Source organism: Rhipicephalus microplus, unplaced genomic scaffold (genome assembly GCF_043290135.1).
Source record: "Rhipicephalus microplus isolate Deutch F79 unplaced genomic scaffold, USDA_Rmic scaffold_12, whole genome shotgun sequence".
Lineage (NCBI taxonomy): Eukaryota > Metazoa > Arthropoda > Arachnida > Ixodida > Ixodidae > Rhipicephalus > Rhipicephalus microplus.
In genome coordinates this window covers 39784420-39928598 of record NW_027464585.1, presented here as the reverse complement: position 1 = coordinate 39928598, position 144179 = coordinate 39784420, and the positions used below count along the sequence as shown (strand labels likewise).

At 45.8% G+C, this 144179-nt stretch overlaps 1 protein-coding gene across 1 annotated transcript; it reads right to left on the bottom strand.

Moving 5' to 3' along the window:
- Window positions 1–45182: 45182 nt before the first annotated feature.
- Window positions 45183–133053, bottom strand: LOC119168173 (achaete-scute homolog 1). Its single transcript, XM_037419577.2, has 2 exons — window positions 132183–133053; window positions 45183–46362 (listed from the first exon to the last, which is right to left on the bottom strand). The coding sequence occupies exon 1, from the start codon at window positions 132786–132788 to the stop codon at window positions 132240–132242; it is 549 nt and encodes a 182-aa protein (XP_037275474.1). The 5' UTR covers window positions 132789–133053; the 3' UTR covers window positions 45183–46362; window positions 132183–132239.
- Window positions 133054–144179: the final 11126 nt, after the last annotated feature.

Below are 144179 nucleotides of genomic sequence, written 5' to 3'. Positions count from 1 at the left end.
TACCTTAGTATTGAGACTGAAATAGAATCAATTGTTTTTTTTTTCAACTGGAAACAAACCTTACAATTTATTTCAGCGGAAGATTTTACATTCACAAAAGGTATGACCTTTTTGCACACCTCCCATCATGTAAAATATGCAACCCATCATGTAAAATTTACATGATGGGTTTTAATAGTGCCAACTTCAGTGTACCAAATTGTAAAGTTCTTATTCTTTTCACGGAGAACTGAATTATTACAGGGCAAGTAATTGACTCAGGTGATTAGTGTCAAGGCGTTTTTGAAGCCCCTATACACTTTTATATTTTGTTACATATATTTCATTTAACAAACTCAATGTAAACATGCTGTTTTTTAAAAGTTTTGTTAGTGTTATGTGTGGAATATAACTACAATTCACAGTGCAGCAGAGAACACAGAAATAACTTTAAAAAGTGTGGTTTTTAAACATTCTCATGGACCAGATCTAAAACAATACAGTGAATATTGTGATTAGTGAAGATCGGTTTTATGTGAAATATTCAATGGCAAGCTGTCTTAGCTGCATTTTTTCACTCCTTCATTCAATTGGTACTAACTTGATCTATATACTAACTATATATAAGCTTTCAGCATATCAAGGGCTTATCAGATATGTAAATCGCACTGATGCCTCAGGAGTAGCTGATGGCACAATATTATGCCTGCACTCAAATCTGTAAAAAAGCGCAGACTTCAGATTTATCAAATTCAGGTGCATGCCACGGTGCCATGAAACGCATATCATAATTTCTGCCAGGTAAAACAGCGCTTTATTGTAGCTTGTTGAGTCATATGAGTACATATATATCGTTTATTACACTGTTTTAAACAAAAATAGCCAACATTGTGAACACATTTCACATTGCTTCAATACGATGCCTGATTAGTCTTTTCTGGAGCCTTAACAACCACTAGTGTGGCTATGTACACCCCCTGGGATTCGAAGGTTCAAATGCAGCCGCAACTGGTACTTACTGTATTTTTTCAGTAAGATTTTTCACTCGTTGTGAAGCTGCTATAATTGGCAACAGATATACTGTTGTACTGTCTCTTTAATGCTTACTCAGATATTTCAAAAGTGCATTCTGGCTGTTCTTTAGATAACATACGCAGTGAATGACATGCGGGTCATACCCACATCCCCCAGACAGTAGTGTGCAGGTATGCACACCTGACTGATGAAAAAGGTTTTACCTCGTGTTAGAAAATATGGCACATTATTCATGTCACGGGGTCATGACACAGCAGTTACAATGTCGCACTATTTATTCTCTTCCAGTTGCTGCTTCTATTGTTCTTGGGCCACCTGTCGCCTCTCATGCCAGCGCTACTATGTCTGTTCATGCCACAAGCACCTTGGTGACCTGATGTTGCAGGAATTTGTGTCACTGCATGACCAGCAAGTTATCAACCACCATCATTTTCACTGTATCCTCCACTGTCAATTCTGGATAGTCCTGCATTCAGTCCAGCAGCATGGAACAGTGACAGGTGATCAAGCAGCTCATAAGCACACCCATATCTTCGTTGCATGAGGCTATAGCACTACAGTCAAGATTTTATACCCATTATTTATGTTCATCCACGTTAGTGAGTGTGAAACAAACCTGTACTAGTAGATGATGTTCAATTTTTTGTCATTATCTAGTTTGAAATTCGCTTTCAACATCGCACATTCAAAACATAGCCTTTGAAAGGGGACCTTCAAGACCAGCAGTTGTAATTTCTGTGTTGCATTTTACCCTGGCCACCTCGAGCTCTATTAAGTGCAAACATTTAGTGCTGGCAACCTAGCAAGAGTATTTTAAACATCAATGGTACATTGTTACTGTGTTTCACAGCATAACTAATTAGTCAGCTAGAGCACAAAAAGTCAAGTTAGCACCCACTGGGGCACCCAAATTTTCGTTCGTTATTTTACATTACTTCAGTGGAATGAGTGGTGGTGCCACGAAGGAAATTGTATAAAAAATCAGCAACTATACCTGTATTTTGAGAGCGCATGCTTAGGCCGCTTTCCTACTAGTAAGATCAGACCCATCATTGCCAACTTGTATAACAATTGAAAAGTTCAATCTGTGATGAGAAGCAGCTTTCCTGTTGCAAGGCAAGGCCTCTAGCTGGAAGTTCGTAACGTCATTTTCAAATATTAGTGCAGCTTTCATAAGTCCTTTCATGTGACACTAGGCTCGCTTGCCTTTTTGACTGCATACATTTGTTGCTTGACATGGGTTCTCATTGGCGCATTGTTTCGATATTTTTCTACAGCTCTTGATAGGGTTTGTCGCTACATATGTCACTAACACAGCAAAACATTCCTCTGAATTCGTTCACTTGGTTTGAAGACTTTCTTTTGTGCAGACCTCTGTTTACATCTGTTCATAATGACCACTTTTCTTCTGCTTATGTGACATCTGCTGTATTCCAAGGAAGTGCGCTCAGTGGAGGCCTGTAGCCAGAGGGTGCCCCAGGAGTTTGTGCCCCCCGAATTTGCATGTTGTGGGTTGTCCTACTAAGCACAAGTAATGAAAAAAGCAATTTTTCATGGCCATCAACGTGTGCCCTCCTCCCCCTCCAAAAAACATTCCTGGCTACGGGGCTGTCTCTTTATGAGCTCGTTATTTCTTCTTGCTCATTTTTCATCGTTAGTTTTTACCTCGCATTGCCTGCATGCCTATGAAATACAGGGTGTTTCAAGAATTGTGTCCAATATTTTTTTTATTGGAGAAAGGAGATACTTGCGTGCTAGTTGCGGCATTGCCTTTCTTGTGGCAAAAGCAATCTTGAAATAGGCACAAACATTCGCTGCGGCTACGTTTAGAGCAATTAAGACTATTACTTTTTTACCACCTTTTTATTCCACCACCTATTATTTACCACCTATTACTACCTATTATTACACCATATTATACCATAATATACCATATTACCATATTATACCACCTATTATTTTTTTACCACCTTTTTTACCAGGGGTAGTAGCTGGTCGAGTCAAGTGGGCAAATTCAAGTCCTTTCTACGAAAAGCCTATAGCCACTTTGAAATTTTGGAAAAGCAGCCACTGATAATCACCATGCAGTGATGCAATCTGCCTAATTTAGCTGTCGACACGAAAACCGATGCACCAGACAGTACCTCTACCATTTTATTTCGACAACGTCCTCAATGACGACACTGTTTTTCTAGCCGTTATCAACCGTAAATTTAGACACTGCTTTGTGCCCGCTTATCGATGCTCGCTTAATCTTTTCCCCCAATGCAAGATAAACAGTGTCCTCATGGAGGAAACTGTCGAAGTGAATAGTAGATGCACTATTTGGTGCACCAGTTTCGGTTTCGCCAGCTAAATATAGCAGAATGCATCGCTTTGTGGTGATTACCAGTGGCCGCTTTTCCTAAGTTTTAAACTGGCAATAGACTATTTGTAGAAAGGAGCTCAATCCGCCCATTTGACCCAACCGGCTATTAGCACTGGTTAAATGGATAATTGTGTTAATTTTATAATTACTGCCATAACAATGTTTGTACCTATCTGAAGATAAGGTAAAAAGTGTCAAACATTTTTTTGCAAAAGAACTTTTTCGAATGCACTAAAGACATTTCGGGCAAGGTAGTGAATCTAACTTGAAAATAATTACTTAATTATGTACATAAATTCTTTGAGGGCTTTTCCCCCGAGCAATACTGAATAAAGTTGCCACATTTTGTTTTTTGCTGGGAGCATGGTAAGTTCCAAGGACACAAATAAAATATGTGCTGGTGGCCTGTAAGTATGCTAAAGATTAAAAATAATTCGGGCACTAATGTTATAGCAGATCCTCTGAAAAAAAATGTGAGTGTCACTTTGTTTGAAAAACCTCGGTGTTCAGCATCAAAAACTTGCTTGGTAGTGGCACTCTAAATAAGCACAAAATTTCAATCTAAAACTCTATGGACCAGCTAATTATGGGTGGAATTAATAGAGGGTATCATTTTTAAATTCGAAAAATATTTTTTTATGTGTATCTGCACCAACTTTTCACCTACGTAACTCAAGCGACATGACACACTCGCAAGGGCAATCTTCAGAAGAATCCCACTGACCTGGAATACACAGAGCGTATTTGGGGCTCTCTACAGAGTAATTGAAATTGGAATAGGGTTATTATTTGAATTCCATTTCCAACGGAGCGGTGCTACAAGGACTGGGTTCAGTGTGGTGACTTCTAGGTGAGCCATGCAGATTTATATATATAAATTAAGACATCCTGCTTTTCTGGGGAGTTCTGCAAACGCAGTAGGTGTGTTTTACGCACTTAATAAAAGTATTTAGTCATAGTCAGTACTTATGTCTTATAGCATGCTTGTAGTTTTGATGTAGTACACTGATAAACTCTATTGTAAAAAAACCATTTCTTATTTTTCTGGCTTTCAGGAGAGCACCCTGCTCCCTGAGACAGAAGCCTGTAATGAATACAGAAGGGGAAAGAAAACTTTAAATTGAGAACTGGTAGCCAAGGTGATAGTCTTGCTTATGTTGTGCGTAAGGAATAATCGTGTACTTTATACTTTTTAATGGCTTGATGGCTCATCTGGGAGTCATCATCAGTGGCGTAGCCTGGAAGGCAGGAGGATCTGCTTAACTCCCCCCCCCCCCCCCCCCGCGCAGTCCATGTATTTTTATCCTAAAGCCGTGTATTGTCCTTCTTCTGTGACCGGTTCGTGATCGCTTAGTTTATCGATGTCTCAGCAGAAGGTGCTAGTATGAGTGACAGACAGACAGACGGATTCACGGTTGCCGATAAAACCCTCTGAAGCTTCGCCCCACACATCATCATTCACTCCGTATATATGCTGTGATTTTCTTAGTTCTGCATGTGCATACCTACATGCACACATCGCCTTCCCCTCGCACACCACCACCGAGTGAAAAATATCTTTTTGCTAGGCTGCTGGTCTCCACACTCTAGCGACATTCATTGTAGCGTACCTCTGTTGGCAATGAAATGCAGATGATAGCCCGTTTTCAATTTTAATTGCTCGGCATCAAGCTTGCTGTGTGTACCCCAGGTCTGTGGAAGTCTGTTGAAGATTGCTCTTGCGAGTGCTTCATGCCGCTTGAGTTAATTAGAGGTGAAGCTGGTGGAGATACATACTTTTAAAAAAATACTTCACGAGTTCAAAAAATAACACCCTTTAGTAACTTCACCTATAATAAGGTAGTACATAGAGCTCCAGAATGAAATGTTGTGCATGTTTTTGACTGACCACCAAGGCAACCTTTTTGATGCTGAAAACAGAGCTTTTCCCAAAAAAAGTGAAATTCATAATTTTTTTAAACTATCTGCTAAACTTCAGTGCGTAAAATATTTTTTGTTTGCAGCATGTCAAGAAGGGGACCAGCACATATCTTATATATGTCTTGAAATTTGCCATGTTTCCAGAAAAAAATCCAAGTACCTGGCAACATTATTCATTAGTTCTCGCGAGAAAAGCTCTCAAAGAATTCATGTGTAATAGTAAGTCATTATTTTCAGTTGTATCACTTCATTACGTAGCTGGAATTGCCATTTATTGTGTGCATTTTAAAATGATCCTAAAAATTGTTTGATGACATTTAGCTCAGTCGGCGCCATACTACAGACCCTCATAACTAGGGAGCAAAATTTTGGCAACGAAATTAAATGACCAGGACAAGTTTTCGACTTCAAGAAACGTGAAAAGTTTTTCCACATTACTCGTGATGGTCCAAAAAACGTTGGGTGATTTTGCGTGGCATAACCTTAATCGTTGTATTGTTTAATACATTGAATTACTCCGTCGCTCCTTTCACCTCAACTAATAATGTTAGCTAATATTTTGGTGTGTTTATGAAGTTGCGTGTGCTTTCAGCCATTTTATTTCGTGAACTGTTTCAGCGCTATAATATTGTCCCAATTCACAAACTTTACGAGTATTCCCTAGAAATAAGATATAAGCAATCTCTTTTTCATAACAATCGTGCCTTCTTAGATATTTTTGAACTGGAAACGCATGCTAATCCGTACCCTACTCGTCACCAACAACACTGGAACCTTCCATTCTGTAGAACAAATTTTGGGCGACAAATGTTATATTTTAGTGTTCCTTTGTTATTAAATAAATTACTGGAGGCAAAAATAATCCTTGAGAAATGCAGTGCACGTGACATTAGGGAAGTGCTTTCATCGTGAAAATTGAGAAAATGGTGGTCCAGGCATTCATGGAACTCTCTATATATGTATATGTGTGTGTATATATGTATATATATATATATATATATATATATATATATATATATATATATGTATATATATATATGTATGTATGTATGTGTGTGTATGTATGTGTGTATATATATGTGTCTGTATATGCATCCCCATATGTGTGTGTATATTTATGAGTATGTGTGTACACGCGATTTCTATGCAGAGCATTGTTTTCATATATATAGTATTCTGTATTCCGTCATATTTTGCATTGTACTTCGGAATTTGTGCCGAACTACTTACGCATATTAGTCTCTGTATATAGCATTACTGTACGTGCATCTTCCGACGTGTACTGCGCTAAACATCTCATGGCCTATGTTCGTTGCCTATATGTTCATGGCTTATGTTTCTTTACTCATGTCCACGTTGCTTGCAATGTATTAGGGAGGCTCGGGTTCTCCTCAAGTGACAAAACGTCACTTTTCTCCCGAGCCTGCCCTCATCCTTGGGATGAAATAAAATTGAATTGAATTGAATTGAATTCTGTATGATACGTATTTTTATTTATTATGTGTTATTTATTTTTGTGCTGCAAGCCAGTGCCTCTAACACAGCCTATTAAGAGTCTCGAAATGAATAAATTAGTTGTGCTCACACTGTTTTCTTGCTCTGTAGTCGCCTCCTGTGGATTTGCTGACAAAATGTTTTTCCTCTTTTTCAGAAAAGAAGTCTGCACAATACTGCTACAATAGAGAAACAACACAGGTGGTTTGGGTATCTGGAAGTAAAGACACTTCTTCGTCTTTTATATTCCAGATACAAAGCTGCCAAAATAAAATAAATTTGTTGACAATTTTGTTCCCACAAATTGTAGCATGTCTGTGCTGTATTTCGTTTCATAATCACGGGAAAATAAAAGTCGATTCAAGTGAATAGGAAACTCCTTCTTGTTGGTTTTAAACATTTGAATTCACTTCGTAAATTTTTTAGCATGTGCAGGTGCCGTCAAAAGTTCCCAGGTGACGCTGCCGCAGGATTAGTTGGAATAGTGGCCTGGGAAACATTGAATGACCTTGTACTTGCAGAAGAAAGATCTGCTGATTACGTATGCATCATGTTCAATCTAATGGAGACATATTTGTTATTTACGAACTTGTAGCATTAGTATTATGAATGATGTGTGAGAAATGGCCCTACGGAGCAAGTGTTGTTCCATAGCAGCCGTTACTTTATTTATTCAATACGGAGATCTCTGTGAAAGTTGAACGAGCTGTACGTTTCATATGCTCTACGTGATTCATGGTGTACTTTTTTTTACAAAAGTGGCTGGCAGCATGTTACCAACGCCTTTTTACGTAATCAAGGAAAAATACTTTTGCTGTGTATATTAAGAGATTACCTAGCACATGTGGCAGTACAAGCAGTCATATCAACTGATGCGTCACAAAGAGAAGAAAAATTAGGAATTGCTATTTTTTATCCGGCCCTAGACTGGTCCTTTTCGGTTCGCCTTCTGGATTTCGTACCCATCTTTGAAGCAGAATTTTTCGCAATAATTTCAGCTTTCCGTAAAATAACTCCTTCAGTAAGGTCCGTAGTTTTTTTAACACATTCATAATCAGTATGTGCCTCCCTTATTCAGTTGAGAACTCGCATGCACAGAGTGCTTTCAAAACAATAGTTTCCTCGCATCTCGATCTGATCAAATTGGTCTGGCTTCAGAGACATGAGGGCATTTATATGAATGAAATGTCAGATGCACTGGCGAAGTCGTCTTTAAATGGGCCTGTTATTAAGGTATTACCGGCGTCCGAATTCCTAATTGGCGCTAGATTAAGAAGGAAACTGCTGTTAGAAAAATTTTCTACACCTTCACTAACAGCCACACCAGAATTCAAGCACTTGTTATACCATTGGAATAGTAATATATGTGAAACGCGAGGAACGGAAGTCGCAATCACTAGACTGCGCTGTCAAATTCCGTAGCTAAGTTTATATTTACACAGTGGTCTGGCAGCCTCCCCTCATTGTCTTGGGTGTGGAGTAAATGAGTCAACTGAACATTACCTCATTTACTGTAATATATTCTCTGCCTTACAAAAAAACACTTTAGGTGCCGTTTGCCGCCTCCTCGGAATATATTTACATGCTCAATATAAGCTATCCTTCGGGGCATTGTGTCTTGGCCACAGCGATGGGAAGATTGTTGATGCATTGCAGTAGTTCGTCAAAAAGTAAAAGAGATTGAAGTGTTGAAATTAATCATCGGTATATTTTGAATTTTCAAAATTCACATAAATTAAATACGCCACTTTATTGCATTACCCTACAGATTATTTATAATTCAACCATCAAATTCGCCCTGTTGCATCTTTCTTTTATTTCTTGTAAATAAAATATTAAGCTCTTTTTAAGAAAGAAATTCATGAAAACTATCCGGTTCTTGGTCAAACCCCCGCGTGGATATGCGCCACATTGTCAAGGATCCTGACTTGACTTGACGAGTGTGAGTTAGCTCGAGCCTGGCAGAATTAACCGGTTCCTCACAATATTGACTTCTCCTGCGCTCCGCCCATCACTGCCTGCCGTCTTCTTTGTCGCAGCTGCATGTCGGTGGCTTCGTGGTTGTTAGTGACGACAACGTGTCAGCGCTGCAATGAAAGCTTGGCAGAGTAGTCGAGGCGTTTCCACGCAGGGACGGCCTCGAGAGGTACTTCAATACGGCTTTCCCAAACAACCAGAAAGTTCGTCATGCCGCTGAACGGTTGTACCTTTTGGAGGCAAGTGACCACGCCGCGGCGCCTGGAGGATGTTGAGTACATTGCGGGAAAACGTTGACGCGAAATGCTATTCAGGGCACAAGACGCGCGAACAAGCGAGTGCACGGCAGGGCTGCGCGTAAGCACGCAATAAAAGAGAAGGAAGGGTTCTGTCAGGGAATGCGGCTGTCGGTCTCTTCTCTGCCTTAACAGAGCCATCTGCAATCTCGGTGCGTACATAAGCGGGAATTTCTTATTTCGTTTTGGCACCCCTTCGGCTTCGCTCTTCGGCAATGGAACCACCTTCACTCCACTCCCACTTTATTACTGGCTCAAAATGAAGCTTTACTCCACTGAGCAGCTGCGTATGCCACCATACCTAGCCCTTGCAACAACGGCGGCAATAAGCAGGTGTTCGGTTGAATCGGCAGCCGCGAGCCAAGCGTGCTGACACGCCTTATCTTCACTGCACACCTGGACCATTTCTATTGCGTTACGAGTGGCCGCCACTCGAAGACTCGCTTGTAAAATACGTCGTCGACCCTGTGCTAATCGCTGACGTACCACTCCACACCCGGAGACATCTGTCATTCAATCCTCTCATCTGTGAGGCTAGGTTTGCCGACGACCAAGAGTCACTTTCGCGCTATCTCTAATATTCGATGGGATGCAGGTGCGAGAACGAAAATGCTCAAGGCAGCTCAATGTAGGCATTTAAATACTTGCTGCCGTATATCGACCTCGTTTTTTCGTTGCAAGTCGAAAGGGCTACTTTCTTGCTGCCGTGTGAGAACCGGGAAACCCATGCTTCTCGCAAAACGCCACTAAAAATAAGGCCAGCTGCGTGAAGCCTACAATCAATAATTAAAAACTGCTCATGCTCACCGCAGAGAATGAGTCGCTCAGTGGGCTGGGAGGGCGGGAACAGACGAAGGAAGAACCGCACAAGACGAGTGCACTGACTAACAACTGTTTTCTATACCCGTTGGAAGGGCACATCATGCGCACGCGAGTGAATTTTTCATACCGCGCTTTCTTGATAGAGTTAGCGTGCGTCAATGTATACACCTTTGATAGTCTTAATTTTTTGGTTGTACGGCTTCAGTTTTGTGTTTACAGCATGTATGGTGCACGTACGCAAACAAATGTAGAAGAGCCAACGGAATCACCGTAATGAAATGTAGCGTCTTTGAGGTTGTCTGCTAGACGTTCCGACGGTGAGACCGGCTAAATTTCTCTGCTTCCAAATACGAGCTCAAGGCTGATTTCTCAAAATACCACAGCACCAAGGACCTCTTGGCAGAAATAACTAATCCGCCCATTTCACTCAATCGCCTGTCTCTGTTAATTACGACCTTAACTAATTTGTTTACTATAATAATATTTAAACTAACGTGCATAGTCACCTGGAGATGTCTCCCAGTACATAATGTTGATATATGAACGCAGCTAGCAAATAATATCTTTTTTATGTTGGATGATTTTAGGCACATTTCTTAAAACACATTCTATATATTCCTAATTAGAACAAACGAGCAATGATGCCAGAGAAATAATGGGGAATGTTATCGGAAGCAATTGTAATGTAAACTTGCAAAAGTAAAGGGAACGAAAATAATATTTACTGCTAGCAGGGACCAAATCTGCAAAATTCGAATATCGCATCCTGTGCTCTACCAACTAAGCTACAGTGGACGCCATCCTTCTGTCCACTTTAGAGGGCATCCGATGCTCTACCAACTCAGCTACAGCAGAAGCGATCCATCAGTTCACTTTACGGGACAAAGACCCGATAGATTGATTGATTGGTTTGTAGGGTTTAACGTCCCATAACCACCATTTGATTATGAGAGACGCCATAGTGGAGGGCTCCAGCAATTTTGACCACCTGGGGTTTTTTAACGTGCACCCAAATCTGAGCACACGGGCCTACATTTCCGCCTTCAGGGGGGACAAAGACCACCATAAAGTGAACGAAGGGATGGCTTCCACTGTAGCTGGGTTGGTAGAGCATCGGTCACAATATTCCAAAGTGGCAGGTTCGGTCCCCGTAAACTGGACGCACGGGTGGCTTTCGTAGTAGCTGAGTTGGTAGAGCTTCGGATGCGTTAATTTAATGTCGCAGGTTCGGTCTTTTCCAGCGGTTAATATTAGTTTTGTCCCCATTTCTTTCTTCCGATTTAACTTACAATTACTTCTGATAGCATTCACTAAAATTTCACCTATGCACCCTGCATCTAAGTCTGGTAATTCAAATTATTACTGTGTTTAACAAACACAAACGGGCTGTTATATTTTACTTCTTTCCTTCGCTGTATGTATCATTGCAACTGCTCTGCAATATAAACGAGACCTGCTGTACATACGCACAAAGCACACTGAAGTGCGTTCCATGCTGTTTGGATGCAAACGACCAGTCTCAGTTACCACCGCCATCACGTGCTCATCAAATCGGTCGACGGTCGCATGATTTATTCTACGATGCATGTCATCACACCTTTGATTGATTGATATGTGGGGTTTAACGTCCCAAAACCACTATATGATTATAAGAGACGCCGTAGTTGAGGGCTCCGGAAATTTAGACCACCTGGGGTTCTTTAACGTGCACCCAAATCTGAGCACACGGGCCTACACCATTTCCGCCTCCATCGGAAATGCAGCCGCCGCAGCCGGGATTCGAACCCGCGCCTTGCGTCATCACACCTTTCCAAGTACTTATGCAGTAATTTTAAGCGCACGCAAACACACGAACAGAGAAAGCGGGACCCACACAGGTGCTAAGCAACAATGCTTATTCCGGAACCAGAAAGTACATATATAGGCAACGTCGCTTTACAATCTCCATGATTGCACGGGCTTTACAGATTCACAAATGTTGACGTATATAGGCTCCCTCCTTACTGGAAACGGCAATTGATGGTTTATAAAAACAGCCATCGGGCAGCCTATCGATCATTCTAGCCTCGATTATTTCACAGGCGAGCTGAACTCGGCTGCTACTGACAATTGAACACTGGCGAAAAATTGGCATGTATATGCTGCGGACGTCGCCACTTGCACAATAGCTGGATTATTGCCCTGCCTACGGTGGGCATTGAGGAACCCACATCTACGTCGTTCAGATTACAACGCTGTTACATTAAACGTTCATTTACGCCCTGCCCACTTTGACTCACACAAATTACGTCCTTCTCGATCCGTCTTTTTGGGCGCTACAGAACTACCAACACGCCCAAAACGCTACGTTACAAAATACTTATGACATGCTTACAGAGCAGTGGCTTAAAAAGACGAGTTTAATCAAGGGTCACTGCCTGTAACGATAACTTCAGAAAGAGAGAGAGGGAGACTTTACTAAAAATTTAGATTTGGCTTGCGTCTATGCAGCGGTCATGCTATATATATATATATATATATATATATATATATATACCAAAAACAAAAGTGATGCTGGGTCCGGGAAATATTATTCGTATAGGAAAGAAGACGCACGTACGAAGTTATTTTATTTGACGTTTCGGCCGTGAATCCGGCCTTCATCAGAATGGCCGTGGATCCGGCCATTCTGATGAAGGCCGGATTCACGGCCGAAACGTCAAATAAAATAACTTCGTACGTGCGTCTTCTTTCCTATACGAATATATATATATATATATATATATATATATATATATATATATATATATATATATATATATATATATATATATATATATATATATATATATATATATAAGGGCTCGCCTAAGGACTCGTTTTTCGTGTGTAAAACACGAAAAACGAGCCCTTAAGTATACACTTGTTTCTCTTATTCATTAACGAGGGTCTCGTACTGGCAGACTTGGTGCCTCAAGGTTGTATACGGTGGACTATTGGTCAGCTGCTAATTAGTCATAAGTTCACGTGCTACGTGACGCCAAACAGGCTCATAAAGAGTGTACCACAATGGCCGCCATGGCTACTAGTATCGCTGACTGACACTCCCTCGTTTAAATTGACATAGATACCCAATAAAGTGGCTGGGGGGATGGCTGTCGTGGTAGCTCAGTGGTAGAGCATCGAACGCGTTATTCGAAGGTCGCAGGTTCGGATCCTTCCCACGGCAAGTTATCTTTTCACCCACTTTTCTTTCTTCTCATTTACATTACAATTAGCCTAATAACTTCCCCTATCCCTTTCTTTGCATTATTTTCTGTTATATCTCATATATAAATATATATATATATTTATATATATATATATATATATATATATATATAATTATATACTCCGAAAACAATTAAGGAAAGGATGAATGCTTCGTCGTTTATTTTATTAACTTCAGTAATTTTTGCTCCCATGCTAAAATCACCGGCAGCTGAGCCTTGCTGGTGGAGCAGCCTTTGATGAAACGCACGCAGCACGCTGTGTACACGAGTTCATCATTGCTTGTGGCACTTCGGAGATGGGGACAAGACAGAGACAGGCACTACGCACAGCCTGTCCTGTCCCTGTTCGTTCGCCGTCTCGTAACACCAAGTGCAACAAAAAAATGATGAACCACCACCAACTAGTCTATTTCATCGCTCTGCTAAGGGTCATGCAAACATTGCACTGAAGCACTGACATAGAAAGCGAAGCTTAAACGTTGCTGTCAATGATCAAAAACGTGCCAGGCCGGCAGGTACATTACCAGTCACTGATAAGGTTTTGAAATTCTTCAATGCAGCTGTGTTTTATTTTTGTCTCAGATTGTCAGCAGTATTGACGAATTTCAAAAGGATGAATGTCAAAACAGGAAAGGTGAAACGGCAGGTCATTGCTCTGCAGCAAGATAGGAATCGGTCCAGTCTCGTCACTAGAGTAAATAAAAGCCAAAGAATTAAGCATGAAGGTTTTTTATCAGTGAAAACACAAACTGAATTCCCCATTCAGAGTCATATCATAAAAAGGAACTTAGCTGTCGGAGATTTCGATATACATGCGAATGCACTTGGAAGCCCTCAGTGTTTTTGATCCTCTTACTGTTCAGAATTCTAAATGTGCAGTAGATTTTCTCAAATCTAGTTACCCAAAGCATTTGCATGTTCGGCATTTTGCATCAACTTAGAGAAAATGTTTTACATTTTACCGCATGGTCCACGTATGCAGTGTTAAATCTTGTGTTCTTGAGGACAACAATAAATTTCAGTTTGTTAACAGCTTCTAGAGCTTTTAGAGTGGCTGACGATGTACTTTCGGTCATTGTTTTTGGAATGGAAAGGGGGCATTTATGCACAAAAAGGCGAGGCTGGCATGGAAATTAAGGTGGCACCAATTTTAAGTAATATCTTTTTTGGTTAAGTCAACAGGTCTGTTGCCAAGAATTTGCACAACCTGTCCAGCCACATTGTTTGGTATGTCAACGATTTTTTTATTTAGTTGAAACCGACAGTCAGCGTAGCACAAAAACTGATGTAATAAACCCTTTAAGGAATTCAGGCCACGGGCTAAAGTTCACCTACGAGCTACGGGAAAAAAGGAGAGCTTGCGCTTCTAAGTATTATACTGTTTTGACGAGGAACAATTATATTGTGCGTACAATTTCCGATCTATAATAACTATCTTGCTATTTTTCTCAGGCCATTCCAAGATAGTCAAGTCTGGAATACTTTATGCCGCGCTGTGAGCTGCTCTCCGGAAAACATTCGTGCATGAGATAAAACAAGCTTTCCTCAGCCAATTTAAAAGGCTAAAGACGGCGGGCTACCCTGATACAAAAAGCTTGGGGGACTCTCAAAACTAATGATGTGGGTCAAAGGGGTAAATAATACGCGTAGGAAAACAGAGTACGTGGTCCATGAAAAAAGACTGGTAGTGGTCCCCTACGTTTAAACGTTTTCACACAGCTTAAAGAATGTGGCCAGTAGATATGGGCTATCTTGAAATGATAGCCCCCAGAAAGATGACCTTTGTTTGCTCCTCTTGCATCAAATTTACGGTTCACACAAGGCCTGCTCGTTCGCTCTGGAGAAGAGAAAAGATAGATATGTTGAATGTAAGTCATGTGTTGGGAATATGCTGCCTTTGTCAATAAATGGGGTTTTATAGGACAAACTGGGCGGTGCGTCAACGTTAGACTAAGGGGAAACTTAGCCTCATTGACGACTTCTGATGGTTTGCACTTGCCAGCTCAATGCAGGGAGTGTGGCTGCCGGCCGATGGCGGAGGAAAGCACTGGTTTGTTTGGCCATCGGGACAAATGCACCACCCAGGTGATGGTGGCTTAGTAAAGTGAAAGAGAGGACAATGTTGCGTGAAAAAACCGTCCATGGCCCTTGGTGCAAAGGAGGTTTGATACCTGTGTTCAGGGGTACCAATTTAAAGCAACGACCAGTTTTTTATAGAATGTTCGCATGTTCCTGCCAGTAGGTTTGTTCTCTTTTTTTGGTGTTTAAACGCGTGGATTTTCATTATGGTTCGATCTCTTTTGTACGCTTTTTGTTACGCTTCGCAGATGCCATGGTGAATTAATGCCATACATAGTCATTTTTCTCAAGAATTAAACGGTGTGGGACAGTATCAAAAGCCTTCTTGAAGTCTAAAAAAATGCAGTCAATTGTGTTTTGTTTGTCTAACGCGTTTGCTATGTCGTGCGTAAATTCTGTCAATTGGGTAGTACAAGATAAACCTCTCCGAAAGCCATGTTGCTGTGGCGTAAATAGTGAATACTTATTCATGTGTTCAACGATGGAGTTATATATTAGGTGCTCAAGAATTTTACATGTCACACTAGTCAGCGATATTGGTCGGTAATTAGAGACGTCACTCCGTGAACCAGACTTATGTATTGGGACAATCATTGATTTTTTTCCAATCTGAAGGAAGGCTGGCATCTAGAAGTGATTTATCAAATAGTACCTTTAAAAACTGCGCTAGTGTTGGCGCACAAAGCTTAAGAAACGCGTTTGTGAGGCCATCTGGACCACACCATTTTGAGCTGTCTAATCTTTGCAAGAACACTTGAATGCCGTGCGTGCTGATGTAAATATCCTCCATATTATGAGTTCGTATTTGATTTAAGTGGTAATCACCTTCTCCGGGTGCTATCAGCGGCGTAAAAACAGAACTGAAGTAGCGATTGAGGCATTCAGCTCTTTATCAATGTCGTCATAGAAGACGTCATCACCAGAAATAAGCGTTGGTATCGACACATTGTCTTTACCATTTCTTTTGACGTGTTTCTAGAACTCTTTAGGTCTATCTTTGAGAAGGTATTGCAAAGATTCAGTGTAATCACGTTTTGCTTTCAAGGTGCACGCCTTAACTTCAAGTGTTATATTCTTCAGTCGTAACTTATTGATATCGGTCGGGGTATCACAAAAAGTACGGTAACATCTCAACCGTTTTTGTGTAAGTCAGCGCAGCTCTTTCGTGAACCACGGCTTACTTTTCGCTTTCCTAGCCGTTAAGTGCCACCATGGAACTAACGCAACACGTAATTCAGTCATTTTGTATTTCAAAAGATTCAACTCACTAACGCGGAGTTCTTCCGCAAGGGTCTCAAATACAACAAAGAAATTATCCAGGAAACTCATTTATTTTTTCACTATTAGCTTTAGAATAATTGTATACGTGCCTTTGGTCGCACACAGATGTTTTAACGTAATGTGCATTCATTTCACATAGCACGGCATCGTGATCACTAATCCCTGGCAGGACGTAAGTAGTTGTTAGGGATCTGGGTTGGTTTGTAAAAATAAATCAAGCATATTATTTTTCTGTGTGGGTTGTAGTACCATTTGGTGTAGTGCATGCAGATTCGCGATATTAATCATCTCTTGAGCAGATGCCCCAGAAGGCGATATCGTGGTTGAATGCTCATGCCAGTTAGTGTTTGGCAAGTTAAAATCTCCCCCCCCCCCCTGGATAATCATGAAGTCTGAATGCACCTCATCAATGGCACTTGCAAGCTGTGACATCACGTCTATGGGAGAATCAGGTGCACGATAACAACTACACACAGTTAATAGCTTCTTATTCGTCAGCTCGAGTTGACACCAGACAGCTTCACATGTTCCGACGACAACGTCAAGGTTGGAGGACACTACGTTACTTTAAACTAAAATAAATACACCACCACCATGACCATTCCTATCTTTGCGGTAACGCGTATAGTCTACCGGAAACACCTCGCCATCACGTATTTCATCATTTAACCAAGATTCAGTTCCAAGCACCAAAGACGGTTCGGACATCCGAAGACATACACAAAACTCATCCGCTTTGTTTTTAATGCTTCTGCACCTAATTACCAGAAAGGAAAGCTTCACCCCTCTAGATTGACAAGGTCATGCAGTGCTAGAACTTGCTCTTTCTCTGTGTCGTAACCATATTTTTTTTACTATTCAGTATCAGTGTGTCATAATTCAGTATGACCTTTTCACCTTCCTTTTTGCGCGTTTTTGCGTAATCCCACAGCATTCTTTTTCTGGCGTACCTGCTGAAAAAATTCTTCAGAGACAGTAATTGTCGAGCCTTTCATTTTACTAACGTTATAGAGAACGTCTTGCTTTTTCTTAAAATTCAAAAACTTGGCTATTAACGGTATATTTCTGCCAAATAAGAATTTCCCAAGTCGGTGAGCACGTTCTGCAGTTAGAGAATGGATACCCAACTTGGAGCTACATATCTGGGTTATGTGCTTCTCCGATTCTTTACGTGTTTCGTTAGCTTCGGTATCTTTTACACCATAGGTTATGGCGTCGACTACGGTTCTCTAACTCATCCACTTTTTGAGTCAGTGACTATTTCTTTCTTTTGGTTTTCCTGCATTTTAACGCAGTCTAATATTGCACCGATCACGGAATCAATGTTCGACAGTTTAGTATCTAACGTAGCAATACGACCAACAAGCTTACCTATTGCTACTCGATTTTCCGCCTGCGTGACCTCGATAGCACCAAGTTTCTCTTTAATGGCACTTTGACTATCTAGACGTTGTTGCAATGTTGAGCCAACTGCCGGCCCCGGGTTTAGGTCCACATCCCCGCATAAAAAACGAAGTAGAAAGTGAAACGAAGGACGCCGTACGAGCGGAAAAGTACGCCTCGACCAAACGGTATCATTTGACTGGGACAGTACACAATCAAATAACACTTGGCGTGGAATCGGCAAAGTAAACACCTCCTAATTTTGATCAAGAGTTTCGGCACTGACCTGCAAGAACAACAAGAAATTTGTGAACGGCATCGCAGAAGCCATGCCGACTCCACACCCCGCTGACTCGGTGAAAACGCCCGCCTTATGTAGTCCATCGAACTCAAGCGATTTGTGACGTAAGATCCAATGTTCGTAGTCGGGTACTGCACATCTGACGAAATTGGTCGAGGCGCAGACGTTCATTCCTTTTGTATACTGTAGCGATTTGCTGCCAGGAATCGTCGCTGCTCCTTCAATCAATGCTTCTTCTACCTTGACCCAGCTTTCGCCACGTTGTGATCCTTGATGTTGGGCTGCGCGTGACATGCCACTGATCTGCAAGAACAACAGGAAATGCGGGAACGACATCGCTGAAGCTATGGCGATGCCACGCCCACTTTCTGCAAACATGCCACTTTTCTATCGGAATGTGCTATCGAAGGTGCGCTAACGCATGCGCCAAACTTCCCAGACATTATATAGTAAGCTTCAATGATTTTTTTCCTGGTTTTATCATTGCTGTGAGCGAAAGTGGGGGTACCCCCGAAGTTAGGTTACCACACGCTACCAAACGGCTGGTGATCTTGGCGGAAAGTGACCTCGGCGCACTTCGCAACAGTGTCGGCGGCGGTGCGAGTTGTATCTGTGGCCGCAGCGGCGAGTTTCGGAGCATTGGCGCCATCGGAGGAGGAGGAGGAGGAGGAGGATAAAAACTTTATTTATCCCAAGAGGAAAAGGTGCGGTGGTAGAGTGTCAGAAGAGCCTACTCAGCGTAGGTCACCGCTACCCTCTTGGTCCAATCCAAGATCTGGTCCTGGACCTTGGGCGCCGAGCTGCACATAGCAGCCTTTCACTGCTCCTTACTAATAAAGTGTAGAGAATTTGGTGGTGGGTTTCGAGCACACCTCCACATGATATGGTCTAGGTTAGCTCTTTGTTCACAGAAAATGCACAAAGGGTAGGGGTATATCGCAGGGCGTATAAGATGGCCAAAAGATAGTGTAGGAAACGTACGGGTCTGTAACTGGCGCAGTAGTATTTCATGGTAGCGCGAAGCTCCGTGATGCAAGGGGGGGGGGGGTATATAGTGCGCTGTAGGCTGTAGTGATTTTTTATATTGTGGAAGGTCAAAAGACGATCTCGCGCTGAAAAAGGCCACGTGGTCTAAGGCGCCATCACAAGCCTGCGCTCGGCTGGTCATTCCTCGAGCACAGGTATGAGCTGCCTCATTGCCACTCAACCCCGCATGTGCGGGAGTCCATATGAGAGCAAAGTCTTGCGTGGGAGGATGTTTCTAAAGAATTGAAAGAGCAGTTGATGAGATGCGACCTGCGCTGAAGTTGCGTATGGCAGTTGTGCAGTCACTTACAATCATAGTGATATTGGGGATGGATAAACCTAAAGCGATGGCAGCCTCCTTTGCCTACTCCGAAGAGTTGACAGTGATGGATGCCGTTGTGAGCGTCTTGCCATTATAGTCGACAGCAGAGAGGGGATAGGATGGGGAGTATGGGTATTCGGCCGCATCGACATGAAGCACGTCATTGGCTCCATGCATTTTTTTCTAAAGAGCTTCTGCTCTTTGGATTCTACGCTTAGTGTGATATGTTGGATGCATGTTTTTAGGACGGGCAAGCTGTATGAGTAATTGTTTGTGTATGTTTTGGGGAATGTTGTATTAAGCATTGGCAAGTGAAGTGAAGTTAATTCGGGAAGACGATAAAATGTGGCGACCTGCGCTAGTGGTCGCGAGCCTGGCGTATTGAGCTGTTAAATGGGCATCACGGATTTCACATAGGGTATTTATGACTCCTGTCTGGTGGAGTAGTGCGTGAGAGGTATTGATTGCAATGCCTAGCGCGTATTTGTAAACTCTGCGGAGGAGGGTGTTGACCGATTCCTCCTCTGCTATTTAAGGGTGAAGGTAAGGGAGGGTATATGTGATTTTACTAATCACAATAGCTTGTATTACACGAAGTAGCTCTGACTCTCGGAGCCCTCCATTTTTCCCTGAGGTTCTTCCTGTCCTTCTTAGGGTGTTTTCAACGGTATTGCGTAAAGCTTAGAGTGTGTGCATATTAAGTCGGTTATTTTAGATAAATAAACCTAGCACACGAATGAGTGATACGCTAGGAATGAGGCACCCATTTATGCGAACTGCGATCATCGGAACGTGTTCGTTCCGACGATGAGTTGGTAGAAGGAGTAACTCTGATTTACTTGGGGTATAATAGAGATTCATCGGAGATGTTAGTGCTGCTATTATATCTACTGCTGTTTGTAGGGTGTCTTGAATGTGTCCATCTGAGCCTCCTTTCACCCATAAGGTGATATCAGCGGCATAGATGGAGAATTTCAAGTCAGGGATACATTGAAGAGCGTTGGGTATAGGTAGCATAGGCAGGTTAAAAAGGATTGGAGAGAGCACTTACTCTCGAGGTGTTCCGAAGCTTCCTAGTGTATAGGGTGAGGAATGTTCTGGTCCTAATATTAATGTAGCTGTGCGGTCTGTGAGGAAGCTTTTGATGTAAGAGTACATTTTAGCGCCACAAGAAATGCAGTTGAGGCCAGCATATATAGCTGAGTGGGCTACGTTATTGAATGCTCCATGTATGTCCAGACCATGGATTGCCTAAGTATCTTCGGTCTGGTAAGGGTTATAATGTCGTGTTGAAGACGAAGCATTGCATCTTGCGCTGAAAGTGAGGCCCTAAAATCAATCATTTCTGGAGGCAGTAGTCCATTATCCTCCACGTGTCTCTGGAGGCGTGCAAGCACAAGATGCTCCATCGTCTTTCCGAGACATGATGTTAAGGAAATGGGCCTCAGATTTTCTACCAAAGGAGCTTTCTTCGGTTTAGGTATAAATATGACTCTGGCATCTTTCCACAAAGGTGGAAGGATGCGCGTGTCAAAACAGTCGTTAAAGTACTCAGTCACACCTTTAATAGAAATAGGGTCAAGATTTCTAAGTAATTTGTTGTTAACGCAGTCGGGGCCTGAAGCTGACGAGGTATGGAGTGTTGCGAGGGCGTGCCTAACTTCCGCTTCCGTTATCGGCGCAACTAATGACTCATTAGGTTTCCCTGTGTATGATGGTATAGAATCCTTACGTAATTGAGGTAAATGCTACGTGCGGAGGTTATCGAAGATCTGTCATAAATGGTCACTGTGCTCATGTAACAGTTTAGTGATAGCGTGAGAGTGTCGTGTGCGAGAAGTGCTGGGGTATAGCAGATGTCTAAGAAGTTGCCACGTTCGTTTATTACTGAGATGGTCATGCATTTCTTCACAAAGCTGACCCCATTCTCGTGCCGCCAATTGAGTCATGTATCGCTCGATTTGTCGGTCTAGCTTCGTTATCCTAATGCGGAGTTTCCTGTTGTGGCGCTGGTGTTTCCACCGTCGCAGAAGTGACTGTTTCGCTTCCCACATATGGAGAAGCTTGTAGTCGAGAGTAGTTATCGGGGTGTCAGGGGATAGAGTTTTCGTGTGATTTTCAACATCTTTTTTAAGCTGTTGAATCCACTCGGTAATGTCTGCAATACGTGAGGGAGCGGTGCTGTTGCGGGTCTCTCTAAATTCGTCCCATTCTGTGAGCATCAGTGGCTTAGGTGCAATGGGTCTATGTTTTAGTTTTAAAGTAATGCTAATAATGTAATGATCACTGCTAAGATTAGTTTGGGTGTTAGTCCAAACCATTGTGGGGGCATTGTGAGTGAGAGTAAAATCAGGGGATGTATCTTTGTTCACACTGTTCTCCAAACGAGTAGGCTCCTCCGGGTCGTTGTGCAGTGTAAAACGATGTGCCTGAATATAGTACCAGAGGGCTCTACCTTTCGGTGTAGCTGCGGTGTAACCCCACGCTCGGTGGGAGGCGTTAAAAACCCCCACTATGAGGAGTGTGTATTTGCCTGCCGAGGATGTAGCTCGAGCAAATACGGAATCGAAGCAGCGCCTTTTCTCTTGTGGAGCTACTATATACGTTGAGAATGTATAAGAATGGTGAGTTAAGTTTATCAGGTAGTATTTGGAGAAAGTCGTGCTCAATGTAGATGTCAGCAAATTTTGAATAGGAAACTGTAAGGTGCTTCTGAGTTAAGACAGCAGTGTTTGGTTTGATATCAGCCGGCTTTTCATGCGTTTTATAACCTGGCAGCTGCACTACACCATTTGTTTCTTGTGACGCAATGTTTGGGGAACGGGTATTTTGTGATTTGATGTACTGCAAGAGGTTTGCCTTTTTTCGGCAAAACCCCCTGCCGTTTCATTGCTATACGCAAAATTCAGTGCGGTTACGAGGAGCCATATTCGCTAGGTTGATTTGACTTAGGTTGGGCAAGCTCTGGATGGTTAGCGTGGACCGTGTCGATCCACTGGGAGACTCTATCTAGGGTTTGTTGCATCGGTAACATGGCTTGTTGTATCGAGGCCACGGATTCATGTAGCTTCTGCAAGGAACCTGTGGAGAAGGTAATGAAATTGTCTAGTTTTTCCTCAAGCTTGGTTACTTTTCCTTTCTCTTTGTCAACCTTCTCTAGTTTCGCTTCAACTGGGTCTACTCGCTCATCGAATGACAATGTGGGAGTCGAGACTTTTCGTTTTTGCGCAGGTGGTTGAGCGGGGTGCCTAGCTATAGGGGTGGTAGAGAGAGGAGCTGGGGCTGGTGAGATAGGTGTAGAGGTGAAAGATGAGGCGGAGAGGTGTGGGGAGGTAGATGGTTGTTTGAAGGACTGAAGCTCTAGGCGTAGTTTTGCATTTTCTGCCCTCAATTTAGCCATCTCATCCTGCAATAGTTCGAGCTGCTTCTGAATGGAGCTTTCAGGGGAGGCTACATCAGCCCAGCTCACCTCGTGTCCAGGGCCAGTCTGAGGGCTGGTATCTTGATGAACGCTTTTGTTGCGGCTTTGGCTTTGGCTGCGGCTTTTTCGGCTTTGCTGTCTTGTGATACTGGGTGAGCGTCCTCGAGGGGCGTTCTTGAGAGATCATCTTCGGTCGAAGAATAGCGCGGCATCTCGGCCAGGTGCCGGGTGCCCTATCCAACCTCAACGAGATCGCCCATGATGCAGCGCGCGCACTTACCGACCGCACTGCCGCAGGGCAACCTCATCTTGCTGGGTTAGATACCAATCGGGATGCACCAATTATGTACAATGAAATTGCAAAGCACTTTTACCTGGAACGCCGCATTTTCCCACCCCCACATCCGAAACTTAACCGACCGCAGACATTAACCCTACGCCTATTACAGACACACACGTACCCAAACCTTGCCACGCTTCACGTTTATTATCCCGATGCATACCCCAGCGACACATGCCCATCATGTGGACACACAGCGACACTCGCACACATGCTCTGGGAGTGTAGCACAACTCCTCCCGACTCTACCTCAAGCAAGTGGGAGAGGTCCCTCAGGAGCTCACTTCTCGCCGACCAGCAATGGGCCGTCCAGCAGGCCCATGAAGTGGCCGCCAGGTACTCCCTGTCAGTCCCTACGTGGGAGACGCCCGCTACGCGCTAAGCGCGTCCTGCAAGACTAAAATAAAGTTTTTTCATTCCATTCATTGCTGGAAAGCTGTGGGTGCGTGCTTTGGTTTGAGCTTGTAGAGCTGTGGGCACTGGGGCGAGCCGGTGGGGCGGTCACTGTTGCACACCACACACTTAGATTCACATTCGTGATCAAGGAGTGGGTTCGGAATGCCACACATTGGGCATAAAGGCTGAGGGGCGCCTGGGCATACGTCTGGTCTCTGGCCAAGTTTGCGGCAGAGATTGCAGGCTTCCATCTTATTACGATAGGATACGCATCTGGTGATGCCACCCTGATAACTTATGCAGAAAGGCATGCGCGTAAATCTGAAGGTGACCAAGATGGACGTTGTGGAACCCATGCGATGTCCAGTCAGAATGAGGCCTAGTCTGTCATAGTCCAATAGACTTCACAGGATGGTTTCAGATGTGTGTTCCATAGGAATATTACGGATGACCCCTCGGCAGGTATTCAATGGGTCAGTAATGTAGGGGACTACTTCAAAGCTGTGCTCATCCATATTGATAGATTTGATATGGTGGTATGCTTCAGTGCGTGCCGAGTCCGGTGTGCTTATGAGCAGAATGTTGCTTACAGAGTTGATGCGGTATTGGTCATGTAGGGAGCTTGTGAGCACTGGCGCTTTTAAAACGGAATGTATAAGCTTCGGAAGTGGAGTGTCAGCACAGCTGAGGCCTCCACGTATTCGCAGAACTATTTTGTAGTCGTCTACTGGAAGTGGAGGGGGTCTGGGGGCACTGCAACGAGTCGATGGGAGAGCTTTATGCGACTCTTCTTGCGAAGTGTTGATGTCAGGCGTCGGTTTCTTCGAGGATGAAGCGGGCTTTCTGGCCCTGGCATACACTTGACGCCAGCTGCCTTTATCATCGTCGAAAGCTTCGGCAGAGGGAAGCTCCTTTCCCCCTGTTTCGTGGATGACCATGTTGGTAGGCCTAGCCAGTAGGCCCACCGAGGTAGTCGAATGCTGCCAAAAAGTCGATCTTCGTGGATGCGAACTGCGAAGCACTCACTTGAAATAACTTGAGATGATATGGTCGATTCCGTAGAAAGCTTCATATTTGTTCAAGTTGTCATTGATTGACTTAAACCGTCAGAAACAGGAGTTTTGCCGGAGCGCTTGCGAAACGCGGCCGCTCCCAGTGGCGTCTATGGCGCGTCGCGCCTTCGGGACCGTGTTGGCGTCGCGCTTCGTAACAGCGCCCTCGATGTATGTAGTAGGTATAGATAGCCACCTCTCGTTTAGTCTTTGGAATGTCCACTGGATGGCGGTTCTTGTACATGATTAATACATGATGAATACATGATGAAAAGATGCGAGATGGCGGCACTTGCAGTGTTCGATAGATGCGTGGACGGACGGATGGATGGGTAGACATAGAGACAGGTGGATAGACAGACAGACAGATAGACGGATGGATGAACGGACCAACGGATGTACGTGGCCAGCGGACGAATGATTCACGGCTTACCGATAACCGATTTAACGTTTATTGAGAGTTGACCAATTTTTTACAATTTCTTATTATGCATTTTCTTGATAATTCGCGGTTTATTGATATTTTTAATTCCTTATCTATACATTTCCCTAATAAAAGGACATGCTGTATAACACTTACGTATCAATATTGCGCCTCAAATATGCATTTGCTTTTTTATTGACAATGTTCGCAAGTATGAACGACACCACATAGGGGGTGGGGGGGTGAGCAAGAAGTTAAACTTTCGCCGGGTGGCTGTATTGTTGAACAGACCAACGAACACAGGCAGACAGAGAGACAGAAAGAGCAAAAAATCAAATTTTTTTGCCTTGAAGTATCAAAGAAAGACTATCTTCTCTGATAAAAACAAGACGACAGCAGATCCAGCTAAGCATTTTTATGGGTAGGCTTGTTTCTTTACCAATAAACTATGCGGCAATATAACGGCGCAATAGGGGGGAAAACAAGTGAAGCAGTAAAACTAATAGAGAAATAGAGTACGTATGTTAGGCGAAAGGCTACAGAAACGAATTCATTACGGAGTCAATTCCATTACATAAAGCCATTTGGTTATTGTACAAGGAAAACATTAAATATGTTCGTTGCTCGCGAAGTAGGCTGTTAATAGGAGGTTTTGCAATAGAGAGTTTTAGAATAGCGCACCGCGAGCCCTTGCGGTGTGGTCGCTGCCACTGCGCATGCGTCGTAACGCGAGTTGGCGTTCGCGTTACGACGCTGACTCGTAGCGCAGCAGCTCCTAAGCTGCTGCGCTACGGGGATCGAAATGAGTCTTTGACGATGTGTGACATCATGGTGAAATTATTAGCATGTCATATCTCACGTATGTTTTCATTTCATCTTGCACGTATTTTTCTTATGCATTTGTATTCATCCTCTGTCACGTGTGTCTCACTATTTTACATACTTATTGTGCATCCGTGGGCACACACCGTGCTGAAGACTGTGTGCGTTGGCATCTGAGATGCCTGTCATCAATCTGTTTCGTCAGAGCAGCTTCAGAAGTACTGTGGAGATGTGAAGGTAAAGTTATTTGTGCATCATAATTCAACGCTTGTTTTTATATTACCGTGCACGTACTTGTCATATGCGTGCATCTTCATCTTTTGCCACGTGTGTATAACTAGTTTTACTATATTGTTGTACGTGCAGTCATGGGAACACAACAGGCAGAAGGCTACGTGTGCTGGCGTCTGCAATGCCTGTCATCTATCGCTTCCGTCAGAGGAGCTCCACAAGGAGTGAACAAGATTTTACTACAAGACTGGACTTGTACACTTCACCATGAATTCACTTAAAAGAATGGAGAAAATTCATGCGTATGTGGAAAAATAAAAGATTTCGATGTCTCATTTTTGTCTTTTTTTGTTGCCGTGACTGCGAAAGCAGTTACACATAGGTGGCTAACTGCTTTTAGCGTGTTGTTTTCTGCGCAATTTGTTGCTCACTGCGCAGAAAAACAGACGAAAAAGTATTAGGCCTGGCGAAAAAAAACAATGTTTAACTGGGGCCAAAAAGTTCATTCGATTAGAGTACTTGAGTGGATCAACCGTTCGTCCGGCAAGGTTCAACTGTGAGAAGTAACGGTTGCCTGGTAAGATATAAATTTTGGGATTCACAGTTGCCCTATAAGGTGCAAATGTGAGGAGTAAATGTTAGTCCTTTGAGGTGGATTGTGGGACTAACGGTTACTCAATAAGGTGTAAATGTGAGGACTAAATGTTAGTCCCTTGATCTCGTCTGTGGGCACTAACTGGTGGACCCGGTGTCGTTAGTCTTTAAAGGGGTTTTTTGGTCGTCGCAGCTTCATTAGTCCCCAAGAGGACGAACCACAGACCCTTTTAACACCAGTTTGCCTTAGAGTGCACCCCGGCCTTTGTGAATAAGTGTCCGTGTGTAAATAAACCGAAGTTTGCCAGGAAGTGAGCAAGCAGTCTTCAACGTGTCGTCGTGATCATTTCAACCATCGGGATTACATTCATCATCCCAATCTTAACTGCGTCTCCCATAATCATATGGTAGTTTTTGGACGTTAAACTCCACATATACACATCATCATCATGATTCGTACGACGTTTCTTACCTTCCGCCCCTTTCTAGAACTACAAATACGTAATTCACTCGTTACTTTTTAATTCACTATTTTACGTTACTAGTCTAACTGTAGATGTTAATAGTAATACGTTTATTTACTTAATTTTGTTGTACTTGCAAGTGTAGCTCATTTATCTATTTATTATGATATGTTTTATTTATAATGTTTTGTTAAATGTCGCCAGACTGTAAGTACAATGCAGCCGAGGCCTTTTTCAGGCATCCCAGCCTTTAGCGCCAGCTTCCTCCTTTGTATGAAAGGAAACAAAACTTCACGTATATCCGACTCCCGACTGAGGCCCACTGTCTACCTTATATCTAATTACCAGACTTTCAATTACTACTCCAAACGCCACCAAATAGGATACAGGCTTAAAGGCAGTGCTTGTCTATCTTAATCTGTTGGAAACTTTCCGCGTTAAATTTTCATGCATTTCAACCGCCCGCGACGTATACGCTAAAAGTCATAATCACATAGAAGTAGCCGATTAGTCTGAAAACAGTTACGCGCAAATCGTGAGTTGACAGGAAACCTTAAAGCGAGAGTGCGACCACTAGATATCGACAAAACTGCGACGTTGCGGACACTTTGATTCTAACCATTTCAAATTTGAGCGAGGCTCAAAGAAGTGAAGAGAGAAAAAAAAACGCGTGAGCAGGAGGGTCATCCGTGTAGTAAGCTTGCCTATATGTGTTCTATACTATGTAGGTTGTGTGTATCATTTCATTAGGATGTAGGCAATACTGCCATGTTCCTTTTCCTCAAGTTCTGTTATCATCCCGTTACACTACATTCAGCGCAAATTGCGCCTACGATGTTCTAAAAGCTTCGAGGCTGTAATAGATCATTTTGTCGCTACTACGTCCACCTCGTGAACTTTACAGATTATTCTGGAACCTATGTCGCCGATACCGACAACGCTAGAACATTCGATGGCAAGTGTACGAACGCCGACGTGCTTCATCGTTTATCCCTTGATCACCGGCCTACGCTTTGCTCGCCGCTATTAGTGCCAGCCTCTTACTGTAATCTGACTTCCCTTTTACGTGACCAGAAGTTAGGCCCAAATAAATAGTTTATTATTCAACCTGCAGCCTCCTCCTTTCGTCCACGCCACGAACCCGTCACAATTTTGTGCACAGTTGAGCGCGGGAGAGCTTTTTCTTTTGTCCGGAGTGTGAAGTATAGCGTGCATGTGGAGCTTGAATTGGAAAGAGGAATTGAACTCAGTTGTAGTAGCAGCCACCTCTGACGTCGGTGGTATTTATTTATTTATTTATTTATTTATTCACAATACTGCCAGTCTCCAAAGAGACCATAGCAGGTGGGCACTACAGTATACAGTTACAAAGAGCACTTTACACTTTCAGTATCGTAATTTGGTAAATAATGTGTAAAAATACAAATCAGCAGCGTTGTAGCATACAATCAGCACTTATGCACACCATACACACCAAATACAAGTGAATGCTGGTTTGCATGTCAGAGAAAAGCAGACATATCAAGGACGCTAAAAGACGTTATTTTCAATTCTTGATAAGAAATCGCACAATGACTGTGCATTTGTGGTGAAAGGGGTTAACAAATTCCATTCGTGGATGGCAACTGGAAAAAAAGAGTATTTAAACGCATCATTGTTACATTTATATTCTAATAGAGTATTTGTATGTTGGTGCCGGGTAGCTCGTGTTTGCGAATATTCAACGTAGTTTGAGACATTTATTTTGAAATAATTATGTAGGAGTTGATAAAGAAATTTCAAATGTGCCTGCTTCGCCCGTGTTTCGAGCGTGGGAAGCCCAGAAACAGCTAGAAGGGTAGTGAGTGAATGAGCCAGATTAAATTTGTTATGTATGAATCTTACGGTCTTCCTTTGTACCTTTTTTATTTTTTTTATGTTAGTCACGGTATGAGGAAACCATACAGTATTTCCATATTCAAGGATTGGCCTAATGAATGTTTTGTAGGCTAGTAGTTTCGTCGAGGTGGGTGCCAGATGGAGCGATCTGCGAATAAAAAATAGTTTTTGCATAGCAGAAGAAGTAACATTATCAATGTGAGCGTCCCACCTTAGATCTGATGTTATTGTTAAGCCTAGATATTTATGTCTCTGTACATTCGTGAGAGCAGCACCATTTATGTTATAGCGAACGTTAGAGGGTTCTTTTTTCCGTGTTATCGTCATGCATGCAGATTTTTTACGTTTATTGTCATCTGCCAATGAGAGCACCATTCTGCAACGGAATTAAGAGACTTGTTGAGAGAGAGGTGTTCTTGTTGATTGTTAATTTCTTCATAAATTATACAGTCGTATGCGAATAACTTTATTTTACTATCTATATTAGTAGTTATGTCATTTATATAAACGAGAAATAACTAGGGTCCAAGCACGGAGCCCTGGGGCACTCCTGACGTCACTGGTACTGTGTCTGATGCAAAACGTTCAAAAATAACAAACTGGGATCTATTAAACAAGAAATCTTGAACCCAAGCAATAATTTGTGCATCTCCGATAAGGCTTCTTAATTTAGCTATTAGTTTTGTATGACAAACGCAATCAAATGCCTTGGATAGGTCGGTTGGATATGTCGGTTTGGCGGTGATTGTTAATGCTTAGCGCGAGGTCGTGTATTACTTCGGTTAACTGTGTTACGGTCGATAAACCTTGGCGAAAACCATGCTGGTTATTGGACAGAATGCCTTCTTCTTCAAGAAAAACGATTAAATGTTTTAGAATGATATGCTCGAGTAGTTTACATGCCGTGCTGGATAGCGATATTGGTCTAAAATTTGTTTCAATGGATTTATCTCCTGATTTGTGTATCGGAATAACTTTTGCTATTTTTCAATCTTCTGGTAGTTTGGATGTTGAGAGGAATTTCCGAAAAATAATCTCCAGGTATCTGCTGCACCACTGTGCGTATCGTTTAAAAAATTGATTTGGTATATTGTCCGGACCACAGGCTTTTTTGATGTCTAGGCCAAGCAGAAAATTAAGAACACCGGCGTCTGTGATAACGAGTGGCTGGATAGTGGGACCAGGCCGCAGATGTAAGTCCGGAATGACACCATTATCTTTAGTGAAGACCGAACGGAAGAATTGGTTGTATCTGTTGGCTTTATCTTTTTTTTCAATGGACTAAAGGTGAGTTGTGATTATGTTTTTTTTTGGCGGAAGTGGTTCCAAAATCTATGTGGGTTGTTTTTAAAACAGCTGGGGAGTACAGTGTTGAAATAATGACTTTTTTTTTCAAAGAGGCCTCATCTTCAATAGGTTTTAGTTTTAGAATTGTTAGGCGAAGGCGGCGTTCGTTAGCTGTCAGCGTTGATTGTGTTTAAGGCGCGTAAGCTGCGACGTGTTAACTTGTCTTCATTGTTTCAGCACACGTGTTTATCGGGCGTTAAGAAGCAGGTAAACGTGTCTAAGACAGTTTAATTTGCGGTGCGTGCTGATTTCAACAGCTACGGGATCAATACTACTATCGAAATAAAAAGAAACATGTTTTTCCTTAGTGGGTGGCCTTACGTGTGCCGCTATATGCATACGCGATGGCATGCATCTTTAACCTATCCTGATACTCGAGTTGTTGCGTGTAAAATAAGGTGTTTCGGCACAGCACGTTTTTAATGAACCGTAAGGTTCGTCGCAGAAAGTCGGGGGGCATTAACCGAGTAGGTACAAGCGTGGCGATGCACCAACCACGAATGTCGTCATCTTTTTGCCCGAGAGTGGTCCCCTCTACCTTTCAGAACAGCGCTGATCTTCTTCATTACATATATCTCCCCTCCTGAAAAAGAGCCATCCTGGCGACTTTGGGACAGGAGACTACAGTAAGGTCATAGTAAGGCTTGAGCCCGTCTAGATGCACTGTCTCACGTCCACGGCGTCGTTGATGAGGATATGCCACAAGCGGCTCAACAAAATAATTGACTGGTGATGATTGCTGGACTACGCGGTAAGGACCATGGTACTACGAAAGAAGTTTTGATGATTAGCCAGGGCTGGTGCAAGGAACCCAAAGCCACACAAGTAAACCAGGGATATATGACGCTGGAGCCTTCCAGCTGTCGCGATGGTGTTTCTAACGTTATTTATAAGAAGTGGTGTGGAATCGAGCAAGATTGCGGCACTCTTCCGTGTACTTAGCTGCTTCGGAAACGGTTGTCGACTGAGTTGCGTCGGGGCGGTATGGAAGAATGGTGTCGAGCATGCAGGAGGGCTCGCGTTCATAAAGCGGAAGGTATGGGGAGAATCCTGTGGCGATCTGAGTTGCAGTATTGTGTGTGAAAGTCACAAAGGTTTGAGTGAGCGGAATAGACGTACATTGCCGGCATATCATCCAGTGTTCGATTAAATCGTTCTGTCAGGCAGTTAGTTTGAGGGTGGTAAGCAGTCGTGGTGCGTTGAATGATACGGCATTCCTTAAGAATTGATTCGACGACTTCGGAGAGGAGTACGCGCCCTCGGCCACTGAGTAGTTCACATGGTGCGCCATGTCGTAGAACGAGGTGGTGTGAAATAAAGGAACCGACGTCACTCACCGACGCAGATTGAAGAGGTGAAGTTTCTGCGTAGCGTGTCAAATGATCGATTGCGACAATTATATATCGGTTCTCAGCAGAAGTGATCGGTAACGGTCCATAAATATCAATGCCCACACGTTCAAACAGTCTGCAGGACAAGGTATATGCTGTAGAGGACCAGCAGACCGAGGAGGAGTATCCTTGCGCCATTGACAAGCGAGACAGGAGCGGGTATAGCGGCGAACAAAGCGGTACAATCAACGCCAATAGTAGCGGTGGCGCAGGCGTGTATAAGTTTTTAGTATTCCCGCATGCCCACAGTGTGGATCAGCCTAAAAAGATGCGCATATACTTGACCGCAGTTGTCGGGGAATCACCAAGAGCCATCTGCGCTCTTCGGAAAGGTAATGCCGATGATAGAGCAAACCATCTCTAATGCTAAAGTGATGGATTTGCCGCCGCAGTTATCGAGGGCTGGGGTGCAATGGAGGCCGACATGACAAATCTATTAGAGAAGCGACCCAGGGGTCTTTCTGTTGCTCCAGAGGCATGTCAGTGACAGAGAGTGTGGACACGTCATAGAACGATGTAGATGAAGAGGAATCGTCGGGTGAAAGAGGTGACCAGGACACAGCGTCAGCATCGGAATGTTTGCGTCCAGACCGGTAAACGACCTAAATGTCGTTCTCCTGCTGACGTAGTGCCCAATGGGCAAGTTGGCCGGATGGATCTTTTGAGGAGGAAAGCCAGCATAATGCGTGGTAATATGTGACCACGGTAATTGGGTGTCAATAAAGATTGTGTCGAAACTTGCCTATGGCCCATATGATGGCTAAGTATTCCTTTTCGGTCACGGAGTATCTGGTTTCGGCCTTGGTGAGGGCAGGGCTGGCGTAAGAGATGACTTACTCGTGAAATCCAGGTTTACGTTGTGCAAGCACAACGCCGACACCAACGCCACTAGCGTCAGTGTGCAGTTCAGTAGGGGCGAGAGGGTCAAAATGTCGCAGTATCGGACGTGAAGTTAGAAGGCATCGAAGGATGGTGAATGCATCGTCGCAAGCTGATGATCACGCTGCGAGGTCACGGCTGCTGGGAAAGAGTTTAGTTCAAGGTGCTATGATGGATACGAAATTGTGGATAAAACGGCGAAAGTACGAACAAATGCCAATAAAACTGCGAAGTTCTTTCAATTTCGTTGGTTTAGGGAACTCGGCAACTTCACGAAGTTTTGTCGGATCAAGAAGAACACCCCCTCTGGAGACGACATGGCCCAAAATAAGGAGCTCTCAAGCACCAAAGCAACACTTCTTCAAATTCAGCTGCAGACGAGCAGATTTGAGGCAAGTGAGGACTGCTTCCAAGCGTTGAATATGCGTCGAAAAGTCACGCGAAAATATTACAATGTCATCCAGGTAACACAAACATGCTTGCCATTTCAGGCCATGGAGGATGTTGTCGATCATGCGCTCAAACGTGGCAGGCGCATTGCAGAGCCCGAATGGCATGGCACTGAATTCTTACAAGCCATCGGGAGTAACAAAAACAGTTTGGGGCGGTCAGCCTTCGCCATCGGTACCTGCCAGCAACCGGAGCGCAGATATAATGAAGAAAAGCACTCGGCTCCCTGGAGGCAGTCGAGGACATCGTCTATGCGAGATAACGGGTAGACATCTTTGCGTGTTATGCTGTTCAGCCTTTGGTAGTCAGCGCAAAAGCGTATTGAGACGTCTTTTTTTAACCAGAACTACTGTTGATGCCCACGGACTGTTAGAGGGCTCAATACCGCCATGCTTAAGCATGTCATCAACTTCTGCAGCGATAATCTGACGCTCAGTTGTTGACAAACGATATGGGCGCTTACGCAAAGGGGCGTGGGAGCCGGTGTCGATGTGATGAGCTACGGTCGAAGTACGGCCCAAGGATGTTTGTTGGTAATCGAAACTGGTATAAAAACGTTCAAGCAAGGCGGTGATGTCGGAGAGCTGCTGGGACGTCAGTATACTGTTAATGCATCAGGAAAGCGCATCCGTGAGTGATGGTAACGAAGCTGGAACGGGACAATCTATGCCGTTAATCTGGAGAGTCCGCTACTCAGTGACGACACTTGAGGGAAAGAAATCGAGTTCATCAACGCTGCCGAGACACTCGCCCTTAAGTAGGATGGACGGGCAAGGAAACGGGTTTGAAACGTAATTTGCACTAGAAGAGTCTTGATTTGAAAATACGGCGAAGGGTAGCAAGCAGTACTTGCGGCTATTAGTGGTTTCAGCTGTTGTAAAAACAACAGGTTAACCAACAGAGGTGTCGCAGAAAAGCGAGACTAAAGCAGATGAGAAAGGGGGTAGCTTGGTGTCGGTGGCGACGAACACTTTTGCAGGTATACACATGGCGAGTCGACTAAAACAGAGTCAAACAGTGGCGAGAATTTGACCTCGGAACGAGCACAGTTTACAACAGCATTATGAGTACGTAGGAAGTCCCATCCTATAATGATATCGTGGGAACATTGCGCAAGCACGACAAACTCGACCGTGTAAAAAACGTCTTCTATGACAACTCCTGCAGTGCATGCAGTGAAAGGCTGAATCTGTTGCGCATTGGCAGTGTTCAAAACGAAGTCGCGAACAGGCATCGTTACTTTTCGTAGTTGTCGGCAAAGTTTCTCAGGCATGACAGAAACTACGGCTCGCGTTTCCACACGCTGAAACTGGTCCACCGTCAACAGAAACGGCAATAACTTTACACCGTGAAAAAGGCCTTGAAACGTTCGGAAGCTACGCAGTTCTTGCCTCCGGAACAGCAAATCCTAGTTTTCTTCTGTGTCAGGCGAGGACGTCGCCTCATGGGAAAAAAGCGAATGGCGTTGCGCTGACGGCCACCAGCGTGCGTTGAAGTGCCGTTGAGTCGAAGAATCAGAATCGTCGTATGGTCCAGAGGAAGCAGGCTCAGGTCGTGGCACAAAAATGTAACCGTGTAGTCTCATGTCATCATGCCGAGGTCGCGGCGCGAATTCGTAACCGTATGACCTCATGTCATCATGCTGCGAAAACCCACGTCGCCGGTAAAACCGTGTTACGTGGCCCGGGAAACCGCTCGCGTAGCATATGAGCCGATTGTCTTGAGTGCACCTGGAAATGGGGTGTCGGTCTTGAGGGCGGTCGAGTAGCCTGACGCACAAGCTTAGGTGATGGCACGACTGGGCACGTGGGGACGAAGGAGTTTGCATAGGCAAATTGTCGAGGGGTGACCAATGCTTCAGCATACGTGAGCGGAGCAGTCAATGGTTGTGCAGTGGCTGCAAGAAGCACCTCGGCGACTTGCTCTTGAACAACACGTATTGACGTTGGTACCGAATGTGGGGTGGGATCATCGACACAAGACAAAAGGGAGAGCTGGCGGGCGACTTCTTTGCACACAAACTACTTGATGTCTCAAATAAAGCAGCATGATCCTGCGCGAGACCAGGAGACGTGAGAGCAGCAATGGTTACACCTGATGCAGTGGCATGACGAGTAGATTCCCGTTGCTTCCGGAGTTCGTCATAGCTTTGGCCCAGCTGTATGACGTTGGCTACCGTTGACGGATTTTTAGCGATGAGCATGTGAAAGGCATCCTCAGACACTCCTTTGAGGATATACTTGATCATCTCCGCCTCCGTCACTGAGGAGTCAATGCGCCTGCAAAGAGCGACCACATCTTAAAAGTAACTGATGAAGCTCTCGCCATTTTGTTGCACTCGACCTCACAGACGCTGTTCAGCACGCAATTCGCGAAGGTCTGGATGGCAGAAAAGTTGAACGAAGGCTGTTTTGAAGGCTGACCAGGTAGGAAGGTCAGTGCTGCGTTTATGAAACCACAGGTTGGCGACGTCAGTCAAGTAGAAGATTACGTTGGTAAGCTTTTGCGCATCATCCCATTTGTTGTGTTTGCTTGCCAGGTCGTACTCGTCAAGCCAGTCTTCTGCGTCTTTGTGCTCAGTGCCACTGAAGAGAGGAGGGTCACGCTGCCAAAGAGGGCCGGAGCAAAGAACAGTTGGAGGGAATGTTGACTAAGGGACAGGCTGCTCGTCATCATCCGGCGCTATGAAATCAACTGGGGGCAACGTACGGTTGTGAAGTTCCAGGACAACGGCAGCGTACTTCGCACCTCCACCAATTAAGATAAGGCGTTTCGGCGCAGCACTTCTGTAATGAACCGTATGGTTCATCGCAGTAGGTCGGAGGGCAACAGCCGAGCAGGTACAAGCCTCGTGATGCACAAACTCAAACGTGGTCGTCTTTCTGCCTTAGAGTGGTCCCTTTTGCCATCGCTGATCTTCTTCGTTACACGTGCTACAGTGTGTTGCTTTGTCTTACGTAACACTTGCAAAAGTTGAATTTACGTCGAAGTGTTCAGGAAGCCCGCTGCGTGAAACTCGAGCTGGGATTTTTTTTTATTCACCTGTAACATAGGTTGAGCGATGCGGCTCGCACTCCTGTATTTGAGGCATCAGTTAAACTTGAAATGCATTCGAACAAATCTATGTCTGTTCGCATCCGAATCACCACTAGCATAGATTTATAACAAAAGTTTTACTAACTGTTTTGGGCACCTAATATCCTTTGCGACCTTTTTTTACTACATGGATTTTCAGACACCTAAAGGTCGCAACGCTCACTTTTTGCACTGTTCCTAACCTTTCGCCATGCACCTAATAATTGAGACGCTGTTGCGCTAAGCAAAAATAACGGATTCTTTTATTTATGTTTGGTTGAAAGTCCTGTGGTATACGTCCAATCCAGCACCTAATGCAACTGCACAGTCTAAACAAACAAGGAAATTTAAAATATTTTTTCTAAAGCGCAGGCACCCACCAACATTAATTGCGATGCCCAGACGTACCACTCTATTTAGAAACGTTTATCAGCTGAATGAGACACGTGGACTTATCGTTGTGTATGAATGTGGTGCAGAGAGTCATCGGGGTCTAGCAATTCAAGTTTGTGGGGAGTGATGCAAACACGTCATTACTTTCGTACAAAGTTTCTTGCTGTTCACTGCTTTCTAAAACTAGAAATAATTCGCTCATCACCTTTTCATTTATTATTTCACGTTAGACAAAATATAAATGTTAATAATTTTACTTATACCTGACTCCCGACTGAGGGCCACTGTCTACCTCACAAAGTAGGTGCTTGCAACTTATCAGTTGACCGGAAACGCTAAAGTAGCAGTGCTTTGAAACCTAGAATCTCCAACTTGAGCGAGACAAGAAGACGTTAGGAGAGAATTAACGCGGGCCGAAGCATGCCTTCTAAGCCAACTTAAGCTCGCAAGGTCAGGGGTTCAAAACAAGGCCAAATGTTTTTTTGTTATTGTTTTTATGGACTTTCAGACAGTTGAGAACAGATAGGCTACGTGTCAGGTTACCCTGAGAGATGGTCAGGGTGTATACTGAAGTGCTAATAAAGTGCAATAGAACCCCTTACTTAGAGATAGCGCAGTAGCCTAGCAATGAATGAAAAAATCTGGTTCAAATGCAGATGCCGGACCATTAACAATCCTATATTCACTTCAAACGCGTGATAAAGAAATTATTTAAAGAAAACAAGAGGTCTGGGATGTGGCCTCACTGGCGAGCACCTGCCAGTTAGGCACTTCCACACCAGAGCAGGATTGGCTACATGCCAGTAATGCACTTCTTTAGCAGAGCAGATTTGGCCACCCTGGTGCAATACTTGGCCACTGTCTCCCATCACTACTGCAATTACTCTTGGCCTTCAGTTTCCAGCGGCTGCGAAGCTACTGTCGAAAGCGGTCAGACTTGCGACGCTGCGGAGGGTGCTAAGAATACCTTGGTTCGGATAGGACGCGCCATTGGTATCTGAACTTGGCTAATTCAACACCAGAACACTATCTAGTGAGGCTAGTCTAGCTGTCCTGTTTGAGGAACTAGAGGGTGCTCAATGGGATTTATTTGGGCTGAGCGAAAACAAGAGGACACGTGAGGCTTATACAGTGCTGAAGAACGGACACCTCCTATGGTGCCATGGATTAGTTGAGAGAAAATAACTAGGAGTGGAGGTTCTTATGCTCAAGAGTATCGCCGGCAACATAGAGGAATACTATAGCATCAGTGAGAGAGTGGCAAGAATCATAATTAAGTTTAACAAAGGTACAACATGACGGCGGTACAGGCGTACGCGCCTACATCGAGTCATCGCAATCATTTGGTTGAGCCCTTGTATGAAGATGTAGAGTCAGCCATTATTGAGATAAACTCACAGTAAACTATTCTCATTGTTGAATTTATTACTAATGTAGTCACGAAACAGGCTGGAGATCATGCAGTGGGGGAATATCGTATCGGCTCTGGAACTGCCAGATAGGAGTTAGTAGGATTTTGAATACCTCCCTCTGAAACCGGGCTAACTCTAAGAGGACGTGCTGAAGTCCTTTTGGCGAAACTAAAAATGAAATAGATATCATTCTGTGTGCAAACCCACGCATTTTACAAAATGTGAACGTAGCTACCAAGATTCGATGCCGTCACCAGAAAATGGTAAGAAATCGTATTCACCTAGATTTGAAAGGCAAAGACAAAAACTGACACGCAAAAAGCCAATTATTGTACTAGTGATGAGAGTAAAAGTACAGGAAAGCAAAGTTTCGCTTCTGAATAGACTCGACGCACCAAGCGAGGTAACCGACGTTAGTATTGACGCAATGAACGGTTATCTTACAACTATCATCAAATAGTGTGCCATGAAAGTTGATGGTATGGTCACTAAACAGGGCACTGGCAAGCTACCTCGGAAGACGAAAAATGTTACCACGATACGACAAATCATAAAAGCCTCAAATGAAACCTCTAAAACAGAGCTATACTGAAGCTTTTGAAGTTAATCAATGGACGTAAAGTAGCCGACGTCAGATGGTATGACAAGTAGAATATCAGGCAGGCTGCAAAAAGCGACAAGAAGCTGCAAAGGCAAACTTGGGCATAGGCAAAAATAGGAGGTATGCATTAGGTAACAAGGAAGGCAACGTTTTAACCAATATGTTGATAGCTGTATAACCAGGTTAATAGCGTGATATGCAGTAATAGTGCAGAGGAATTCGACATCCTACCTGTAACGACAGGCGGAGTAAGGAATGGAAAGAGGCAAAGATGCTAGAAAGGATAGGGTAGCAACAGACCTTCGCAAAGATGGCGGACATAATGTGTTAGAAAAACTAGCCACCTTGAAGTGTCTCTTGACGGGAAGGGTACAAAAATTTTAAAAGAACGCCAACATCATCGTTCATAAGTAAGGAACAGCCAAGGACTAGAAATGTTACAGGCCAATCCGCTTACTGACCGTTCTCTGCAAACAATTTACAAAAATAATCTCTTGTAGCGAGCCAGGAGAGAGACGTGAGACGACGTCGAAGGCGGCCTATGTAACTGTTTCCATCTAGCTACTTTATTTCATGGCTCAAGCGGAGCCGCGGCGGCTGCCAGCGTTCGCCACGCCAGGGGCGAGAGTCGTTCCCTTCTCGCGCAGCTCGAGCTTCAATCAGCTGTGCGAGAAGCTTGGCGCGGTGGTCAGAAATCGATGATGATAATGGTACCACAAGATAATAGAATTCAGGCGACATTAAAGCTCAATCAACGGAAAGACCAAGCAGGATTTTGTACAGGCTACTACTCTACAATAATCCATATTCATACTATCGTTCAGGTAATAGAGAAATGCGCGGAATACAACCAATCCCTATACATAGCCTTCGTAAATTATGAGAAGGCGTTTGAGTTGGTCGAGACATCAGCAGTAATGCACGCACTACGGAACCAGGGCATCGATGAACACTACGTACACATACTGGAAGATACCTACAGTTGATCCACAGCCCCTTAAGTATTTATACAGAAATCGACAGAATTTCAATAAGGACGGGTGTAAGGCAGGGATACACAATCTTTCCAATGCTACTAACCGCGTGTTTACAGGAGGTTTTCAAGACTATAGATTGTGAAGAGTTAGGTATAAGAGTTCATGGAGAGCACCTTAATAACAAGCGATGCGCAGTAACATTGCCTTGATGAGTAACTCAGGGGACAAATTACAGCTCATGATTACTAAACTAGATACGGAAACAGAAAAGTAGAGCTGAAAATTATTATGCGCAAAAGTAATATGTAACAGTCTCAACAGAAAACAGCATTTTGCGATAGGTGGAGAGACGCTGGAAGTTGTAAACGAATAAGTCTACTTAAGACAAATAGCAACAACGGAGCTGAAACATGAGAGTGAAATAACTAGAAAAATAATAATCGGCTGGATCACTTTCGCAAAGCATTCTCAAATCACAAATGGTAATCTGCCACTAACCCTTAAGAGGAAGGTATATAACAACTGCATCAAGCCAGCACTTACCTTCCGAGCAGAAAGCTGGAGGCTTACAAAAAGGCTTCGGCTTAAATTGAGGACGACGCAGCGAGCGATGGAAATAAAAAAAAAGGTGTAACGTTAGAGAACAAGAAGAGAGCAGAGTGGATCAGAAAAGAAACCAGGATTAAGGATATCATAGTTGAATCAAGAAAAAGAAATGGACATGAGCCGGGCATGTAGGGCGTAGGCAGGATAACCGCTGGTCATCAGGGGAACTGACGGGATTCCCAGAGAAGGCAAACGCACAAAAGGTAACAAAAAAGCCAGGCGGGCTGATAAAATTTTAAAAGTTCGCAGGTGTAACGCGGCAACGGAAAGCACAAGACTGGGTTCATTGGCGGATCAAGAGGTCTTTGCCTTACAATGGGCGTAGCCAGGCTGATGATGATGATTATGATTATTATGCTGATATGCCAAGAAGAGGTGTGGATCTCGATCTTTACATTCTCCCCGCGGTTCTCCACTCAGTCCGACTTCTTTCAATACAGGAGGGTGTAAGCAAATCATAGCTCTACATGTCACTGCCCAAACAATTACAAAGTTTAGACTTTTACGGGTGTTTGGCATGCACTACGCCACAGTGATATTCTTATTCTAGTTTCAATTCACCTCAGTGAATTTTTCTTGGATTTGCTCGCGCACTTATTTTTAAGGTGTAGCAATGCACGACCACCTTAAATCACCTTCCTCTTAAAAATGATTATTGGGCTTCGATGTCTCAGAGCCATCGTATGATTATGAGTGATGCTGTAGTGGAGGGCTCTGAATATTTCGACTGGGTTTCTCTAACATGCACCTAAATCTAAGCACACGGGCATCAAGCATTTTCGCCTCTATCAAAAATGCGTCTGCCGCGGCCGGGTTTCGATCCCCCGACCGGCGGGTCAGCAGCCGAGTGCCTTAACTACTCAACCCCGCGGCGGGTTCGCCTTCCTCTTCACCTGATTCGCCTTTTGTGCACCAGAGGTAGCGGTTCGTTGTCGTATTTGTTAGGATTACTGCCAGTTGCGCATGTTGGTAAAGGTTTCTGATGAAAAAAGCGCAATATGCAGGAAGACTTAGAACGGACATAAGACGGCACATGTGTACTGCCTAAGCCTTCCTGCATATTTCGCGCTTGTTTTGACTGCGCTTGTTTCTTTGTTACGTAATATTATGATTCACCTTTTCTACGAATTCTGGCTTCATCTATGTAACGCAGCTTTGTGCGCAAGTAACATACATTCAAATTTTTCATTGAAGGAAAGCGCTACAGATGTTGCGAACCTAATGATTAACATGCAGGTCCTTCCTTTGACTACGAGCTCCACTCAAACACATTTTGGCGCAAATGTGTACATGGAAGCAGACAGTTCAGGCAAAGTACACTGAAATAATAATACTTTATTTGAAGAACAAGGACTTGTTTGACTCCCACAGTCTCCCATGAGCAAACATTCATAAAGACAACCACACGATGACACAAATTGTGACAGGCTTTCAGCTTTATGTCAACATAAAATATTTACAGAACGTGGAAGATGCGGTCTTTATAGTAAAAAATGTAACTTGTGGCTATGTGTAACAGGAAAGTGACATCACTCACGATAATATAAAAATCATAACTTTATGGAGGCAGTGAATGTTCCTGCGAAAGCTAAATTGTGTGGCAGGAAATTCATAACAAACGTAGGCTACACTTTTCGTCAATTTGACCCTCCATTGCCAACTTTGCTATAGCGTACTATCTCGTTGTTTAATTCGAGAAAAACACAATAAACGGAAATTTAACTATTTTTCCGTGTTTGCTTGTGTGCAACACCATCTATTAGCTGCCATTTTCTGAGGTCCTACGCAGGTTTTTCTCATGAGCATAACGTCCACAGCCCACAACCATGCATTGCTGATAAAGCTATATCATGAAATGCGGCATACTTAGAAAATAATAATTGCCACGCTGTATTGAAAGGCTCCCGAAATTTGCGGCCACCTGAGCTTTCTCAACATTGAGCCAAGTACACGGTCCTTTAGGACTTTCACCTCCGTTGATATGCCCAGTGTAAAAAAAATTAAAGTAAAAATTTGGCTTGTAAGAAGAATGCTAGATGATTTCTTGTCCTGTTTTTTGCTCACAATTTCTCTAATACTGCTCTCACAAAAAGATGAATCACATGCAAAAAAAAAAAGCGAATCCCTATCTTCTGTGCTTCGCAAACAAAACTTGGCAGAAGCATTACGCAGAGTGATATAATGATTAGAAACCTGTGGATAAGCGAAACAGCGCATCAGTTGTTCGTATTTCAGTCTTTTCAGAAAACTTGAAGATAAACTATCAAGCTCCAAGATTAAAGTGTGGGATCGGGCTAGTTGGTAATCCATTATTAAACTTCTCAGCGGCCCGCCGCGGTGGTCTAGTGGCTAGGGTACTCGGCTGCTGACCCTCAGGGCGCGGGTTCGAATCCCAGCTGCGGCGGCTGCATTTCCGATGGAGGCGGAAATGTTGTAGGCCCGTGTGCTCGGATTTGGGTGCACGTTAAAGAACCCCAGGTGGTCTAAATTTCCGGAGCCCTCCACTACGGCGTCTCTCATAATCATATAGTGGTTTTGGGACGTTAAACCCCACATATCAATCAATCAATCAATCAATCAATCAATCAATCAAACTTTTTAGCGCAAACACTTCCGACAAGTATCACAAGAGATGAGGGCGAACGCAGACTTTCAAATACTTTAATACTACTACGACGCACATATATAAGTTATAAAAAAGACGATAAAGTCACTTGCTTGAGCAGAAACGAAAAAAAGCGAAAAACACACAAAACCAAAAAAGTAAAAAAAAAAGACTGCAAGAAACCACGTACTCACACCGTACCCTCACGTGCCGAATTCAAAAACGCCAATACTTTTTCAGATAACGCTATTGATGGTTTGCTGATGCAGCTGTTTCGAGCGATTGCTGCAGCTTCGATTGAAGGTCCGAGACAGTTTTTTGGCCACTCATTGTTCCGAATGTAAGTGCCAGCCATTGTTCGAAATGACAAGGGTTTTCGAGTCCCACTCTAACGAAGGCGCAAGACTTGTAATCAAAGCTGCAGCAATCGTTAGAGGCAGCTGAATAAGCAAACCATCAATAGCGTTATCCGAAAGAGAAAATACGTTTTTGAACTCGGCACGTAAGGCTCCTTTGTGAGCACGTGGTTTCTTGGGTATGTTTTTACTTTTTGATTATCAGTGTTTTTTTTTTTTGTTTCTGCTTAAGCAAGTGATCTTATCGTCTTTTTCGTAACATATATATGTGTGTCGTAGTTGTAATAAATTAGTTGAGAGTCTGGGCTCGTCCTCGTCTCTTGTGTTAGTTGAGGAAGTTTTTGCGCTGAGAAGTCCAAGATTAAAATTTACAGAAGATGAAAGAAAAGTAGGTTAGTCAGTGGCTGCGAAACTGCCCATAAACTCTCTGTGGAATCCAATAGAAGAATAACCTTCGAACTTATTTCAATAATTGGCTACCGTCACCATACAGCATAACGTGTATGCTTTCGGAGTAATGAGAAAGCAATCAACAGCGTCGTGATTTATGCTTGTCATCGAGAAAACCCCTTTATCACAAAAGTATTCTCTTGTAATTGCAGGAACGCCGCGGACTGTCCTGAAGTACTGTGCCAACTTTTTACCTGTAGTATGTACACACCATCTGAACATGCTCAATAGAGTTTTGCATTTTTTTTGTCAGACAACAATGATTGCGATGGAACCTGTGTTGAAAATCTGTGATAGGTGGACTTACTCAAGTTAAACTGGCACAGCTTATCTCTTTGAAGGAAAGCCCCAAAACCCCAAAGATGGTGGCCCCCTTCATTAAAAACACAAATGCAGGCGTTTGAGCAAGATGTCAGACACTTTGATGGTACTCTGAAGGTATAAGCGGTTAGGGCACAAATTATTATTTCTGTGGCTGCCTAATTACTGGGACTTTCAGGGGAATGACCAAGCGGACAAAGGGCCCCATCCGCCCTCTCAGCAGTGTCCCCATTCCCCCTTCAAGATCCGACACCGTAAACGAACTCCGTGTGCTATCCCATCGTCGAACGTTGGATTCATAGCATTCACTGACAGTCACAAGTGCACGGCTGCATACTTTGGATCCGGTCCTCCAGCTATGTATCCCGCACAGCCTGTTACGACGTGTCAGTACTTCGCTGGACGGTCTGTGGCTTGCAGTGGCGCTTTCAATTGCCTATTCATTTGTAACTGTAATAGCTTACAGCTCGTTAAGTCAATTATTATTATTGGATTACTATAATAAAATTAGTAATAATAATATTATTATTAATATTTGGTTTGTGTATCCAGAAAACACAATATAGGATGAAATAATGGCTTGTGCAAGGCGTGATAACAAAACAACAGCACATATTTCTTACCAGGCGTTACTGCCTCAAAATGAATGTGAGAGCTATTCGCTTTATGAAATTAATTCTGCATATTTGTCAGCACCGGAGGAATGACAAAACATGAATAAATGCACCGCGTACACCGAATACCTTCGAGAGTATACGCTTCGAGGTTCCGTTCACTAGCACGATAAGCAGAGACACGAGTAACTGGCACGGACACAATCATAGCTCATCGATACAAAATCCAGTTACCATCTTCTCAAGCACGCCAGTACATGCGTATTCGTCGCACTCAGCCGCTACAGAGTCAACATAACGGCCTTTCCGGTTCACTCTTCCTGAACTGCATTGAAGTATTCCTGTGACTGGCACGGCTCTGCGTCCCATCATGTCCAGGATTGGGAGACAGTAGTGACTCGTGCTAACCTGGTGGAAATAACTACAAATTGACAATAAATAAACGCAGCCATTAAGAACGCAGGATCAGTGGGAGGAACGCTGAAGGCTGTTGTTGCCGAGGTGATGCAGGCAGCAAGATATGAGGTAATTGTGACACGCGACATGATATGCTGCGTCTTGCTATTTATTTGGCTATCCAGCTGCACAGATTTTCGCAGAACGTATTTCTTGCTTCTGTAAGTACGAAATGACAAGGACTTTTTTTAAACAATGCCTACAGTGTGACTGTTATTAAGGCATCTTTTTTATATAGAAACAGCCTTTCGCGAACATTTTGCGTCAATTCTCGTAAAGAAACATAATTTTTTTTATATCAAGGCTTGTCTAAGTCTCAGCCGCGCACTTAATAAATTCGAGATATACTCAACAATGAACAGACGCTTGACTTGACCAAAACTACTGATATGCTATCAGTTTGAAGGCAGTGGTTGATGCGATATAAAAAATAACGACCGAAAAGTTTGCAAATGAACTGTGTCTTACTTTTACACACAGCAGTAGCACTGAAAGCTAGGCCAGTAGGTAACATTACTTGAACATATTTTAACTCAGAGCACGATTACGCGGACACAAAAAGAGACAAACCGCAGCGCTAACTCACAACTGAATATTAATTAAAATTCAGAATATTTACTACAAATAAAATAAATATTCAGTTGCATACCAGTGCTGCGGTTTTGCCCTCTTTCTCTTGTGGCTGCGTAGCCATGCACTTAGTTGAGATATGTTATTCACACGCACATTTTTTTTCATAACACTATTTCACAAAAGGGGCATGCTAATTTGCCACTATAAGGCAAGGAAGAGTGTTTTCTGGACCGGTTTTCATCGAAATGGTAATACAGTCTTGGAGCTTTGTGCAACTTCAAAAGTACAGAGCTTGAAATCCTTGAGCAATTGAACTAGTTCAAAGTCTTTAAACTGAATGTAACTACATACAAGCAGAAGCATAGAACCGAACTCATACAGGAAAAGAAACAAATGGTTTTAGCCATGACAGCCACACGCGGACATTAATGGGCGTAAAGTGGCGTGAAATGCACCTTTTTTTACTAACTGAAAACAATGGCACATGGTCTATTTACAAGCAAGCTGGCGTACTTATGCCACGAATACTATTCCACTTTTCTTGGAGCAGCCCGAACATGGTGTTTGGTGGAGCAGCAGCCTCGGAAGTTGTCGCTCCACGGTGAATAATCCGACGGGCGTGAGGCACAAGAGTTCATCATGGACATCCATGTCCAAGGCACCCAGTCAGCAGAATTATGAGGTTTGCGGCCACTGCTTCCTGCACAGAAGCAATCAAAATACAATAGCCGTTATTTAGTGACCATGACCAACGCACTTTGTTGATAGAGAAAAAGAAAGGTGAAATAATAATTCGACGATTATAAGTGGCTGCCTGTCAACAAAGTAGATGTCATTATAATCACATTTTGTGACGCCTGATCGCAATTTACGCTTGTACTACGCAAAATTATTGTGGCATTAAATGTTTTCTTGTGATCCTGTATACAGGACGCGTGTCGTTGTGAAGGATGACGTTATTTTCGCTGCATTTCTAAACAGAGAAAGTTTTCAGGTTGAGAACCAAGCGTGGTTGTATAGTAGAACACCTGCTTGCCAAGTAAAACGGCATGCATGGCTTCAATCCCGACTCGAAATTTTCTATATTCATTTTACTAGCATCTTTCTCAATTGTTCTGTCACAGAAAAGATGAAGATTTTTCGCAAAGATAAAACGACGCTGATCCCAGCAGTTCTGCAAAGGGAGCTCTTTAACGATGTCGTGCTAGAATACAAAGTTGCACAGTGTTACTGCACTTGATCGCATGAATGAAAGACCACTTGAACAACAGCGTTACGGCACATGATCAGTGAACAAGACACACAAGTGTCTCCAAGTGATTCGCTCGGGCATGGTCTGCACAGGCCATGTGAGTGCATCAGACACCACAGTACAGAAGCAAACAAAAAAATTCAAAATGTTTTTGAATAGCCTCGGACTGAAAAACACTTGGTATGGTATTCAGGCGAGCAAACGTCCTCCAGAAACAAATGCATTTTGAAAAACAGTGAAACCAGAATATCATTCGATAAATATTCATGGTTATGGCTTGTTTTTTATGAAGATAAAAGTTTGACAGAGTTGTGCACACTTGTAATTTTACCCGAAAAAAATTTTCATGTTAAAATGTTAACCGATTGATTTTCCTATGACATTGTAGTGTTTGGATGTCTCTGAGTTTTAAAACATGCGTTTTAAACATACGTTTTGCAGTCATATGATCCGCAGAAAATAATTTTGACAGCTTTCCATCCAAATTTTTCAACCAAGCCAACATTTTTTTGACATTGTATGGCAAAAACAACCACGCATATTGAACTTTCAATCTAATTTAAACGTTGTATGACAATAATTTGGTCTCGTGTGCGGTTGGTTTGTTTCTTCTTAGGTATAACCGCAGTTGCCTGGGTGCATCTGTGCATACGCTTGTAATATGGTTGCACCACGTCAGTGTTCTTGGTATGATATGGGGGTTTAATGGCCCCAAAACCACCATGTGATTATGACAGACGCCATAGTGGAGAGCTCCGGAAATTCTGACCTCCTGAGGTTCTTTAACGTGCACCCAAACCTGAGCATACGGGCCTAGAACATTTCTGCCTCCATCGAAAATGCAGCCGTTGCAGCTGGGATTCAATCTCTCGACCCGCGGGTCAGCAGCCGATAACCTTAGCCGCGGCCCCACCGCGGCGAAGTACCACCACGGCGGGGCCACGTCAGTGTTCTTGTCAGTGGTTCTAAGATGTTTGAAATTTTTCTACATTTTCGTGATGGCGGAGACACTAAAGCAACTGGCAGCTCGCTTCCTTGTCATTGCAAGGAAAACCGTGTAATGGCTCACAAGTTCCCTGTGTCGTTTTTGCCACCACTCGTGTAAGAGGCTCCAGAAATAACGCAATATATTTATTTGAGAACAACCCAGTCATACGCCAATGCACCACGTCAAGTCAATAGTTAAAGTAATAATGGACTGAATAGAGGGCAACGACAACTAACATTCTGATGACAAAACGGAACTATGTTTGCGTAGTCGTCGCCTCGTAGAAGAAAGCTCGGGTAACGCGGGCTTTTCAAGAAAGCCTTACGTCACATACGCATGGTGATCCAAGTTTGCAAGTGAGGTTCCAGAATCGGCTACCAGTTTTTGAAGGCGATTTTATTAAAACGCTACGTGTCTTACGGCTGTACAATTTGGCACATGTCACCACGGTACCGATGAGAACACACGTTCAAAGTTTTAATGAAATCAGCCAATATTGAAAAATCACCAGAATTCTTACTCGTTACCAAATTTGCTTCAAAACACGTTTAGTGCTCTAAAACACGTTCATTTATGTAGTCAAGAGTTCCACAAATGTTGGTCTGGTCAGGTATCATCATGACGATGTAGATGTGTCAAAAGAGAAGAAACAACCGACTGCTTGAGGCAGGCTGGGTGACGTCGCTTTTTTTGTGCTCAGCAAACGAAATGCTATCGTTCCGGTACGTTTATTTACATGGGAGAGTTAAAGCAATCATAATTTGAAGCATCTCGTTCTTAGTTTATTTAGAACGCTAAAATGAGAATGTCCAATTGGACGCAGCCAAAGACAAACATTGCCTGACGAGGCTGTGCTCCCCATACAGCAGTAGCAGCAGACAGACGACAATTACAATCACTGACACATACATCAAAATGGATCACTACATTTGTTCTACCTAGAATGAAGAAGTGAGAAATTTCGGTGATCATTTTGATCCCGTCACATGAAGTTGTACCAAGACAATGGGTTCAGTTTATTCACTGTAGTTCGAACTAACCAAGTTTGAATTGACGAGCTTACGGTATTTGAGTGATGCATAAGAAAGCGCAGCAAGAAAGTCGGTGATTTTTCAGCATAGCGTAGTAGCACTGAATTACCAAATTGATCGCGTCCTAATGGTTCTTTATTACCTATAACAACATCATGAGTTATTAGAACATGATCTGGTATTTTATGTATCTAGCCCCAAAGTTCATTATATATTGTGGCTCAGAAAAGGCACTACGAAAGTACTTCGAAAGAACGACTAACATGCTCTTAGAAAAAACAGTAATAAACGACGTATGGTGAGCCAGTAATAGTCGCTTAGGTGGGGCTATTGCGGCCCATGTCTGCCACTCTAATCTCGCCAGTGGCAACGTAACAACCACCGAAAACATTTGTTTAACCATCAGCAATTAGTGCCGGAGCTGTTATTGTGACCTCCTGAGTTTCGTAAACTTCTTCACTTAGCGCCAAATTTTATCAGGATTCCGCTTGATCAATTCAAGAAGAGTGATTGATTGATATGTGGGGTTTAACGTCCCAAAACCACTATATGATTATGAGAGACGCCGTAGTGGAGGGCTCCGGAAATTTAGACCACCTGGGGTTCTTTAACGTGCACCCAAATCTGAGCACACGGGCCTACAACATTTCCGCCTCCATCGGAAATGCAGCCGCCGCAGCCGGGATTCGAACCCGCGCCCTGCGGGTCAGCAGCCGAGTACCTTAGCCACTAGACCACCGCGGCGGGGCTATTCAAGAAGAGTGGCATTAGGAATTAATGCCTAGCGTTTATACGGTGGGATCACAATTTTTGATTGGGTTTCGAAAAATGCTGCTATATATTTGTGTTTTTTCCCGCAAACTTGGTATTTTTATGCGTGTTATTGTACGATTGATTGACAGGATTTGGTGGGCGCTCGCGCGTTCTCTTAAGCGACACAGAGTTTTTTATGCAGAAGTTCATGGCACCAAGCAAACGTTAAAGGCGTGTTCAAGATTGCTAAGAGATGTGATGATATGTGTTTCAGAATAATAAATCACGGTAACATCATCAGCTAAAGTTTTCGCTGAGCCACAATGGTCATATACCTATCGAAAACAAATTATATCAACCTGTGGTTAGAAATAACGGTTAGAACTGCGACAATGCACTTAAGCTGTAATAGCAAATCAAGTATAAATCTTCCCCTTGTGGGGTGTCTTACCGTTTGCTCAGTGCTGAGAGAAAACACTATGCCTAAATGTATGCAAGCTTAACAGTAAGTGCTATATTTTTAATTTCCACATAAGGGTCAGAAGATCCAAATTACTCACTTAAATCACATTTTTATTTCGTAAATATAACAGTTCATTGTGAGATTAAGGACAGTCACTGAACAAGTATGAAGAAATGATTGGACGTATTGGAACTGCATACGGGTTCTTTATTAACAGGGCCGTACAAGAAGTCGTTATCAGTTATGTAGCCAGTAGGTGAAGCAACGAGAGCACGTACATAGGAGGCATAGTCCTTCTCATATTATTTTTAGCTGGCGTTGGCTATCAGATTACAATTTTTAGCAGCCGGCATGACGATATGTTCGTTTCCTTGGCTCTGACAGCCCCAATGTCCCGGTTATAGATGTGATTATGTTTGCGCGTATCCTCGGCGATGGCGTTCGTCATGTGACTGTTATTAGTCACAACATATTAGTGCTCTTTGAGGCGTTGGGAGACCTTTCCCGGATCTCTTATCGTCAACTCCTCAATTTCGCAAACTTCTTTCGGAAACCTACTAATTGACTCAAAATACACACAACGGCAGATAACAAGGGAGGCCCGAATACATAGGCTTGTGGAATAGACGAACATGTCAACTTGGCACGCGTGGAGGAGAAATATGCGTGAGAGAACTGTTAAAATTATCCTGCCAATATATCTTCCACATGGACGATATAGTAGAAGGATAATCGGCGTGACGGATTGATAGGTTCAGATATTGCATCAGCATGCGCAGATACTTTTCTTTTCCACTGTTGTGCGCGTGTCGGCCGGCGTCTTGACTTCCTCCTTGTGTGCTTGTTTGCAATCCGTGGTGTTGTTTTTTTATAATGTGGTTTGCGCCTTCAGACGCACATCGCGTGGCGTATGTTCTGCCGGACCAGGCAGTTGCGCACAGTTTAAGCAACGTTTCTCGCCCCTGTCTTACAAAGTAATGAAGGAATCGACGGGAGATACCGTTTTCTTGTTAAACATCATCACATGAAGCCAACATGTCTAGAAGACAAGGGAGGCACAAGGTACATTATTTCGTGTTTTACTTTAAAGAATCAATGTATCAGCTCACAGCTAGTACAGCTACACATACTTTCCTTCGCTTTTATATACAATGGCATCGTACGTGTGTGCAGACGATTTCTTCTACATGCGCCAAATAACTGTCAATAATGGGGCACTTCTCGACCGAGTGAGATATGCATTCGACAAGCTACGGTCGATCTCGGTTAAGCGGTTAAGCGTGTTTCTTCTTTTTGTCCAAGCCGTGCTGCAGTATGAGCCAACTCGCGCAAGTCAAGGTGTGGCTACTCCATCTACTGCACATCTTCTTTTCATGCATTGATTAATTTTGACGATGCAAACCATAGTCTGCGGGTCGGGGAGGTAATCACGCTCCTGACATGGCCCTGCTGCGTTTACGCACATGGTGCGTACTGGTATGTCAAGCCGAATTAGAGGTAGAAGTGCAGGGCTGCCACTGATGGCTACTTTACGCCAAGTTACGAATTTGAGAGACCCATGGCGACCAAGAGTTATGAATGTCGACATGGCAAATTTTTGACAACCTTTGGCATATGTCTCGACCGAATTATGCGTTCTATACTTTGTGTCTTGAAGCGACGGGCGGCAACAATTTTTTTTCTATTTTTTCCAAATCTTTGACACCCGATTGAAGGCGCACTTTAGGCGCAATTCAGTACGACTGTTCTGCTTCTTGGGTGTATCTCTATTTGCGGCTTGCAAAGCATTCGCATGCTTCGAGGTGACGGTGTTATATTCGGTTCTTTAGGTACTTTAGGAGGTTTAAGCTATTTTAAATTTTCGCTTCTGAAGCGGCTAGGTCATACCGCATGTTCTCTTCACAGCTCCTGCTGTCCTAAATTGCTTAGCAATTTCTTCACTGCTGTAGTACCCACTAATTTTGTATGAATAGTTTAAATTTGTTATTAACATACTTTTCGAGCCACTCAACAAGACGGCTTCTTCGAGTTGAGCAGCTTTCAAGAACAGCCTTGAGGCGAATGGGTACGTAGCGTAAGCGTGACCACACGAGTGAGGGCGTTGCGACTGTTACGCAGTACTTTCCAATTTATTTCCACTGTTTTGTAATTAGGTAGGTAAATTTTCGTACACATGCTCCCACTGCAAGGAAATACTCTGAATCTGCGTGGAGGCTGCCCGCGCCATCCCTCTCTTCTTGTAGCGACTGCTTCCCTCTGTACTCGCTGCAGCTGAATAAGTCACAAGCTTTTGCTATGTGGCGGAAGCATTCAAGGATGCCGCCGGTGCGTACGTGGCTTTTTTTCAGCTAGTGCTTGATGGTAAAGTGGGGGATGCGACTGGAACTGAAAAACGCGAGCATAGTTTAGGAGTTACGCATGGTACTGTACTCTACGGATCTATACATGATTAGCAATTTTTATACAAATCCAAGCTACACGCATGTGAAGCCGCAACTTTATTGGCGACAGCAGTGCACGTTGGAACTACTTACCAAAAGTACCCCTTTTTGCAGACACTTTTTAAAGATTGTAGGTGACCAGAGGATAATGTATCCCGCTGATATATAAAGCCTCCAGATGCCTGGCTTTTTCTGTAGTCCGGCAGCACTGCACGTTGGAACCACGTGCTAAAAGATGCGCATTTTTGAGGGTGAGGTAAATGTTCACCTTCGCAATATTGTGGCCCCTCTTTTTCCTACATTTGTGCACTACTGCTGGACATATTTCTTTTCTTGTGCGTGTACAACGCAAAAGGAAAATGAACTGGAAGTTAGTCTGGATGACAGGTACACGGTAGAAATCTCGCTCGTCGAAATGAAACCTCGGCGGTACTCAAGGTAGCCACTATCAGCGATATAACTAAAATGACTACAGAGGCGGATAAAATCAGTGGCAGTTGAACTGGTGGTTATCGCATTGTCGATGCACTACTAAACGGCTAGCGTGTGTTATTATGAGCTTCACTCTTTCAATTCACTGCTGCATGGCGCACATAGTAGATTAACATAATTTCATGTGAACGTACGCAGCATACGTAAGAAAAAAGAAAAGCTGGTTGAGTGTTTCTCTCGGTTGTCTATTACTTTTTATGTACTCATGTTATCGGAAACTATGCTGAAGGAAGGCGAATATCAACTTGGTGCGCCCTGATGGGCAGAAAGATGGTGTGGTCATGCACGTTAAGGAAATATATAACCAAGAAGTCGTTTCCATCCATCCATCCATCCATCCATCCATCTATCCATTCATTCATCCTTCCATCCATCCATCCATCCATCCATCCATCCATTCATCCATCCATCTATCCATCCATCCATCCATTCATCCATCCATCCATCCATCCATCCATCCATCCATCCATCCATCCATCCATCCATCCACCCATCCAGCCAGCCAGCCAGCCATTCGTCCATCCGTCCGTCCGTCCGTCCGTCCGTCCATCCGTCCATCCATCTATCCATCCATCCATCCATCTCATGACCAGCGCGTGATATCGCGTGATATCTGTCAAATAATCTTACCCTCCTATGCTAATTTTGGTTCACGCCAAGTTAAGGGGGTGACGATGAGAGCACGCAAACGCAAGCGGCTAGATAGATGTGCTCAAGGTCAACGAAGTTCGCTAAGAAATGCTTTGCGTCTAACAACACTGAATGTCCCTAATTGTGAGTGTTTCTTTCTGCTTGCCTATGATGTGCTTTATGTTTTATTGGTGCAAATACTACATGGTCAATAAGGCTCACACAGCACCTCACGGGTGTGCACTGCACCTATCGGCCGAACAACAGCATGGAGGGTGCTTTCATAACAATGCACAAAAATTGTCACGACTAATGGCTTAGTGGATGTCATGGAAGTACAACTGTTCAAAACAGTGTTTAAGAAGGCTCTAGAAAGGCCGCTCTTCTGGCTTTCGTCTCGAATGAACTGACTTGGAATCTTTTTTCAGCCTGTTAAACATATCCACAACCTAACCATGCATGCAGCTGAATGGTGGAAAAAGCCCTGCGCGAAAGTGTGCGGTGGTGTGTGCATTTATTTCGCTTGGCGAGTGACATGGACGCCTCTTGAAGTGATAAATGTTGGATCGCAGTAAGGAGCGTATGTCGAAAGCAGCGCCAATGAATTACCGTCAGCAAGCTTCCGACGTCCGGCCACAATATCGGTGAGGCAATGAGGATGGTAAATGAACGCACATGATCGTAATGATGCAGTGCGTCGAGTTTGTGGCGATGAAGGCGACGCAGCTGAGGTCACTCCTTATGCGCACACCCAGTCTTAGTTATGCGTAGTGCTTCTTGGGTGGCTCATTTGCATCTTTTTCGGCAAACATGGCTACTTAAGTGGCGCTACATTCACCAACAGTGCGTTTTCACCCACTAATTCAGCACTTCTCGCTGACCATGAGTAGTAGGCCTTTGAATTTGGTGAAACCACAAGTAATTAACTCTGATCTTGCACTCGCATTCATCCGGATCGAGACCTAGTTAACAAATCAATATATGCTTTCATTTAGAGTTGCGCATATTATGGATCCACTAAATAATCAAAGTGATTTCAATCAACCTCCTCCATTTTCGCGCAACGTTTTTATTCTAGCTGTTCTATATCACCATACAGTCTCATATGGCTTTTTTTAAAGAAGATGTAGGAACACTTCCTATATACGAAGACATACTTTCATCATCTTTGTTTAGCTTTCCTTGAAGTAGTTTTTTGTGTAAATCTCACTAATGTTTTGGTTACGTTATCTAAACCGTGTTCAATTTATATTCACACATAGTGTCTATAATGTTGTTGCCTTTTCATTTTTAAAACCTTGTGTATTGAAATTCATTGTTTCTTCAAGCATTTTACATGTCTTGCAATAGCGTTTCTTTATGTCCTTTAAAGTTCGTTTGATTTGTTGGACACATATAGGCTTTATCTAGTTTATTGCATGGCAAATTTTTGCTAACACGTGTTTTTCTGTAGAGGCATGTTTTATGTGTAGAAACTAATTTACTTAATTTTTGTATTGCCTTCTTACTGAGCACAGTATTCTTTTGGTGGGTGTTGAGATTACAAAGAGCAGGCACCTTGACAGGCTTTTATGCCTGACATAAACTTCTGCTGATGTTTCCACTATTACAAGTCCATATTTATATATATTGAAGAATTCGAATAATGATATCCGCTTCGGTTGGTATTCCTCGCGAAGCTCGTGAAGCTTTTTGGGGCTTCTTTTGTGATGATTGTTTTCTTGTTAGCTCACCAGCAACTGGCAACTCTTTCAATCATGCACAAGGCACTTGTTTGTGTTCTGCCTAGCGGTGGCGTACTTCGCGCTCTGTGCTTCAAGTCTCAGTGTAACGTGAGAGGTTCCACAAAGAACCGCAAAATTCAGCAGGACGTAATTGACAGCTGTTGACGATACGAAACTGTCATACTGAGCATAGCGGCAAGCCATACTTTAACGAAAAATAAAAAAACAAGATAATCAAATAAGTGACATCCACCTAGCTAGTTACCGAGTCATATTATTTCAATTTTTTGCAACAATATGTTCGTGTGCCCTCTTACACATCGCAAGTTCAAATATGAAATATACGCACATACAGTCCGCACAACAGGACTAAGACCTCTGTCATTTCTGGAGATCTCTGGCTCAGGAAAATATGAACGCTTGATCCAATGGCCGCTCCTGGTTTCTATTCTATTCATTAATGGAATTTGAAATTTAGTAACAATCTGCAACATTGAAGTGAGACAATCAACCATCTACTGGATCCGTGATTACCCCAGAGCGTATACATGCGTTAAAGAAAGAAGACAACATAAGAAACATGGGTGTCCTGGGAAGAAATGGATTGTCCATATGTGAGAGGTTTCGAGACGCTGTGCGATTATAAGCAAAGCGTAGGTGCAAGTCAGCATTCGTCAGTGTGTACTGCCTTCTCTTGTGTGCGTGTTAATCCGTCTTCGCTGGTGCGCGTCTTTGAAGTTCAAGAAAAACCAACCTATAAGTATGCAAATGAGCCCATGACAAAACAAAAGTGCGACAGTACGTTCTGCAACATGCCTATAGGGTGCCCACATTTAAATATGCTTCATTTTACAGCCTTCAAGAAGACAAGTCTAGTTGTCGAAGCGTTGGCTCGAGCACACAGCCGCCGAGATCTTCTCTCTACTCCTTCCTGCCAATTTTCACAATTATGTAGCTCTGTCGTGACTGCCTTGTCACGTTTTTATTTCTTTTTATGTTTTGTCCAATCAGTACCACAATTGCATACCCTTTGGCGAGTGCAGGACGGCGGACGCAGTGCGGTATGAGTCGTGGAGAGAGTGCATAAGCATGCACTGCCACTCCGGTACATCGTTGAGTCAGCACCTCTGCCCCGACGCGACCCCTCGCTAATGGTAGGTGGCGCGCAGAGACAACCTTTCATAGCTGGAGGCTGCACCGGAAGCGGAGGAGGAGAGACGCTCTCTTCTATTCACTTCGTTCAGCTCCACTTAGACATTCCGTGTTTTTTTTTTTTCTTTCTTTCTCTATGAACGAGAGTTTCCACTTTTGTATTTTCTTCAGGCAGCCTTCGCTGGTGCTTATTCTTGCATTATTATCTCTGTTGGCATTGCACCTCATTGGCGGAGCCCCGTGGCCTTTGTTTTGCGGAGCCCCGTGGTCGTTAAGCTGGTCCGCTTAGAAGCTGATCGAACGCGCGAAAGAAACGCTAGAACTATTTAGTAAGAGTAGCTGGCGTAAAGGATCCTAACCTTGCAGTCACACAGACTCTCCTTTAACGTGAGGCACCCGTGTGGGACCGAAGTTAGGCCGCACTAGAGTATTCTTCACGATGAGGTAGAAAATGTGGGCTTGTTTGTTACTCGTCGTGGTCGGTTGATCCATTTCTCCCCGGTAAGTCCCACCTCTGTATCAGAGGTCATATTGTTGTTTTCGAAACATGTACTCCTGAATGTCGTGCGTAAAACAGCTATGTCTGTTAGCAGGTGAAGGGAATAAACAATTGATAGAAGCACCGGAGTCTCTTACTTTTGGCGGTGAAGCTCCTCAAGGCTGAGCCTTGTCTCACTTTTGACATGACATATAGCACCTAAAGCACCCGCTAAAGGCGCTGCGACGTGTGTTCGGGCTTCAGTTCTTAAGGGAGCATGAAATACACATAAAGACCAAGGTAACAGGAATACAGATGTAATGAAAAAAAGGGCACTGTGGAACTACAATAGGTATGACGTTGTAAGAGTGATTTAAAAGGTGTCATGGTCCCGGATTTTAGTTCGGCTATGCGGTCTTCTGCATGAAATCAGAGGTTCAAGCAAGATAAGCAATAAACAACGTGGCATAAGTAGACTTGCTTTGGGAGCACACGGGAATGCCTCAAATTAGGGGGTACAGGGTGACATTGATGGCCATCGTTAAAGCGCAAGGAAGCTAGCAGCAAGATAAAATTTCAGGAGCAATTAAGAAAAACGGGAGAGGTACGTTGGGCTAGGAAAGTTGTCAGCTACTTTTACATGAAGAATGTTCATACTTAATGGATGAAGTGAACTCGAAAATTGTCAAGCAAGTATTATGACAACAGCAGCATAAAAGAAATCTGAAGAAAACAAAGAGGGACATGTGGACTAAGGTCGCACGGCGGGCTTGTTGGTTATTCATGTTGTTCGAGGTATAGCGCATCCAGGACGGGACAGAGACGAAAACACAGAACACATAAATATCAGTAGTGCTGTTTCTCGGATTAAACCGCATTGTTGAAAGTTAGCGCCGCGTATGTGTTCTGTGTTTTCTTCTCTGTCCCGTCCTGGATGCACTATACCTCGAACGACATGTGGAATTTAACCATGCCCGTGATACTGTCCTTTGGAGCCTCTATTTCTGGGTTTGTTACTTCGAAAGTTTACGAGGTATTGTGGAAATATCTGAATGAAACGAAAAGACTAACAAACTAATATTATTCTTTTGTCTCGGCATACGCATGACTTCTCTGTTTTTTTAAGCTAGGCCTAAATTTAGGTTATTAACTATTACTAATAGAAAAACTTGATAATAGGCACAGATCAGTGATCATCAAAATTTGATTCAAAAATTTGTAACGTTTTCGATTTGTAAGATCCTTTACTCTAAAATAGAATAATACTTTATAAGACCACTCGATTATTCACTGATCCCCCACAGTGGGTATGAGCCACAAGTGAAAGGTGACAAGAACAAGAACGAAATGATCACTGGAGAGCTACCAAACTTTCACACATGAAATTGCAAAACAAAAGGTCTACGATCATTTTCGGAGTAGTTCTCCACTAATTGAGGCCATAATGGGAGTATTGTGGACTAAGACGTACCGAGCCGAATACGAAGGCACAGACACGTTTTAGAGTGCGTGTGGAGGGGAGGAGGACACGGCGGAACACTTAGTAATGTTCTGCAAAGGGCTCCACCCTATAGTCCAAGATCATGGCGCGTAATTTTTCAAAGCTTGGGGGTTTAGGGACAGTGAGGGCAAAATAGACTTTAAACGGGTAGAAATAACCAGGAGGAGGCTAACTTATTGGTGGCTACAATCAAGGTGCGAGTGAAGTTTAATCCATGGTAATAAGGGCTGCAGCGCGAGCACGAAGGTGCTAGAAGAAACGTGAAACGAAAGGCGAGACAAGGAAAGCAAAGAGGACTACACGAGCGCTAGTTGGTTGGAATTCATTCCCATGAATTCCAACCAACTAGCCCAAATAGCCATTCTTCTTCAATGAAGTTCAATCCTTTAACATATAGTTATAGTTCGAAACATTATGGCTAGGTGGAGTGAGTCGCCGCCCGATTTAAGGGCACAGCCGGATACATCCATCTTTCCATTTTTCCTGCGCGTGATCTGTCTCTTTGAGAACGAAGACAATCAAGGCAAGGCGGCAAAACTGCATGGGTGCTGAGGGCTCCCAGAGTGACTGCAGCTTGGCAGCGCAGATAAGTTGATTCAGAATTGAGGGCGCGCGAAGCTGCAGTGGCACGTCGACGCCACCAAGGGAGGCGGCGAGAGCACGGGAAGCAGCTGAAAACGCTGAAAGCGGTCGCTACTTGAGGATGGGCATCGATACGAGGTTTAACCCCTTCAGGTGCAAATTATGACGAACTGTTTGTAAATTTCTAAACTTTGCACAACATTATTCTAAAATGCTCAATACTACATGCCAAAAAAAAAAATAAAAACCAGATGTCTTTGGTGAGCTTTGGTAATTATTCTTAATTTTAATATATACTAAAATTTTATTAGTATGCATTCAGTGATGTTTACCTTTTATACATAAAAAATGGAAATCTTAGGTTCTAAGTGCACGCGCAGTTAGTTTTTAGCTGTGTTCATTTTGAGCAAGGAAAAATGATGATTATAAAGTTGGTCCTGGAAGCAGCACGAAAAGTCGCCCGCCGAACACCGCAGGGCTTTCACTAAAACAATGAGCCTCAGATTTACGCAGTACATTGCGTTTAATTCAAGACGCGTTGACTATGTAGAAGGTTCAATCGGTCTTATGCAAAATGCATCTTGCCCTTCCTTTCTCATTGGTCCAAAAAATTGGCAAAAGCAAGTTGCGTCCAAACAAGTGGACGCTGCCCCTGAACGGCGCAGCACCTGAAGGACGCAACGCCATTTTCTCGACTGAAATTTCGAGCACAGCTGTAAACATTGTGACCGCTTCTGCTTTGACGATAGTCTGACGAATATCGGTAACATCCAGAACGAACGGTCCCACGCTAATGCTGTTGGCATGCTGCAGCGAGAGTTTGCCGCCGATTATCACAGATAGTACTTGGTTTGATTTACGTGTAAAGAGCTTTTGGTGGTAGACAAAGTCTCTGCAATGATCGTTGCGTATTGCTACCCACCCAAATCTGATCACTTACTTACTTTGACCCACGTCTAGAAAACATAGAGGAACGTTTGAAACGGACTGCTGACATCCCCGCGCTTCGTTGAATCATTATCATTCACCTCGTCGCTATGCGAAGATTTTTTCTGGTCTCAACTCACGCAAACACTCATGACCTCCAGATCTTCTCCAGGCTTCCTTAACTCAGAAGGTACACAAGTACTGTATGTACTAGATACAAATACCGCGACTGCTGTATGCTGCAAGATCCCACAAATTACGGTCTTTTATTTAAATATAGCGACGTCTGCCCACTTTGTCAAGCCCCTCTCAATCACCGCCAGCGTCGGCTGCAATCTTCTTTCTGACCTGTTGCGATGCACTTAAACGCTTTCTTTGTTAACAATTGTGAAAGTTGGTTTCAAATTAAGTGTACAGAACTTTTTTGGGCTGCTTTGAGATTGAATGCCTCACCATTCCAAACCTATTCTAACACTATTAGAATGGTATTCCCATTTGATTTAGTAGCAACAGTAATTGTTGGTGTTTCACATCTGAAAACTCTCATATAATTACGAGAGATGCCATGGAGGGCTCCAAAAATTTCGTCCAGCTCGTGTATTCAGCGTTCATCTAAATCTATGCACATGGGCCTCAAACTTCGGTTACCGCGACCAGAATTTAGGCCCGCGGTTCCAGCACCATGACCGCCATGGTGGGTTGGCTCTGATTCCGCGTCACCACAATTCGATTTCTATTCGATTCGATTTAGAATTCACATTCGCACAGTAGTCGCTACATAACAAACTTGAGAAACCAATCTAGGGTCAGTCGTAGCGATGGATGTCAGTGCGATCTGCCTGCCCAGATGACCGGCGTGGGAACGGACACGGCCAGCGCATGTCGGTGCCTGCGTGTTGCACGCTCGCTGGGCCGTGAAGGCGCGCCTCGACGGCACGTAATTACGACACGCTCTGCGGCCTCTGCTGCTGCCGTTCCACGGCGACCGTACGCAACGCGGGTGCGACTCAACGGGAGGTGCGTAGGCCGCTTCCAAGGCATCCCACTGTTTGCCTCGTGTGAAATGATGTCGTGAGACGGATATGAGCGCAGCGTTCCACGGCACATCGTTGCATTGAAAGCAGCACGCTGACTGCGACAGAGTAGATAAACTCTCGCTTGCGGCTCACCATTTTAAACCATGAAACTGTCCTACGAATCCCTACTTGTCCAGCCGGCACGAAACAGCTATCATCATGAGCGTGCGTAAAATCGAATGAAAAACAAATTCGTTGGATTCTGCGGAATTTTGCTAAGTTTTTATAGTAGCGCCCCTATGCGCCAGAGAAATTGGGTGAATCCCAGTTTAGTGAACCACTGGCCAACTAAAATAAAACTTGACAGAACCCACGAACCATGGGTATTGGTGTCATGCGAAGCATGCTGAGTGACTGCACTGTATTTTTTTACTAAGCGGGACATTGCCAAAATCATGCTGAACATACGTAGAGAAGTGTTATACGCACAGATGTTGATTTAACAGTCTCATATGTTGTACTTAACCAGTTGACTACTGTTGCGTAGCTATTCCAAGAGCAACAAAGTTGTTACCAGCACCTTAAGCGGTGAGCTCAAGAAAGGAAAATAGGGGGGAAAGAACGGCAGGGAGGTTCACCAGCCTATAGGCAGCCGGTTTGCAACCTTGCGCATGGGAGAGGGATGGGGAGATGAAAGATAGAGAGCAAAGAGGGAAGCGAGAAACACAGTACATATGGCAGCACACGCGTGCACACTCAGTCATAGTCCATTCTTGTCTTTCGTAGTGTGTGACATTGCTGTTACAGCCGCTTGTTCAAATCCGTGTCGCGTAGGAATTTCAACAGAGCTTTCGTCGCCTTCTGTTGCAATGTATTCTTTCGGGCACTTGACAGAACAGTGTTCACAGACATTTTGCTGTTGTCTATGCGCGCAAAAGCGGACGCCAGTGACTGTCTCTCAATTTCATACAACGGACAGCCACACCGGATGTGGTGTAGCGTCTCTTCGCAATGACAGGTATCGCGGAGAGCGTTGTTGGCCATTCCTATGACAAAAGAATAAGAATTTGTAAATGCCGCTCCTAGCCATAAGCGATGAAGAAGGGTGGCTTCTCTTCAGTCGAGTTCAGTGGGCATGCGGAGAGCCATCAAAGAGGACAGGTGGTGTTGACGATTCGTGTCGATGCTTGGTGGGCACCATAGTGAAAACGTGATTTTACGCGCAAGTCGTCAAAGATTACTGGCAGCATCGGTCCGCGAAAGTGGTATGGCTTCTTCTCGTGTTCCTTCAAGGGCTGCCCGTGCGGCAGTATCGGCATGTTCATTCCCTATGACGCTGCAGTGACTGTGCAGCCACTGAAACGTCACATGATGCCCTTTCTCGTGTGAAGTGTGGAGAAGGCATCGAACTTCGAAAAGGAGCTGTTCGTGTGGGCCGCGACGCAGTGTTGAGAGCACAGATTATAAGGCAGCCCTTGAGTCGCTTAAAATTGATCATTGTTGCGGTAGTTCCTGATTACCCACACAAAGTGCAGCGCGCAAAGCAGCTAGTTCCGCTGTTGTAGATGCCGTGGAGTGGTCAGTCCTAAAGCTCATGGTAACACCTCTTGCTGAGACAACTACTGCCCCTGACGAACACTGGCGGTTCGTGGAACCATCGGCGTATACATATATGCTGTCTGAATATTTCTCGTGCAAAAGAAGAGACAGTTGTTTCAGCACGGGCGATGAAAGCTCAGATTTCCTCCGTATTCCTGGTACACTAAGATGCACTGTGGGTCGAATAAGACACCAAGGGGGTATGGATGGTTTAGATGCAGGAGTGAAGCCCGAGGGAAGTTTATCATTGTATTTCACAATCATTTTGGTGAACGATGCTTGGCGCCTCTCTGAAGGCAACAGTGCAATCTGATGACAGGGAGCACGTGTGAAGCGTCTGATGTGCGTTCTCAGGAGTTCTTCAACAATGTGAGTTTGTATCGGATAGTCACCAACAATTGCAATTGTTGCTTCTGTTGACGTACATCTGGGCAGACCGAGGCACACTTTCAGCGCTTGGGCTTGTACCGCCTGTAGAACACGAACATTGGTCTTGCAGGTATTGCTAAGCACGGGCAAGCTAAATCTGAGGAAACCGAGAAACAGGGCTCTGTAGAGCTCTATCATTGCGTCTACTAACATTCCCCACGTCTTTCCTGCCATGAACTTGAACATTTGAGAAACAGCGGTCAGGCGCTTCTTCATATAGGTCACATGCGGACTCCAACACAGGTTCCTATCAATAATGATGGCCAGAAACGGGTGGGGTTTGGCGTAAGAAATCGGTCACCCGCAGATTTAGATGACATAAGGGGTCATTCCTTTGCGATTGAAGGCCACCAGCGCGAATTTTTCTGGTGATATGCTGAGACCTTGTTTCAACAAGTACTTGGGAATCATAGTTGCTGCTTTTTGAAGTCGGGAACGTATCTGAGGACGTGTGACTGCCGAAGTCCAGACACAGATATCGCCTGCGTATACTGAGATTTTAATGGTGCTTGGCAAGTATTCAGCAAGGCCAATTAGTGCAAAATTGAATAGCATCGGGCTAAGAACTTCGCCTGGAGGAACACCCCTGGAAGTATAGCGTCGCGTAGTTGGGCCATCTTCTGTTAACAGAAAGAATGATCTTGCAGCCAGGTAACTCGAAATCCACCGAGAGACTCGACCACCAAGGCCAACCACCACAAGAGCACCCGAAATGGCTTCATGTAGTAAATTATCATAAGCGCCTTTCACATCTAGAAACAAAGCTGCAGATATTTGCTTACGGGATCTTTCGTGCTGAACGTACGAAACTAGATCAACGACATTGTCAATAGAAGAGCGGTCGCGTCGAAAACGAGCCATTGAATTCGGATAAATCTTGTAGTATTCCAGATACCACTCCAAGCGGCCTAATATTATCCGTTCCATTATCTTCCCTACGCAGCTGGCCAGTGCTGTTGGGCGGTATGAAGTGAGTTCGAGTGGGGATTTGCCCTGCTTCAAGATGGGTAACAAGCGGCTTACTTTCCAGTCATCAGGAACATTGCCATCCTGCCACGAGATGTTGTAGAGACTCAACAGTTCTCTCCTTGCACCTTCGCCAAGGTTGCACAAGGCTCGGTACGGAATACCATCTGGGCCCGGAAAAGTTGAACGCCTGCAGACAGCTAGTGCCGCCTCGAGCTCCTCCGTTGTAAAAGGGAGGTCCATGTCGTAGTCACGGGAACGGGGGACGTCACCTCTCACTGGAGACTCTGGACGAGTGGCTTGGTTGGCGATCTGCGCACAGAAATCTTCTGTGACATCGATGTCTTGCCTCCTTTGAAATAGCGCGAGCGATTTGAATGGAAAACGCTGTTCCGTAGGGTGACGCAGACCTTGCACCGTTTTCCAAATGTGTGAGAGTGGCTTGCGATGGTCTAGTGACTGGCAAAACGTTGTCCATTGTTCCGACGCTAATCTATCCATGTGACGCCGAATCTTCTTTTGCATCTTCCTGGCTGCCCTAGGATCGTGAATTGATTTTGTACGCCGATACCGACACTCCGCCCGGCGTCGCAGTGCTCGGAGTCGCTCCAACTCTATATCAAAGTAGTTTCGTGTGGAAGATATCGTCCCCATGCGAGTGGCGTTTTGCATTGTGCTCCTAATTGTTTGCTCTAACCCAGATCGTAGGCCATTGCTGCAAGCATCTTCCATGTCAGATTTGAAGTTGGTCCATTGGACTGCTCGAATGGTCGTCCATGGAACGACAAGCCTTTGATGTTAAGGTAGATTGGAATGTGATCACTTCCTCGTGTCTCAACATCTGGAAACCACTTGACGTATCTCGCGAGGGAGTTGGAGACAAAGGCAAGGTCAAGACAGCTGCCGTATGTCACCCCTCGAAGAAAAGTGGGGCTACCGTCGTTCAGGAGAGTAAGGCCATAGTTGTAGGCGATGTTTGTGAACCTGCGTCTTCTTGCACTTGTCCGCGTACTTCCCCGTGCGTGATTGTGCGCATTGAAGTCACCTATGATGACCCATGGTGCAGGACACACTCTCAAAATATCCGCTAATCTCCTGGAATCAAGATTATTCGATGGCGATATAATGTTACGAGTAACTTCTTTAATGATCTATTTACAGCGCACAGAACTCGACGAGTAAGATGGCGCCAGACCAGCATCCAACGGAAAAACCCACTTCGTCCTCCTCTTTCTTGCAGCCGTGTTTAGCCGCGTTTTCGTATCATAACCCCCGGCGGTAGAAGCACCGTCCCGGTGTTAAATTTACGCAGATGATGTCGAAGGGGGGTAATAGGGCTTTAGCCGAGCCACGTGAACGGTGTCGCTCGGAGCTGACGATGACTTTGTGGGATCAGTTGGAACAATCTCGTACGTGACGTCTGTCACTTTGCGAACGATACGGAATGGTCCAGTGTAGGGCGACAACAGTTTTTCCGACAGCCCCACACGCCGAGTAGGTGACCAGAGGAGCACGAGAGAACCCGGAGAAAAGTGCACGTCCCTATGGTGAGAATTGTATAGCTGTTGTTGGCGCCCCTGTGAAGCCTGTAGACGGTTACGGGCGACTTGGCGCGCGTGGTCGGCGCGGGCAATGGCTTCACCAGCATATTCAGTGGCCGCAGGTAGTAACGTCTCTAAAGGTAGAGTTGGGTCCCGGCCATATAGTAGGTAGAAGGGCGAATATCCGGCAGTGTTGTGACGAGATGAGTTGTAGGCGAACGTCACATACGGCAAATGAATGTCCCAATCGTGGTGGTCTGGCGCAACGTATTTGGCAAGCATATCGGTTAGGGTCCTGTTAAGGCGCTCCGTGAGGCCATTTGACTGGGGATGGTACGACGTAGTAAATTTGTGCTTGGTATGACAAGACCTCAGGATTTCATGAACGACAGCTGATAAGAACGTGCGACCACGGTCGGTGAGAAGTTGACGGGGAGCACCATGCACTAATATTATGTCGTACAGCAGAAAGTCCGCAACGTCGGTAGCGCAGCTGGTCGGGAGTGCTCGTGTGATTGCGTACCGCGTAGCGTAGTCCGTGGCAACAGCAATCCATTTATTTCCGGCTGTGGAGAGTGGAAAAGGGCCCAACAGGTCGAGACCAACTCGGAAGAAAGGCTCGTTGGGAACGTCGATCGGCTGAAGGTAGCCGGCTGGGAGGGCAGACGGCGTTTTGCGACGCTGACAAGGCTTACAAGCGGCGACATAGCGTCGAACAGAGCGGGCAAGTCCCGGCCAAAAAACCCGACGTCGTACTCGATCGTACGTGCGAGAAACGCCCAAATGGCCCGTTATGGGAGCGTCATGGAGTTGATGCAGGACAGAGGAACGCAGGTGCGCTGGGATGACAGGAAGTAAGTCTGATCCGAAGGAATCAAGGTTTCGGCGATATAGGATCCCGTCTTTCACCAAAAACATTCGTACGGACGGGTCGCGTGGCGTTGACTCCAGTTTGTCAATGATGGCTCGCAAAGAAGCATCCCGACGTTGCTCTTCGCCAATGTTTAACAGCTGCGACACGGAAAAAACGTCCGTGATAGCGTCGGTATCGGTTGCTTCGTCAACAGGGTAGCGGGATAAACAATCCGCATCCTGATGTAATCGCCCTGTTTTGTACATTACAGAGAACGTGTACTCTTGAAGGCGTAGAGCCCAACGAGCGAGACGTCCCGTGGGGTCTTTCAGGGAGGCTAGCCAGCAGAGCGCGTGATGATCCGTGACAACACGGAATGAGCGCCCGTACAGGTATGGGCGAAACTTGGCGACTGCCCATACAAGGGCGAGGCACTCGCGCTCCGTGATGGAATAGTTGCGCTCGGCTGGAGATAGTAGTCGACTTGCGTAGGCTATAACACGGTCGTGTCCGCGTTGTTGCTGCAATAGCACAGCTCCTATGCCGTGTCCACTGGCGTCCGTGTGAACCTCGGTTGGGGCTAATGGATCAAAGTGAGCCAAGATTGGTGGCGTTGTAAGCAGTGTCGTAAGTTGCGAAAACGATGACGCTTGATCATGGCCCCAGGTAAACGACGCGTCTTTCTTCAAGAGGTCTGTGAGTGGGCGTGCAATGGTCGCAAAGTCCTTAACAAAGCGTCTGAAATACGAGCACAACCCCACAAAACTGCGGACATCCTTTGTGGTCCTCGGAACGGGAAAGTTCGTGACTGCACGAATTTTCTCTGGGTCTGGACGCACGCCTTGGGCATCGACAAGGTGACCAAGCACGGAAATTTGGCGACGAGCGAAGTGGCACTTGGAGGCGTTAAGCTGGAGTCCGGCTCGGCGAAAAACGTCCAAAATAGCTGACAAACGATCGAGATGCGAGTCGAATGTGGGCGAAAAGACAATAACATCGTCAAGGTAACACAAGCGGGTGGACCATTTCAACCCTTGAAGCAATGAGTCCATCATTCTTTCAAATGTGGCTGGTGCATTGCAGAGTCCAAAGGGCATCACCTTAAACTGATAAAGACCATCAGGAGTGATGAATGCGGTCTTCTCGCGATCCATCTCGTCGACGGCTATCTGCCAGTACCCTGACCGAAGGTCAATAGTTGAAAAATAGGTGGCACCGTACAGGCAGTCGAGGGCATCGTCGATGCGAGGTAAAGGGTAAACGTCTTTTTTGGTAATTTTGTTAAGGTGACGGTAATCGACACAAAAGCGCCATGTTCCATCTTTCTTTTTAACAAGGACGACTGGAGACGCCCAGGGGCTGCATGAAGGCTCGATAATGTTTTTCGCAAGCATTTTGCCAACTTCATGTTGTAATATTGCACGCTCCGACGCCGACACACGGTAGGGGCGTCGGTGAATGGGGGTTGCATGGCCAGTATTTATGCGATGGGTGACAATGGTCGTTTGGCCTAAAGAGTTGCTGGCAAAGTCGAAAATGCTACGATAGCCCTCAAGAACGTGGCAAAGCGCTGAAGCTTGCTCAGACGTGAGGTCCGATGACACCATTCGCTCAATGTCGGCACCCCAAGAACGTGATGGAGTGGAACCACTGACTGAGCTGCAGCAATCGTCAACTCTGAAGGGCTCGACATGGTCATCTTGGAGAGCAGTAATTTTGGCCAGGGAGATACCCTGTGGCAGAACTTGGGTGGTGACTGAAAAGTTGACCAGTGGAAGGAAGGTGCGGTTTCTCTTAATCGTCAGAATCATATGCGGTACAGCAACCCCATGCGTAAGCATCACTGCAGGAATCGGGGCCACCATGTAATCACCATCAGGTACTGGCGGCGTGGAGGATAAGTCGACATGTGTGACGGAGTTAGGAGGGAGACGCGTGAAATCAATGCAGCAGAGGCTGGTTTGCGGTGGGCTAGGCGGGTCGGAAAAGAGGGGTAAATCGAGATGGAGAGAGCCAGCTGAACAGTCTATGAGGGCAGAGTGCGTGGCTAGAAAATCCATACCGAGAATGAGTTCATGAGGGCAATGTTCGATAACGGCGAAAAGAACGACAGTGCTTCTCTCCCCAATAGACACTCGCGCAGAGCACATGCCAAGAATTGCGGCAGTTCCTCCATCGGCGACTCGTACAGCTCGGTTGAGGGCGGGCGTGACAACTTTTCTAAGTCGGCGGCGAAGGTTAGCACTCATAATGGACACATGCGCGCCAGTATCTATCAACGCACTGACACGAACATTGTCGACAGTAACGTCCAAAAGGTTCCGGTTCGTTGTTAACGTTAATCGAGGATTTCTTACGAAGGTCGTCAATGCAGCTCCACCTCCAGAAGCTGCACGGCCTAGTTTTCCGGTCGGAGATGCTGCGAATAGGTCGGGGAGGCAGCACGGCGTTGTGGGGGCGACCGGGACTGACGACGAGCAGGGGACGGTGACCGGTCGTAGCGAGGTCTGCTGAGAGGTGCTGTAGGAGCGGAAAATGTGGTCGGCGTTGATGAAGAAAGTGATGGGGACGATTGGCGAGCAGAAGTGGTGGGATACTGAGGTGCATAATGGAACGGTGGAGCCCAGCGGCTGCGGCAGTGACGTGCGATATGACCAACGCGTCGACAGTTGAAACATATGGGCCTATCATCAAGGGTACGCCATTGGGACGGATTGCGTTGTATGCGAGGAGCAGAAGGGGGACGAAAAGAAGATGCAGCAGAGTATACGGCAGGTACAGGATGTAGGCCGACATTCGATAGCTCTTGACGAACGACGGCTTGTATCAAAGAAATCGTGGTCGGGGAAGGCGTAGGCGTCGGTAGTGGCGTGGCTACCGGTTGTGCTGCCTCGACCTCTCGACGAATGATGCGTGTGAGGTTGTCACATAGAGGGGCCTGGTGGAAGACGTCGTCACACGAAGAGGTGGCCGCTGTGTTCGGAAGGCGCACGATGTTTTGGGCTACACGGCGGGCTTTAGCTTGTTCGAGACGTCGGCATTCTTTAAGGATGTTGTCGATGCTCGAGATGTTGTTAAAAACCAGCAGGTTGAAAGCATCGTCAGCAATGCCTTTCAAGACGTGGTTAACCTTTTCGTCTTCGGACATGGACTGGTTGGCCTTGGAACAAAGGGCCAAAACGTCAAGAATGTAGGAGACGTACGATTCGGTAGAAGACTGGGCCCGTGTGGCAAGAGTCTTCTTCGCAGCGAGCTGACGACCAGATGAATCGCCAAACAGGTCACGTATCTTTTCTTTGAAGAGATCCCAGCTCGTTATGTCGGCTTCGTGGCTTTCAAACCATGTTCGGGGAGTGCCGTCCAGGTAGAAAAGCACGTTGGCGAGCATGAGCGTGGGGTCCCAGCGGTGAGTTGCACTGACGCGCTCGTACCGCTTCAGCCAAGTGTCGAGGTCGATCGTACCATCACCGGAGAAAGTGCCGGGATCCCGGAGGTGTGGGAGTGTGACGTAGGTGGTGGCTTGGACTGACGAGGGCGGCGTAGAGGAAGTACCAGCAGTCGAAGCAGTCGAAAGCTCACCGATGGTGTGACCGCTGCGCGTCTCCATCGAGGTACAGGGGTCGTCCACCTCCACCAATAATGTTACGAGTAACTTCTTTAATGATCTATTTACAGCGCACAGAACTCGACGAGTAAGATGGCGCCAGACCAGCATCCAACGGAAAAACCCACTTCGTCCTCCTCTTTCTTGCAGCCGTGTTTAGCCGCATTTTCGTATCAATATAAATGCCTACGAGAGTAAACATGAATTTGTTCTTTTTCACAGTGATGCAGACATACTGATTGTCATCATGAGGTGCAATTGGTTGCACAACATACGTCAGTTCACGACGAACAAAGACGATGATTTTGCTGCACGCACCGTTTGTTGAAGACATGACAGTTTCGTACCCCGACAGTCTTATTGGTTTCGACAAATTGGTTTCATAAAGGACCATGATTGGTAAACACAAACACATTGGTAAACACAAACTGACGAAAATCTGAAAGGCGTGATTTTAGTCCTCTGGCGTTCCATTGGATGATGGATGCAGCCTTGACTTGTTTACGAAATGATGAAGTGTGAGTAGCCATCTTCCTAGTTGAGAGATTCAAGCACTGGGCCTAGGGCGTCTAATAATCCAAGTGCACTTCGAGCAGTTGGTGTCTTCATGTCTACTAATATCGCTCGGATGGCTTCTATGAGGAAACGCAGCGCCGAGATCACTTGACGACCAGTTTTAGGCAAATCTTGCAGGTTGTGGCCCCACCAGAGACGGCTCTGGTGCGGCCACAACCTGCAGAGGTTCTTTGGCAGAAGAGCGCGTCGGGAGCGTGGGCCATTCCTCCAGAGAAGGAGGCTTCTCTGTTTCTTTCGCAAAAGTGGTGGGCCCTTTCGCGGCGCTACTGGATGGAACCGCTAAAGAGTGGGAAGTAGTGTTTCAGAAATGTGCCTTCTTTGAAGACTTTAGATAATGCTGACGTCGACGCCGGACTACTTCGGCTGCCTCCTTGTGTGTAGAGCTGTCTCGGGCCGTTTGTCTGAGAACCACGCGCTCCTTTTGGATTCTAGGACAGTCTTTCGACGAGGCAGCATGAGGACCGCTGCAGTTGGCGCACTTCAGAGTAGTCGCCCGACAGGTGTCTTCAGCATGAGGTTCAGCGCAGCGGAGACAGTCGTAAAATGGGGCATACGCCCTTGACGTGTCCTAGCCTGAAGCACTGATGACACTGAAGTGGCTTTTGGATGAATGGTCGAACTGGATGTCGGAAATGTCCAACTTTAACGTGGGACGGTATGCAATTTCCCTTGAAAAACACTTTTACGCAGCGCGTATTTCCAAGGCGCCGAACTTGCGTAGTGACAGTTCCCTCCTTTGCAGGATTGATGAGGGTGGAAAAGTCAGCATTAGGAATGCAATGTCGATGTCTAAAATTACACCGGAAATTGATTTATCATCCATCGGGATAAAGGGGCGCATTTTTGATGCCGCCTAGCTCAGTCATTTGCTGCAGCTGTTCTAGCGCACTCACATCGTGCATGTCTATGGCGAGAATATTCTTCCTTGGGTTTACTCGTACGTCCTTAATTTGATGTGGCACCGCACATTCGAGAGCAACGGAAAGGGCTTGCCTGTTCAGAAGCCGTAGGTTGCTTGATGGATCTTCGGGCATGAAGATGATGACGTGCGGCCAGCGCGCAGGCCTTGACTGCACAGTGGCTGTGCTTGCAGGAGCTGATGCTGCTGTATTCGCCGTCCTTCCCTTTGCCCTCTTACCCCGGACAGGTATGAAGCTGTCATCGGATGTGTCGTCTTCCAACATAGAATAGAGATCGGTGTCCTCAGTATCACTGGGAGAGCCAGCTCGCTTCCTTGTGGTTGACGGGTGTGAGGTCCTGTGACAAGGCGGGCCTCTCTCATGCTCCCGGCCATCTCCGCAAGACGGGTAGGTGAGGCACCTCAAAAGACTGACGATTTCACTAAACAAATACAGAGCACAGAAAGTGTTGCGAACTGAACTCTCCTACTTCTACGTCCCCCCCTTTCCCCCCTTCGTGTTTCTGTCGATGGCTGAAGCGATAGCCATTCCCGCCCCCCTTTTCCCCCTCTCCCTGCTTCGTAGATGAAGCTACAAAAGAAGCTTGCGCGAAACAATAAACGTTCACTCGTTGCCCTAGTCTGCGGTTGTCTGCGTATGCTTGCCGTGGCTGCCCGGCTAGCTATGTAACAGTGGCGACGAAGTCGGTTTTCGCTACCCACGGTACCTGACGGACTACGAGTCCTGGCGTCAGACGAACGAGGACCGACCACGATGGCCTCCCTGCAGTTGCCGGATTACGACGAAACGAAAGATAAGTGGAAGCCTTACCTCGTCAGAGCAGAAGCGTATTTCGAGGCGAACAGTGTAACGGACCCGGCTAAGAAGCGAGCACTACTAGTTTCGGCGTTGTCTAGTAAGACGGTCGAGGTGCTAGCCGGCAGAGTAGCCCCGCGTGCACCAAATGAACTGACATACAAGGAAGTCGTTCAGAGCTTGAATGAGTATTATGACCCTAAGAAGCACGAGATAACGGAAAGCTACAAGTTCTTCAATCGCTCACAACTTCCAGGCGAAAGCGTTAGCGCATTTCTCGTTGCTATTCGCCGAATAGCAGACAACTGCAATTTCGGCACGTCTCTTGACCGCATGCTTCGGGATCGCATTGTCTGCGGCGTACGCTCCGTGGCACTGAGGAAACAGATGTTGGCAAAAAAAGGATTTAACGCTAGAAGAAGCCGAAGCATTGGCACTGTCTGTCGAAGCAGCTGAAAATGGTGCCGAAAGCATGACCTCAGAAGCTACGCCCTTGCTTAAGCTACGCGCGTCCGAGGCCAACACTGTTAAAACATCTCCGACTCGGCACGCGGCACAGCATTGTGATAGATGCGGAAGCAGCAAACACGACGGCAACAGCTGTCGTTGGATTAGAGCAAGGTGTTATCGCTGCGGACGTCATGGGCATCTCGCAAAGATGTGCCGCACAACCGCCAGTAAGAGCCGCGTCGCAACGCATGCAGTGGAGGGAAGAGCTTTGACTCTCGAAGAAGCCGTAACTGAAGACGACGATAAGGACGAGACACATATATGGACCTTACTTTCTGCACGAAAAAGCCGCCTCGAGCCGCCGATAAGGCGCAGTTTTTCATGGAATGGCGTACAACTTACAATGGAAGTAGATACTGGCTCGCCTGTCTGCGTAATTTCCAAAAACGTGTTTGACAAGCATCGCGAACAGTGGCCAGCGCTTAAACCTTCTCAGGTGAAGTTGTCATGCTACGTTGGACCACTCCCAGTGATGGGGGAATTGCAACTTTGTGTGCAATACAGGGCCGTCTCAGTTTACTGCCGTCTTATTGTACTGAACTGCTCGGGACCTAACCTGTGTGGCCGGGATCTGATTTCCTTGCTCCACAGAGCGGGGGTTCCAGTTTTGCAGCCGTCGGCACAAGACTTGCTACACTCAACGCCAGAACCCGCTGGGGCAGTTCACAACATTGTCGACGACTACCACGACGTCTTCTCCAAGGATCTTGGCCTGATCAAGGGGCCTCCAGCCACATTGCAGCTGAAAGAGGGAGCGGTGCCGAAATTCTGTAAGGCAAGATCCATACCTTACGCTCTAAGGGACAGGGTGACGCAAGAACTGGACAGGCTGGTAGCCATCGGTGTACTTTCACCAGTCCAACATTCCGATTGGGCCACTCCCATCGTGCCGGTACTTAAGAAAGACGGAACTGTTAGAATTTGTGGTGACTTCAAAGCCACCCTAAATCCAGCCTGTACAGTTGAGCAGTACCCTCTCCCAGTGATTGAAGACATGTTTGCATCTCTAAACGGCGGGGAGTATTTTAGCATTCTTGATTTGCGAGATGCCTATAATCAAGTTCCTTTGGATGAAGCCGCAAGGAAGCTCTGCGTCATTAACACGCACAGAGGCTTGTTTTCGTATAATAGGCTTCCCTTCGGAATATCCTCTGCTCCGGCTATTTTTCAAAGAAAAATGGATGCAATACTGTCAGGTTTGCCAGGGGTTCAGGCTTACCTTGATGATGTACTGGTTTCGGAGGCTCGTGGCGATGGGAGTGAACGCCTGAAGAGTGTGTTGCAACGGTTCCGTGAACACGGAGTTAAGCTAAGGTCTGATAAGTGCAGCTTTAGACAGCCTTCTGTCACATATCTCGGCCATCGGATAGACAGAGAGGGTCTTCATCCCACAGAGAAAAATTTGGAAGCGATCGCTCAGGCACCTCGCCCACAGAACGTGGCGGAGCTGCGTTCCTTTTTAGGAATGCTGACGTTTTATGCCAAATTTCTTCCAAATATGTCCACTCTACTTTCTCCGCTCAACAAACTTTTGGAGAAGGGCACAGTATGGCAGTGGGGGCGGCAACAAGAAGCTGCCTTTGAGAAAGCAAAAGACAGCCTAATGCAAGCTCAGGTTCTTGTTCAATTTGACCCGTTGAAAGAGTTGAAGCTCGAATGTGATGCTTCCCCTTACGGTGTGGGCGCGGCGCTTTTTCACACGAGTAACGGCATGCCAAAACCCATTGGGTTCCGGTCCCGTACACTGACGGCCGCCGAGAAAAATTACTCTCAGCTGGAAAGAGAGGCCCTGGCTTTAGTGTTTGGCGTCACTAAGTTTCGTGATTACCTTTTAGGTCGCCAATTCACTCTCGTGACGGACCACCAGCCCCTCTTGAGCTTGTTGCAATCCGACCGCCCGACGCCACCCCTGGCTGCAGCACGTATCCAGCGCTGGGCACTGTACTTGGGTGGCTACCGCTACAAGCTGCAATACACGCCGGGAAAACAGTTGCTCAACGCGGACGCCCTGAGCAGGCTGCCACTGCGGTCTACGGAGGCTGATGACGTGGGTGAGCCACCGGAATATGTCCTCGCTCTGGATAATTTTGACGATGGCGTTATCACAACACGGGAGCTACAGCAGCTATCGGCCACAGACCCCGCAGTAACGGCGGTAAAGAATTGTATATTACATGGCTGGCCCAAAAGTGCAAAACAGCTGGAGGAAACGATGCGGCCGTTTTTCGACCGCAAACTAGAACTGTCCGTAGCCCATGGTCTAGTGTATTGGGGGCATCGCGTAGTGATACCGGAAAAAGCGCGGGACCGTCTTTTGAAACTGTTGCACGAGACCCACCAAGGCTCGTCAGGAATGAAAGCAGTGGCAAGGTCAAAATTTTGGTGGCCCCGACTAGACCGCGATATTGAAGCGCTTTCAGCCGGCTGCACGAACTGTGCCCAAAACATGCCAATGCCGGCAGCGGCACCACCAGTAAACTGGCCGAAAACCAATGAAAAATGGTCGCGGCTACATGTCGATTTTGCCGGACCCATAGCAGGCAAGATGATTCTAGTTGCAGTAGATGCCCATACCAAGTGGATAGAAGCCGTGCCAGTAAAGCATGCCACCACAACAAGCACAATCACCTGTCTGCGCGCCATGTTCAGTCGATTCGGCGTCCCGCGAACCATTGTTTCGGATAATGGGACACAGTTTTCTAGCCAGGATTTTGCTACGTTCGTGGCAAAGAACAACATAATGCATCTGAAAACGGCGCCCTTTCATCCACAGTCTAATGGAGCGGCAGAACGAGCAGTGCGTACAATAAAGGATGGACTTCGGAAGATGAGGGAGGGTAATTTGGAGGACAACCTTGTGCGGCTCCTGTTCAACTACAGGAGAACACCACAGAAGACGGGAAAATCTCCGTCAGAATTGCTGCTAGGGTTCCAGTTACGTTCACGATTGGATGCGTGTTTTCCCTCAACTGTTGCAGACTCGCCGCCGGCATCAGATGACTGGGTGGTCCCCATAGAAAGCAACGTGTACGTGCGGAACTACGGTGTCGGAGAAAAGTGGACACCAGGGCGTGTGCAGTCCACTGCAGGATCCCGAATGGTGACCGTCCAAACTCCTCATTCTGTAGTCAGACGCCACGTTGACCAAGTGCGCCCTCGACAAGCATCGCAGTCCCCATCGCCGGGCTCTGCATCCTTATCAGAGTCTAATATGTCCATGCTGCCGAAACGATCGCCGGGGCCCTCAACTACAAGCTCCACCGTGCTGCCTCCAGAAGCGCTCACTACCGCAAGCCCCCACGACCATCCAGTGCCAACCATGCCACAGGCCGGTCCTACACAAGCGGCGACCCCAAGCGCGGAACCAGTGCTTCGGCGTTCTACCAGACAACGCAAGCCAGTACAACGGTTCCATTTTTAAGAAGAGAGAAGTGTTGCGAACTGAACTCTCCTACTTCTACGTCCCCCCCTTTCCCCCCTTCGTGTTTCTGTCGATGGCTGAAGCGATAGCCATTCCCGCCCCCCTTTTCCCCCTCTCCCTGCTTCGTAGATGAAGCTACAAAAGAAGCTTGCGCGAAACAATAAACGTTCACTCGTTGCCCTAGTCTGCGGTTGTCTGCGTATGCTTGCCGTGGCTGCCCGGCTAGCTATGTAACAGAAAGAAGCGTTCTTCTCAAGAGACATTTCTTTTTCTTCGGTGAGCTCAAATGTAGCGCTCGAGATTGCGAGGATGGTATCCCCTTAAATTGTACACCGTAAACCAGTGAAACAAAGACCAACTTCAGTAGCTGGTGTTTAAATACAATTGACGCTGACTCACCATGACGTCTGTATAATTGGAGTACTAATGTAATGTCTAGAAAATTAGATGGGCAGTACTGTAACCACAACTGACATTTCACGAACATTACGCCTGCATAGGGTCTTTTCCCAAAGCAGTTCCGAGAGCTGGCGGGGCTCTGTGGTAGAATGTCAATTGCCACGCACAATGCTTGGGTTCAATTCCTGCTTCGACCGTATATTTGATTACCATTCAATTTCAATGCTGCCGATGCTGGTTTCCTTAACGCCCTGGCATTTAAAGCAACAAAGTCTGTTTTGGACATTCCTCGGTAGACATAAACTGTCAATCTCCTGTGGCGCACACCTGCATACTCGTGGTATTTGAGTATGCGACACACGTATCTGGAGGAAAAGGCTTGACGTCGTACGTGATGGGGTTGTGAAATAATTCATGTCATCACCAGACCAGCATAATCGTCAAAACCTCTTACTCTCTCATACAAATTTCGGTCTATGCCATGTTAAGGAGGTAATCACGACAGCACCCATAGATAGATAGATAGATAGATAGATAGATAGATAGATAGATAGATAGATAGATAGATAGATAGATAGATAGATAGATAGATAGATAGATAGATAGATAGATAGACAGAAAGATAGATAGATAGATAGATGGAAGGAATAAATAGATAGATAGATAGATAGATAGATAGATAAATAAATATACAGATAGATAGATAGATATATCATCATCATCATCATCAGCCTGACTACGTCCACTGCAGGACAAATGCCTCTCCCATGTTCCGCCAGTTAACCCGGTCCTGTGCTTGCTGCTGCCAATTTATACCCGCAAACTTCTTAATCTCATCTGCCCACCTAATCTTCTGTCTCCCCCTAACCCGCTTCCCTTCTCTGGGAATCCAGTCAGTTACCCTTAATGACCAGCGGTTATTCTGTCTACGCGCTAAATGCCCTGCCCATGCCCATTTCTTCTTCTTGATTTCAGCTATGATATCATTAACCCCCGTTTGTTCCCTAATCCACTCTGCTCTCTTCTTGTCTCTTAAGGTTACACCTACCATTTTTCTTTCCATTGCTCGCTGCGTCGTCCTCAATTTAAGCTGAACCCTCTTTGTAACTCTCCAGGTTTCTGCTCCGTAGCTAAGTACCGGCAAGATACAGCTGTTATATACCTTCCTCTTGAGGGATAGTGGCAATCTACCTGTCATAATTTGAGAGTGCTTGCCGAATGTGTTCCACCCCATTCTTATTCTTCAAGTTACTTCAATCTCGTGGTTCGGCTCTGCGGTTATTACCTGCCCTAAGTAGACATAGCCTTTTACAACTTCAAGTGCACTATTACCTATCTCGAAGCGCTGCTCCTTGCCGAGGTTGTTGTACATTACTTTCGTTTTCTGCAGATTAATTTTAAGACCCACCTTTCTGCTCTCCTTGTCTAACTTTGTAATCATGAGTTGCAATTCGTCCCCTGAGTTACTCAGCAATGCAATGTCATCGGCGAAGCGCAGGTTATTAAGGTATTCTCCATTGACTCTTATCCCTAACTGTTCCCATTCAGATACATAGATAGACAGATAGATAGATAGATAGATAGATAGATAGATAGATAGATAGATAGATAGATAGATAGATAGATAGATAGATAGATAGATAGATAGCACGTTTGCGCAGTATGCAAGGAAATTCTTCGTATTTACCTAGGCTACAGTGCCCACCGAGCGATTATGCTTGACGCACATACCCGTGGGAACTAAGCCGTGCAACGCTCGATACTCAGCGAAGCTGACCACGGTTCAAGGCATCGTAACGACGAATTTCAACTATAGTTGAACTATATACGCTCACAGCCAACTTCAAGTGAACGTTCGACCCCACATAGTCAAGGACAAGTCAAGTCAACAGACGTTCTAAACAGACAAAGAAACTAATAAATATTGCACCAACCAGCTGCGCTGTAATCGAGCATTGTGCGGTGTAATGCAAGCCTTGAGCCATTTTCGGCTTCAGTTCTTTTTCTAACAAAAGGACAAAAAATAACTGCAATTGAGAGAGCTCAGACCGCCGTTTCTGGGGCAGTAGTAGGCACCGACATCCACAGCAAGCATTGCGCTTTGTTTTATCAGAGAATTTATGAGTGCCTGAACGGTCAGCGCCAGTCTAGATGGGCTGAGGGTCAGTTCGAGTGTTCTATCGTGAATAAATTCCCTCAAGTCTGTGAATAAGTTTTGATTATCACAACATTGCATGGTCTACACCGAGATAATAGAGCAGAACTGTTATGCCCACAGTTTATTTTGTTTGTTTGTCCCTTTTATTCTGGCGCAACTTACCATAGAGGATCGGCCATGAAACGAACGGTGTCTTGCTATTTAAAAAGAAAATGTTCATAATTTAGAAATGTTGAGTTTTTAATGAATATGCTTGATTTTGATAATTTTTAAACGATGAACTTAGCATTCTATTCTTCTCGGCTCCAGACGGAAATTGCAAACGGCTTCGAAACGCTCCTGTAGCTAAAACCCAGAACGGTAGCCCCAAAGGTAAGAAGAACCGGAAGGGATAAATTTAATCTCAACCTTCGAAGCGGTTCGTCTAGAAGTCTTCTCCTCTAATTGGTGAATAATCTGCACGTTAGAAAGAAATGATCAAGAGATTCACACTCATTGCAATGAAGGCATAAAGGTGACTGTACCATACCACACCTGTGTAGGTAAAAATTCAGTGGGGGACTCGGCATCGTGTTTTGGTAACTGCGATCTCGGTCCTTCTGGATGAACACCACCGATTTTTCTAACAATAATTGAGGTGAGAGAACTCAGAAACTGACAACGCAGACTTTGCGAAATTGTCCGATAAGGCGAATTTTTAGAAACGCACCACAGTTACAAACGCCAACGTCAGCAAAATAGACATTATCGGACCATTACATAATAAAAGTGCGAGTGCATCCGCTTGTTCATTTAGAGGTATACCTTTGTGCCCCGGTACCCATACTAACCGAATAATACGTATATGTCTTGGGGTGAGGGAGTCAATTATTTATAAAAAATTGAAAAATGTGGTGCAGAGGAACAGACGGATAGGCTGTCTGTCAGAATGACGGCTTCTGATAATGATAAGGCTAATATCCGTAGAGCTATATGGCAAGTAGTTCTGCATGATAATTTGGATTTAAGTCAGTTAAGCGAATTGAAAAAGACCAATTTAGCTTATCTTTTTTCGCGACAAGAAACAACGACGCATGCTTTGTTTGTCGTCTTCTTCTTCGCTTCGCCCTTTTGCCCGGATGCGAAAATTCGGATGAGCGAGAGAAAAAAAGAGAGGAAGGGAGAGGTAAGAACGAAGTAAAAAACCGAGTGAAAGGAAGATTATATTTTAATGAAGATACCCGGATCTGTGATTGCCATGAAATACTCAACCGAAGCCCGGTTGTTCTCGTTATTTGCGACTCGTCGTGGCGATCGAGTGCCGATGATGCCTGACTACTGATCCACATGTCAGCCTATCGAATCGTGGCTATGGCAGTCGCATTTTCGATGAACGAAAAACTATTGGACGTCTCTGTACTTGGGTGCAATTTAAAAAACCCTAGCAGGGAAATATTGCCGCGGCCCTCTACTTTCATTATCATATCGTTACTTTGGAGAAAACCCCATGAATAAATATTGCTCCTGGTGTAATGTGTGATCATAACTAAAAGTCTCAAAGCACTACCACGGAAGACGTACATGAGACGCCTAAGAGCGGAACGAAAAGAGGGACGACGCGATCTCTGAATATCAACTGATTTATTGTTCGCTACACACATGTTTTCACATATGTTGTAGGCATTGATTGAATTTCATCTTCCTCATCTGTGTATACCACCATAAGTTTTTCGCTCGGGCCTCTTCTTCGTCGGCGCGACCATGCTGTTAGTGAGACGAAGCGTCAGCTGAACCATGTTATTTCAAGTTGTGGAGGAGCTTTAGGATTACTTCGACCTCTTGTCATTCGAAGACATCTCTTAGAGCTGAGTTCGTGATGCCGCTCACTCCAGCAGACCACTATGTCACAGCATGGGCCAACAGTGCCAACCCGTCCGGTCCAACCACGCACGCCCACTGCAAACCAGCCATAGATATCCACAAGATATCCGATGGTGTGCAAAAAAATGGGTCAAGATAAGGTGTGGATGTGGTTTTACCAGCCCTGTGCAATGTTGGCCAGATTTGCAGGTTGACGCACGAAGACCTAATGAAATGTCATGTATTAGATGGTGATGTGCAGTATAACATGCAAATAACTTTGTAGATTGCTCCGCGGGCGTGGTACACAGGCTTCGTGTACTCTTTGGGCGCACTTGCACAGGATAAACTGGGAGTTCTATAACTAAAAGATTAGAAGCGCGTAAGAATGACTTATGTCACAGGATAACTTCCAACCTTGGGATACACCGCAAAATTTGTGGCTGCCAGCCTCAATTTCTCGTCGGAATGTCTTGGATTGCCATAATGGCAAGCTAACACGTGAAATCACTCAAGAATATTATGTTATATAAAACTTAACGATGAATACGTGAGTCAGCCTTCGGTGCTTTTGTATGCAGAAGAATTCGTATTTTTGCATAAGGGTACCTTTGTTTTATCGGGCACTTGCTGCTTCTGTATATATATATATATATATATATATATATATATATATATATAGGCGAGAAATAAATCCAATGGTTCCGGTAGGAAATGCAGTCGAAAAAAGGAAGACGACAAACGTACGAAACGAAGTTTTTACTAACGTTTCGGCAGGTGGGCCTGCCTTCGTCGGAGTAAAAAATCTTTTACTCCGACGAAGGCAGGCCCACCTGCCGAAACGTTAGTAAAAACTTCGTTTCGTACGTTTGTCGTCTTCCTTTTTTCGACTATATATATATATATATATATATATATATCATCAGCCTGACTACGTCCACTGCAGGACAAAGGCCTCTCCCATGTTCCGCCAGTTAATCCGGTCCTATGCTTGCTGCTGCCAATATATACCCGCAAACTTAATCTCACCTGCTCACCTAATCTCACCTGCTCACATAACCTTCTGTCTCCCCTTAACCCGCTTCCCTTCTCTGGGAATCCAGTTTATTGCCCTTCATGACCAGCGGTTATCCTGTCTACGCGCTACATGCCCGGCCCATGTCCATTTGTTCTTCTTTGTTTCAACTATGACATCCTTAACCCCCATTTGTCCCCTAATCCACTCTGCTCTTTTCTTGTCTCTTAAAATTACACCTACCATTTTTTTTCAATTGCTCGCTGCGTCGTCCTCAATTTAAGCTGAACCCTCTTTGTAAGTCTCCAGGTTTCTGCTCCGTAGCTAATTACCGGCAACATACAGCTGTTATATACCTTCCTTTTTTATTTTTTTATTTAATATTTATTTATTTACTCTGACGGTACACAGTACATTTCAGAGGGAAAGGGCATGCACAACAATGAAAAAACAAGGAATACAAAGCAAATCGCATAAAAAAGTCACTTTGGGGTACAAAGATTATTATTCCTAACAACTCACATCATAATAAAGCAAATGATAACACTAAATATATTTTTATTACATGGTGAAGGCACAAAGCAATACAGATAAACTGTTCAACAAACATACAGGGGGTAATTAGGTAATCATTGTTTTAAGGACATTCCTAAATTGAATGGATTCATTGATGCTTGTTATTGATGCAGGCGGGGAATTCCATTCATTACAAGTTCTTGGGAGTTATAATTGGGCTCATGTTACTGTGTTGCAATGGGGGACTGTGACTTTTTGTTGTTTTGTTGGTGATTACGGCGAAAATAAATGAAGGGAGCAGCTTGGATTAAACGGGAACGGAGTTTCGGATTATGATAGAATATTTTATGAAACAGACAAATGCGAGTGCGCTTTCGGCGGGTAACTAGTGGGATGAGGTTTAGAGATGCCTTCATCTGAGTGACACTAGCTGAACGCTGGTAGTTAGCCAAAATGAAACTAGCTGCACGATTTTGAACGGATTCCAACATGTGTGATAATGTTACCTGACCGCAGTCCCAAACAGATGAAGCGTATTCCATTTGAGGATGGACGTATGTGGTATATAGTGATAACTTTAGTGACGATGGAGCAAGAAAGAAGTTTCTTCAAAGCTAACCCAGTGTTTTGTTAGCTTTGGACGCAATATGTTCTGTATGTAATTTCCAGGACAAAGTGTTAGTTATGTGGACGCTGAGGTACCGGTAAGATGTTACAGTTTCAATGGAGTGACTGTGAAGAAAGTAAGTTGGATAAGTTGTACTCGACCAGGAAACCCTCATAGACTTGCATTTTTTTAATGTTTAGTTCCATTTTCAAAATATGACACCAATGAAGTATGTCATTGAGATCAGCCTGAAGAGAATGAACATCATTGTCATTAGATATTTTACGGTAAATCACACAGTCGTCAGCGAACAAACAAATCTTAAAAGTAACGGTAGAAGGTAAGTCATTTCTATAGATTAGGAATAGCAGGGGGTCAAGTACTGATTCTTGAGGAACCCCAGAATCAACCGGTGCAGAGGAAGAAGTAACATCATTAGTGCTGACCAATTGAACACGAGAAGAAAGGAATGCACGAGCACAGTTAAAAACTGCAGGGCCAATTTTTTAGAACACTTAGTTTATATAAGAGCAGGGAATGGTTAACTTTATCAAACGCTTTAGCAGAGTCAAGAAATATACAGTCAGTTAAAGAAGCAGAGTCCAAAGATAAATGCAAGTCATTAGTAAAAGATAATAATTGAGTATCACAAAAAAGAATCTCTCGAAAACCATGCTGAGTTAAAGAGAAGAAGCTATATATTATCTTCTACAAAATTAACAAGATGAGAAAACATTATATGTTCCATTATTTTGCATGGTACACATGTGAGAGATATAGGACGATAGTTAGGTGGACTATGTTCATCACCGCCTTTATGCACTGGAATAATCGCAGCTGTTCTCCAGTCTTCAGGTAGTACACCATCATGATAAGACTGTGAAAATGTACATTTCAGGATAATGGAACTGTATTCTTTGGTAACATTTAAAAATTTACTATTAATTCCATCAATACCAAGAGAAGACGTTAGTTTCAGGTTGTCGATAATCGCGACAATGCCATGCGGGTCAAACGTGATGGGATCCTTTGCAAAATGATGGTACGACTGAAGCTCAGGACGTTGGATATAATTAGATGAAAAAAAACGACTTAATGAATGTATCATTTAACACATTAGAACAAAGATGGTCGAGAACAGAATCACCGGTGGGTGTAAGCAATGATACTTTACTGGTGCTAAGTGGTTTCATTATACTCCAGAAACGTTTAGGGTTAGTCTTCAGGATGTTCGGCAGGGTTACATTGAAGAACGAGGATTTAGTAGCCTTTAGCGCTCGCGAATATGCTAAAAAGGCTGTCCTGTACTTTGTCCATTTGGCCGGTTTAAGTGAATACTTAGCGATTCTAAAAAGTCTTTTTTTCCTGTTAAAAAGTCGGTTTAAGTATCTGTTATACCATGGAGCTTGGTTATTGGAGCACACCCGGCGAAGATAGATATGGAGATGAATTAGTTCAGACACTTTATTACGGAAAAAACACCAATTAGTTTCTACTAAGCGCCCAAGATAACCTGGTAAAAAATGTCTAAAAAGAAGCACAGTTCATTATTCGCTAGAAAGTTACCCTTGTTGTAGTCTGTGATGTACTTGGACTGTTTTTACTGATGGTGCATGCGGCAAAGCGAACGTGAAATGTAAAATAATATGGTCGCTCAGGCCAGGCATGTGCAATACGGGTGACGTGACAGTCTCTGATGACGTTAGTACTAAGTCTATAAGGGAAAAAGAAGATTGAGTGACACGTGTGGGTGAGGTGACGACTTGTGTTAAACCAAAATCCATGCAGGTGGTGATAAACTGGTTGGCCTCAGTTGTCGGTGGGTTGGTAAGTGGGCATGCGTGCAACCAATCAATATTCGGGTAGTTGAAGTCCCCCATTAGTATAAGTTGTGCATTGGGATAACGAACCGTTACTTGATTTAAGCAGTCGTGCAAGCTATCACAAAATGACACATCACTTGATGGGGAGCGATAGCAGACCCCAACAATAACTTTCTTGAAATTTACATTCAGGCAGCACCACACAGATTCAATGTTCGAAATAATGTTGAAAAAATAATGTTGAAATAATGTTCAAAATAATAAACGTTGCCAAGTTTAGGTTCCAATGCCGCCCTGTCCGGATCCAGAGATTCTTAGCTCCCTCTGCCGCGTTGCAGATCTTACCACCACCGTGGTCAGTTGCTTCGCAGCTGCTGGGGTCTGTGGGCCGTGAGTTATTTGACGTATGCATATGGGAGGTAGGGGCCAGATACTGCACCAAGGTGGCCAATCCTTCTCTTGTGAGGGAGTGCGTTCCCGGCGGTGGTTACCAGTGAGGCCACACCCTAGGCCTCTTAATGCAGTTCCATCACCACGCGGATTTTTTTTATCCGGTTGCAAACTGCGCGGCACCGGCATTTGAACGACGAACCTTTTGCATGCGAGGCGCATGCTCTAACCACTACGCCATCGCCATACATATATATATATATCTTTAGTATGGCTTTAGCAGTGAGCCGAACACACCCTTATTGGGGGAAACACAGAGGTAAAGCCGACTAGCTGTCAAGGGGAGCGAGCGCGAGCAGCGACAACACTCTTCCTTCTCTTGTTTCACTGGTTTTCCTGCCTGTGCCTTATATCAATGCTACAAATCTCTTCCCCCCCCCCCCCAAGAAAAGGAGCCATCCTGGCGACCTATGGATCCGGTAGGATGGGTGGGTCGTAGCGCGGTGTCAATCGATTGACATGAACAGTTTCGCGACCACGACAGCGTCGGTCTGTCGATGATTGAACCGGCTCAACATTATAGTTAACCGATGAGGACTAACGTAGCACTCGGTAGGGGCCTTCGTCCTTCGAGAGTAGCTTGAAGGAAAGACCAGGAGCAGATGAGGGAACGCAAAGCCATACCAACGTGCCAGGAGAATATTACTGGGGGGGGGGGCAGCTTTTCATCGTGATGGTCTTTCTGGTACGCTTGATCTTGTGCGATTAAGGAACGTGCGAGTTGCCTGCAATCTTCTGCTTAGGTGGCGACTTCGCATACAGTTGTGAATTCTGAAGCATCCGGACGGTACAAGAGAATCGTGTCCATGAATGAGGAAGGTTCGTGCCCGTAGAGCAGAAAAAACGAAGAGAACCCTGTCGTAGACTGAGTGGCGCTACTGTAAGCGTAAGTAACAAAGAGGAGTATGCGGTCCCAGTTGGTGTGGTCAGCGGACACGTCCATAGACAGCATGTCATTCAGTGTGCGGTTAAACCATTCGGTCATTCCATTCGTTTGCGGATGGTACGCGCTAGTTGTCCGAGGCCTAACGTTGCATTCTCGAAGAAGGGCTTGTACGGCTTCAAAAAGAAACGTACGTCCGTGGTCACTGAGTAGCTCACGAGGCACGCCTTGGCGAAGAAGGAGATTGTGAAGGATAAACAAGCCAACTTCACATGATGTGGCCTCTGGCAGCGCAGCAGTTTAAGCATACCGCGTCAAGTTAACGAAGCGACAACCACCCAGCGGTTCCCATCAGGAGTGTAAGGAAGGGGACCGCACAAGTCAATTGCGATGCGGTCAAAAGGGAGAGATGGGCAAGACAACGGCTGCAGTTGTCCATTGGCTATGTTCGGTGGGCTTTTTCGGCGTTGACAATAGGAACACGAACGTATGAACTGACGGACAATTCGGTACGTTCTGCGCCAATGGTACCGCAGCCGGAGGCGTGCATACGTTTTTATTGCACCAGCGTGGCCGCATTGAGGATCCGCGTGAAAAGAGTCGCAAATAGCAGCACGTAGGTGGCAAAGAATCACAAGCAACCGCTTGCGGCCGTCGAAAAGGTAGTTGCGACGGTACAGGAGTCCATCGCGGATGGCGACATATCGAGCTGTATGTCGTAGTGAATGATTGGCGGTACCTTAGGATGGCTGAAACTGTACCTCTATCATAGAGACTATCCAAGCACCTTGGCGCTGCTCGGAGTGCATGTCAGTGAACGAAGGTGCCGCTGCATCGAGACTCAAAACAGACGCACTTCCATGTTCATGGGAAAGTAGAGAGAGGGAAAGAGCATAGGCATCTGAATGTCGGCGGCGCGACCTGTAGATGACGTGGATATCATAGTCTTGGATACGCATTGCCCAACGAGCCAGACAGCCAGACGGGTCTTTAAGTAACGATAACCAGCAGAGGGCGTGGGGATCAGTCGCGACGTCAAATAAATGGCCATAAACGTAGGGTCAAAATTTTGTGATTGCCCAAACGATGGCCAGACATTCTTTTGTGTGACTGAATAATTCTCTTCAGTCCTAGTAAGAATACGACTGGTATAAGAAACCACGTACTCGTCGAAGCGAGACTTGCGTTGAGCAACAATAGCGCCAAGGCCGACTGCACTAGTGTCGGTGTGGATTTCGGCAGGGGCATCTGGGTCAAAGTGACGGAGACTCACTTGAGATGTCAGCTAATGGCGTAGTTTCCAAATGTGTCATTGCAAGCGGAAGACCACGCCGAAATTCCTTCACTGACAGAAAGTAGCCTTGTTAAAGAGGCTCTTACAGATGCGAAGTTACGAACGAATCGACAAAGGTATGAACATAAGGCGATAAAGCTCCGGAGTTCTCTTAGTGTCGATGGCTTAGGAAACTGGGCGACAGCATGGAGTTTTGCAGTGGCAGTAGAACACCATCCTTGCTGACAACGTGCCCTAAGATGGTGAGCTTCCGGGTGGCAAAATTGCACTTTTTCAAATTTAGTTGGAGCCCAGCATGTGTGAGGCCTTCTAGGACACTTGCAGGCGCACAAGATGAGTACCAAAATCATTTGATAAAAAAAAGACGACGTCGTCGAGATAGCAAAGATAGGTATGTCATTTGAGGCCTTGAAGTATGTTGTCTATCAGACGCTTGTAGGTGGCAGGTTAAACTGGTACAAGCCGTCCGGAGTTACAAACGCGGTCTTGGCGCGGTCAGATTCATTCATGGGTACTCGCCAGTATCCTGTTCGAAGATCCAGCGAGGAATAGAACTCTGCTCCTTGCAAACAGTCAAGAGCGTCGTAAATTCTGGGGAGCGGATAAACATCTTTGCGCGTGATCTTGTTAAGGCGTCTGTGATCAACACAGAATCGGATGCTCCCGTCCTTTTTTTTTTACCAGTACCACTGGGGAGGTCCACGGACTGTTGAACGGCGGTATGACGCCATGATTGAGCATATCAGACACTTGATTATCATTAAGTTGGCGTTCAGAGTGAGAGACCCGGTATGGACGCTGACGCAATGGTGCGTGGGCGCCAGTGTCTATACGATGAACATTTGTAGATGTGCGGCCCAAATTGGTTTGCTTGAAGTCGAAAGACGTCCGGAAGTGGTCGAGAAGTGTCGAGAGCTGTGTTCGTTGGACCACAGGAAGGTCCGAATCAATCGATGGAAGGAAGGCGTCTGGTGAAAATGTGGTGGACGTGGAAGCCGGAGTAATACTGGCAATCTGAAGGGTTGTTGCGCGATTGAGCAGTTGACGGGCGCACACTCAATATCCTCAGAACAGCTGATGCATTCGCCACTGAATAATCTGGCTGGCACTGAAAGGAGATTCGTGGTATAAATGGTTGCGGAAGTGTTTTCGACCATCGTAAGAGCAAAAGGCAGAAGAACGTTTTTTTCGAGAAGTTAGGTCTTCAGACGGCGTGAACATGGCGTTTGATAAAGCAGCATAGTCACAGGAGATCGGCACAATAACCGAAGACATTGGTGTGATATCTGTGTCTGCGGCGACGACAACACGAGAAAGAATGGCTTGTTTGAATTGTCGTCTGCGAGTGATAATTTCAGTTCAGCCCGGGCACAATCAACAACGGCATGATGTGTGGAAAGGAAGTCCCAGCCTAATATCTTGTCATGCGAGCAGTATAGAAAAACGATGAATTCGACCATGTACAGAACGTCTTGAATGAGTAGCCGAGCCGTGCACGTAATAGAAGGGTTTACTTGACGCGCGGTTGCCCTACGCAGGGAGAAGCCAGAAAGTGGAATTGTAACATTCTTTAACTTGCGACACATTGCTTCATTCAATACAGGCACGGCAGCTCCAGTATTGAATAATGCTTGAACGGCAACACCTTCAATAAAAACAGTGATTTCGGTAGGGGGTAGAGGACGAGGTTTTTTCGAGTTAGACGGTGGCGCAGTTCCTGCCTCCGGAACTGCGATGGTCAGTTTTCCGTTTTGGCAGATGGTGCAAGCCGAAGCATCGGTGAAGGTGAACGTCGCCATGGGGAAGGCGATCGGTGGTGCTTGAAGACGCGGCGGCTCGGAGGAGGGGTATCCGAAGTAGCATCGAGAGTCAGCGTTTCTGGTGGCTGTTTATGGGCGTAGCCACAGGTTTCATCGATGGTACCTGGACGAGGGACGCGCCGGCGACAGAACCGTTTAACATGGCTAGGCAGACGACCGTAGTAGCAGATGGGTCTGTTATCTGGTGTGCGCCAAGGATTGTTGGGAAGCGTTGAAGGACGGCGGGAAAGGGGAACATGCGTACCTGTGGGTAGGCGTATTGCTTAGAAGGCGTTTGTTTAGTGGGCAGAGTCGACGACGTTTGACGGCGCATGTGCGGGCCCTCGCGCGACGTCAGCGTAAGTCAGGGGAGCGGACACAGGCGGTGGCTGGTACGTTGGCGGTAGTGCCTCGCAGACTTGCTTATCAATGGTTTGGCGCAGCGACGAGGTCAGCCCGTGAGTATTGCAAGGAAGGAAGGGCGCAAGAGACAACTGGCGAGCCACTTTCTCTCGAATGAACTGTTGGATTTGCCGGCGTCAGTACCGTCTGTTCCGGTGAAATTGCACCAACGGTCAATGGTGATGTGGTCCTCATGTCGAAAATAGGGCGTCATGTTGAAATTCGCTGGCTTCGCAACTCAGCGTAGCTTTGGCAGTGCTGAATAACTTCCGCAACTGTTCGCTGGTCTTTCGCCACCGGCATGTGGAAGGCATCATCTTCGATGCCCTTCATAATATTGACGCAAGGTTTGACCTTGGCTGTATCGGACATGTCAGGATTTTAGTGACGGGACAGGCCTATAACGTCCTCGATGTAGGACGTGAAGCTCTCTCTAGACAGTTGAGCACGATTTCGCAAGCGCTGTTCTGCGCGGAGCTTGCACACTGCTGGTCGGAAAAACACGTACGCGAAGGTGATCTTGAAAGTGGCCCAGTCGGTAAGCTCAGCTTCGTGGATGTTGAACCAGAGCTCCGCTACTCCTTTCAGGTAAAAGTGGACGCGGCCAAGTTTGTCGTTTTCGTACCACCTATTATTGACGTTTACTTTCTCGTACAAAGAGAGCCAGTCCTCAACGTCCTGCTCATCGATGCCACTGAAGATGGCTGGGTCTCGCTCTCCTGAGACACCGACACAGCGGGCAGGTGGGGATGTAGGAATGGTCTGCTGTGCCCATATATAGGTAGTGTTCGGTGGACATCGTTGACGGCGAAGATAGAGTTCGGTTGCGGAGTTCTAGGATGGGAAATAGATCCAGCACTCTCCACCACTTGTTAGTACGCCTTTAGCAGTGAGGCTAATACACTTTTATTGAGGGAAACGCAGAGGTAGAGCCGACCAGCTGTCAAGCGGGGCGAGCACGAGCAGCAACAACACTCTTTCTTCTCTTCTTTCACTAGTGGTCCTGCCTGTGCCATATGACAATGCTACAAGACATATATATATATATATATATATATATATATATATATATATATATATATATATATATATATATATAAGGGAAAGAAGTGTATACCTAAGGGCTCGTTTTTCCGTGTTTTTAACACAATAATAATGAGATATAACAGACAGTAATGCCAAGGAATGTACAGGGGAAGTTATTAACATTAATGGAATGTAAATAAGAAGAAAGAAAAGTGGATGAAAAAATTACCAACTGTAAGCAGGAATCGAACCTACGACCTTCGAATTACGCGTTCGATGCTCTAACCACTGAGCTATTACAGCGGCACTCCCTCCATCCACTTTTTTGGGTTTATCTGTGAAACTAGAAGTAGGAGCGACAGTCAGCGCCATCTATAAGCCAAACAACGAGTGTGAAAACACTCTTATGCGCATGTTTGGCGTCACGTAGCACGTGAACTTATTATGAGCGGGCAGCTGATTAATTGTCCCTTTTTATACAACCTAAACACACCAAGTCTGCCAGTACGAGACCCTCGTTCAATGAAATAAGGGAAAGAAGTGTATACCTAAGGGCTCGTTTTTCCGTGTTTTTAACACAATAATAATGAGATATAACAGACAGTAATGCCAAGGAATGTACAGGGGAAGTTATTAACATTAATGGAATGTAAATAAGAAGAAAGAAAAGTGGATGAAAAAATTACCAACTGTAAGCAGGAATCGAACCTACGACCTTCGAATTACGCGTTCGATGCTCTAACCACTGAGCTATTACAGCGGCACTCCCTCCATCCACTTTTTTGGGTTTATCTGTGAAACTAGAAGTAGGAGCGACAGTCAGCGCCATCTATAAGCCAAACAACGAGTGTGAAAACACTCTTATGCGCATGTTTGGCGTCACGTAGCACGTGAACTTATTATGAGCGGGCAGCTGATTAATTGTCCCTTTTTATACAACCTAAACACACCAAGTCTGCCAGTACGAGACCCTCGTTCAATGAAATAAGGGAAAGAAGTGTATACCTAAGGGCTCGTTTTTCCGTGTTTTTAACACAATAATAATGAGATATAACAGAAAGTAATGCCAAGGAATGTACAGGGGAAGTTATTAACATTAATGGAATGTAAATAAGAAGAAAGAAAAGTGGATGAAAAAATTACCAACTGTAAGCAGGAATCGAACCTACGACCTTCGAATTACGCGTTCGATGCTCTAACCACTGAGCTATTACAGCGGCACTCCCTCCATCCACTTTTTTGGGTTTATCTGTGAAACTAGAAGTAGGAGCGACAGTCAGCGCCATCTATAAGCCAAACAACGAGTGTGAAAACACTCTTATGCGCATGTTTGGCGTCACGTAGCACGTGAACTTATTATGAGCGGGCAGCTGATTAATTGTCCCTTTTTATACAACCTAAACACACCAAGTCTGCCAGTACGAGACCCTCGTTCAATGAAATAAGGGAAAGAAGTGTATACCTAAGGGCTCGTTTTTCCGTGTTTTTAACACAATAATAATGAGATATAACAGACAGTAATGCCAAGGAATGTACAGGGGAAGTTATTAACATTAATGGAATGTAAATAAGAAGAAAGAAAAGTGGATGAAAAAATTATATATATATATATATATATATATATATATATATATATATATATATATATATATATATATATATATATATATATATATGGGAAAGAAGTGTATACCTAAGGACTCGTTTTTCCGTGCTTTAACACAATATTAATGAGATCTAACAGACATTAATGCCAAGGGATGTACGGGATGTACAGGTAAAGTTATTAGAACCAATGGAATGTAAATAAGAAGAAAGAAAAGCGGATGAAAAAATAACCAGCCGTGAGCAGGAACCTGCTCACGGCTGGTTCCTGCTGGTCGGAGGGAGGGTTAAGTGGTGGGACACGGTAATTCACGGGGGACGTTTGTTCAATCACGATATAAGGTCCTATAAACTACCAAAGAATTTTTCACGTAAGCTCGGCACACGCACGGGAATCTAGAGAACTTCGTCTCCTGGAGAAAAGGTGACAGCACGGTGAGTTCAGTCGTAGCGAGACTTGCGAGCTTCCTAAGAGATGCCGGTGTTGATTGGGGCCAGATGTCGGCAGTGCTCGAGGCGAGACAAAAATTGTGTGGATAAAGATTCTGGTGAAGTAACAGGAGCCGAAAGGAAGGAGACGTCCAGAGTTACACTTGGAGAGTGGCCATGCACCAGAAAATAGGGAGGAAAGCTGGTGGTGCGTTGAGTAGCTGCATTGTAGGCGAACGTTACGAATGGCAAAATGGCGTCCCAGTTCGTGTGGTCAAGGTTGACGTACATGACAACCATGTCTGAGTGGGTACGATGAAAGCGTTCCCTCAAGCCATTTGTTTGTGGATGATAAGTAGAAGTTGTCTTGTGGATAGTGTTGGCGGCGTGTAGAACCTCAGCAACAATAGAGGAAAGACAGACCTTGCCACGGTCGCTGAGCTGAACACGTGGAGCTCCATGGCGTAAAAATATGTTACGAAAAAAAGTCAGTTACTTCAGCGGCTGTACCAGCGTGCAGTGAAGCTGTTTCCGCGTAACGAGTGAGGTGGTCAACAGCCGTCACGATCCAACAATTTCCATTGGAGGTCATGGGAAGGGGGCCGTACAAGTCTATCCCGACGACTTCGAATGGCAAAGCGGGACAAGGAAGAGATTGGTGGAAGCCAGAAGGAGCAATATTGGGTCGTTTCCGCTGTTGACATAAGGCGCACGAAGAAATTTATTTGGAAATGGAGGATGAGAAGCCAGGCAAGGTGAACCATCTGCGTATTTTGTCGTACGTTTTGTGATAGCCGAGATGCCCAGCAGCAGGATCATCACTAAATGTCTCAAGAACCTGGCGTTGTAGACAACGCAGCATAGCGGGGACCCATTCGTTTCCTTGAACGTGGTAAATATAGCGATGTAAAACACAATCTTGAAGCTTGTATTGTTTCACTTGCGGACGAAGTCAGGCGTTCAGAGGAGCGGATGTGCCTTCTAAGCGTGCTATTATAAAGCGGCAGTAAGGGTCAACGCGTTGATGCGACGCAAGGGTAGATGGGCGGCCGAATCTCAGCCAACTGAGACCCGCGATGGGTAATGCCGTGGTGGAAATTGCTAATGGTGGGCTATCACGGTTGGGTAGAGGGCAGTGAGAGAGAGCATCAGCATCTTGGTGCTTCTTACCAGACCTGTAGACGACATCAAAGTTGTGCTCTTGTAAACGAAGCACCCAGCGGCCAAGACGGCCCGATAAGTTCTTCAGCGACGAAAACCAGCACAATGCGTTGTGGTCAGCGACGACTGTGAAGTGGCAGCCGTGGGGGTATGGACGAAATTTTTGTACCGCCCATACAACAGCGAGGCACTTTGTTCGGTTATTGTGTAATTTTTCTCGGCAGCAGTGAAAACACGACTGGCGTAAGCGATGACACGTTCGTGTGCAGTGTTGTCACGCTGCAGTAGAACGGCAAGAAGACCATGCCTACTGGCGTCAGTATGAAGAATGGTGGGTGCACCTGGATCGAAGTGACATAGTACCAGGTCGGATGTCAGGGTTTGTTTCAACGCCAAGAAAGCCTTTTCACAGTCTTCGGACCAGACTAATGTCGTGTTACTTGCGAGCATGCAGTTGATGGAGCAGAGATGCAATCCTTGCGAAATCGCGTATGAAGCGCCGAAAGTAATATGCCAAGCCGAGAAAACGGCGCAGGTTTTTTTGACGCAACGTACGGGGAAACTCGAGGACGGCGGCAAGCTTTTCAGTGTCAGGTCTAATACGGTCTTTGCTGACTAAGTGCCCTATAACCGTAATCGTCTTGCTTGCGAATGTGCATTTTTCGTATTCAGCTGTAAACCATGCGCTCTTCGTGTTCCGATGTAGAACAGTAGGTGGAATTGAGGTGGATGAGGCGCTAACGAGAAGATATATAAACGCATGCAGACGACAGGAAATCCCACACCGAAATGAGTTCCTTGATGCACTCACGGAGAGCTGCAACATAGATCTGTCGATGAAAACACGAACTGTACCCTGCGCAAGGGGGCGAGTAATGACGTTCGCCGCAGCACGGAGAGACGGGCCCGAGTAAGGTGTTGCGACTTTGAAGAGACGGGAACAAAGGTCAGACCGAATAATCGAAATAGCAGCGCCCGTATACACTAGAGGTTTGACGCGTATACCTTCTAATAACACTGTTAACAAGATTGATGGTCTGTCTGGAGGAATTGCTGGCTGTCCGTTGGATGCAGTTTCCTCTCCCAAAACTGCATAGGGGAGTTTTCCAAGTGGACATTCAGAACACTAAAGGCAGGTCGCAGAGGTGACACGGAACGGCAATTGGGGCATAGTGAGCGGCGGCAAGACTCACGGGAGTTCACAGGCAGACCCACACTGTAAGGTGGAGAGGGCGAACGCTGAAAGGAAGATCGGTAAGGCATGTGCTGGTAACTAATGAGTGGACTGAAGCGTCCACGTTCCTCTGTAGCGTAGCCATATTGCTCATCCCGTTGGCGCCTTCGGCAAAAGCGAGATATGTGACCCTTATAGCCGCAATAATAACAGATTGGGCGAGGAGGACGTGGCATGGTGTAATACGGCTGTGGGCGCATCGGTAGTGACACTGACGCCACAGGTACATGGTCACCTGGTGTAGCCACTGTGATAGTGGTGGGTGCTTAGAGCACCGCATTTTCTGCGTACGTTGGTACCTGACGAGGTCTGAATTCGGTGGAACATGGTGGATGTGGCGCAGATGCAATCTCTTGCCCAATGATGTCCCACAAGTTGGTTGAAGCTGATGTTAAAGTAGATGGTGGAACGCAAGAAGAGGAGCGCCCATAAAGCTCCTCATGAACAATGTCGTGGACCAGGGCACGGATTTCGAGAGCCGCAGGAAGGCGAGTGTCCGAGGCATCATGGCAGAGACGAAGAGACTGAAGTTCTTCTAGTCCCTGGCAAATGGTGATGACATCTTGAGTCATGACAGGATTTTGCGACGCCAGGGCGCTAAATACGACGGTGTTTAAGCCTTTGATAATATGGCTTATTTGGTCGCTTTAAGGCACAGGTGAGTGCACACGCTTGCACTAGGCAAGAACATCCTCAGCGTACGAGGTGTATGGTTCACCCGCCAGTTGAATGCGTTCAGCAAGCCTCTTCGTTGCTTCTTTAGCGCGAACACTGGGGGAACCAAAAATCTAACGAATCTGCCGTGCGAACGTGTCCCAGTCTGGAAGTTCTTCGAGGTGGTTCCAAAACCAAGTTTTGGCAACATCAGTCAAGTAGAAAGAGACCGTACGTAATTTAATTCTGTAGAGTATCCCACCTGTTCAACTCGCTTACGAGGTCGTAAGTGCGTAGCCATTCTTCAACGTCATCCCCTTTGAGACCTGAGAACACTGGCAATCATGCTAGTGGCTGCGGATGGCCCAGGTCGACGGCGGAGGCTGCACTGGGCCGGTGGTGTTGGATGAACGAGGATTGTCTTGCACTGCCATGGCAGGTGGTACTAGACGACGACCCGAGCGGAGCTCCAGTGGTAACGTGCGAGAGGACTTGGGGATCGAGAAGCACCGTCCACCACTTATGAGGACGAACTTTATTCGAGACGAGCTCGAGCTGGCACACACTGATGATGGTATCTACAGATGAGGAGTTATACAAATGATGATGATACGTCCAATTGATAAAGAAGAGTCAGTAACTACGCTCACAATATATATATATATATATATATATATATATATATATATATATATATATATATATATATATATATATATATATATATATATATATATTGTGAAGAAGAAGATGTGCCTGCAGCGAGCAGCATCGCCAACGCCCGGCTCTCTCGGCTCGTGCTTCGGTTCGTTGCTGTGCCGATCGCTGGACGGTTCATCACGCTGTCTCGTCGCTGCCTTTAACGGCTAATAAACCTCTTCACATTTGGTGGAAGGTGCTGTTAATCCCCGTTGCTACACCCTGGAGCTGCGAAGCCGCACGCTACCACCTGTCATGACTACCAACGCCACTACATCGACGCCTTCGCTCCAGTTCAACTGCCCTGGCCATCCCAGGCTACGGGAGCCGAAGGTCTTCAGCGGTGCGGATGGGACCGACGTAGAAGACTGGCTCGAGCACTACGAACTGGTGAGCGCCAACAATAAGTGGGACGAAGCCGACAAGCTGGGCCACGTGATATTTTATCTCACTGGCGTCGCCGAATTGTGGTTTAATAACCACAAACACAACATCCCCACATGGAGCGTCTTCAAGACGTCATGTGCTGAAGTGTTCGGTCGGCCGGCTGTCCGCAAGCAGAGGGCAGAACAGCGCTTGCGTGTCCGCTCTCAGCAAACTGGCGAGACCTTTACCAGCTACATTGAGGACGTCGTCGACCTTTGCCGACGTGTGAATGACACCATGCCCGAATCTGACAAGGTCAAAAACATCCTGAAGGGCATCGACGACGGCGCATTTCAAATGCTCTTGGCAAGGAATCCGAGCACAGTTTCCGAAGTCGTCAGCTTGTGTCAGGGCTACGACGAGTTGAACAAGCAACGCACTCTGACTCGGCAGCCTCAGCATGGTGGTCAGTCACTGTGCAGTTTTGACACCCTGCCCGACAATTCACCGCTGCTTCAGCAAGTTCGAGCCTTCGTCCGTGAGGAAGTCGCCCGCCAACTTTCCCTAGTGCCCTTCACTCACGAGACCACCACCCGTCTACCTGCCCCGCTTCGCACTGCTATTTCGGAAGAGGTTGCCCAAGCTGTTCCTGTTGCGCACCACGAGCCGCCTCTATCCAGCCTTGCCAACTGCCAGCGTGCCGCGCAGCTGGTAGGCCCTCCTGTCGCCTATCCGCCAGCCGTGCAGCCTGTGGCCGCGCCCCTAACGTATGCAGCGCAGCCTGTGGCTCCTCCTGTCGCCTGCTCGCAAGTGATACAGCCTGTAGCAGCGCCGTTCACATATGCAGACGCTGTGCGTAGGCTTCCGCAACCACCCTATACCTCGCGCTCACAGCCCGCACACCCGGCTGCTTATACTGCACCTTGGGCGGCACCACCAGTAGCCAATTCTTGGAGGACGCGTGATAACCGACCGATATGCTACGCCTGCTTTACTCCCGGACACGTTGCCCGCTACTGCCGCCGTCGACCTCAGACGTTCGGCGACTATGTCCGATCGTCGCAACCCGGCAGCCAACCCTTCGCGCAATACGGGCCGGTGTCGTCACCTCGCTATGCCCCTCCTAACGACCCCGACTTCGTGACGCCGCGCGCACCCTCTCCTCGTCGGCGATCGCCCTCCCCAATGCGTCGCCGGCCCAGACCTTCTGACCAGGAAAACTAAGCAACGCAGTTCAAGAGGCAAGAACTGCGCCGTTTTCGAACTGTCTAAGCCCTCGCTCCTCTCCTGCTAACGTGGTCGCAGTAACTGTTGAAGGTTATTGTACTTTCGCCCTTGTCGACACTGGCGCCGCTGTTTCTGTTATTGCCGCTAATCTCTGCCGTTTATTACGCAAAGTAACGACGCCGCTTTCGGGACTGTCGCTTCACACCGCAAGCGCACAGCAAGTAACGCCTCTCGCAGCTTGCACTGCAAGAGTCTCCATCGAAGGCATTCTTTACATCGTGGAGTTTATTGTTCTTCCTGTCTGTTCGCATGACGTCATCCTCGGGTGGGACTTCCTATCCCGCCATAATGCCGTCATAGACTGCGCACGCGCCTAAGTTTAGTTTTTACCCTTGTGTGATGTCCCATTACTGGACGCTCCTCATCAGCCGCCGAAGTTGCTCGTTCATGAAGATACCGATATTCCGCCTGGAAATTTCGCCCTTGTTCCCGTTTCATGCAACGCCTACACTGACGCTACAGTTCTTTTTATGCCTTCCGATATCTTCAAATGTCGTCGAGCTTTGCCGCTGCCTTTCGCAACAATTGATCTTGCCGCCGGAAGAAGCAACATGTTCGTAAGCAATCCGCTTTCCACACCTGTCACATTGCTTGCGGGGGAATGTCTCGGCCGCGTGCAGGATCTCGACCCTTCGTTTTTGTTTGATGTCCCGGACGACTACTGCGACCACCCCAAAGCACTGTCGGCACTCGGGGAGTCGTCCGATGATACATTTTCCAGCGCCATCGCCGACACTCTCACTCCCACCGAACATGCCGACCTGCTGAATCTTCTGCGTGAGTTCAGGAGTTCGTTCGATGTGTCGCAACCTCAACTGGGCCGCACATCACAAGTCAAACATCATGTTGACACCGGCCTACACCAGCCACTGCGTCAAAGACCATACCGTGTCTCCGCTGAAGAGCGCCGCGTCATCAACGATCAAGTTGAAGATATGCTTCGTAGAGACGTCATTCGACCATCCCACAGTCCCTGGGCATCTCCCGTCGTCCTGGTGCGTAAGAAAGACGGATCTATCCGATTTTGCGTGGACTATCGTCGTTTGAATAAGATAACCCGCAAGGACGTCTATCCTTTGCCGCGCATTGATGACGCCATTGACACCCTTCACGGAGCGGAATTTTTCTCGTCGCTAGATTTGCGGTCTGGCTACTGGCAGGTCCCAATGGCAGAAGCCGATCGCCAAAAAACGGCATTTATTACACCAGACGGACTATATGAATTTAACGTCATGCCCTTTGGGCTTTGTAACGCGCCTGCCACGTTTGAGCGTCTTATGGATAATACGCTACGTGGCCTCAAATGGAATATGTGCGTCTGTTACCTCGACGATGTCGTGGTTTTCTCCCACGACTTTCCTACGCACCTCCTTCGCCTCAGGCACGTTTTGAGTTGTCTGACCAACGCTGGTCTGCAGCTTAACCTGAAAAAATGCCGCTTCGCTGCACGCGAGCTCGTCATCCTAGGCCACATCGTGTCCAAGCACGGCGTATTACCAGACCCAGCAAAACTTCGAGCAGTCGCAGAATTTCCCAAGCCGACGACCATGAAAGAACTTCGCAGTTTTGTAGGCCTATGCTCCTATTTCCGGCGCTTTGTTCGAAATTTTGCATCTATCATGTCACCGTTAACCCGGCTTCTTCGCGGTGACGTGAACCTCACCTCCTGGTCCCCTGCGTGTGACGTTGCCTTCACTACTCTGCGCCGTCTGCTCACTTCCCCACCTATTCTTCGCCACTTCGACTCGACGGCTCCTACCGAAGTGCACACCGACGCCAGCGGCGTCGGGCTAGGCGCGGTCCTCGCTCAACGAAAGCCCGGCTATTCAGAATACGTTGTAGCCTACGCAAGCCGCACTCTGACGAAAGCCGAAACTAATTACAGCGTGACAGAAAAAGAGTGTTTGGCTCTGGTGTGGGCGCTTGGAAAGTTCCGGCCGTACTTATACGGCCGCCCGTTCGATCTAGTAACTGATCACCACGCGCTTTGCTGGCTCTCCACGTTGAAAGACCCTTCTGGCCGCCTTGCGCGATGGGCACTCCGCATCCAGGAGTACGACATTCGCGTCGTATACCGCTGCGGACGCAAACACTCTGACGCTGATGCCCTGTCCCGCTCACCTTTACCACCATATCAGACGTGCGGAAACACTTGCCTCCAGACCTTGTCATCGCTAAATCTCGACTCGATTGCCACCGAACAACGTCGTGACCCGTGGATCGCCTCTCTTATCGAATATTTATCTGGCACGCCCAACCTTCCAGTATCTCGATCCCTCCGACGTCAAGCTTTCCATTTCGCCATCCGCGATCAACTTCTTCATCGACGCAACTACGCTCCCGATGGCCGCCGGTGGTTGCTGGTCATTCCACGCACTTTACGATCGCAAGTATGCGCCTCCCTTCACGACGATCCACAATGTGGCCACGCCGGAGTGTTCAAAACATATGAACGCCTTCGCCACCGCTATTACTGGCGCGGCATGTACAATTTTGTACGTAAATTCGTGCAGTGCTGTCCTGACTGCCAGCGACGTAAATCAACACTGCCACGTGCGACTGGCGCATTGCAGCCACTTCCATGCCCTGCCAAGCCATTTGATCGCGTCGGCGTTGACCTCTACGGTCCCCTTCCATTGACACCAGATGGTAATCGGTGGATTATAGTGGCGGTTGACCACCTGACACGCTACGCCGAAACAGCCGCTTTGCCGAGCGCTACAGCTCAGGATGTCGCCTCTTTCATTTTGCAACGCTTTATCCTTCGACATGGTGCACCTCGAGAGCTCCTTAGTGACAGAGGCCGCGCTTTCCTTTCCGAGGTCGTCGAAACTCTGCTTTCGGAATGCCACGTCATTCATCGGAAAACGACAGCATACCACCCGCAGACTAACGGACTAACGGAACGGTTCAACCGCACGCTAGCTGATATGCTCTCAATGTACGTGGCATCTGATCATAGCAACTGGGACCGCGTTCTCCCATACGTCACGTTCGCCTATAACACCGCAGTACAAACCACCACGGGATTCTCACCTTTCTTTCTTCTTTACCGACGTGAGCCTTCCCATACAATCGATACCCTACTTCCCTACCGTCCTGATGCTTCCGAGTGTCCACCTATCTCCGATGCTGCTAGACAAGCCGAAGAGTGCCGCCAGCTCGCCCGTGCGTTCACGTCGGAAGAGCAACAACGCCAGAAAGAAACCCGTAGCACCTCTCTTCCGGATCCCAGCTACGCCCCAGGGTCTCTTGTGTGGCTTGCCATCCCATACCAAACACCGGGACTCTCCTCGAAACTTGTCCCCCGGTACGAGGGGCCTTACACCGTTTTGGAGAAAACCTCTCCGGTTAATTTCCTAATTGAACCAGTTTCCCGATCGGACGACATGCGCCGGCGTGCACGTGACATCGTCCATGTTTCCCGACTGAAACCGTACCATGAGCCTTTGCCTGAAACTTCTTAACTCGCCAGGATGGCTCCTTTTTCAGCGGGGGCGATTGTGAAGAAGAAGATGTGCCTGCAGCGAGCAGCATCGCCAACGCCCGGCTCTCTCGGCTCGTGCTTCGGTTCATTGCTGTGCCGATCGCTGGACGGTTCATCACGCTGTCTCGTCGCTGCCTTTAACGGCTAATAAACCTCTTCACAATATATATATATATATATATATATATATATATATATATATATATATATATGACGCTACAAAATGGAGACACGTCGTGGTCCAGTGCCATGCGTTTATTGTAATGCACGAGCACTTCCTCTTCGTCGGCTTCTCCTAGAATCACCTTGTGAATGCGTCACACTTCCCCCTCCCCTCGAGAAATTTTCAGTTCAGAAGGTTCAAAATAACGCCGCAGTTTGCTAACATGCACAATGTCAGAGTTTCTACGTAAGGGTAGCACGGAGCGGATGATCTCATAGTTCACTGTTGAGACCTTGCGTAGAATCTTGTAGGGTCCTTCCATGACAGAAATCAGTTTGCCGTTGTTGGAATGCCATGGTGTCTCGTAAAGGACAAAGTCACCGACTTGGAACTCAATCGGAATAAATTCTTTATCATAAATGACTTTGTTCTTATTATGGTAGGCGATAGAATTGGTAACTGCAGTTTTTCGCGCTTCTTCGATGGTTTCTTCTCGTTGTTCCAGTACAGTAGGATAAGATGGAATTCCATACATCAGGAAGGAAGGTGCGTAGCCGGTCAATTCGTGGGGTGTTCTGTTGTATTCGTCAATTACCTCCGGAAGCAGCTTAGTCCAAGACTTCTGTGGTTCGTCATTGATCTTACATTTAAGTCTCGTTACGATAGTCTGGTTTGTCCGCTCGTTCATGCCGTTGCATTGTGGATAATGAGATGAGGTGAATAGTTGGTGTATACGATTATGTTTTAAAAACTGCTTGAATTTTCCTGCGGTAAATCCTGTTCCACGGTCTGAAAGGAGCTTCCGTGGTTTTCCAGAAGAAAAAAATTGTTTTTAAGCATGAAATGTAGGCGTCGCTGTTCTCGTTTTTATGAGCAAACGCCCATACGTGCCCATACGTAGCGAGTCGCATGATCAATAACCAAGTGTATAAACCTTTTTGACGAACCATATCCGGAAAATCCTCCTATGGTGTCTATTGCAAAGAGGTCGAAGGGCTCTTCAGCTGGAGGCAGTGATGAAAGCGTCCCAAACTTTTTTGTTTTCGTCTTCTTGCATCTCTGGCATGTATCACAATGGCGAATGTAAGTGGAAACATTGGTTACCATATGCGGCCAATAATATTGCGGAGACAGGAGTGATAGCATCTTCTTCACTCCGACATGCCCAAAATGTTGATGTGCATTCTTCAGAATGGTTGGGCGTAGTTCATGGGGCACGTATATTTTCCGTAGTCCTTTTCTTTTAACAATGACGATGTTATTTTCCAATGAGTGCGTTCCTTTTGGACGCTCACTATTGCATCGCTGAAGGTCGTCATGTGATAGAAGATTAACTATTGGGGCTCTGGAGAGCGCATCTGCTTCGACATTACTTGCGCTTTTGATGTTTGATGTTCACATCATACATTGACAGTTTCAAAGACCACCGGAAGAGACGACCTTGAGGATTTTTAACATTCTTCAGCCACTGGAGTGCAGAGTGATCTGTTACAACAGTGAATGCCTTTCCATGAAGGTAGCAATGCCATTCGTCAATGGCATCTACCACGGCAAGACATTCTCTTTCTGTAATAGCATAGTTCACCTCGTGCTTAAGTAGTTTGCGGGAATAGTAAGCAACAGGATGTTCTTTGCCTTTGTCATCGGGTTGTTTCAGCACTGCACCGATGCCTTCGCCAGATGCGTCACAGTACACAGTACATGGTCTCGAAGGGTCGTATATGAGAAGCACCGGTTCTTCAGTTATCCGCTCCTTCAGTTCACGAAAGGCTTGTTCGCATGCTTCTGTCCACACTCACTTGCTGCCTTTGTGGAGTAGTTTTCTGAGTGGAAGAGCGATATCGCTGAAGTGGGGGATGTACTGACGGCAGGTGTTTACAGTGCCCAGAAAACGCTGGAGATCTTTTTCTCGTTTTGGTGTAGGAAATTTTAGTATGGCAGCCACATTACTTTGCTTAGGTGTCACTGCTCGTTGTGAAATTTTGTGGCCCAGGTATTCAATGCTGCAGCGTGTAAATTGGCCCTTTTTTCGTTTGAGTTTTACGTTCTCGGTTTTGAGAGCTTTCAATAGCGCCTCAAGGTGTCGTATATGATCATTAAATGTCTTTGAGTATACGACCACATCGTCAAAGTAATTAATAACATTGGTGAGCTGATGTTTCGCTATTATTGATTTCATGGCTCTTTCAAATGTAGCTGGAGCGTTCTTCAACCCAAACGGCATTACCAACCACTCAAAATGACCATCAGGCGTTACAAATGCAGTTTTCTGAACATCGTCAGGATGCATTTGGACATGCCAGTATCCCGACGTTACGTCCAACGTAGTGAGAAACTCCGCCTTTCCTAAGTGGTCGACAGTTCCCACGACAGTTTCACTGGCACAACAAATGTCCGCGCCGCGGCAATGTGTGCGCTATTGATTATATATATATATATATATATATATATATATATATATATATATATATATATATATATATATATATATATATATATATATATATAAAGAAGTGTATACTTTTCTGTGTTTTGACACAATATTATTGAGATCTAACAGACAATAATTCCAAGGAAAGTGTAGGGGAAGATATTACACCAAATTGTATTGTAAATATGAAGAAAAGTGGGTGAAAAGATATTGTGCCGTAGGCAGGATGCGAACCTGCGACCTTCGAATGACGCGTTCGATGCTCTACCACTGAGCTACCACGACAGCTATCCCCCCAGCCACTTTATAGGGTTTATATGTGAATTAAACGTGGGAGTGTCAGTCAGCGCCACCAGTAGCCATGGCGGCGAGTGTGGCACACTCTTTTTGAGCCTGTTTGGCGTCACGCAGCATGTGAACTTGTTACGAGTGGGCAGCTGACCAATAGTCCCTCGTGTGTATATATATATATATATATATATATATATATATATATATATATATATATATATATATATATATATATATATATATATATATATATATGACGCTATGATGACTGGGAGACGTGGCGTGGCTCATACGCAATGTTTATTTCATTCTCACTTCTTCCTCATCTACTTCTAACCATCTCTGCCTTCTTACGTCACAGGATTCACCCTTCCCCGAAAGAAGTCGCGTCAGATGAACAGAAATTAAAAACTGAACATGCACGGCTTAAAAGTAAACACTGTCAAAAAAAGGGAAGATCGTTCCATGTCCCCGGAAGTTTCCGTAAACGAACTTCAGCGTCACAGGAGGGTGCAGCAGTTCGGTAAGTGCTGGAGTTCTGGTGGGCGAGGATGACTGTTGCGTTCTTGAAAACACAAGTACACCTTAAACGTGTAAACTGCAGATGATGAAACTGATTGTATACTTGCAAAGAATGAACGTGCTGTGAAGGCTTTGCAGAACCAGCAGCATGGTTTGTGTAGGCGTCGTGCTCTTTGGCTTGATTGGTACACATGCAGCGCCACCCGTCTGTGTGTTTGTTGAGCAAGACTGATGCGGGGATTTCTGCGTCCTTCCGTTATACAGGGTGTCGTTTTGCGCCTTCTTCATCGCTTTGTGTCGTGTTGTCTGAACAGCTTCAATTGCAGACTGAATCTTGATCTCTTTTGGAGAAAACTTTTGCGATGTTCCTTTTTGCAGAAATTTCTCGAATTAGAAGACTTGTTTGTCTTAAGCAAGACATATTTAATTTGTCGTCGCTTCACTTTACCCGCTTGTAGACGCCTTTGTTTAACCCTCGAGTGTTCTTCCAAAGACTTTTTCGTACGTAGTCGTCCTTGCTGGAGTAGCCCATGGAAACTCTGTTGTTCTTGTGCTTGCTTCTTCTGGAATTTGTGGTATTAATGTGGAAGGAGCTGAGGTGGCAGCCGTTTTTGACCATAGCACTGACTTTCTGGGCAACTTGATGTGGTGTCCAGTGGGCAGATGGTAGTCAGTGGACTGTTATGCTGCATTTCGGGTAATGAAGGTTGTGCGCTCGAATTTACTGGAAACTCTTCAGAGGCTCTTGTGACGCTGTTCCTAATGTACGCTTCTGGCTCTCGGCAACGTGTGCGATTTGATGTTTCCGAGCCTCCTGTCTTGTTGAGACTCCCAGGTGTCCGTGCACTGGTAGGTGACACCGCAGCAGGCGTAGTTTGGTCAGATTGCAGTCGGAAATGTTTGTCTTTCTGTGTAACTAGCGAGTTAAGCTGTATTGATGCATGCATCTGCACAGAAGGGCCAGAGCCTGGCTGAGTCCTTTCAGGGTTACTCACCTCTATATCAACCGTAGTAAGCATGTGAGATGCAAGGTGAGCGCTGTGAGCAACTGAAGAGCCAACAGATGGAAAAGTAGGAGGTGGTCGAAGTGCGCGAGAAGGAAAGTACTGTGCACAGAGTGGCTCCCTAATGTGAGTGCTACTGTGCAGTGATGACGTTAATGTTGGTTTTCGATCGGGCAGTTGCAAAACGCGGTGCGGTGGAGGGTACACTCTTCCTGCAAGTAGATCTGGCTGCCTTTTATTGAGAGGGTGCTATAATTGCTCTTGTTTCAAAGGCCGCTTCATTTTTGGTGTCCCAATGCGTGAGCAGTGCTTTTGACTGCGGCGACTGAGCGCAGTTGTCTGTGGATGGTCGGTTATAAGCGAATCTTCGTCGTAGTCGTCATTGAATTCTTTAAACCAAACGATCATTTCTTTTTTGATCCTTTCCCATGACTCGTCATTTTGAAATATGTGGGTGAGGTAGAATTTGAAAGCCTCACCAGAGAGGTAGTCGGTAAAGTTGATGATCATCTCCCGTTTCGACCATGATGCAGCGGTAGCGTGGAGCTCGAAATGGTCGATCCAGTCCTGTACAGGTCCATCGCCCACTGCTCCGGTGTACTTGGGGATGGGAAGGTCAGTCGATGGTTCTGTCATAATGCCGGTAATTGCATGGGGCTGAGATCACCTCTTCTGTGGTCAATATTCAGTTGAAGCGTACTGCCGGTGGCTTCGTGAATGATGCGAGGTTGATGGGCGGTGGCCAGGTCTTCATCCTCTCGACTCCTGTGACGCTATGATGACTGGGAGACGTGGCGTGGCTCATACGCCAGGTTTATTTCATTCTCACTTCTTCCTAATCTACTTCTCCTAACAATCTCTGCCTTCTTACGTCACGTACACACACACACACACACACACACACTGTTATGTGAAAGCGAATCTACTTTCATAGTTATAACCTTGCGGCAACCGAAGTTATTCTTCTCTCTCTCTCTCTCTCTCTCTCTCTCTCTATATAGATATATATATATATATATATATATATATATATATATATATATATATATATATATATATATATATATATATATATATTTACTAGGCCACCGCGGCGGGGATATATATATATATAATCCCCGCCGCGGTGGTGTAGTGGCTAGGGTACTCGGCTGTTGACCCACAGGTCGCGGGTTCGAATCCCGGCTGCGGCGGCTGCATTTCCGATGGAGGCGCAAATGTTGTAGGCCCGTGTGCTCAGATTTGGGTGCACGTCAAAGAACCCCAGGTGGTCGAAATTTCCGGAGCCCTGCACTACGGCGTATCTCATAATCATATGGTGGTTTTGGGACGTTAAACCCCATATATATATATATATATATATATATATATATATATATATATATATATATATATATATATATATATATATATGTGTGTGTGTGTGTGTGTGTGTGTGCATATATATATGGTCATGTATCCTCCGTAAGCGGTCACAACGTGGTTTATTTTGATGTTTCGGCATTGACTCTGGCGAACTTTATATGCCGGCTAAATTCTCTGATTTTCAATAAAAAGCTCTCTCTCTCTCTGACAGACACCGTGGACATTATTTACTTTATTTACTTTGAATAAAACAGCTTTTTTCTCATCAAATAAAGGAGTCATTGTTGCATTACTGTCATGCAGGTAATCTATCGAAAAAAGCTGCCTGCTGATCTGTTATCTTTGTATTTGTACTGTACTGGAGTAAGAACAAGCGGACTAAACCCCGGTGAGCCACGTAGCATTAATTCCTAAATAAACCTAAGAATTTTTCTACGTCCATTTTATGTAGAACTGAATACGAAAAATTGGGCGAGCCAATTCGCGGATATTTTAGTTTATCGTTCTTGCTGTTGACCCGCAGTGGTGGTGTAGTGCCTAAGGTACATGGCTGCTGACCCGGTAGTGACACGGTAGCGACACAATCGAGGACAGCACGGGAGTCAACGATGAATAGAAGGATGAGAAATTTGGGTAAGCTATGCACACAGACAGGATGAAAGCAATAACCATGCGGACGGAATACAATCACCTTAAATACCCATGGATGTTGAAGTAGAGCCAATCTCGACAATCACAAGGGATGACCACCAGATTTCGATCTCGTGTCCCCTTATTATAAACTTTTACTTGTATAGGGCTGGTCTCACGATACCACCCCTCTGATGATTCGGCGGAGAGCTGGAAAATATCGCATGTACGTAGCGACGTGACGGCGTCGGACGTAGACATGCCGTCGTCACTGGTTGAATGAGCAAACGAGACGTACAGGAGGAAGCAAGCTGCCGGAGTACCGACCATAGCGTCCAGCCAGCTAGAAGCCTACGAACATTCCAGGCTCCTCGCGCTACGAGCCACCAGCACTCGTCATATCCTTTCTCCAGCCGGCTGGCCGCCACTAGCGCTACGCTACAAGGGCTACCTGCCTAGCGTGTTACGCGATAAAAATATATGGATGGAAAAGATGTAAGAGGAACTATGCACGTGTGCGCCTGTTCCTAAAGTGTCCACTGTGAAGTCCGAATATCGTCATGGTAGAATGCGTATGAAGGAGTCCGACAGTTCCAGAGGGTAGCACTAGGAACCACGCAGCTGGTGAGGACCACGATGATTGCGCGTCGCTAGGAGCAGCAAGCAAGACAGAGAGGACCGTTGAAGATAGTGGCGAAGAAATTGGTACAGACACTAAGGTTGACGCCGCATTAAGCATGGCGTGTTGCAGCTACCTGAGTGACCACAACGGTACGTCTGTTGAAAGGGCAATGCATGTTCTGGACAGACCATGGGTCGTGCACTGCGCATAGACGTGATGCTGCCTCCCCGGCGTTGACAAGAAGGCGGGTCTAATACGTAATGGCCGTCGGCGACACCGGATGGTACCTGCTTTGTGTATTGGTGACAAGACGTGTGGCCTGGCTCCTCAGACAGGTGAGAGTAAATCGTCGCATGCAGGTCTGGAAAACCCTGGCTACCCCTTGAGGTGTAGCAAAAGAACTCGCGGTCCACCTGAGAGCCTACGAGCGTTGCAGCAGACGGCATCAGTGTGTTGGGAAAACTGATGACATGCAGCGCGACAGCTGGTTGGCTCTGGCTCCATGGTGGGCGCGGTGTCCCTGACTTTCACGCGTGTTGGGAGAGGCATGGAGTCTGCAGGCAGGTCAGCTGGCCAGGCTGAGGTCTTCAACACGCCCGGGGCAGACAGTGCAGCTGAGTATGTTTATGCAGTGAATCCACTGGTGTGTGGAGCAGTGGCCAGCTCGAACCCGTGATTGAGAGAGGTGGCATATTCGGCATGCCAGAGGCACCAGCTATGGACTCCGGGGCTGCAGGTCTCTAGAACGACAGGTTGATTGGCATGGAAGGTTGGTCTCCGTTACCTGTTTGGCCTGTTAGTGTCGGCCGAGGAACGGTCTGAACTGGCTGTGGTGCAGGAGGCGTCCTGGACGGTGATGACACAGGTGCAGTTGTGTCGCTTTTGGTAAAAGTATCAAGCTTGATGCCGTGAAACGTCAGCACGGCGTCTTGCAGGTCATCGTATGGGCGATGGCTCCAGGAGAAATATGTGAGGAGGCGTTTGGGTCATGTGAAAGGTGATATTTTAATACCTTGTACAAGAACTCTTCGATACAGATGCCGTTGTGATACAAGGCCGCCGCAAACTCCTCGAACCACGAATGTAGAGCAGAGATCCGGAACAGTGTTAGTGGCGAGTCGAATTGGGGCTGCCAGGCTTGCAATGACGAGAACATGGCTGCGGAGCTCGGTCGCAGTAGTGCAGCGCCGGTCGCTTGTCCGTGTATCCATGGTCACCAATTGTAGCGACGTGACGGCGTCCGACGTAGACGTGCCATCGTCACACGTTAAATGAAAGGACGAGACGTACAGGAGAAAGCGAGCTGCCAAAGTAGAGCAGTGGCCGTAACGTCCAGCCAGCTAGAAGCCTACAAACATTCTAGGCTTCTCATGCTGCGAGCCACCAGCACTCGTCATCTGTTTTCTCCAGCCGGCTGGCCGCCACTAGCGCTACGCTACACGCACATAATTTTTTTTTCATGTTAAAGATGTTCTGGTATTAGAACTCAACTTCTAATAACGCCTATTGCAAAAATAGATTTGAGCTTATCGGAAGAAAATATTTTAAGGTTTGGTGCCTCAGGTTTGGGCTAGTGGCAAGGGGATGCCTATGATGCCTTGTTTAATTTCATTAAAATTACTGAACGAGCAACACTTTAGCCTGGTATTTAAAATTCTTCGTCATTTCAATAAACGAAAACCTAACTAAGTTTTCAAAATTGTTGTCATCAGGTTAATATGGCAGTCTGAAATACAAGCTCATAAACATAATTTATGTAGTTTGAAATAAATGTTTTATGTACAATTGCCAATTTATTTTTTTATTTTTGGTATTTATTCACAAACCTTACCTGAAATACCATATAGCAGTCTTAAGGTGGCATTCTAAGCCAATCTTCCAAACTGGGTACGTGCCATTTATTGATGTAAACAAATAAAAAACAAAACAAACCTGTTCTGATCTAAGGTCTTGTTCGTGTTTCTCCGTGACAAACTGGTAGAGCCGCTGGGCTAAACGTCTATATACTCTGGACCCGAGGAGTTGGAAGCTCTAGACACGGGTTGAACCTCATCGTAACCAGAAAACCTACGCAAAAGCCGACGGCTTCAAGGACTGCCTCCGAAGCACGACCCGCGAGTTTATCGATGATGTTGACCACAACCGTAAGTCGGACAGTAGATACGCACGGTGCGAGACTCGTACCTCCATCGCTAGTTTTCGACACACCGCGCTTGCCGTGACCCTTCTATATGGTGATCTTTCTGGGGACGCGGAGGCCAGGATCGATGACTGCGATCAGGTGGCCGATGTCAACTGTTGGAGCGAAAGAAAGAAGCTAGGGTATGCGTATGTAGCTTTGGAGGACTCTGCCCGCGTATGTTTCAATAAACACGAGCCATCGATCACTTCCTGGCAGGAATTCGAACGACAGATACGCGAAACCTACAGCAGTCCCGAGCGAAAAGAATGAGCAGAGCAGGCCCTTCAGAGCAGATTTCAGAAGCCGAATGAAAAGGTAGCCATATCAGCCATGTTCGTGGAGGAAATGTTGCTGCTATTTACAAACATGTCGAAAGCGAAAAGGGTGTGTCTGCTTATGCAAGGCGTAAAGGAGCAATTGTTTGCTGGGCTGATGCGAAGCCCTCCTGCAACAGTGGCAGAGTTTGTCAGCAAAACGACTTCATTAGAAAGATCTCTTCAGAAACACTCCCCAGTTTACGACCGCCACCCCATTCTGGGCAGTATGGCTGATTGTGCGACTTGGTGGTAGATGATTCTTTGAATTGAGAGCGCATTACGTAGACGTGGACAGCATAGACAGGGACAATCGCTTACTACCAAGTGAATGTTTATTCGGAAAGCTGTGAAATTTATACTGACACATGAAATGATTTCACAGGCACATACAATAAAACCTAATCCTAAACCAAATAACAAAACCGATAAACTATGTAAGCCAGCCCCCCCTTACCAACGCCCACTAAGTAAACTCTCTAAAGCATAGTGGGCGTTGGTAAGGTGTTCACATACATAGTTTATCTGTTTTGCTATTTTTGTTTGCGATTAGGTCTTATCGCATGTGCCAATGAAATTGTTGCATGTGTCAGTATATATTTCACAGCTTTCTGAATAAACATTCAGTTGGTAGTAAGAGCTCGCTCCTAGCCAATCTCGCTGTTGGGCTAAGTGGTGCATGTCTTGTATAAATATTCAACATCGCGCCGAAAGAACAACTCACACAGAAAGAAACAAATATAGACACCCTGTCTGCGTCTACATAATGCGCTCTTACTTCCATCAACCCATTCTGGTACCATACCCCACCCCAGCATTGCCTTGCGACCCTGATGTTCTTCGTGAACTTGTGCATAGTGTCGTGCGTGAGGAACTCGCTCGACTTAAGAAAACTGAATTTTTCCACCCGTAACCTCTGGTCGCGCCCGTCCTGAATCACGCGCAAGCACTGCGGCGACCTACGTAGCCCATGGCGCGCAGTTGCCATCCGCCTTTTAAAGAACTGCTGCAACAGTTCCAGAGACCCCTCGCATATGCGTACGAGTTCACGAGCCCCCGACAGCTTCTGGAGAAGTCAAACGTGTGGCGTACGTCTAATAATCAAACACTTGGCTTTTAGTGTGGCGAAGCGGGTCACTCCTATTGTTGCTGCTATTACCGCAGAATGGGACTCCAAGGATTACACCCCAACACTCACCGTTTGCACGAGGGACAGCGGTCAAAAGAGATTCAGCAATATCCGTCCAGCCAACACTCGTAGTGGTTTGACCAGTTCACACCTTTTGAGCCATACTTGCCGCCTGCACAATCCCTTTCCGCAATCAAACGTCCCCTCGTTCACCACCTCCTCGACGAGCCTTGTCACCTAGCCGCTACCCGACGTTTTCAGCTTCCGTGGGCTTGTGTGGTTTTCTCCATGACAATATGATTGTTTTGGGACGTTAACATCAACATATCATCGCCCAATGTAGGATTTATTTTCCTTCCTTATTTTAGGATCCAAAACCGTCGCCCTACAACAGCGCTTAGTAGGCGGGACACAAGCTGACTTGCTAAAGACAAAAATACTAAAACGTGATATGATGCGAAAATACAGACAGTCACCATGGACGAACATCCCTTACAATGGCAGATTGCGTTCCTCTCACTACTAATAGAACTTCGTGCATTGATACAGCTGTGGATGACATTTGTATTGCTTGTAGTTTGCAGTCACCGCATTTTTTTAGCCGACAATCACCTAACACCGCTATCTGAAAAGCGCCGCTGCGTCATTTGCGTGCGCGCCTCCGGCCGCGTTTCCACACTTGAGTGGTGATGGAGTGCCATCTTAACCCCGATCTCGCGATAAATGCGGGAGCCTTGTTTACACTATAAGCCACAAGGATGGCACAGTCAGTTTAAGTACCCCTGAGTACTTGACGTAACCAGCGAGAGCTAGGAAATCGCCGGACACATCTCAACATTCTAGTTCAGCGCGTGCGCTGTCATCTTAATACGGAGAGACTCCAGGTGCTGGCGTCAGACAACGGACAGACAGACAATGAACTTTAATCAATCCTGAGAAGTGACTGACAGGACGTTCAAACGGGGTCGGACAAGTCTCTCTTTCTTTCTTTCTTTCTTTCTTTCTTTCTTTCTTTCTTTCTTTCTTTCTTTCTTTCTTTCTTTCTTTCTTTTTTTCTTTCTTTCTTTCTTTCTTTTTGCACAAGCATGCGTACTGAGGCCGCCGTGATAGCTCAGTGGTTAGAGCATCGAACGCGTTATTCGAAGCATGCGTACTTGACCAGTCGATTTGGTGGTTTGTGAATTCAGCGAGTTCTGCTAGGGCCTTCGAGGCTAAGTGCCGTTTTCTGACGTTACATTCGTGTTGTTTGATTCCTATATCTCTTTTAACCCACGTTGTCCGAAGGATCGAAGCATCAGAACTGTATCTAGAGCAGGGTGAGGATCATCAAGGCCATCTGAAAAGCTAAATATCACACATATGGCGTTTCTACTCGCATTCGTGGTGAGCATACTGGGCCTTCTAGTAGGCATCTATAAATGAACACCCTCGGCGAAAGTCAGAAGCAACAAGAACGCAAACGTTCCCTGTGTGCGGCCCACGGAGCATAACAATACGCAACACTACACAAATGAAAGCATGACGACAATCCCCAAGCAGTATTCGTGGCTCAAGTTGCTCTACATAGCAGCGCACCTTAAACGCGTCCACCACAGAGCGAGCAAACCTTCTTTTTGAGTTGCGTACGCGCGTGCAGTTTTTTTCCCGCTCTCAAACTTTTCAAGCAACCCAACAAAAGTAGCGAGAAGCACATATGTCACAGAGTAAAAATGCCGCATCTAGGTGTAAAAAAATGTCCTTGCAAAAAAGTAAAAAGAAGGCAATAAATCATATCGGTGGTGTTCTTAACTGCCAAGTGAGCTACGCCATCACAGTTCGCTAATCCGGCATCCAACCGCGGTCACCAAAAGGCATAAAAAGCGTAAAAAGAAATAAAACGGAAATAAATATTATAGAGTAATGATATTGAAAACGGAGTGCAAGTAGGCCACAATGGCAGTCACAAGGCCACCGAAGTGAGCGAGCTCCCAAAATCGCTACAAGAAAGGATAGTGATCTTTTCGCTCGGCAGTACAAAACGATTCTAAACCCATGGTCGGGCCGGATTTCTAACCAGCAAGACTGTTCTCAAGCCTCCGAATGGCAGCTCTGCTAGAACACATCCCAACCGACGCAACTGAAACGGCAAAGACGTACAATAAACGCAGTTCCCCCACTCAGATTCTTTATATGCGCATGCACAAAGCCGGACGCCTTGGTACCTTGTTTCTACTTAACCTGACTTTTTTTTTCTTCGGTTGACGTACGCATTGCTGCAGCACCCACAATGGGACCCGCGTGAAATCCTTGAATGGAAACCGATCTGAAACCGAACTGAACCTTCGCGAAAATGGACCCCGCAATACACGGCCGCTCTCCGCTTCTGTATATGTATATATATTTTTTTTCGTTCCAGTGAACGCGAGGTCTGCATAGGCAGTCGTCGTGCGTAGGTTTTCTTCGTGACTCAGCGAGGGAAATGCGTGAACGCAGAGGCCACTAGGAAGGAAGCGGGAATGGGAGCTTTTTTAATATTATTATTTCTCGCTGAACGAACGTCCCCGCCGTAGTAGTCAAGCGGGAGTTTGGTTGAGGTTGTGTTGAAACGCACTCAGCGATGGGGCCCTGTTGTTCCCGAAGAAACCAACGAGTGTCGTGCGACCCTGACAAAAGTTACGTTCCTTTTCGAAACTCGAGTCGTACGGAAGAGAAAATGAGCAACACATCCCGCGTGAGAAGAAGAAACGAAGCCGATTTGAGATGGCTCTATCAGCAGAGGCACATAAAGAACGCCAACGCTGGGTGAGATTCTCGATAACTTAGCGAAATCAATGTGGTGCGAACAGTAAAAAGGAAAAAAAAGATACAACATAAAGGCTTTAAGGGAAGACATGTTATGGCGCCAGTAAGGAAATGCCCGATCGGGAACAAAAAAAAAATCGTGACTGCAGCTACAACAATGGAACCAAAGCGCGAGTGGAAAACAAACGTTCAAAACAAAAACAATCGGAAACAAACCTTTTTGTACGTTTCTGCAAAGTATAACCATACCTGAAAATTTAGCTTCCATTTGGAGCGACACAACAGCTATTGCAACATGAAAACGCTGCAAAAAGAAAAAGATAGAGAGGACAAGTGAAAAAGAAGAAAGGACAGAAACACATATAAAACAAAGTGAAGAAAGGAAGAAAAAATTCAAACACACCAAATCGATGCAGATGAAATGAAAGCAGGCAAAACGATGAAAAGTGAGCCAAATATATGCAGTGATTGAGTGCACGTTGGCGCGAGATTCTAGCACCACATTGACGCCGACTTACAACACTTCTGCCTTGCCACAGCCAAGGCACGCCGCAGTGCGATTGAGTCGAAAGCAACGGTTTCCGTTGTTCGCGTTTCTTTCAGTCGCGATAGTATGCACCCAATGAAGTTGCTTTTGCGGTCGGCAATGCACGCGCTGTTGACATTCCGGACTGTCAAGGAAGGTATCCTAGACGTTGCACATGAAATCAGCACAAATCTCTACGAGAAGAAGAGCGCGAAACATGCTTACAGCCGGACTCCGGTTGTGAAGTTCGCGTTTGGTTTGCGGAGCGTCTGTTCGCGTGGCAGTGCAAGGTGTCGCTTCACCACGCTTGCAACAGATGGCGTGACGCGCTTTTTAATATGGCAGCACGCACTGAGCTCGCCGTGCTCCGGTGTATAGGTGACACGACGCAGTGCGTATAAGCCGAAAAGCGACGCTGCGGCGTCAAAGTGGTGATTGCGGGAGCGCGCTCGCGGGGGCGAACGGCTGCTTTTGGTGGGAGTTTCTCCAGCGGCTCTTTGGCTTCGGCTGCGACGCCTGTGACCACTCGTGGTTGGAGAACAACCATTGTGTTTGACGAATTGTGAAACGTATATGATCGCTTATTACACTCCTCCATGACTGTGATAATCCGTGGCACAATGCACGACATGTTAAATAAACACTGTGGTAGGCTGAAGCCAAACGTGCGTGTAACCCCATTAAGATCACGAACATGCAACCAATTATTGCGAAAAGCTTCAGTGCCACGTTGGGTTGAACTCACTGCTAAGAACCGGGGCTACACGCCTGAGCTTCCGCTGCGTAATCATTTGTGCTGACAGCTTTGGCGGTGAATTTTCGCATGAGCTTGTACTCATCATCGGTTCAACAGCTGCACCTACAAGCCTGCCAGCAACAAATGAGACAATACCAACCAGTCTTACACAAGTGACAATGATGTACAGTAAAGAACGGGAAGTGACCACGAGGATAAGAAAAAAATCACAGTATATCTACGATGTGAATGATGACTGGTGGGGCGAAGCGTTCGCCAGTCCCTTGGCGCTTTTGTTCGCCCATTCGTCCTCGCTTTCGCTTGTCCATGCGTTTGTCCGAGCATCCGTCCGTTTGTTCGTCCATTTATGTGACCCTCGGTGCATCCGTTCATCCGTTAATTCATGCGTCTATTCGTGTGGCCATCCCTCTGTATGTCGGTCCACGCATCCGTCCCACTGTCTGTATGTACGTCCATCAGTCCGTCCGTCTATCTGTATGTCATTTCATCCGCCCGTCCGTCTATCTAGTGAACACTCCAAGTACATTGATATCACATCTTTTCATCGTGTCTTCATCATAGAGAAATGCCATCATCCAGCGGACATTATAAGGACCACTTTTTCGGGTATGTGCCACCTTTGGCTACATACACCATCGGAGGAAGAACATACCCTAAGAGTAAGGAGCTTCACTCCTAAAAGAGAAAGTGCGAGGCAAAAGCATAGCACTAGTCTTCTCACGTCCTGCCAGTATGAATGCATAGTATTGCAGGAGGGCAATTAAACTGCACTAAGAGATACGTCCCGTAAGCGCTCCGTGGCGTACCCAGTTTCCAATGCAAACCTAGCCTGCAAATGTGGTTTTTGTTACGTGGATTCCACGTGAATGACTTAGGAGTCTGTTATGAAAAATGCGTGTTTCCACTCGTGGGATGTCAAACACAGAGAGGTTCTCATACTCACGAAAGTTCACAAAGTGTTCCTGCCATAGAACCAGTGACATCACCGCAAGTCACTAGGCCGGATCAGTGTCTCCCTATAAAGGCTGTAAATGGCAATGATAACAAATAAAGAAGCATCACCCAAGCACTCCTTACAAATGATTAACCAGCGAAAGCAGAAACGTGCTGCCACTGTGTTTAGCAGTGGGTCCTACTCTATGTCGCACTGAAGCCTTTCACAATTATGGGTAACATTTTCATGCTTATTGATGAGGTTAGACACACGTTGGGGTTGACTTCACCAGTGTTTATTTCACACGCTGCACATAGTGCCTCGCATGACCACGGTCATATATAGAGGAGTGTAAGGAGTGGTCAAATGCGTTCCGCATTGTGTTAATCACGGTGGTTGTTCTCGAACCACAGGTTGTCACAGACGTCGCAGCCGAAGCAAAAGTGCCACCAAAAGCGGGCGTCCGCCCAGGCGATCGCACTACCGCTATCACCTTTTTGACGTGGTTGTGCCCGCAACGGTGCTTGTTTGGTGTGGACCTGTTGCAAACGTTTGACGTCGCGAGCTATACTTGGCGGCGTGGTTTGCAGGATCCGCCTGCCACCGGCGTTCGCAATTGCGCTCGTGATTCAGCGCGGCTTGGAAGACTACCGGATCGACGGTACGCAGTGGCTGCCGGCACTCAGCATCCCGGGCCAGTTGTTGTGGCCGGACTGCGTCATCAGCTCTTCGAATGCTAGCTCTCTCAAGTTTTCACTGTCGGCGCTCTTCTAGAGTTGTCGGTGGCATACCCATGTGGAAGGTTTCAGTAGAAACTAATGCGCGCGTGCTCGGCGCCATGCCTGCAACAAGATGATCAACGTCACAGTCAATGGCGCGCGTGCATGGGTACGACGCGGACAATGTCGTTACTGATCAGACAGGCGATAGAGACTGCGCGTGACACCACTGGCGGACATAAATTTTGTTTCTTCTATAGCAGTATACAGCTTTTCATGTTAAAAAAGTGAAAATAAATGACGACTCTTATGTACCACGTTATGTGGCACGCATCAGAACAATGCAATGTGGTGAAAAACATTTAGAACACATAAATACTAAATTCTGGAGCCATTCTATAAGATTTATTAATAATTATATTATAATATAATAATAATAATCTATAACAATAGTGGGAAAGGAAAAAGTAGAAAAAAATAGGAGGGCAACACCACTGCTTTCTCTGTCTTCACGCCACCAGTACGTGGCTGGCCCCATTTTTCGCTTGTTCACTTCGATTAGTGGAGTGATGTATTCAACTACAATTTGTTCATTTTTCGTGCCGACGACTTGATACGCGCAGTCTAATTACAGCGCAGGGAGTGGAGTGGGGGTGGGGGGTGCTACACGTAGTATGTGGCTCCCAGCACGGCGTCAGAATCACCCTTGTCGCTTCTTACCTGATGGCTGACACGGCATGTTTGACCGAAAATGGGGCTGGACTGGAAGAAAAAAAAGAAGTCTTCGCAACTAATCAATGAAAACCACCACATGTTTCTTCATCGTCGTTTACCAACGTTGACGTAGATATTTACGAGTGGGTTAATATGGCTCACCTATAAATATTGCACTGTAAGAGTTTGTTGCCTTCTTTCTTATTTTTCCGCCTTGTACATATATGTGTGAATTGCAACCTGGTGGCTTGCATGCTGAAAAGAAATGCGATTTCTGTTCTTGCTACGCTTATTATTTTCAATTCGCCGATTGATGTGTCACTTCATACACTGTAGGGTGACCTAGAAATGTGTGTGTGTACACATTTTATTTCAGTGAGAACCTCTTCAAGCAAAGTGTACAATACAAATGTGATTTCAATTTGTTGCAGTGTGCTCTTATGTTTTTCTTAGCTGCTCAATGTTCATTTTGGGTAACTTTGTTTTTTTTCTAGCTCACGAAGATATATATATATATATATATATATATATATATATATATATATATATATATATATGCAGTAGCCGAGGCAATATGAACCTGAACCTGTCCACAGCAAAACAGTCGCAACGGGACAGAACAAAAAATTCCTTTCTATTTGCCCGAAAAGACTCCACTTTGATCAAGCCACCTCTGTGTCGGCTTCGTGCAGATCAACCCTCTGCTTAAAAGGTTGCCGACCTCTGCTATAACTCAACAAACTAGTACAATTGCGTGTGCTAATCCTTTATCGTCACTTCCAACTTTTACAGCACTGCTCTGCAGTGCTGATGCCGACGGTCAAAGAGGGTGAATAAACAGTTTTCCACTGCTTTTGCCTCACTGTCTTGCTTTTCGTGAGAAGTAACTTAAACAATCAAAAAAGTATGATTCATTAGTTGTTGGCCTCACTCTGTTCCGCTTATCTTCATTTTTGTGGTGGTTGTCGCAAATACGCACTGTTTCCTAATGTTACAGATTGTCTACGAATATGACCCTGAAATTCTGACAAACGTTTGCTGCATTATGGCATAATTCGATTTAAAGCACTCAAACGATGGTGTTTCCTCACGTTATGAAATTCAAGAAACCGAACCTTAATAAGTTATATTGTAATTCATTTGAGACTCCGGGCAATCCAACTTACGCACAATCAAAAGTCTTCCTTATGAACTACATATTTGTGCTTTCATAACTACTATGTTCCTAAGCCATCCAATAACACAGGTTTCGAGCCATCGTGTTATTGTTTGCCAAATACTCTGAATAATCTCATAACTACTTGTGAAAATTGACGTACTTTCCTGCCACTTGTATTCTTTATATGCTTTGTTAAAAATACCACAGATTTGCCGCAAGGGCGAGTGCTTGAACATGATAGAAATAGGTTCGAAGCCAACGCGAAGAAGGCCGCGCATATCAAAACGTGCCCAGTGTTTCTCATGAACAACTAACGCATGAGACACACTCACAGGTACAAGTACAGATGAACACGAATAAGCGTCTCAGTTGCTACTTCGCTGTGTCTGAAAAGCACACGCTTTGCGCAAACGGACACTGTGCAACGAGTGCAGTGACCTTTGTGCGCCCGGTAACTACAACAAAATCGTTCCGGTGAAAGTCCAAGGCGTACGACTGCCCTCCGCTCCCCCCCCCCCCCCCCGCGAGATGAGTGAGCGTAGGTCGGAGCGTCCCCTTTCCACCGGGCAAAGTACGTGTGAGAGATGAGAGCATGCGCCGCAACGTCGCGATGATCTGGCGACGCGCGCTCACTGCGCCATCTAGCTGGTAATGCTGAAAACACGATTGTAGTTGCCTCGAGATATCCATCACCAGCGTAGGTGGTAGATATAGATACGTTGCCTTTTGAACGTTCAAAGAGGTGCTGCTTCGGGGCTCTGTAGCTAACGCCTCGTACTCACAATTTAGTGTTCGGAGGTTTTGTTCCACGCACCGAAGTCTTTTTTTGGGGGGGTTAATTTCTTTTCTTGCGTTTCGATATATACATAGATACCAATATATATATACGGTGAATGATGGCGATGTCGACGCCCACGTCGCGCACCTGTATTGCACAGCTAGTTTTTTTCCTTGTCCCCGATAACATACTGTAAAACTGTGTAGGGGAAGTAAACTCACCTCAAACGCATTTCTGCGCAACAACGCACTAAATGCTTGGCTCAAATGCGAAAGAACATTACGAAAACAGAAGCGTAAAGCAATACAAATATTTGTCAAGCCACCCGTATGTGTTAAGTATCGTTGTCTCGCACGTGTGCGCCGTAAACAAAGGTCGTGGAAACGTGATTACTTGGCGCTTCTTCATACATCGCCGTAACAGCGATTACCTGCATTCAGCCACCACCCAGGTTCCCGTTCCCAGCCACTTCCTCCCGCAAACTGCTTTCTTTTGTACGGCAAACTGAGTAAATAAAGCACGGCTCAAGGCTGCCCATTGTGCCACCCATGTCTCTGCGGTTGACGCGACGCACTAACGACGTCCACTGAGTGCCGAACGACGTCGTGCGTTTGAAGAACCGTCGTGGCACAACCATAATGGAGCGAGCTCACGTCGATAATTGGCTTCACCGAGAACTGTCGAACTTCGTGTGTTTGCTACGGAAGTGAAGCTCGTTTCTCGCAGTTGAACCACGTGGTAAACTGTGGACTAGTAGGTATCAAACAATTTAACTTCTCAAAAGAAAACTGTATTCAATGAAGCAGAATCCTGTCTAGATTTTATTACAAAGGCAAATGTGTCATTACGCGACCATTTAGTTGGCCGTCTGCGTTGGGCCTTTTGAATTCTGTTAGTAACGTGTCTATTTTTCATCTCCTGAGGAGTTTAAGCAGTGCGCCGGAAACTGTTATGGAAACCCAACATGTACTGTCTATGTGAAAGGTTACTGACATTGGCAGGAGATGAACTAATGCCAGAATATACCTAATTTTCTTGTACTGATATTCTCTCCATTAACTAGTCCTCGGCGTCAGGGGCCTTGGTAGTTGTGCTCAATAGGCGGATGACGCAACCACGATGCGGAGGTCGGGCTTGGCCTGACTATTCCAACTTGGGGTTGGTCCAGTGCTCGTTCACTCAAGCATTCATCCTTCACCCCCATCTTGCACTGCAATTGCTCCCAGAATATACTGTCATAGCCACACGCAACAGATATTGTATTAGGGGCGAAGCTCCTAAAGCCATGCTTGCCTCTCTTGGTACGTAACCACCTAGTTCTACGACTCACTTAGCAGGTGCGGACGGACGGACACATAGACAGACAGACAGACAGACGGACAGACAGACAGACAAACAGACAAACAGACAGACAGACAGACAGACAGACAGACAGACAGACAGACAGACAGACAGACAGAGGGAGGATTCACGGTTTACATGTATATACAGGGTGCCCCAGTTCAATATAGCCAGAGTTTAAAAATATGCCGGCACACGCAATTACGACCGGACGAAATGCATGCTGCTCACCGTTGCCTGTAGTTAGACTAGTTTTTGTGTTCTGAAATATTGTTTAATTGAATCTGTTTGTTTAACTAACTTTTGAAGAAACGAACATAAATAAAAAAATTCAATGAGAAAGTTGTAGATCGGTTCACAAAACGTCAGAATACAGAGCTCCAACCTTTTTATCTGTTACCTATTAGTGTTTTTGTGCTATTTACAAATGCCTGCAAAATACAAAAAATACCACGCGATGGACCCACTCGCGGGCCAGTGCGCACGAGGATTCTAGTGCTCCCTAACGTTCCGCGTACGAACGATTCAAGCATTTGCCCCATTGTGCTGTCTCGACAGGGCCGCAACAATGGTGGTGAATTTGTGATGAACACGTTTTGCTATCGGGCACAAAACGATAACCACTGTGACTGCTTATCGCTGTCATGAATCGGTGCGAGAGAAGCGTATCGTTTGTACGCGGAATGTTAGGGAGCACTAGAATCATCGTGCGCACTCGCGCGCAAGCGTGTTTGTCACGTGGTATTTTTTTCGTAGTTCATGGGCATTTGTAATTGTCAAAAAAACACTACTATTTAAGAGATATAAATTTTAAAATTCTCTATTTTGACGTTTTTCAAACCAGTTTACAACGTTCTCATAGAAATATGTTATTGATCTTCGTTTCACCAGAAGTTGGTTGATGAAAGAGAAATTAAACAATATCTTAGAACACAAAAATTAGTCTTCCTAACTCCGGGCAACGGTGAACCACCAGGGATTCGGTCACGTCGTATTTATGTGGGTTGGCATATTTTAAAACTCTGGCTAAATTTACCTGAGGCACCCTGTATATTGTTTTTCGACAAAAAATTGTGCTTAGTTTGCGCTTTCTCTGTGCACCTGTGTTTCTTCTTGTGTTTCTGCCTTTTAGTGCGCATCATTCTACACCAATATGAATTGTCAACAAGCACAAGTGTCAACCGTCCTAAAATTCTATCCTTAATAAATTCGAAAATAAATTACAATATTTGTCTTCTTTTAATGAACGTTCAAACGCGTGAATGTTTTTTTCATTAGGTGGAAATAACTCGTAGATGTTTCGTAGATGCTTCAGCAAGCGAGAACTTGAAATTACTTTGCGACATGCTTTCTATCTTCGCTCCAGTTGGCAGACGCTTAAAGATCTTTCTGAGGTCGCTCTAACGCACCAAGAGACGACACTGAATCCAATTATTAATTCTATTGAAGTCACACGTAACTTAAAAGGCACTCATCATCTCGCTCTACGAAAGAGCGGGTCAAAAAAATCTCGCAAAAAGCCACAAAAAAGTCACAGCTTTGCCACAAAGCCGAAGCAATGAATGTGATAGCAAAAAATTGGAAGGTAACGCGCAGGATGGCAAGCAGATCGAAACGTGCCTCGCGTTTCTCACGCACAAATGGCGCATGAAACGTACTCATAGGTACAGATGAGCGCGAATAAGCGTCTCAGTTGTTACTTCGCCCTGTCTGAAAAGGGCACCCTTTTCGCAAATGGAGGATGTGCAACGATTGCAGTGACCTTTGTGCACTGGGTACGTGCTATTCACCCCATAGAGTTTCCCAAAATTAACTAGAGGGCACTCTGGCGCTGCGATTGTTCAGCTACCATGGGAATGATAGGTAGTACAAACATTTGCCTAGTCTTCGTACTTGCGGGCGGCGAATCGTGCTTGCGGCTTTGTCTATTGCTGGTTACGGTTTTGTTTTGAAAGAAAGAACGAACCCTTTTGAAGTTAGTGACCTGATTCAAGATTGTAAGCCTAAATGAATAAGGTTGTGAAGCGCAAACGGTGAACATTTGCTAATTGATGTTTTCGTGAAAAAACAGCTCCAAGCCACACGAACGTACACGAAGCCAGAAACAGGCCAGAAGTACGAAATTTGACAAATGTGTGTACTACCCATAATTTCTATGCTCGCTGAAACGCCGTGTGTTGCAGCTCCCATAGACACTAGCGCCAGAGTTCCCTCTAGTGTATATTAAGAAACTCTATGATTCACCCGACTGCATGATAAAAGCACGCGATCGAGCGTACACCCTCTTATTCTCTTCGCGGGCCAAAGTACGAGTGAGAGACGAGGGCTGCCGCAGCCACCACGTGCTCACTGCGTAATCTTGCTGATAATGCGAAAAACACGATAGTCCCCCCCCCCTCCCCGAGACGTCCGCTAACAAAGGTAAGTGATAGATATAAATAGCTTGCCGCTTGAACAACCACCGAGGTACCGAGGTACTACACGGTGGCTCATTTGTAGCGCTGCGCATTCATGATGCGGCAGTCCCACGTTCGATTCCGTGCAGCCGAGTCTTTTTTCTGTATTTTTTTCTTACTTACGTTTGTATATATATATATATATATATATATATATATATATATATATATATATATATATATATATATATATATATATATATGTGTGTGTGTGTGTGTGTGTGTGTGTGTGTGTGTGTGTATATATATAATGCGTCATTGCTGCGGTATCGTACGACGCCGTTGTCAAAACCTGCAGGTGCACAACGGCACATATCACACGCTGCAAGGGTAGTATACCTGCAAATCGCGTCGGAGCACTTTCCTTCTTTGGCGACTCGTATTGGTATTCAGGTCATTCCAGGAAGCAAGCAGCAGAGTCACCAAGTGCTAACAATGGAATAATCATCACAAACTAAGCCCAGACAAAGCGAGTATTTTGAATGAATTTTCTCATTCTCTAAAATATTATGAATTCGAATAAAACATTTCACTGGAGTAAGAAAGGAAGTTAAAATGATCACTTTGGATAGTTTGTACGTCGAACATATTATTTCTTCATAAATATCAATTGTTTGCACCGAAAATGCACGCTAATACGAACGAAATCACATATTTACTACCTAATGCTGTTTCTTCAGCGTTGGTTGAATGCACCTTTGCCAGTGGGCTAATAACGTTACTTCTTCATACCTCCGATGACTTCAACGGCCAACTACACAAAGTCAGATACGCTATTCTTAACGTGACCACAGAAATGACTGTATCCTCTTGAGACAGGCAAGTAAAGCCCACCCAAAGCGCGATAACCGACAGGCGCAAAAAAAAAAAAACTGGCAGGCGCAGCACATTCACGGAAGGCGCAGCACAGTCACAGTGAAAGCTTGAAGAGCTTTTTCAAAACACTAATTGGGTAACTACTGCAAGCATACTTACTTGATACCCAACAGGGCATTATTAATAAATTTTGGGGGATAGTAGACCAGCATTTGCTAAGCCATCTTAGCAAATGCTGGGAGGTATTTGCCAAACCCTTGCAAGGAATTTTGTACCAATTGTTCATGCCGTGGCTGACGACGATGAGAAATTACGGCTGAAGTCGGTATGCACCACAGTTAGTAGCTGAACAAGAACAAGCTTTTGTAATGGTTTGGAGCATTGGACGGCCCACTCGTTACGCTAGTCGCATTGTGCGACGACTGGCTGTTCTGTCGCTGTTTTAAAACGCTTTATAAATCGTAATATTGCGATTGCATGCTTTCCCTACATCAAGCCTGCCTAAGGCAAGTTTGCCAACAAGTCACAAGCACAGGCGTAGCTCAGTGGTAGAGCACAGGGTTGGCACTCAACTGACATGGGCTCGAGCCTTACTGTGTCATTAGTGCTAAAAACATTCTAATTTCGCGCTGTGTGGTTACGGACACAGGCTGCGGCGGCGGTGGACAATGCGTGAGACCCGAGCTGTGATCTCGTCGTGATCTCTGACTTCAAGAAAAAAAGCCAGAATGCGCTTACTGCAAGTTGATTTGACAACTCTGGAGCGTAGGCTAGCAGACGCTGCCTGTTGGCATTGCGAGAGAGGAGGCGTAGGAGAAGATAGATGAACGAGAAAAACCTGAATTTCGTAGCTTGACTGGCTCGATAACTCGGAAAGTAACAAAACAATTGGCAGCATCTCCACGGAGTAAATGATGGAGAGTGGGGCGAAGCGTTCGTCCATCCATTCGTTCTTGCTTCCGTCCGTCCATGTGTCCGTCTATGTGACCGTCCATGCGTCCATCCGCCTGTTCGTGCGTCCGTCCCTTCATCCGCCCCTGCGTCTGTTCATGCGTCCATCCATGCATCTGTCTGTGTGTCCGTTCGTCCATCTATTCAACACTCCAAGTGTCACGATCTTGCATCTTTTCTGCATATATTCCCATATAGAAGCACCACCATCCAGCGGACATTCCAAGGACTAAACGAGAGGTGGCACACGCACACTTTCTTACGGCTTGCGCTTCGGGTCTACTTCCAACCTTTAACCACTTCGAGTTCATGGTATATACTAGTTCACTGTATTCATGGCACTGCGGCCCAATGCTCGCTAAATCTTTCTAAAACCCAAGAGGTTACGCCCAGCGAGTATAACGTAGCAACCTTTTCCTTTTAGATAGTGCTCAATGTACATGCCAATGGCTGCTAATGGGAAATGAGTGACAGGAAAATTCGGCTTATACTTTCTTACGGCTTGCGCTTCGTATCTACTTCCCACCTTTAACCACCTCGAGTTCATTCATGGTATAAACTAGTTCATTGTATTCATGGCACTGCTGCTCAACGCTCGCTAAACTTTTCTAAAACTAAGGAGGTTACACCCAGCGAGTATAACGTAGCAACCCTTTCTTGTCAGATAGTGCTCAATGTACATGACAATGGCTGCTAATGGGGATTGCAGCGTGCGCGTTAACTAAAAGCTGAATGCTCCTGTCTCTTATTCTCTATTAGCAGCCATTGGCATGTACATTGAGTACTATTTTTTATAGTTCAACAACGTACAGAAGAAATCTTTCACCGGCACCACCTTGGAGGTCAAAAAGTTATACTTGTTACAATCTACAACGGCTACGAGGGACGAACGGGTGTCGTTATAAGGAGCTTCGCTCCTAAAAACCAAATGGCAGGCACCGGACAGCGACACCACCAAAGAAAGCACGCATGCGGTTCACCCCAGAAAAGAGCGGCGAGACAATAACACTTAAAAAGTGCCCGTCACATCTTTCCACACAAACTTCACGGTCGCCTCGTAACTAGAAGAACTTCGGTATAACAATAACATCAGACCTCAAATTGGCATCGCATATTAACAATGTCACCTCAAAAGCGTTGAAAAAGCTCATTTTTTTTTCTTAAGAGAAGTCTACGACTGGCCGCAACTAACGTGAAACGTTTAGCTTATACGACATTTATGAGCCCTCTTCTTGGAGAGGCTAACGTTGCATGGTTTCCGCGCAATGAAACTTATACGTGTAAATTGGGGGCATTGAAAGAAAGATATTTATATTGATTCATAAGTAATGATGAAACAGTCCCTCGCCATTCTTTTCCACTAACGCAGTCAGCGACTTCAACCTTAGCTATCTTTATTCGTTTATTTATATATCGTATCGTCAAAGGTTTTGTATGAAATTTTCATGAGAGGTGGGCGACATAAAAAAAGCCAGTATTAAAAGTAAAGGTTAAGACACAGCTGAGTTAGCATCTTGGATGGCATTCTTAAAGCGCGCGGAATTGACGATGACTGCCGCGTCCACCGGAAGGCCTTTCCAGTCTCTAGCGGTGCGCAAAAAGAATCACTGCTGAAATGATGTGGTGTGAGCCTATGGCGGAATCGCAGCGTTTTGGTGACTTGTGCAAACACCAATGTACTGGTTGGATAAGCTGGTTGTCACGTGTGGCTGAATGAAAGAATTTGTGAAAAAGACTGAGACGTGCAACACGACCACGAAGAGTGAGGGTAGGAAGCCATTAGAGCGAAACGAGCTCGTCTGAAATTTCCGCATCGTACAATACACAAACAACTAAAACTAGATGCCTCAAAATACATTACCTTTCATCAGTCAAGCATTGCCCCCCCCCCCCCCATAATCATTCTTACAAACTAATGGAGTTCTTTCCTGGTAATGATACCGGTCGGTTTCTATTTTTCCGCGTGTTGTATATGAATGAAATAGCCTACATCCATCCATAGTTAACACAGTATGAAAGACAGTTTTTGCGAAGTTATTCAAAACTTTAAAGCAATTGGTAAACAGTTTTTGTGTAATGATGTTTTTCAATTTGCATTATCTGAAGCTAGATTTTGGTACTGACGTTTGTTCGACTTCCACTTTTTTCAACACAACCTAATTCTTATTTTGTATGTGTTTTCTTGAGTTGCACATTTCAGTTTGTTGAAGAACTCTGCTTCATATTTCATTCATATTTTAGTGTTCTAGGTTTCAGTTTCAGTGTGTTTGTGTTTGTTGTATTTGTTGTTTATTCAAAAAGAAAGAAAAAGTGCTTCAATTTTTTATAGGCTTTGTGATGAAACTTGGATTGGTGTTAACGGTACGCCCAGCTGCTATGGTCTCTACATGAGTCTGGAAGTATATTAAAAAATGAATAAATGAAAACATTAAAAACGAAGGAATAAATAAATGACTGACACTGATTAACCATTCAAAAATTTTCTTTATAGCCATGAAACACAATTGCCATATACAATGTAGCATGTTAGTTTTAGACAACGTACAAGAACTTTCTGTTCATGATTTCTACTTGTTCAGAACATGTGGAAGACAAAAACGTAATCTTTACAGTCGGTAGTTTACACGAGGATATTGTCACATGCGAAGTATCTCTATGTCGAGTGAGGTGGCCAGCACGACTTCGTTGCAAATCAGCTAAATCACATAAGAGGGTACTTCGTGTGCTTAGTTCTGATTGAGAACTTCACAAAAGATGCCATTCATAACCTGTTTGCGAAGCAGGTGGAAGTTCTAAGGGCCCCTTTTTTTTGGTGAGACACAATATTATTAATGCGAACTAACAGGCAATGATGCCAGTGAAGGCATGACCCACCGCGGTGGTCTAGTGGCTAAGGTACTCGGCTGCTGACCCGCAGGTCGCGGGATCGAATGCCGGCTGCGGCGGCTGCATTTCCGATGGAGGTGGAAATGTTGTAGGTCCATACTCAGATTTGGGTGCGCGTTAAATAATCCCAGGTGGTCTAAATTTCCGGAGCCCTCCACTACAGCGCCTCTCATAATGATATGGTGGTTTTGGGACGTTAAACCCCACATATGAATCAATCAGTGACAGCATGGGTAATTTTATCGGAAGTACTTGTAATGTAATTGTGAAAAAAAGTGGGCCCAAAGACAAGTTTTCCAAAGCAGGCGGCGCACCTGCGACCTTCGAATAGCGCGTTCGATGCTCTACCAACTGTGCTACTACAACGGTGCGGCAATACCCCCGTACACATTATAGGGTATATTTATGTGCATTAAACGTGGGAGCAATCTTTTTCCAATAAGAATTTTTGTTATTTTTCATAACAACTAGTTTTGTTTATTTAGGTAGCATGCTTCCTGCTAAATTATTTAAGGATTATTTTAAAGATAACTTATTTGTCAGCACAAGGTCTCATAAAATGTTATACTTCGCAAAAAATGAAGCGCTTTGTCCGTTGTGTGACAGGCTTTCGATGCACCGCAGAGCATTTTGCACCCCGAATAAAATCGATTCATCGCGAGAATGGCTGGATGACAAGCTCTACTTTATTCCCGAGGTTGTGTCATTTGTCAAATGACCCTCCGTGTCCCTTCTCTGTCCGTATATAACAATAAGAACAACCTCACTAAAAATGGTAGTAGTTGAAGTTGTAGTAATATTAATATTAACAGTAACAGTTACTCAGGTTAATGTCTCTAAACCACCATATATTTTGAATATAAGATACACCGTAGAGGGGGTCCTGGAAATGTCGACCATTCAGTATTCTTTTATGTGCACCTAAAAATAGGTACGCGGGCCTCGATGATTATTGCCCCCATCGAAAATGCGGCCACCGCACCTGGGATTCAATCCCGTGACCTGCGAGTCAGTAGTCCAGCCAGGTAAATGAACGTTAACCATGATCTACTTACGGCAATGAATGAGCAAGAAACGGCATCGAAATCCGACATGCTTGAACAAGTGCCAACGTTTGTTTCGTTCGCTGATACGACCAGTGAATTCGCAAAAAGCTCGATGATTCGTCTGCTCGATAACGAAAAGTACTCTCTGCTGAATAATGTTTAATAATGTTTGGGCGAGTTAATAATACACGCACTTTGCTGGACTTTCGTTAACATGTGCTTTCGCTAACTGGTATCTTTCGCTAAATCTATCTATCTAGCCGCCTATGACTTTTAGCTCTCCTAGCCGCGTCGATAATGGTATCGATACCAAACGTGGTATAACATAACATATCTGTATGGAAAACATAATTAACTAGTCATAACATGAAAATCGTGACATGCATGTCACGAATATCATGATTTACATTTCATGGTCCTGCAGCTCCTGCGGTGGTTTCGTTCACATGGCATGTTGAAAAACTAGTATGGTAAAGCATTAATGCATATGGCGAGCACAAGCGACAGACTCTAACATGAAAATCATGACATGCGTGTCATGTAACAACATGACTACATGCCACACTCATGATGCGCTCGTGGCCGTTTCGGTAAGTTCACATAGGCCAAATTTGGTATTACGTGACGATAATGGATGACGAAGGCATGTGGCTGGTGCAAACATGATAATCATGGGATGCGTGTCATGCGAGAACATGACTACATGCCACAATTAAGGCGTCAATACATTTCGACTTGACGCGATGTGCGTGTTCGCCGGCGTTTATTTCGTCGCGTCACGCCGGCGTTGCCACGCCAGGCGCCGGCCCTGCCATTTACTCGCAGGCGCGCGCCGCTCTGCTTTGACGCATGCACTTTTCAGTGCGTCCGGCATTCCTCTGTCACGAAAATAGGTAGGAAAATAGGAAACGCATCGGCGCAAAATGCAGCATGTCGCACTGGTTGCCGCCGGGCCTTGCTGACAGACGCTGGTCGCACCTGGCGTCAGAATATAGAGTGCTAATTAATTGGGCCAGGTGATGATAGAATATCTAAGTGTACTACGCGGTAGAAAACACGAGACGGGATAGTCTGCGCTTGTCCTCGTCTTTTTTCCGTCCATGCTTTTCGCAGCGCAGTATACTTAGATCATACAGAGTGCTCACGTTTTGCTAACGTTGCGTCGGTGTGCCCAGCGTTCGCGCGCGTCAATGCTACACTGGTGTATATTGGGCCTTTCATGATGCGCTCGCGGCCGTTTTGCTAGCTCCACATATACCAAATTTGATGTTACGTGACGTCGTTGGATGAGCAAGTATATGACCGGTTGTAGCACGATAATCCTGACACGCGTGTCATGTTAGCACATCACAACACACCACGCTCATAACGTGCTCGCAGCCGTTTCACCAGTTCCACATATACCAAATTTTGTTATCACGTGACGCGAATAGATTACGAAGGTAAACGACACATCCAAGCATCATAATCATGACACGAAAGTCATGTACGGCATCATTTACCTCCACCTTGTAACGTTGTGCTGATTTTAAACTGACATATCAACATTTCTCATTCGGGCTTCGCATATCAAAGATTCTCATGATACGTGGGATCTGCCAATTTTTTATAGCGCAGGTCTTGGCTTTGAATGCAGCTATGAGTGGTCTCGCCGTCGGGGGCGCAGCCGATAGACGTGAATGAAAAATAAATAGCCGGAACCGATAGTGCTTCGAATCCGGACCCTCAACGTTACAGAATAGTATTCGGCCTCGGAGCCACGCTGGTCAAAAAAGACCACATACAAGCTTCATGTCCGGCAAGTATTTCGTTAGACAATGCAATGTAGCGTGATAGAAGAGTAAAATAACAACTAACCATCACGCGCCTGCGCATCGAGTGTGCTGTTTAATAGATCACGCCCGCTGCAAAGTGCTCAGCTACAATTCGACGTCGTCATCAGCCACATACATCATCAACAGGGTGCATATGATGCCTTTCAGATGTGTAGTGGGTACCACACTAATCCGCAGAAAAGATGAACGACGCCGTAGTGAGTGCTGCCCTAATTCGCAAAAATTAAGATTCATTGCGTAGTTGATATTTTTCGGGAAGCGAAAACTTCGAGCACATGCACTACCTCGCCATGACACGAAGCTTCACTGAAAATTTGCATTAAGAATTCGCATCTTAATCATCGTTTACTTGTTTTCATAGAAGCTGTAGTAAGCAAGAAGTTGCGCTCACCTTTTGACATCCATGCAGTCTTACGAAGCAGCGTGGTGCGATATGCAAACAGTGCAGTTAGGAGGTGTAGCCAAACCAGTGAGCCAATTCTAGGAAATGATTGTTTTCGTCTCCACCGGCATCCCTCGAAGCTTCAAGTTCATCCACTAGACTGATGGGTGACCTCACGGCATCTCTGAGAGTGTCTCCGGAAGCCCCGCCACAATGTCCCGTCGAGTCGGGGCTGGGACTCGGGTCTGACTCTGCCATGGACGACGGTGGTCTGAGGTTCTCCCGGGCGGCTTCTCCCAGCAGCTCCTTGAGCCTGGTGATGTAGTCGACGGCCGATCGGAGCGTTTCCACTTTGCTCAGCTTCTTGGACGCGACGGGCCAGTCGGGAAGGTGGGAGCGCAGGGAGGCGAATCCCATGTTGACCAGGTGCACGCGCTTCCGTTCGCGCTCGTTGCGTCGGGCCACGGCGGCCGAGTACGGGGCAGTCTGAACCCCGGTGTGCAGCGCTAGCCTCCGCGCGGCCGCAGCCTTGCAGCGCTGGTGGGAGCTGACCGAGTCCTGCGAGTCACCGCTGTGCTGCTGGCGGAAAGAGTCAACGGGGGGCGACGACGCCATGCCTTTGGCTTGCTGTGAGGTGCGCACACTTTGCTCGGGCAAATCGCTGGCCCGACGTGCGCGATCGCTTCCACAGCTGTCCGTCACTGGTGCGCACGCCTCCTGGTTCCAAGCTTTCGGAGTACGTCCTTCGAGTGGTGATCCATATCGCGTAATCTGTGCCCAGAGTCTGGCTGATGCCTCCCCGCCGCGTTCTCGACCAGTCGTCGCCCCGCTGCACCAACGGTCGCCCAGCCGATCTCGCGACGGGCAACCCACCAACCGTTCTCGTTCGGGGACGATACGCGTATGCCCCCGCTGTGTGCCCGGTGTTCACGTAAAAGGCCAGGTGAGGGTGGCCTGCAAAGGAGGGAGGGAAGCGCTCTCGCCTCCTCTCTCCCCGTACTTCCGTTCTTGAGAGCTTTCGTTTGTTTTCTTTTTAGACTCGTTCCCTACGGATTCGTGAATGGGACGGCACAGACTTTTTGTCGGGGTGTGTGAGGTCGGATAGGGCGGAGTCAGCCCAGTCTGCGATCGGCAGCCAACTGGACCAGTTGGGCTTCTTGCGCTCTGCGTCACTCGACTTCTCTCCGCGTATTTGCCTGATTAGCTTTCTTTACCCACCATGGGGGTTTTGTGGCCGTGGCGCGCTGATGTTGAGGCTTTCAATACTGACTCACGATACCAGTGACCGCGTACGAATGGGCACATTAGGCCAACGACCGCACGCGTCCAAATAGTTTCACTAGCTTGCCCGTCTTGCGACACCACTTGCTGGTGCCTGGCTTGTGCTTGCGTGTTCCCGCCCGTTTCTTTTTTTTTAAGTGCGGAGTATTATTGGCCAAGAAATTGAATGGTGTCGCCGCCTGGCGGCGACAGGCTTAAGCGAGCCTAGTGTGGATTGCTCCGTGCGTTGTCTGCTAGCACCGCCATGTTTGCATGTGCGAGAACGTCAAGCACATTCTCAAAGGGTAGTTTTTTTTCGGTTCCGCTAGCGCGAGTTTCGCTGCTTGTACGTATGCCAAAAACGACGTACGAAAGCATTTGGTCTTCTTCGGCTCTTAATGTTTCGTAGTAAGATCAACGAGTGTAACTTTCCGAAATTATGTGTATTGTCACCGTACGCTTCATTCGCCAGAATCATCTAACTGTGAAATGACGCTTTCTGCTTCAAGCACATCGTTAAATGTACTTAGAATCGTCCCAGACATGCGAACTAATAAATTGTGTGAGAATGCAGCATTTTAGCGACTCGGTTATAAACAAAAACTGTAGGCCATGCATTTACATGTTCTAAGGTGTAAGACTAAGGCACTGTAGTTCATCTAGTATGCGATTGGCTTTAGTTGTGCTTACCTAGCCGCACTACCTCTAAAAAAATATTTCCATCACGCACAGTTTCACACCTTGGTACCAAAATTTACTTAAAACGGAGTTGCCTTGCCCTATCTCAACTTGGGGAAAATTTTTCATGTGCTTGTGTAGATTAAAAAAGGCTTTCAAATTACCCCAATGTTCAAACTTAATTCAAACGGTATGCCTTGCATTAGGTTGTATAATTTCATAGAAAGTGTCACCTTTTTTTTCACATAGTATTCAGTGTTTGTGTGGCATTGTTATTAACTGAAGGAAGGTAGCCGTCATTTTTTTAAAAAAAAGAAAGCGAAAAGGTGCTCGCCCATGAAATAATCCGACTTTGCTTGTATCACTGTATGCACGAAATCTATTGATGAAGGATCCCTGCTGAGCTCTGGCAACCTCTTTAAAGAGCTCGTTTCACAGAAATTCTGGCGATGGTGCCGGCATCGTTAGTGCGGCGTGAAAAATCATAACCTTGCCGGGACCGAAAATCGGCCATCTTTGTGTGATCTAGCACTTCAGAAATGTTGCAACAAACACGGAATATTATGAATTACGGGACTTGGTTAGAATTAAACCCGCGTCGTTTGCGTGGCAAGTGTGTGTTCTACCACACAGCCACGCCTCTACTTGTGCATACAGTGAAAACAACTTCCTCAGCTTGGTAATGAAGCCAAAGTAACTTCATGCGTCAAGAACACACTCGTCCTATGTACGTTGTTCAAAATACAACATGAAATACGTCTGTAATATTGCGTGGTACAAGCGTACATTGCCATCGAGCGTAAGAACATGTGATTAACATGATTAACATGACTTTAGAGTTTAAAGCTAGTAACCAGCTACAAAAGGCACACACGCAAGTGCATTCTTAAGGCCACGTAGTGGGTGTGTAGCAGGATCGAAAACATTTCTTAAACGAACTGTTTGAACTACGCATCTTGGAAAAACTATGCCTGGTGCGTCGCTTTATTTTCCATTGGGAGCCTCTTGCCAGCGCGCAATCTCGGAGGCCATGCCACCTGTCGCTTGTTGCCACTGGACTCCGTGTGAAACCCGTCACCCCCAAACCGTTCAGTCACGTGAACTTACCTTGGCAGCTTTTTGGAGGCCACTGTGAGAACTTTGCTGTGTTTGCAAGGGGTGGTCGTCAGAGGCGCTCGCCTACGTACCACAGGAGGAGGGTAAATTCCCAGGGTTCGTGGCTCACGTTCCCGGCGTAGTACTTCTAGGAGGCATTGGTTTGAAGTACGCACTAGGAACAGAATATCGCGTGCAACACTTAAAGGCGCGACGCTGTAATGGTCTAGTGGCTAAGGTACTCGGCTGCTGACTCGCAGGTTGCGAGTTCAAGTCCCGGCTGTGGCGGCTGCATTTCCGATGGAGGCGGAAATGTTGTAGGCCCGTGTGCTCCGATTTGGGTGCACGTTAAAGAACACCAGGTGGTCAAAATTTCCGGCGCCCTCCACATCGGCGTCTCTCATAATCATATGGTGGTTTTGGGACGTTACACCCCACAAATCAATCAATTATTTACACTCCATTGGTTTTAATAACGTCCCCTGTACATTCCTTGGCATTACTGTCTGTTGGATCTCATTAATATTGTGTCAAAACACGGAAAAACGAGCCCTTGGGTATACACTTCTTTCCCTTATTTCATTAAACGAGGGTCTCGTACTGCCAGACTTGGTGTAATTAGGTTGTAAACGAGGGACTATTGATCAGCTACCCACTCGTAATAAGTTCACGTGCTACGTGTCGCCAAACATGCGCGTAAAGAGTGTTTTACACTCGTCGCTTGGCTTATAGATGGCGCTGACTGACACTCCTACTTCTAAATTCACATATAAACCCAAAAAAGTGGATGGAGGGAAGGCCACTGTAGTAGCTCAGTGGTTAGAGCATCGAACGTGTTATTCGAAGGTCGTAGGTTCAATTCCTGCTCACGACTGGTTATTTTTTCACCCAGTTTTCTTTCTTCCTATTTACATTCCATTTGTTCTAATAACGTCCCCTGTACATTCCTTGGCATTACTGTCTGTTGGATCTCATTATTATTGTGTCAAAACACAGAAAAACGAGACCTTAGGTATACACTTCTTTCCCTTAATTCATTAAACGAGGGTCTCGTACTGGCAGACTTGGTGTCATTAAGCTGTATACGAGGAACTATTAATCAGCTGCCCGCTCGTAATAAGTTCACGTGCTACGTGACGCCAAACATGCGCATAAAAGAGTGTTTTGACACTCGTCGCTTGGCTCATAGATGTTGCTGACTGACACTCCTACTTCTAAATTCACATGTTAACCCAAAAAAGTGAATGGTGGGAAGGCCACTGTAGTAGCTCAGTCGCGACAACGCGGATTACTGGAAAGGTGAAGCAGAAACCCCAAGGCAAAAAACAAATGCCTGGGGTGGTCGGGATCTGTCTATATTCGCACGTGCGAATGTATGCAACATGTTTTTGACATCCATGATCTGGTATGTCATGCAAGTTATCTGTATGTCACGCGTCAATGTGCAGATGCTTAACAGGATTTTTGCTGTGTTTGTGTGGGAATTGCCGTGGGAACGTACAAGCCGATGTATAATATTCCAGTCCGTTAGCAATGGCGGACTCGGTGTATGTCATTTATTTATAAGACAAGTTGTCTCTCGGTTTATTTTCCTTCGCGATCAAATAAACAAATTTCTGCAAACAGTGATAAAAGTAAGGCTGTCATCACGCATCCCAGATTTTGTTGTTTCTACAAACAGTGATATGTGCCGATATGTGACTGGTTTTTTGAGAGAAGTTATACAGTCTTTTGAGTTTTTGAAAGTGCGCTTTTCGCTGGAATATCTTGCCACTGTTAAGCGAAAAAATCTTTACATGAATCTCCATGATGTCTTGTTCCCAACACCTTTGTACAGATCTATGTTCAAGGGAGGACCCAAACAGGACGTTTTGAATAGGGTCAAAAAGATGAAAGTAAAAGCAGGAGCAAAAACTTTCTTTTTTAAATTGCATTCCGAGACTCTCCCCGTAAAGCAGTGGCTAGCAGACAAGGGAATCGATGTACCACGGACAACCAATTGTTTACTTTGTAAAACACCTGAGACAATGGACCATGTGTCTATTCATTGCTGGGACGCTGTCTTTCATTGCGACATCCTTCAAAGAACATTGAAAAAAGATCTCCCCATTACAAGCCATGGCATTCGTTTTCTCTGTGTGAATGATGACGACGGCATACCATATGACATGGTTATGTTAGTTAGCCTTCACAGCATCTGGCAGACCACAATGGCTTACAGACATCTTCACCAGAACATTCGTCCTGACCGGGAGAACTTCATTGCAAATATGCTGTATATCACTGAGGTGTAAAAACAACAAGAAGAACCTCCCAGCTGGCTAACAATGTTAGAGGAATTGTGCAACCTGAAAAAATTTTAATATGAGCACTTCGGATCAAATATTGGTCCAAGTGTATTTTATCATTCATGTTTCTGTGTGAACACCTGTAAAGAAAAACAGGTAATAAAAAAGCTGTGGTAGCGCAAAGGTTAGAGCATCGAACGCGTTATTCGAAGGTTGTAGGTTCGATTCCTGCTCACGGCTGGTTATTTTTTCACCCACTTTTGTTTCTTCTTATTTACATTCCATTGGTTCTAATGACTTCCCCTGTACATTCCTTGGCATAACTGTCTGTTGGATCTCATTAATATTGTGTCAAAACACGGAAAAACGAGCCCTTAGGTATACACTTATTTCCCTTATTTCATTAAACGATGGTCTCGTACTGGCAGACTTGGTGTCATCAGGTCGTATACAATGGACTATTAATCAGCTGCCCGCTCGTAATAAGTTCACGTGCTACGTGACGCCAAACATGCGCATAAAAAAGTGTTTTCACACTCGTCATTTGGCTTATAGATGGCGCTGACTGACACTCCTACTTCTAAATTCACATATAAACCCAAAAAAAGTGGATGGAGGGAAGGCCGCTGTGGTAGCTCAGTGGTTAGAGCATCGAACGCGTTATTTGAAGGTCGTAGGTTCGATTTCTGCTCACGGCTGGTTATTTTTTCACCCACTTTTCTGTCTTCTTATTTACATTCCATTGGTTCTAATAACTTCCCCTGTACATTCTTTGGCATTACTGTCTGTTGGTTCTCATTCACACACGCACACACACCCATATTTATATATATATATATATATATATATATATATTTTGAATTACCATGCAGATAGCACATAAGAAAAAGATCGTATTTACTAACGTTTCGGCCGTGGCACGGCCTTCGTCAGAGTAAGAGCCTTCGTCAGAGTAACACTTACTCTGACGAAGGCCGTGCCACGGCCGAAACGTTAGTAAATACGATCCTTTTCTTATGTGCTATCTTCAAGTTAACTCAATATAGAAAATACCCGGACCTGTCGTGCCTTTCCTTATATATATATATATATATATATATATATATATATATTGTAACAAGCGTGTTCTTCAGAGGGGCTTCAGCAAGAAACTCGCCAGGGCAAGCAAGACAGCTGTAGCACAGAAAAACAGGAGACCCAGAGCGCGACATACAAACTTCGTCGTTTTTTCTCTCCCTGGTACAGAGCTAGCGCCGATGTGCACCGGTAAAATTTCCTCCCCGCACAAAGAGGAGCCATCCTGGCGACGGCGACTTAAGGAAAAGACGCTATTGGTGGGTCGCAGCAGGGCTCAAGTCACGGGACGTGAACTGTTTCGCGGCCTCGGCAGCGATGATCGGGCGATGGGCTGACCGGCTCGACGACGTAGTTTAAGGGAGATATCTACTCCAGTATGCAGTAAGGCCGTGGTACCGACACAAAAGTTTAGTGGAAAGTCCGCGAGTTGTGGACGGGACCCAAAGCCAAACCAGCTTTCCCGGGGAGTAATGGGCATCAGGCGCAGCTGTGGCATGACGGAATTTCGGGCGCGACTGATCTTCCGTGCACATGTGTACGAGCGAGCCAGTTTACGGCACTCTCCAGCGTAAACAGCAGTTTGAGTGATCGGTTTGCCCTCATAAACGTCCGGTTGGTACGGCAGAATGGTGTCCTTAGAACATGAAGGTTCACGTCCATACAGGAGAAAGAAGGGAGACAAGCCAGTGGTAGTTTGAGACGCAGAGTTGTAAGCGTAGGTGATGAAAGGAAGTACGCGGTCCCAGTTTGTGTGGTCTTTCGACATGTACATCGCCAGCATGTCGGCAAGGGTACGATTGAAGCGTTCCGTCATACCGTTAGTCTGAGGATGGTATGCGGAAGTGGTGCGGTGTACCATGCGGCATTCTTTGAGCAGAGCTTCGATGGCATATGAGAAGAAAACTCGGTCACGGTCACTAAGTAATTCACGTGGGGCCCCATGACGCAGAATGAGACGACGAAATAGGAACCAGGCGACGTATTTCACGGTGGCGGCTGGTGGCGCAGATGTTTCTGCGTACCGCGTGAGGTGGTCGATGGCGACTATTATCCAGCAGTTGCCGTCAATAGTGGTCGGGAGTGGACCGAAGAGATCGACTCCGACGCGGTCGAATGGTCGGGAAGGGCAGGGCAATGGCTGTAGAGGACCAGTGGTGCTGTGAGTAGGAACCTTGCGACGTTGTCAGGAAGGGTACGACTGAACGTACCGGCGAACGTATCGATACATGCCTCGCCAGTAGTACTTCAGGCGAAGAACGAGCCAGCGTGAACCAGCGTGAAGAACAAACCAACGTCTTGAACGAGCCAGCGTGACCGCACTGAGGGTAGTCGTAGAAGGCACGGCAAATGTCCGCGTGCAATTGACGGGGGATTACAAGGAGCCACCTGGGGCTTTCGGTCAGGTAATTGCGACGATACTGCAAGTATTCACGAAGCGCGAAGTGTTGGAATTGACGACGTAGGGTGCGTGAGGCGGCGTTTGGGGCCCATTGAGACAAACTGTCAAGCAAGGAAGCCATCCAGGGATCTTTGCGTTGTTCTTCCGGCATACCGGTGATGGCCAGAGATGATGAATAAGAAGTGGAAGCTGGTGAGCCGGCAGTGTCGGAAGGCAGTGGCGATCGAGATAGGGCGTCAGCGTCCGAGTGTATCCGTCCAGAGCGATGAATCACACGTATATACTACTCCTGTAATCGTAAAGCCCAGCGAGCCAGGCGTCCAGTCGGGTCTATCAAGGACCACAACCAGCATAGCGCGAGGTGGTCGGTAACAACATCAAACTGACGCCCATAGAGGTAGGTAGAAAACTTGCCGATTGCCCAAACAATTGCCAAACACTCCTTTTCTTTGACGGAGTAATTTGACTCTGCCTTTGTGAGGGTACGACTGGCATATGCTACAACGTATTCGCCAAAGTCTGGTTTTAATTGGGCGAGTACCGCGCCAAGGCCGAGACCGCTAGCGTCCGTGTGTATTTCTGTAGGCGCGTTGGGGTCATAGTGGTGCGGAATCGGAGGAGACGTGAGGAGTAGGCGAAGCTTCGTAAATGACTTATCGCAATCGGCACTCCAGAATGAGAGGTCGTTGCTGTCGGCGAGAAGTTGTGTCAAGGGAGATATAGTGAAGGCGAAATTATGGATGAAGCGCTGAAAGTATGAACACAGCCCAATAAAGCTTCGCAGTTCCTTCAAAGTGTTGGGCTTGGGATATTCGGCAACCGCTCAAAGTTTGGCAGGATCTGGTGAAATTCCTTCTTTGGAGTCGATGTGTCCTAGGAGGGTAAACTGACGGGCACCAAAATGACATTTCTTCAGGTTTAACTGCAAGCCGGTGTTAGTGAGGTACTCGAGAACTTGTTCAAGGTGAGCGATATGAGAAGGGAAATCTGCAGAAAAAGTGACAATGTCATCTAAGTTGCATAGACAGGTCTGCCATTTGAGGCCTCTGAGAATGGTGTTCATCATCCTTTCGAAGGTAGCAGTCTCGTTGCAAAGGCCAAAAGGCATTACATTAAGTTCGTATAAACCATCAGGGGTGACGAACGCTGTTTTCGGACGGTCGGCTTCAGCCATGGGCACTCGCCAGTAGCCTGAGCACAAATCCAGTGATGATAAATATTCGGCTCCTTGAAGGCAGTCCAGGGCGTCGTTGATGGGGGGTAAGGGATAAACACTCTTCCGCGTAATCTTGTTTAGGCGGCGGTAGTCAACGCAAAATCTTATTGAACCGTCTTTTTTCCGCACCAGCACGAAAGGAGAGGTCCAGGGACTGTTCGATTCCTGATTCACGCCACGTTTCTGCATGTCATCGACGTTGTCGCTAATAACGTGGCGTTTGGCCTGCGATACCCGGAAGGGACACTGTTGCAGGGGAGCATGATGACCGGTGTCAATACGATGAGCCACTGCAGACGTGCGCCCCAATAAAGGCTGGCCAACGTCGAAAGAGGCACGAAAGCGTTGAAGCAGTTGAACAACCTTTGTGCGCTGGACTGGCGTAAGCGTGTTATCGATGCTACGCAGAAGGATGTCTTGGACAGGGGAGGTTGTAGCCGCGGCGGAGGTGACGGCATTTACGTCAACGGTGTCTTTTCGCACGTTGCATCCAAAGGGAAGATGGCCTCAAAACTGTCAAAATGTTCAACACATTCACCGCGTAACAGAGTTGTCGAGCAAGGAGAGGGATTGCACGTGTAGACCACACCGGCACCATCCACAAGGGTAACGACGGCAACTGGGAGTAGGAGGTTCCGTTGCCGTGCACAGTCTTCAGACGGTGTAAACATGGCGGTAAAATCACAAACTGAGTCAGAGGAAACGGACACCAGGGTGACATACAACAAAGAAATGATAGCGTCAGCAGCGACGACCAGTTTAAGCACCGGGCTCGGGACGTCGACGACTGTGGTACTGAAAGGAGACAAAGCGAGTCGAGGTCCAGCGCAGTCAACGAGCGCATCATGTGTAGAAAGGAAGTCCCAACCGAGAATCACGTCATGGGACGCATTTGGTAGGACAACGTATTCCACAATAACAAGATGGGCCGTGCACGCCGCCACAGGCTTAACGTGCTGCGAGCTCACCGTACGTAATAAAAGATCAGAAACTGGTGTCGTCACTTTCTGGAGCATGCGGCACAAAAGTTCACTTGAAACACAAACGGCAGCTCCTATGTCAACAAGAGTGTTCGTCGCGACACCATCAATATTAGCCGCGATCTCGTCCAGAGGCTAAAGATGAGGCCTTGAAATTTTCGACGAGAACGCAGTTCGTGCCTGTGGAACTGCGGCTCTTAGTTTTCCTCTTGCGTGCGGTTGGTACGGCGGAGCATAGGAGAAATGGAGCGGCGCCGGGGAGGAGGAGATCGATGTGAGGGGGGACTGGCATGGCGCGAATAAGCACCCGATGAGTCGGCGGAAACATGGTATGCTGGCTGCTGTGGCATGTAGTCGAGGTTGGGGATGTAATCATTGCCATAAACACAGCGCTGGCGACGACAGTGACGCGCAACATGGCCAGGAATGCCGCAGGCGTAGCAGATGGGCCTGTTGTCTGGAGTGTGCCAAGGGTTGTGAGGGGGTCCGGGAGGCAAGAGGGCTTGCACGAGAACCGGGCGTATTGGGTGAACAGGGTATGGGGGCGAGTACATGTTGGTGACTGGGGCTCATGGTGTTGGCGACGGTCGAGCTTAGGAACGGGTAACGGCCTCAGCATAGGTGAGAGGCACTGCAGGCTGCGTTGGTGGTACAGGAGGTGGAACCGCCTCAGAAACTTGAGCTCAAATGACACGACGGAGCGAGTGATCCAGTGCCGTGGGACTCTCGGTGACAGACGTGGCAATAGAGAGCTGACGAGCCACTTCCTCACGGATGTATTGTTTATTTGCGGCAGTAAGGTGGAATATTCAGCGCCAGTGCTATTAGCTTCCATAGACTTACACTGTGGGAATTCCGGTGCGACGGGTAGAAACGTGCTCTTTGCGCAGCTCGTCAAAGCTTTGGCACAGTTCAATGACTTTCGCTACTGTCTGAGGGCACTTGGCTACCAGCATATGAATTGCATGGTCATCTATGCCTTTCAGTATGTGCCTTATTTTGTCAGACTCCACCATAGATGCATTCACGCGTTGACATAGATCAATGACGTCCTCAATATAACTCGTAAATGTCTCACCGTTCCTTTGGGCTCTGGCAGGGAGGCGGTGTTCGGCGCGAAGCTTCCGCACTCCAAACCGACCGAATAAAGAAGCGATGATTTGCTTGAATGCAGATCAGGTGGTGAACTCGGCTTCATGATTGTAGTACCATAGCTTCGCCACATCGTTCAGATAGAAGCTGACCCTCGTTAACTTAGAAGGGTCATCCCATTTGTTGGGACCGCTAACACGCTCACACTCTACCAGCCAGTCTTTGACGTCAAGTTCGTCTCTGAACATCGGAGGGTCATGTTGACGAAGCGTCCCAGCCCACATGACCGTAGGTGGTGCTTGGGAAGGGGCGGCGTTCTCGGCCATTACGTGGGCAGATGATAAAGTACGGCTGCGGAGCTCCAGGACGAAAAGGGGAACGACCCAGCAGTGCTTCACCAAATGTAACAAGCGTGTTCTTCAGAGGAGTTTCAGCAAGAAACTCGCCAGGGCAAGCAAGACAGCTGCAGCACAGAAAACAAGAGGCCGAGAGCGCGACACACGAACTTCGTCGTCTTTTCTCTCCCTGGCACAGAGCTAGCGCCGATGTGCACAGGTACAATATATATATATATATATATATATATATATATATATATATATATATATATATATATATATATATATATATATATATATATATAGTTGCAGCAAAGAAGTAACGCTGGCCCCGGTAGAATGAGGAAGAATAGAGTACGACGCACGTTGGTTTTGCACGGTATATTCCGACCGACGTTTCGCCTGGTGAACCAGACTTTGTCAAAGTACATGTCAACGCGCTTGCTTAAATATGATTCACATGGTATAATAAAGTTCGGCGACGCATATCAGCGATTAGACAATTCATAGCGTGAAGTGTTCATGACGGTACAGTTATATTTCATGCAAAAACATATATATATATATATATATATATATATAT

Coding starts and splice junctions, on each gene's coding strand:
- LOC119168173 (XM_037419577.2), bottom strand. CDS start 132,788: ATGGCGTCGTCGCCCCCCGTTGACTCTTTCCGCCAGCAGCACAGCGGT.